The sequence below is a fragment of the Pinus tabuliformis genome, chromosome 9 (assembly GCF_031772625.1).
Source record: "Pinus tabuliformis cultivar Carrire ecotype Pingquan chromosome 9, CPIR1, whole genome shotgun sequence".
Lineage (NCBI taxonomy): Eukaryota > Viridiplantae > Streptophyta > Pinopsida > Pinales > Pinaceae > Pinus > Pinus tabuliformis.
This window is the reverse complement of record NC_142307.1, coordinates 134,908,900-135,053,078: the sequence shown is the minus strand read 5'-3', so window position 1 is coordinate 135,053,078 and position 144,179 is coordinate 134,908,900. Positions and strand designations below refer to the sequence as shown.

The 144,179-nt window shown below is 38.4% G+C and overlaps 1 protein-coding gene across 2 annotated transcripts; it reads left to right on the top strand.

Moving 5' to 3' along the window:
• The first annotated feature begins 59,425 nt into the window (after positions 1–59,425).
• Positions 59,426–118,759, top strand: LOC149147465 (CASP-like protein 5B1). 2 transcript variants are annotated; one of them, XM_089438869.1, is made up of 4 exons: positions 59,426–59,664; positions 59,759–61,046; positions 117,836–117,968; positions 118,101–118,759. In XM_089438869.1, exons 2-4 carry the CDS (start codon positions 60,916–60,918, stop codon positions 118,290–118,292), a joined length of 456 nt encoding a protein of 151 aa, XP_089294995.1. In that variant the 5' UTR covers positions 59,426–59,664; positions 59,759–60,915; the 3' UTR covers positions 118,293–118,759. The 2 variants fall into 2 exon arrangements, with proteins under 2 accessions (XP_089294995.1, XP_089294994.1); XM_089438868.1 differs by having other exon boundaries at positions 59,426–61,046.
• The last annotated feature ends 25,420 nt before the right edge of the window (positions 118,760–144,179 follow it).

Below are 144,179 nucleotides of genomic sequence, written 5' to 3'. Positions count from 1 at the left end.
GTGTGGGTTCTTACTTGTAATTATTTTGTTTCTGTCCCAACTTTTGGAGTTAATTGTTCGAATTTTACCTCACCATTCCACCCGCGAGGTGCGACAATCGTTGGCTTCTAAATTATGGGTGTTGTGCTGTGAGATTCGAGAATATGGTTTTCAGTGGGGCTTTCTATGGTCTGGAGAGCCACACTTTGGGTGATAGTGTCAAGGTAGCACCAGACGGGTGGTGGCTAAGCTAAAAGCTAGTGTTTGTGCATTGGGAGTCTGTGGGGGTTGGGACTGTTGACTTTCTTACTGTGGGTCGTAGTTGTGGGACTTGCTGTAGAGGATCTTGCGCTAGTGTCACAGCAAGGTCATTTTATCAGTGACATGTTGCACCTGTGGAAATGCTCAGGCGACAGTGTCGGGCCAGGAGAAGGTTGGGGCCACGCAACCAACCGACGAGACGTGGAGGACAGGGAGGAGTAGCGGATGATGATGGGGGTGCGGGGGAAGAGTTTGAGGAGGAGTTGGCTCAGGACCAAGTCCCTTCTCCCGCCCTTGTAGACTAGCCTCCATACCTGGAGTCTCTAGACTTCCAGATGAGGGATATCATGCCAATGCTAGAGGACATGAGGCGTCAGTGGCATGATGACCGTAACAAAGTCATCGCTTTCATGAATGATCTGCAACAAAACTAGTCGGACATCCTCGACCGCTTGGCATCCATAAGAAGGAGTCAAAGACACACTAATGACTACCTAGATCAGGTGGAGGGGTGTCTCACTCACATGGAATTTCATGTTCATGGGGATCCTCACCCCCTGGATGCACCAGGTGCAGGTCATGCACCAGATCTTCCTCATGTTCTTTGATGTATGCTGGTTGCCTTATTATCCTCTCTACGTTTTGGGTCTTATGGTCCTTTTGCTTTTAGCTACTATGTAAAGCTTGGCAATTTATCCCTAGTTTTTGCATTGCTCTCCTGGCCAACGAATCAGATCAAAGTGAGATCGAGAGAGTGACGACGTTCATGTTCATCCATTGTAAAATTTTAACAAATTGTAGAAATTTTTTTATCGACAAAAATGAAAAAATCTCTTCTAAACTTTAATTAAAATTATCATCTATTAATTAAACTACATTTTTTAATAATACAATTTTTATTATTTTTAATTCATATTAAATTGTTATATCTTTGTCGTAACATGTTGTAACTTGAATGGGCATAAAGTCGAATTATATATAAACACTAAATAATCCAAAAATTCTCTCAAAAGTGCTCTCATAGTTTTCTATAAAGTTTTATCAATTTTTATAATATAAATAATATTTGTAATACAATTGATTCAATTTTATCTTTATTTTCTCTCCTATTCCATCATTCCAAAACAAACTATAAATTCACATGGACTCCACTCTCAACATTATTGTCTGCATGCATTGCTCTTTTATTTATTTTTTTATAGGGATTGTTGTCATCTTCGTGTGGCTTTTTAGAATCATGAAGAAGAGAGCGTATTTTAGGTAGCGTACTATCATTTCGGTGTGGCATGTGAGAACCTCAACAAACAAACCAAACCAAGAGCCTTAATTTATATGTTAGCTAATAGCAAATATATATTTTTTAAAACAAATTATTATTATTATTAAAGATCTTTACTATAGTTTGGAGCGGTGAAATTGTAATTTCTATTTACGTTGAGTAATCAAGTTTTTCAAAAAAAAAAATATTTAATTTGGTTGAAATTTTAATAAAAATAAAACTAGCGCAATTATATTAATCAAATAGTTGAGAAATGTGGCTGGGTATATATTTATTTTGAATATAAATAATGTAGAAATGTGGCTTGGTATATAGTATTTTGAATATAAATAATTTAGAAACTTTTTGTGTATCTTATTTTTGAATGTAAATAATGTAGCTTTTATATGTTGTGGGTGTTGTTTACTGAGGTAGAGGAATTGTTTGGACGGTGAAAAGTGATCGGAATTTAGGCAAAAAAAATTTGAAGAAATCTTGCAGTAGCAGTATTCGAATCATGTTTATTTATAGTGGAAATGGACTCAACACCATCAAAAATCTCGAGGCACCAAAATTTTAAAGTTTGACAGCTATAACCTGGATTTACAAAAATCCCTGCCAAATTTTATCAAATTTTTGCCAAAATTTCTATGATTTTCAAGGGAAAAAAGCAGTTTGGTTAGACTACGGCTATGTTGTGAGTGAAATTGTTAATTTTCTCATCTTTTAAAATTCAACCATAAAATATATAAATAATAATAATAATAATAATAATTAATTAATTAAAATTAAAATTAAAAAATAATAATTATTAAGTACATTCTCACCGTTCAATTTTAAAAACTAATATTTATTTATCAGTTTATCGTAAATATCTCCACTCTTTCCAAAAATACCCACATTGGAAAACCACACAAGAAGAAGAAGAAAGAAATTGTTTTAATGTCCATGATGCTAAAGATAGCCTATGGGATAGATTGATTCTTCATATGCTTGATGTATTCGGCCCTTTTTCTGTGAAGCTTCACAATAAATGCTCTCATCTTCTCGACAAACCCCTGACTAAATAGATTATCCCAAGAGCTAGCTGCAGCATATCTGCATAACTTTCCCTATTGTCTTTGAAGACCTCACATTCTAAAATGAAACACTTTTCCTGTTTCCACTTTTCTAGAAGAACAAAAAATTCATACTCTTTCCTCTCACACTTCTTTTGGCCTTTTTCAGCGCCCTGTTTCACAACAAAGTTGATGAGAATTAGTCCCTAATTGAACAATAAGAATTTTGTCTCTCCAAGAGATATTGACCTCTATGTATGCTTTTGGTTGATGACTATGAGTGGGATTAAACACTTCAATATAGTACTTTTTCTTTCTCCCTAGCTTCTTATCCCAAGTATGCTTGTGGAACTTATCTATAATAAAAGATTTTATCTCTGTGATATTTATGGGATACGTGTTCAAGCAAATACCCCATTTACTAAACCATTTGTTATTTTGCTGCATCCAAGTTTTTTTTTTTCTTGCACAATCTGTCATTAAACACAACCTTATGCCATCTACGCTCTTCCATTTGCTCAATTTTTTTTAAATACCTTATGACTCGCACCATAGCAATTGCTTCAATAGGAGTAGCCCCTATTTCACTTAATAAGATAGCATAAGGAACTGCGCTTTTAATCTTGAATTTGTTTGTAATCAAACACTTCTAAATTTTCTCAATTTGTCTCCAGTGCATGTCAGATGTACTGCTAGCCCATAGTTCACAACCATAGAGAATCACTAAAAGCCCAAAAACAATTTGAGTGGTTTTCCAGTCCCATAACTCTACCTCTCTACACCTATTTTGAAAAGCATAAAATGCTTTCCAACCCCCCAAAGTTCTTTTTCTTTCTACAACCATCCCAACTTAGATTTTTGTTGAAGTTAATTCTGAGTTATTTGTAATCTGAAACTTCTTCCACAATGTTGCCTTCAAAGTAGAACTTATGTTGATTATGTTTTCTTTTTTTAGAGAAAACCACTACTTTCGTTTTGCTGATATTGACTTGCGGCCCCACACTTCTACAAAAATTCTCAAGGGATAGTAAGGGTTCTTGCAAACCAAGAGTCGATTTAGCAATCAGAATAAGGTCATATGCATACAAAAGAAGGCTTATAACAAACTTGTCCAAATAGATACCATCACTCCCTTGCGAATTTAACCACTCCTCAAGCTTGTCGATATATAAACCAAAAAGGGTAGGAGATAGTGGGCAACCTTGCTTGACCTCGATATCGCTTCTAAAAATTTATAAAATGCCTGCTGAAGTTCTAATTTTGACTTTCACTTCTTCATACAGCCTATGCACCACTGCTCTCAAATGTTTAGGAACCTCAAGTTCCTCTATTCTGTGCCAAAGCTTATCCATAGGAACCACATCAAGCGCTTTTTCTGAAATCAACAAAGCAACAAAAGACTTCTTCCTTTTCCTCCCAAACTTTTTCAATGATGTGCCTTAAAGTTATGCAATGATCAATTGTGGAATATTTAGGTCTAAGACCTGCTTGCCCTTTAGCATGCTTATCTTTTTCTTCTTCCCACTTTCTAATTTTATTTTCTAGCATGCTTCCAAATAGCTTTTCAAACAAAGGGTTTATCATGATGATCCTATAATTGGATGGATTATTGACGTCACCTCTCTTGAAAATAGGTATTTCCAGACTAGTTGTCAAATCTGTGGGGAGCCCCTGTTGTATGATGTTGTTGAAAATTTTGGAATGTGAGGGGAAAGGATCCTTGAGCCCCACTTTAGATATTCTGCTTAGAGTTCAGCTAAGTCTTTTGCTTTTCCAACACCCAACTTCTTGATACCCATCTCTACCTCTTGCACCATTAAGAGTTCAGTATCAATGTTGACCAAGGGGGGAGGGTCAACCTTGGGATCCTACGCATAGAGTTGTCTTGCATAGTCAGACCATTTATAAGTTGTAATACTATTTCTAGTTTGTATCTTTCTCAGTTGGAGCTGCCTCCAAAATATTTTGGGATTATTTTTCCCAAGGAAGATTAGTTTTTCCCTCCTTGAAACCATGAAATCATCCTTTTTCTTGCTTAATAACTACTTGTAAAATTTGAGCTTTATGTTATCCTTGTTTGACTCTTTCCACGTTCTCCCTGCCTTTTTGCATTCCTCGTAAAACCAAGCATTAACGTGAAAGCAATTTGTTTCAGACTTCTTAATTTTTTCACTTTTGCACTTTGCAAGTGCACATTGAATTAAATGTGTTAATTCATGACTATGAAGGTCGTGAATTGTGATTTTCTCTTTCTCGAAGAGCCTCTCTAGCGTCATTTTGAAGGTATTACAATTTGTTAGAGTCAAAAGAATTCTTCCTCGTGGGAGATTTTGTTAGACATGCTGAATTTTTTACTCTAATTGTTTCTTTCCAGTCCAAGAGAAACTTAAATAAATTGGCTTATGATCTGATTTTAAGTCCCACAGCTGATCTCCAATAAAAAATTCCTCCATTTTCTCACACAAACCATGCGAGCAAATTACATAATCTACTACACTTGCTCCATTGTAAGTATTGCAAGTGAAATTACCGGACTTTTCACATCTAGTCAAGACATTACAAATGACTATATCAAAGGCCCCACATAGAGTAAGGAATTTTTCACCAAAGAGATTGCAGCCCTTGTCCTCTGAAATTCTTTCCCACTGATGATACTCTCTTTTGTAAGCCAAATAGGGTCACAATCTTCTTTACAACAAAGAATTCTAGCTTGCTCACTTGCAGTCCTAGCATTGAAATCACCTACTATAAGAAATTCACCTAGCTGAGAATATGTTGCAATATCCTCTTTTAAGGCTAAAAATGGATCTTTGTGTTCAAGCCCTCTACCTTTGTAGATTTTTGAAACTTGGGGCGCAAAATTACATGCTTCAATTCTGATGTGGTTTCCATTTTCTGATATTTTAAACCAAATGAATTTCTTATTTGAGTCTTCTTTTTCTAACTAAATGAGACAACCTTCTTTCTCCCTCACTAAAACCATGATACCCTCGTGCCCTTTGTCATTCCCTGTTGCCTTGTTCCACACTTCAATCTTCCAGTATCCTTCAAATAGAGGTGTCTTGCACCCTTCATGCTCATGTGTTTCTATGAGGAAAATTATGTCTCTCTCTTCCGCAATAGGCCCTAAACCAGGTCCTTGTCTCCATGGGTAACCTCTGTAGTTCCAACAAACTAATCTTAAGGAAACCTGGGTATGACTTGATTGCTATTTATTTTGACATGCAAGACTCACATTTGAGTCTTTGTCCCTGCTTTCCCATACTAACCTTGCTTCCTGATTTCCTATTGAAGAGTTTGTTGCCTCTTCTTTATTACCATCTTGTTGCTCTATTTTGGAAGGAGGTCCAAATCGCACTATCACAACTTTGCCTTTATAAATCCATGTTATCTTGCCTTCATCTCTTGCTGCCCTAACCTTTAACATTTCCTCCCTCCTTTCCTCGTGTTGTCTTACAGTTAAATCTTCTTCTAAGAAAAAGCGAGAACCCCTCAAGAGATGCTTCTTGCTTAGAATGTTATATTTATCACACAAGATAGGAATGATGACTTTTATGGGCCTAGCTCTCTCACCGTTAAACTTACCCACCCTCCATGTTTGGCATATTTTTCCTTGTCATAGCAACTTGTCTTTCAAGAAGTCTCTTGCAAGGTCAAGAGTACATTCATTTTTCCCATGGTCTTTCACCCCTTTAATAGTTATGTTTGCAGCTCTATTTTGTCTTTCCTCGCCTTCTCTATCTTTCATGTTGTCAACCTGAATGTTTGTTTCTCCTTCCTTATTAGCAAAATTGCTAATAACTTGAGCCCAAGTTTTGGAAAATTTGGTGGAATCTCCTTTCCTTTCTTCTTGCTTTCTCTTCATGGTTGTCTATTTAGGCAATCATTTTCCCTTTATCCTGAGATGATTTCACATTCACCACCTTTGTACTTTCCACTACATATTTATTTATGTTTTTCACATCCGTCTTCATGTGTTTCCATTATATCTTCCCTATCATGAGAGCTTCCTGTAGCAATGCCACTTATTCTTTCAAAACTTTATTTCTTTCTGCTAAAGCCTTGTTCTTAGTTGTTATTATATTAATTTTATGATCTCTTTCCTACTCTTTAGCTTCTAAAACCTCCAACCTTTTTTTTGCATTTAACAATTCTTTCACATAAAGATCAAATGACCAAGTGAGAGGTGTGGATGTGGGGCTATATAAGGTAGAATCATCAATGACTCTTTCTCTGAACTTCTTGTTGCCACATGCTTGTAGAGGGGACTTGTTTGAGTGCTTATGATGTTCACCCCCGAAATGGAAGAAAATATATATATAGAAAACGAATGAAATATTTTATATTATTAAAAACAAATAAAATATGTTATATTATTAAAAAACCAATTTTAAATTTGCAGAAGTCTCCACCTACTTTTATGTCGCATATTGCATGGCATTGGAGCAAGACTTCAACCATAATTTTGAAAATTTTAAATCTTAGCTCCGTAGTTAGCGGGCTCCATGTGTTCATCGTATGTGACCAAACAAAATGTCGTTTTTTCCTTGACGACCAGATATATTGGTTACAATGGAGGTTGTGTGTTGCCTTTATATTATCTTCTTTGTCATTGATTCTCTTAACCACTTTCAAACTACTTATCATCTCCTCATTTATTAACAGCTCATCTCAAGAGAAAATTTCAATGAGGTTTCAAATTTGTTTTTAACATCACTACACAATACCTCCACCATATTCAATATCAAAAACATTCGTTAGGGAACAACCATTCACTAATTTTATTTTGACATGGTCATAACATTAGGGATAGGTTATGTTAAAACAGCTAGCAACGTCAGGGATTTTGAAAGTTGGTTGGATGTTTTAGTAGGATTAGAGAAAGATGGTATCGATTCCTTTCTTCTTCTTTGTGTCATAGAGATTGTTCTTTGGTTGCAGTACAACTTGAATGGGCCTAATGGTTAAGAGCATGTGTTTCCTTCTAGGATGTCACACGTTCAAAACCAGAGGGGGGCAGAGTATGTATGCCATCGTAGACTTAGCAGTCAAATCTCTGCTTAGAGGTGGGTCCCTTCTCCCACAAATAGGGGGGTCTCATACACAAATTTGGTGTCTGGCTTGGCCATGACCTTGAAATTGGATAATAATAATAATAATTTCATATTTGATTGCTACTTTTTTGAACCAAAGATCGTGATGGTGCTGAAAAATTCTAACAATATATATTGAGCCCCTAGTGTCATTTGTGACTTTTTAACTTTCCACCATGAGAAAACTTTCTTATGAGAATGAACTTTGTCAAGTAAAAAGGAAATGAAAAAATTATTAATTTCTAGGGGTTAGCTCCCCATTGATGCACCCAAGTGTTGTCCCATGAGATACTGAACCACAACTTTCCTAAGTGGGCATTGACAAGCACTTTGGGGATCTACAAAAATCGAAATGGCACTGATTATCTAGTCATACCATTTGGTGAATGCAACATCATTAGATTCAATAATTTGGATGTCCTTTAAGCTCCTCCAAGGCTCATGCTAGAATGTCATGGTGCTTTTGCTCAGTGTTGCACAAATCATGAATTTGCAGTGGCATCATTTTCCACATGGAAAAGGATAGAATAAAGTATCCAATTATTAATTAAGAGCTTATGGCACGAGAATCTTCATATGCATGCAACAACTCATTCATGAATAGCTTGCATTGATTCAATGTTGCCCTAAATGCAAAATTCTGCTACTAAGATGGCATCTGAGGTGCATCCTCCCTTGCCATACTTGCACACATTCTTACAAGTAAACAATTAGTAGGAAAACACACTTGTTCACTGTTCATTTGATTAATAATTGCTCCTTGACTCCCTCAATGCATCCCACTCCACTAATACAAACTAGGTTCAATATGATTTTTCTATGATTACGGAAGATTTTCTTGAGGCCTTTGTTGCTTTCAAATGATGTTAAGTTCAATCTTCACTTGGTTAATCAATGTTTAATTTCTTTTGTGTGGCATGTGATTGATTGATATTTAAACTAATTAATTATCGTGTTAGTTATGAATTTTCTTAGTGATAAAAGAGAAAAAAAAAAAAATCTCTTAAGGTTTCTTGTACTACTAATCCAATGATCCCTACATTGCACTTATAATTATTTTGGCTAACACCAACTAATAATACAACTGTTTGTTAGAGAGTATAAGCAAGCCTTGCATAATTCATTCATTATCGTCCTACTCATTGCAATTTCATAGCACATTCTAAATTTCTTACCTTGGCTTATTTTTATCACAAACTTATTATGGTTTTATTATTCCATTACTTATCCTTTGCATTAGTTCATAAAGTGTAATAACCACTTTGTCTAGATTATTGAGCACAAACAAGAATTTTCTACACTCCATAAATAATAATTTGTTTTCTACAAGATTTTTTGCACTACCATGTTTGCATTAGCCTTTTGAGATATAAATATATGCATCCCACTATACCTTGAGAGTTGTCCTCAACAAAAATGGTCATCTCACTGCATATCATTTAGAGACCTTTTCCAAGGCCAAGCCTAATCACTCTACTTATGATAAAGAATCACGTGCTTGTGCCCAATCAATTAAGTGTTCATGTTGTTATCTTTTGAGAAAAGCAACAAATGTGCACACTAGTCTTTTACCATTGTACTTCACTCATAGAAAAACATTAAAAAACACCACAATTTGAATGGGCATCTTATTTAAAGTAGTTCCATCTAGTCATCAAGTACAAAAAAGTGATTATAATAAAATTGTAGATTTTTTTATTTGTCCTCTTACTCCTACTCTCTCTATAGTTCATTAAACATTTTAATGCATTTGTTGTTTGACAAGTACTCCTTCCTATTATAATGAAACAAACATGTGCTTACCTAGGATATGAGTATTACAATGAAGAGTATCTAACTGACAACATTCAATGAAAAATATTTTGACCAAAATGCCATGAGTAGGGGAATCTATTCCATCAAAGTCACCTAGGACTTCCACTAGTTCCTAACTGCTCGAAGTAGTTTGTTTTCATGAGCACAATGAGACATGAGGGGGTGAAACACGTCTCTAGGGATTTATCACTATCCCCACTTAACCATTGAACTAATACCCCATTGACACATTTTAGGAGTTTCATTTGCAAGACTTGGCAATCTTTGTGTACCTCAAGAAGGACTACAAGAGTCCCTTTTGAAGGAGGTGCATTCTGCTTATATAGTGGACACTTTGGCAAGCATAAGACTATTCATCATGTGTAATTATTATTTTATTCACCTCATATGCAAATAAATGTTCTTATCATTTTATGAGGCATTGTACATTTGGGTGTAGGTCTAAATATTTTGATAGAAAGTTAGCTCTCTCCTACCCCTTTCCTACTCCATCACATCCTTAGTTTGTGGATTTCCTATGAATAGTAGACAAAATTCATTGCATGCACCAATAACCCATATGCTAGTCACTTAGCCCAACTCTTCTTTAATCATGTTTCATGACACTTCGACCTTCCTACCAATATTGTCTTAGATTGAAAGCCACACTTTATTGCATAATTTTATAGGTCCATATGAAAATGGTTAGGCACTTAGTTACTTTTCCACAACATTTCATCCACAATCTAATGGTTAAAGTAAAGTGGGTAATTGTGTGCTTATCAATTCCCCTAGGATCTTCAATCAATCTTCTCCTTCAAGGTGGAATTCAATTCCAAGACACATAGAACATGGTTGCAATATAATTTCCCATTTTGCCACCTTTGATCCTCCCATTGAAGTTTATCTTGGCTTTCAAAATTTGGTCCATTGTGAGATGCTAATATCTTTTCCTTGCTTGCTATTACACATGATTAAAAAACAAAATAATGCCCATGTTTTCATTGAGCATTTGCAAGCTCTTCAATCTAAAGTTGTTAAAAAGTTTAAGAAGTCTTTATGGAAGGAAACACATTTGATGGATCAATGGAGGATACCTCTTACTTTTCAATCAGGTTACAAAGCTTGACTATATTTAGTCAAGCATAGGTTTAAGATGCACCATAAAGTCAAACCACTTAAATATGGGCCATGGAAAATCATTCAACTATTTTCTGAGAATGTTGTTTGACTTAAAATTGTAGCTCAATTAGGTGTTCACGATGTGGAAAATGACAACTTAATTTAGAATTATTTGGATACCATTTTGGAGATAGAGGTTTCAATCATCCATATAGAGGATATTGTTCCAAAAATTTTGCAACTATAGACATATTTTACATCTTAGGGGAGTTCGTAACCAGTTGGGATTTCTTGGGCAAGGTTCGAGTTCAAATCTAGAAGGTTGCCACTATAAACCTTATTCTAGTGCTAACAACTTGTAAGCCAATGCCTAGAAAGAGACTTATAATTGAGCAAGGATTGATATATTTTGGAGACATACTCGTGGGTTGAGGTGGGGTGGAGAGGTTCCCACTCTTATGAAATTTCTACCCTTCTGTCCTTGTCATAATAAGCCATGTCTCATCGAGGATTTTAACCTAAATAGAGAGACTTTGAAACTTACCTCCATACCACTTAAGTTATTACCCCTCGACAATTTTTGCTACTAGGTGAGACCAACATGGTTTTTGACACATAGACACACACTTTTAAACAAGGATTTATCACATATTATCTTGTTCCAAAAAGGCCCAATTGCGTCACTTGGATAAGTGGATATCCCATCATCAAATGCGACAAAATTACCCCAAAACTTAGGTTACTTTGGTGGACAATGTTTTTTAGGGTGGGAAAGAATGACAAAGACAAAGATCTTCAAAAATATTATGATTCACACTACATCCTTATGATTGCATATTTGTGTCAATTATAGAGTCAATGATTATTATTTTTCAATTTTAGCTGAGAAGAATGACACTTATTAACTCAATTCCCATTACTACTTGAGAATGATGACACTTCTATTTAGGAAAAATATAAAAAAATGTAGTTGTCATTATGCCTAATCATGTAGTTTGATTATCCTTGGGATCTTTGAAACATTCACAATTGTATCAATGATTGTATTACAAATACATGTTTATCCATTAATAGAGTCAACTTTAGTTCCCAAATATTGTGTCTCATCTACTTGATCTTCCACATGTAAAAATCCCACATCACATCATGTAAAAGAGAAAATTTTCTTCCCATAACATCAACATAAAATGAACAAGGTTGACTTTGCAGTTACGTAATCCCATTGGTTAATCTAGCTGAGCTCTCCCATTAGCTTGAGGATACAATTCCAAACTCTTTTGATACCCTAGAAATAAATGATATATTTTCAAGTGGGACACATTCTACTATATTGAGCTCATGGAATGCACAACTTTTCAATAAAATGATTGATCAATGTTTTGATAGTGTTGCTCAGGTTTTCTTGCATTTATAAAGCCATGAATATACATTTGATTTACTTGGGTTTTGTTTAATAGGCTTCTCACACGAGTTCCAAAGAAGTGGTGTTGATCAAGCACATCTATTGGCATGCCCATTTGGGCTTAGCCCTTGAGAATCCATAGCCACCTCCTCCCCATGGCACAATTGAGCTTTGTGGTTTGTTTTTCCACTACCTTTTTCTGCCTCGTTGTTGAAACTTAGATGCTATCAGGTAACAACTATGTTCTAATCAAAAAGTGTGCATTGAACCTCAACATTTTTGGTAAAGGGTAACAATTGGGGAAATTTTAGGAGTTATATTTCACCCATGGGCTAATTTTCCACTTTTTTTCCAAAAAAACACTGCCCAATTTCCATTATTTTCTAAAATGATTTGCCTAAATTTTATAAGATAAAAGTATTTTACTTTAAAAGTTACCAAAATTTTCTAAAACTATACAAATTCCATGAAATATAAATATTTTTAGAAAATATCACCAAATATTTTATGGTTTGAATTTTAAAGATTACTAGTAACAACCACATTAAAGTAAAAGTGGTTCATATACATTGATTTATGCCATTTTACACCCTTTAAAAACTAATGGTGTTAATCGGTGTATATCAACCGCTTGTGATGATGTTGTTCTGGAACAACTCATTTCTTTATTATACATGTTTAATATAAATTTAATATATCACTTAAATTCAATCATGTATCTTATTACTTATTTTAATTATTAAAATATTTTAAAAATACATTGTATAATTAGTTTTTATTTTGAAGTTTTTAGTGGGAATCGGGAAAAAGTTTTGCATAAAATTTCCATGTTTGTTTTTTAAAATAAGTTTTTGACTTAAAATAAAAACAAAAAACACCAGAATGTAAAGAATTCACTTCCAACAAATCCCTATCAAATACAAAATCACGTTCCAACCAATATTTGTTTCAATGACTGCAACTTTTCAACTCGAGGATTATAAATTGTAACAAAATCATGATGTATTTTATTTTGGACCTTTGTTTATATGAAACAGGTTTCGTAATCTAATCCATGGGGATTTCACAGCCTTGGGGTCTTGTGTTAATTCTTCTTCTTAGGGTGTTCAGATCCGAATTTTTGTTTGAAATATTGACTTGTACCTGTTTAAACATACCCTTCATGAAATGATTCTCACATTTGAATTCATCGTCGTTATGCTGAAGATTCAAGAGCACAAAAGAAGTATGACTAAGTTCATTAAAAGCAGAGCATAATCATCTTACGAAAGCTCATCTTACGAAATCTCTACCTATCTGTAATATATGCTTTGTCAGCTCAACATAATCTTTTGCTTCAAAGACAAGAGGTTAGTAACAATTGTTTACAGAAACATGCATTTGAAACAATTGCTACCATTAAATGAAAATGAACCTAAAATAAATAAAAATAAAATTAATTAACATAATTTAATGTAAGGTGTTGAAGATTTTTCAAGAAATGCAATTGACTGGTGTAGTGTCGGATGCAAAAACTTTTGCTAGTGTTCTTTAGCATGTTCTAAAATGGAAGCTTTGGAAGATGACATGGAGATACACATAAAATTAATTACTAGTGGATTTCATCCTAATAACATGGTGAGGAATGCACTGATAGACATGTATGCAAAATGTGGGGGCTTAGAGAAAGCATATGCAATTTTTAAGAAAATGCATCATCAAGATACAGTTTCATGGAATGTGATGATTTTTGCATATGTTCAAAATGGCCTCACTGATAAGGCCCTACAATTCTTCAAAGAAATGCCTCAGAAAAATGTGGTTTCATGGAATACATTAATTTCCGGACTTTGACAGGATGGCCAAGGTGAGGAAGCTTTGAAACTTCTTCAACATATGTTATTTGCAGGTGTGAAACTAGATTCAAAATGCTTCATCGGTATTCTACCATTGTGTTATGATTCGATAACTTTAGAGCAAGGTATGGAGATCCTACAAAAATAATTACAAGTGGATTTTAGCCTAATGTCTTTGTGACAACAATTGTTCTAGATATGTATGCACAAGGTGGGAGCATATAGAAAATGCCAGAATTATTTCAGAGAATGCAACAACGACACCTGGTCTCATGGAATGCATTGATTACATGATATGCAAAGAATGGGCTTGTTGATAAAGCCCTTAGAACTTGAGCAATGAAAAATTGTGCCATGGAATGCAATGGTTGCAAGGCTTGCATAGAATGGGCATGAGGCCAAGCCCTGAACCTTTTTCAACAAATGCAATTGGAAGGTGTGAGGCCAAACTCAACAACATTTACAATTGTTCTCCCAGCATGTGCCAACATGGAAACTTTGGAACAGGGTATGGAGATCCATGAAAATATAATTAGAAGCAGATTTGGATCTGACAATGTGATGATAAATTCCCTCATAGACATGCATGCAAAATGTGGAAGCATATAGAAGGAACCTGAACTATTTGAGATGATGCATCACCCAGGCATAGTCTCATGGAACACAATGATAGGAGGATATGTTATGCATGTTTGTAGCAAGGAAGCCCTCAAACTCTTTGAACAAATGAAACACTTTGGCATGATCCCGGACCATGTAACCTTAGTAACTACCACACCACCAATTGAATTTCTCTTTTTTGTTTGTTTTTCCTATGGTTAGGACTTCTTTTTTATTTTTAGACTCTGAATTAAGATGGAACGTGGACCAATGTTGGAGTCTAGGACACCCAAAATGAGATTGGATGTGTATTTAATATTTCTCTAAAAAATAGGTTACGTTGAATGGAACAAAGCTATCACATTTTAGTGCATGTTCTATTGTATAATCATAATGCCATGAACACCTCTGGAGATGAATAGGTACTTCTTCCTTTATGAAGGTTGCAACATCATATGGACGGCTTAGAGGTCCTAGAGAGGACATTTCCACCATAGCAAATGTACATATTGTTCCATATTTTTTCTTGGCCTTGTTGACAATATTGAAAATAGGTGACAAAGGCTTGATCACATGTTGTCACATAAAATCACAACACTAGATCTATAGTGGAAAAACTCTCATGAAGTGTAGGAAATGTTCTTCTTCAAAATATTGTTTCATATTTGTTTGTCACATGGTGTATTACAATGGGGGTATTAGACTCATTCATATAGTGATTATCTCTACTATAACTGCTATGTTAAATATATATCTAACGTCCTCCCTTAATATTGACTTGAAAATACAAATAAATAAGGTTGGCATAATGGATATTTGATTAAGATTTAGGGTTTTCTCCAAAACATCCACTGCATACAGTTTGAAAGAAAAATGGTTCATGCCATGCATATTTTACTCAAAATTATGGCTTTCGTGAAAGAGAAATTTGATGTGTAAAATGAAACCAAAACTTCTATATCTTTTTGAAAATAGATTAGCAAAATTTACAATGTTTGGTTTGTTGGAGGAACAATTGTTGTAGGTTTATCTCACTTTACCTTCTGGTGATTGTTTCAAGGAGGTTCATCAACAAAGGTTGTATATTGTGTTCTAGCCTTGAAATTATACTATGATTGGCAACACACTAGAGGACATGGCCTTGTGTGATCCAGGTCCAAGTGTGACAAAGGACCCTTCCAAGACCTTTTACTCTCATGATGTGTTAAATTGCATTTTTAAAAGAACATAAATGAATACATCTGCATGCTATAAAAACTGGAAACATGGCAATCATTAGCACATGAAAACATAAGACGTTGATAACGGAGTTCGTCCAGGAGGGACTACGTCTCTGGGCCCCAGTGTCAAGATGGTGTAGGCCATTGCATTAAGTGTTGTCAATAGTGATGATGTACATAAGAGATGATGTCGCGATCACACTAGGAAAACACCCTCACATAGGAGTGGCTCTAAGAGATGTTCCACTACAAGAACTCTTAGACAAAAGACTCCTATCAGTATGACACAAAAACTCATGCACGATGAGCATCCCGCCAACATGGTATAAAAGGGATCTTAAAACAAACATGCATGGTGACACATGAGTATCCCATCAACATAAAACAAAGGGATTTCAAAACACAACATGATGTGTCATGACAACAAGTACATCACATAGGCGATTCCACGTCACATCAAGCAGGAATCATGAAAACATGTAAGAAACAAAATCCTGCATCAACATCAATCAAGGATCTGTGCAGCATAATGCATAAAGAAGAAGCACATGAACACATCATATACCTCACAACCAGGGGCCATCTGAAGAAGCGGATGTCAAACTACTGAAGTTGTTCGGACCATCGATCTCATGGCATCGATCGCATGAAAATGACTGTTCGCACATGAGTGTGGACATCTGCACTTAGAAAAGTGGTCAGAAAATGAAATGAGAGAATGACAAATCTAAATGCACCATTAGATTTGTGGCATTGAGTAGTGCAAAATCGACTGTCCAATATCTGAATTTTGAGAAGTTGAGAATCTGGGGCTCAAGGAATCTTTTAGATTCCCCCGGGATTCCTCAAAGATTCTGCTCCATGGGTGGACTGGAAATCTGCAACTCATATGGCGAATTTGATCTAGCCATTTCGATCCCTACGGAAAACCATGAAAAACAAGTATAAACTTGACTATATACCGACATGGAGAAAAATTACCTCCTCAGGAAAATTTCAAGGCTCATGGTTCTGCTCCCTATTTTTGCAGCGATCATGGTTCCACCTTCATCCTGAAAATGAATAAAAATGCAGAACTCTGATGGAGACACGGACAACGCCATTGCGTTCATGGTGACGAGAGGTGTTGAATCCATATAAAATTTGTCAAATTCCGACAAAGTGAAAATTTAGCCCTCCTGCAAAATTCATGGTTCCACCTGCATTAAAAAATAATTAAAAATTAAATACCTCGAAATGCGTGCCCACTCTTGGTTCCTCCATCTGCCTAGGCACATTAATGAAATGATGAGTTAATATAAATTTTCGAGTGGATTTTTCAACAACGACTGTTTGGTGTAATGGCAAGATTAGAAATTCGTTGAGGAGGGGTCGGGGGATCAAATCTTGCCCCTCTCGACTTAACCCATGCAATATTTTTTTGTTAAATTTGGGGTGGCGGGTCCGTTGTTTCGGGTGGCCCGCCCCCATTTCTATCGTTTGTTGCCTTTATCGTTGTGAGGTGGTCCATACGCATGGAGTTGCGTGGTTTGAGGTTGGTTGTACTATTAATGGGGTCGTCGGGTGGGCCAGCCCACGTGGCCGGGCGAGTTCAACTCCCGCCGGCCTCACCATTACATGGTACGTAGGTTGGTTGGGGGTGGTGGGGTTGGTGGCCCCCACCCCCTTATATATATATATATATATATATATATATATAGATATATATATATATTTTGTTTTAAAAACAATAATGCACATTTTTGAAATTCAGATTTTTAGCCGTAGGAGTCAAATTAATGACCCCACAATTTCGCCTGGAATCTGGCCGGAGTTGGCCGGGTTCGGTCCAAATTGTGGCCTCCTTATGTTGCCCAGTCATCAAAAGTCAACCCAACTTTGACTGCTTCTAACTTTCGCATCCGGACTCGAATTGACAAACCATTTGCACCGCCGCGATCAGGAAGACGAGATATACGCTCTGGTATTGGTTTGAGCATAATCCAAACACTTTGATTTTTGAGCTTCCTTGAGTCCTCCTTGTCCTATGTGTGTCTCTGGAGCCACCTAGATCAATCCTCCCCACTGAGGAGCTTTTGGTCCTCCAAAAGCATGAAAAATAATCTGCAACTTCTCTGTACCTAGTCTCCATCACAAGGATCCTGAAAGGTCTCGCTTCCATCTCCTTCAACTTTGTTCTTCGGAGCCTTAAGTGATGAGCCGACACCTGCAACCTTTGCAACCTGTAGTACATTGTTTCACAAATTACATGCTTGACTTTAATGACTAACTAATGACCCAAATGTCCCACACTTGCCATGAACTTATAACACATACTTGGCGGTCAAGTTTACATCAAGATGGACGCAATACCCCAGCTATGACAACAAGGCCAACCTATCATTGTTGCTTCAACAAGTGATGAAAACACATCATCGCTGCAACACATGATTTACAAAGATAAGGCCACACACTATTTTTGCTTTCGACAAGTGATGTAAACACGACATCACTTTCAGAGTTTAAAATTCAAATCAAAATAAGACCAGACATCATTGTTGCTGAACAAGTGATGGAAAACACATCATCATTTTTACATTTTAAAATGCAACAAATGATTTACAAAAGAACAACCATGAAATGACAACATGTGTAGAAACCATTTTTCACTTATCAATGTGAATGGGTCGCCTCCTTGTGGCGCATTCGATTGTTGAACGACTGCTTCACATGGTTCATGCACCGACGCTTTGTCTTTAAGGCGCTGCTCTAGATGGAGCCTCCAACAAGTGGCTCTTTGATGGCCACTTCTATCGCAATGACTGCAGCAGGTTTTCTTCCTCCATATCTGCTTAACCTTTTTCTTTTCATGCTGTTGAGAGGGTCTTTCACGCCTCAGCCTTTTGTATGCTGCCATTCTTTTCCAACACTTAGAAAAGGTATGGTTATGTAATCCACAAAAGGTACATGTTTTTTGATGCCATGTTTTACAATCATCATTATCAACATGATCATAATCGAAATGAACACTTGAAGATCGAAAGTGGTTATACCTTCCCTTGTTGTCTCCAGTGTAAGTATGGCGATGAGAGCTTGCCCCAGCTCTCTCCCTGCAATGGGCACTACCGTGGGATGATGGGGATGTGTTCCCATCATTCTCTTTCCTCGACGATTTCAACGATGTCTTGGACAACTCTGACACCTTCGAGCACTCTCCTTTAGTGTATCTCGAGCTTGTAAATTGATATTTGTGCACAACCTCCAAAGGTTGAGTTATGCCTTGGTTATTAACACCAAGTTCTTCTTTCTCCTCGTGCCTCATCCTTGTAAGGAGCCTCATGTTTGTCCCTGTAATTGGGATCTCCAAATCTCCAATAGAACTCACACTATGTGAAGATGAAACTGAAAGGAAATCAACATATTTTACCTCCTCTTTCGATTTGGAAAGAACTGATGAGGGTTTCTCATCATCCATTGTTGGTGGTTTGCTAACTGTCGTGGTGCATTCCCCAAATTCCTTTCTAACATACCCAAGTCCTCTTCGACACGGTAATTACTCTACTTTGATGGGGTTGACAATGCCTTGGCCATTAATGCCCAAGCCTTTTCCTTCATACCCCATTTTTTTCAATAGTTTGGAGCCAATTCCTATGGTATGATTTTCAAAAACAACAAAATCATCATCAGGAAACATACATGAAGATGGAGAACTTCTTTTTACCTCGCATGGGTCACGCTGCAGCTTTTCCAAGGCCTCGTCCTTTGCTTGCAGTTGTTGTAGCAAACTTTTTTTTTCCTCTTTCTCTTCACCTAGACGCATCTTCAATTCAACGTTTTTTGTTTGAAGATTATGTTTGTTTTGCTTTAGTTCTTCCAGGACCTCTTTCGTGGCTTGCAACTGAAGCTACAATCGTTCCTTTTCCTCCGTCTCCTTCTGCAGAGTTTCATACATGATTTCCACTCTTTTGGAAATATTGAGCATGGTCTCGTACATCGCTTTTCATCCTCTGTCGCTGCACGTTCTATTATTCACGCTGCAATTGACATCAACACAAAGACCGCTCTGATACCACTTGATCCAGGTTCGGGTGTGACGAAGGACCCTTCCAAGACCTTTTACTTTCGTGATGTGTTAAATTGCATTTTTAAAAGAACATAAATGAATACTTGTGCATGTTGTGAAAAAATGGAAACATGGCAATCATCAACACATGAAAACATAAGATGTTGATAACAGAGTTCGTCCAAGAGGGACTACGTCTCCGAGCCCCAGTGTCAAGATGGTGTAGGCCGCTACATTAAGTGTTGTCAATAGTGATGATGTACATAAGAGATGATGTCACGATCATACATGGAAAACGCCCTCACGTAGGAGTGGCTCTAAGAGATGTTCCACTACATGAACTCTTAGACAAAAGACTCCTATCAGTATGACACAAAAACTCATGCACGATGAGCATCCCGCCAACATGGCATAAAAGGGATCTCAAAACAAACATGTGTGGCAACACATGAGTATCCCATCAACATATAACAAAGGGATCTCAAAACACAACATGATGCGTCATGACAACAAGTACATCACATAGGCGATTCCACGTCACATCAAGCAGGAATCATGAAAACATGTAAGAAACAAGATCTTGTATCAACATCAATCAAGTATCTGTGCAGCATAATGCAGAAAGAAGAAGCACATGAACACATCATATACCTCACAACCAGGGGCCATCTGAAGAAGCAGATGTCAAACTGTTGAAGCTGTTCGGACCATCGATCTCACAGCATCGATCGCATGAAAATGACTGCTCGCACATGAATGTGGACATCTACACTGGCACTTAGAAAAGTGGCCGGAAAATGAAATGAGAAAATGACAAATCTGAATGCACCATCAGATTTGTGGCGTCAAGTAGTGCAAAATCGACTGTCCAAAATCTGAATTCTGAGAAGTTGAGAATCCGGGGCTCAAGGAATCTTTTAGATTCCCTCGGGATTCCTCAAAGATTCTACTCCATGGGTGGACTGGAAATCTGCAACTCAAATGGCGAATATCTCGCCATTGCAATCCTTTCGAAAAACCATGAAAAACAAGTATAAACTTGACTATATTCCGACATGGAGAAAAATTACCTCAGGAAAATTTCAAGGCTTATGGTTTTGCTCCTTGTTTTTGCAGCGATCATGGTTCCACCTTCAACCTGAAAATGACCGAAAAATGCAGAACCCTGATGGAGACACGAACAACGCATTGCATTTGTGGTGACGAGAGGTGTTGAATCAATATAAAATTTGTCAAATTTGGACAAAGTGAAAATTCAGCCCTCCTGCAAAATTCATGTTCCACATGCATTAAAAAATAATTAAAAATTAATTGCCTCGAAATGTGTGCCCGCTCCTGGTTCCTCCATCTTCCTAGGCGCACTGATGAAATGACGGGTTAATATAAATTTTCAATCAGACTTATCAACAATGACCATTTGGCGTAATGGCAAGATTGGAAATTCATTGAGGAGGGGTTGGGGGATCAAATCCCGCCCCTCCCGACTTAACCCATGCAATATTTTTTTGTTAACTTTGGGGTGGCGGGTCCACTGTTTCGAGTGGCCCACCCCCATTTCCGTCGTTTTTTGCCTTTATCGCTGCGAGGTGGTCCATATGCATGGAGTTGCATGGTTTGAGGTTGGTTGTACTATTTATGGGGTTTCAGGTGGCCCACCCCATTTCCGTCGTTTGTTGCCTTTATCATTGTGAGGTGGTCCATACGCATGGAGTTGCGTGGTTTGAGGTTGGTTGTGCTATTTATGGGGCCGTCCAGTGGGTCGACCCACATGGCCAGGCGGGTTCAACTCTCACCAGCCTCACCATTACATGGTACGTAGGTTGGTTGGGGGTGATGGGGTTGGTGGCCCCCATCCCTTTTTAATATATATATTTTTTGTTTTAAATACAATAATGCACATTTTTGAAATTCAGATTTTTCGCTGTAGGAGTCAAATTAACGACCCCACAATTTCGCCCGGAATCCGCCGGAGTTGGTCGGAATCCGATGGCTGGGTTTGGTCCAAATTGTGGCCTCCTTAAGCTGCGTAGTCATCAAAAAGTCAACCCAAATTTGACTGCTTCTAACTTTCGCATTCGAACTCGGATTGATGAACCGTTCACACCGCCACGATCAAGAAGACGAGATCTACGCTCTGGTCCTAGTTCGAGCATAATCCAAACACTTTTATTTTTGAGCTTCCTTGAGTCCTCCTTGTCATGTGTGTGTCTCTGGAGCCACGTGGATCATTGTGAAGTATGGAGTTAATGTGAAGTTTCGTGATGGAATAAAGTTTCCTATCAAAGGTTCTGAGAGAGCCTCTAATTCTATCAATAGTTCACCAGTGAAGAACGATCAGGATGAACTCAAAAAAAGTTATGTTCTTGGAAACATTGACATAAGTGCTCTATTACAGTATCGTAATATGAAATTTCATGAGGCTCTCTCAGTGGAGTATACAAATAAAGATTTATCTTTGAAATGCAACAAATCAATAAGTAGGCTATGTTAGTTTTTGATTGTTTTGCTTTTCAACTTTATATTTTCTGCGAGAATGTGAATTTCAAAAGATATTTTATGTTGATGCTCTTATTTCAAATAATAAGTGATGTTTGTAAAAGTATAAAATTAATCATAATGAGAAAATGAACCCTTTTATCGAATTAGCATCCTCCATCACAGGTGTTGAGCAAACTCTCCTTGCAATTCTTTCTGATAAAAAGGTTGAAGAAGTGTTAATGGTAAGCCCTTGATTTCATTCATCATTCTTAATATAAGATACCAACACATGGCATTCACACATGCACAAGGTGGGCATGCAACATGTAGCCCAATGCCTCTTTGAAATGGCAACATGCAAGTTCTAGGATGTGGAAATTTTGGTATTCTTAAGTTGATGATGGAAATCTAACATGTGATGAGCACTTGGATGCTAATATTTATAGGCATAGCAAGAATGCAACAAATAAATTATACCATCTCTGGCACCTTTCTACTCATAGTTGTTACAACCACATTGTTAAGTTTAGCAAGGATTTGCGTTAAAATTTATTTCCTTTTAACCAAGAATTTGGGCCAAAGCTTTTGAAAAAAGGAGCCAGAACAAGCAACCAATGTTTCTTTGCAATATAGAACATGGTATTTTTACCAATTCTCTGGATTCCAACCTAAAACAAAAACAAAAAACAAAAAATATATGATTGTGAAACCAAACTGCAGCTTTTTCCAATTCACCAATCCTATCGGTTGCCTTCAAAATCTCATTTAATTCACATCTGATATTGAATCTCTTATATTTGTAAAAAAAGATCAATTATTAAGATGGATAAAACATAAATTGAACTTGAGAAGTTAGTAGCAATAAAATTTAGGGATTTACTAAGTCGTAGTCAATATGTGCACTTCAAAAAAATGTGAAAGTATGACTACATCAAAATATGTTGACATTCAATTATTACCATTCAAACTCCACCTTCGGTCCCACTCTCCATAATATTATGATTGTAACGACAATTTAGCAAGCCCCAAAGACATGTTAGGTTGCTCATGTTGATTAGATGGTTTTGTTCTACCTGGTTGAATAATTATTTTTGTATACATTGGTCTATTTATTTTACATTGTAAAAGGTTTTAATACTAATGGTAATAAGTAATCCTTTCGTCAAGGTTACATGATTCATTTGTGCATGTTGGAAACAATAGAAGATTCTTATGTGGGTGCAACAACCATCCTAAATATAAGAATTGGGGAATCAATAATGAAGTTTGTTTTGTAAGTTTATATGAACAACCATAAATTTTAAGAATTATCGTAGAGGGTCAGGTTTCTAGATTCTAATGTCATTGAAAATCATAATTTCATATTTCTACACCATACATATAACATGACATATACATATTCCAGATTTGAGGATGCAAACTAATGCATCAATGATCAATATTATACATGTGACATCACATGTATGTCATGGTAAATGAAGAGTACTCATACAATGCATTCATCCGGTACTAACTGAAAATACGAATTGCAACTTTTTGTTTCATAATTTCCATTGTATTTTGTGAGTATGGCCTATATTTTATGACCACTACTAGGACATGGTGACACATCTCATAGGAAGAATGCTTTATACAAATGATGGGATTTGTGACACATCATTCAGTGTGATGCTCTTGTAGACTAAAGCATATATGATTCTAGAACTACAAATATCTTTTGCAAAGCCTAAAGTGCTTTTTGTGGATAGCAAAAAGATGACCATCGAGGTCATCCTCAACTAGACTTCCACTTTATATTTCTACTAGCATGATAGGTGTCCACTTGTTTATATTATGATCATTTGTACTAGAAAAAAGATTTTAAAGTTGTTGATCATGTTGGAGGGCCCCATCTAATAATAGGGGCATCTATATTGCTAGGTGGCATTGGGATATTGAGCTCTTTCGAGATAGTTAAGGCAAGGGTAGAAAAGTGTTTGTCATTATTTGGTGGTGCATGGGGACAACTCTTCTCTTGAGTACATCACTCTTGAAGCTATCTACCAAATTTGTGTTCAGGCCTACTATCTCCTTTGTGTGAAGTAGCAAAAGCAAGTTGAGGAGGACTATGTGTCTTTATGCTCATAGTACAAGGGCCCCACACTAATACTCTAGAATATGATGGAGTGGTTCCATTTGAACTTGAAACATTTGACCTTGCAAAATGATTTGCATGAAAAAACTTGCGATGAGACACCCAAATTAAAATAAAACATCTCCAAAGTGAAACTCAATATTCCAAGGTGCTTGGTTGGTCAAAAAGGCTACTTGCTTTTGCTTTCTAGCAGAAGTAAGTTGAGGAGGACTGTGTCTTTATGCTCATAGTACAAGGGCCCCACACCAATACTCCAGAATATGATGGAGTGGTTCCAATTGAACTTGAACCTTTTGACCTTGGAAAATGATTTGCATGAAAAATCTTGGATGAGACACCCAAATTAAAAATAAAACATCTCCAAAGTGAAACTCAATATTCCAAGGTGCTTGGTTGGTTAAAAAGGCTACTTTCTAGCTGGGAGAGGAAGGAAGATATTGTTGATGCACAGACTTGACTCATGACCAGGTAGGATTTGGTTGCAGGGAAAAACTAGAAAATATATCTATAAGGGGATTCGTTTACCAAAAACAACATGCCCCTTTCACTTCTAGGGATAATTTCTTAGGTACAGGGGGGGGTCCATAATAAGGTACCATGCAAGCCTACAGTGTGATAATTTTTTGGACCTTAGGAGGTGCCTGGATTACAATTATTTCTTCAAAAATAGGATGTGTGCATCTCTGTAAATATAATAGAATCAAAATAAATAAGATCAATTTCTAAGCAACATTTTTCTTTAACATTTCAGTCTGGGGAAGGGGAAAAAAAATTTGGCCTCGTCAACTAAGGCACCGCTCTTATTGCTTCCAACAATACTAATCACATTATCCTCCCCTTCAAATTGTCTAACCAAGTTAATAAGTCATCAATTAAGTCACACGCAACTGGGATACAGGATACATAGGACATGGATATGAGTGTCAATCCTAGGACACTTTAACCCTTGAAATGTGACTTGAAGAACATGTTAGATGTATATGTGTGTGTGTGTGTGTTACAAATAAATAAATATATATATATATATATATATATATATATATATATATATATATATATATAGACATAACGATCCAAAACCTTTAGAGCATCCACAAAATATTGATACAAATAATCACCACATTTTTTTTTTAACAAGGTCAGGTAATTGATATATTACCAAAAAAAGTTGTGGAGCAAGCTCCTATTACATTCCGCTATCCTGAGATAATAGACTAAGCAGTAAGATAGACGTGCATGCCTTTCTCCTGTGCTTGATATCCAAAATTCAGAAGTTTCTTTAGCTATTCTAGAATATTGCCTGACATATTGACCAACTAAGAAATCAAATTTACATAACATGTATTCACTATGATTTATGGTTTATAGACAGAGTACTCCTGGGCTGCTTGATTCATGTTGTTTTTGTTGACCCAGTTCTCCCCTTCACTGCTCATGGTTTTGTTTTTGTAGTATTCCACTACTTCCTCTAGGTGCTTACACTTAGATTTCAGAGTCATTATCTCCTCTTTTTGAACTACCATACTTTGCTTCTGAAAATTGTATTCCATTCTCATTTCACTTCGGAGATCCTTTAAAGACTGTTGCAGCCAATGTATCATGATCTTGTTTCCTTTGCATGATGGGCATGAGTCGTTCCTAGCTGTCTTTTCAATGGGGTTGAGCTCCATTTGATTGCTCCTTCCTCTTACTTTACTAGTCTCACTGATTCTTGTTTTATAGGCAATTACTTCCTTCCTACTGCTAATTGTTGTCCTTTGAGCCTGTGCAGCCCTGCTTTCCTGAGCGATGTCCTAAGTTTCTTGGGTAGCTGAATAAGCAGCGACTTGGGTGACTATGGGCCTGGGTGGGGACCTGCCAATGAGACGGGACTGATAACTGTGAATGTTGATGGATTGAAAGGAGACAGAGGGCTAAAGGCACGCTGTGTGACCACGATGACTACGAGACTGGGAGGGGGTCTGCAAATATGGAGGAGGGGATTCTGGTTTCACTGCAGTGAGGGAGTGTTGGGCGAGATGAGATAAGATAGAATGCGAAGAACTGGAATTCGCAAGGCTCTGACAGCGAATTTCTATGGCAGTGATGAGAAGCAAGGGAGGACTGAAATCGAGCGAACTATCTCTGCGCTCGAAATGAAACTCTCTATTAACACAATTATGCTTATTGGTTGTTAACTTACCTTTGCTCTTATAGCCCAATTGGTCTTCCCAGGAACTGCAATTGGAGGCTGCCACTTGAATGCAATCGTCCTCCCTGGATTTTCTGCCACAATTTTCTCCAGTGTATTGATTTTTTATCTCATGAATCTTGTGAGCAGGGTTGCCTTCTCTAACGTAAGGATACTTGTTGGCATGATTTTTCCACTGACTTCCCATGTTTTTCTGATTTTCGCTTTGGCTATGATTCCTTTGATGTGTTGTTCCTTTCAAATTTTGGTTTTTTTCCTTTATTCCGCCTGCTTTGTCCCCTGATTTTTGTGAGCTTTAGACTTGTCATTTTTATTTGAAAATTAAGGCATAGAGTGATAGTATTCATCTTGATTCTCACGAACTATTCCTTCCTCTTTTTCCACAGCTTGGTTTGCTTGGTGGTCCGCCTGCTGATTATTTATCCTCAATACATGTTTGAAGGTTGCATTGCCAGATCCTGCTAAATTCCTTCTCATTCTTTTGATGATTCTACTCATAAACTCATTGCTTGAGTTCTTGTTTCGAACCGTTGCCTCGATTATGATGGCTGAGTCTCCTAAAATAATAGGATTTTGGATTTCTCTTTTTTTGATCATTCTTGTCCCCATCAGCAAACTATAAGCTTCCGCTTTGTTATTTGACATTTGTCCCAGTCCCCATTCATATGTGACTATTTTTTCCCCTTTGGATCGTGAATTGTTCCACCGGCTCTTGCCTTTCCCAGATTATTTTTTGAGGCTCCATCAAAATGCAAACAATGTATGTTCTGAAGTTTTTTCCAGTTTTCAAGTTCCTCTTCAATGATTCTTAACTTCCAATATTTTTTTGAGTTTTCTTTTCTCTATCCTTTTTGGCCATTGTTGTTTTTATGGCCTTGCTGAGCCAATCCCTTTCTTCTTGTTGGAGAATATTGTAGTCTGTTGATGCAGTTCCTTTTTCATTGAGGATTTCAGAAGTTAGTCCCCAGGTTTTTGAAAATGTTTTCCCAATTCTTAGATTTTGGTCTTTCAAGATGCACTTATTTTGAGTCAGCCAAATTTGCCAACATAGCACTGTCGGGATACATTTCCATATTCTTAGAATTGAGGCTTTCTTCTTTGTTGCATAAGGGTATGCTTTCTCAAGTGTTTTAAAAAATTCCAGCAATGGTTTTTCAAAGTCTATGTTCGTTTCCAATGGATTCATAGGTTTCTCCCAACACTCTCTTGAGAATTTACACTTTTGAAATAAGTGTTTAATGTTTTCTTCTGCCTGTTGACATAAAGGACATCGTGAAGGCCCTTGGAAGCCCCTTTTTTTAGATTTTCACTGGTCTAAATCTTCCCTTTTAAAAGAGTCCATATGAAATTTTTTATCTTTGGCAAACTTTTGGATTTCCAAGCTATTTTCCAGGTGTCCCATTCTTGTTGATCAGTCTAATCTTGAAGGCTTTTATATCCAGATTTGACTGTGTATTGCCCATTGCTTGGGTCCCAAAGATAGGTATCTTCCTCATCATAGTGTGTTGGAGCTGCCCCTTTTAAATGCTATCTTATTTTGTTCCATTGTCCTTCCAGGATTGCTGGCATAGCTGGGATTTTCCACTCCTGCCATTCCTTTTGATTCCACAAAGAGATTGAATGTAGAGTGTTGAAGCCTTTTCCCTTCATCCATTCTTGAATACCTTCAATTTCTGGATAATTCTGTATTTGGTCTTTTCCCATGATTCTATCCTCCCAAATCGATATTGTTTTTCCGTTTCCTGGAATTTTTGAGATGTGGCTGCTCATTAATGGGATTACTTTTTTGACTAGCTTCCATACTTGGGTACTTTGTCTGATTGGGAGGTTTCCATTCAACAATTTCTCCTTGGAACCATCCATGTATTTGTTGATGAGGATTTTTTTCCACCAGCTCTCTTTACCTGTAATGAGTCCACAAACTAGTTTCATTCCTAGAGCTGCATTCATGAGCCCAGGTAATCGAATGGATAGACCTCCTTGCTCATAAGGGAGCACTACTTGTTCCCACCTGACCAGACTAAACTTTTTATTTTCATGCTTCCCACCTTGCCATAGAAAGCTTCTTAAGATTAATTCCATCTGTTTGTGGGCGCTTGTTGGTGCCATGATTATAACATATTGATAGATCGGTAATGCAACAAGGAGAGATTTGATTAATATCACATGTCCAACCATATTTAGCCACATCATTCCTCAATTCTTTATCTTAGTTTGAATTTTTTCAATCTGTTTTGTCCATATTTTTGCCTTCATGCTCTCCTTTGAGATTGGTAATCCAAAGTAGAGGAAGTGGTTCCAGTTTTCTTGTGCTGGGATTTCCATGATTTGGGAAATCCTTTGCATAGTTCTAGGTGGAATATTCCACCCATAGATCCTACATTTTGTGTTATTTAATAGCCCACCGGACACCTATAGAAAATCATCAAGAGTTTTTTTTAATCTTCTCGTTATTATTGTTGATGTACCTCCCATCAACAAGGTATCATTCGCAAACAAGGAATGATTTATGGTTTTTATTCCTTTTGTTATTTTAAGCCCTGTTATAGCTCTTTCTTTTCTCTGAGTTTCGAAAGCTCTGCTTAAGGTTTCTGCCATTATTATGTAGAGAAAAGGGGAGAGAGGGCAACCTTGCTTGAGACCTCTAGTGCTTTGAAAGAAATCATTGGGTCTTCCATTTATGGGGGGAGCTATTCATGGGGTAGAGATACATTCCTATATCACTTTTGTTATTTATTTTGAGAAGCCAAGTTTCTAGAGGACAGCCATTAGATATGGGTGGCTGACTCTATCAAAATAATTTGCCATATCTAATTTGATTATCATGCCTTTTTCTTGCTTTTGAATATCGGAGTGGACAGCTTCCTGAACAATTATGACATTGTCAATAATTTGTTTGTTTGGAACAAACCCTCCTTGGTTTTCTAAAATGATTAGATGCAGTACTTTCTTGATTCTATTTGCCACTATTTTTGTTATTATCTTATAAGAGGAGTTGCAGAGAAAAATAGGCCATAACCTGTTGAAGGTAGTAGGATTTGACTCTTTTGGGACTAGGGCCAGATATGAGGATTTTATGTGGCTTCCCATTTTTTTTAAAACATTCTTCGCCATTCTTATGAAGTCCTTTTTGATTGTATACCAGTGATTTGTGAAGAAAGCTATGGTGAATCCGTCTGGCCCTGGTGCTTTATCCGGGTGCAAGCTCCATATGGCCTCCACTATCTCTTCCTCTGTGAGATCTTTGCACATATCTGCATTTTGTTCTTTTTTTATTTTTCTTTTTGTGTGCTGCAAAATTTCTTCATATTCAGTCGTTTCTTATGTGGCCGAAAGTAGATTTTTGAAGTGCTTGTAAGCTGCTTTTTTTATTTCTTCCACTCCTTTAACTTCTTGATTTTCCACTTGTATTTTTTCTATCTGGTTTCTTGCTCTTATGATTTTCATAGTGTTGTGAAAAAAGGAGGTGTTCTTGTCTCCTGCCTTGGGCCATAGGCTTCTGGATTTCAGTCTGGCCTCTTCTTCTTCTCTCCTATTTTCCCTGTATATTTCCCAAAATATTTCTTTCTCTTTTAAATAATCTTGCTGGCTTTCTTCTTTGCCCTCTTTTTCTGCCTGCATGTTGTCCATTTTTTGTTGTAGCTCTTTTTTTTTTAGTCTTGCCCATTCCTTTAGCTTGGTTCTTACATTTTTTAGTTTTGTCTCCCAAATGTATTGAGGTGAGCCTGATATTCTTGGTTTCCATATTCTTTTAACTAAATCGCTGATTTATGTGTTGCTGTCCCAGGTTGAGCTATATCTAAAAGGGAGAGGGCCTTGGTTTTCCATTTTGCCCAATGTTATTACTACCGATTTATGATCCGATGCAATGGTGTGAATAATTTTTTATTTGATAGAGCTGTATACTATTGCTATACTTTCTTGGATTGGAATTCTATCCAACCTTTCTTTGATATTGCTTTTACCCACTCTCTTATTGTTCCAGGTGTATTTCCCATTATTTGGGGGGATGTCCAAAAGGTTGTGCTGCTCAATTATTTTTTCTAAAGAGTTCCTAGAGGGATCCACTTGCCAGATTTAAATCTCCACCTAAAATCACTTTCCCGGCTTGTGTTTCTTTTAAAACTTCCTTCAATGTGGCCCAACACTATTCTTTATCCTTATAGTGGTTGGGGGCATTTTTATTTATGACCCTGTATCTCTCTTTTGTGTTGGTTTGCCTGAGGTCCGTTATTATCCAATGCTGATCTGTTATTTTTTTTTTAATTAATTCCCATATTCCTTTTTTCCAAATTGTGTAGATACCCCCTGATGCTCATGTTGCCTGGATGGCTCCCCCTTCATAGTTTCTGAACTTTTTTTTAATACTTTCTGTGTCTTGGTTGCTTGCTTTTGTCTCCTGGATCATTAGTATATCTGGGTTTTCATTTGCTAATATATCTCTTGTTGCATTTTCTTTAATAGATGTCCCCATTCCTCTGTAATTCCAGGAGACTATTATCATTATTTACCTGTTGGGTGGTGCATAGTTCCTTTCCCCTTTTTATGGCTTTTCTCAATGTTCCTTATGCTTTTCCCTAGGAAAGTATCCATAGGTTGCTGCATTCCTAGAGCCATATCCATAGGTTGCTGCATTCCTAGAGCCATTTCTTTTGTTGTTGCTTCATCCCTTAGATCTTCATTTGTCTTTATGCCCAATTTTTTTTGGCTTTCTGTGTTTGGGAATGCTTCCTTTGCTTGCTTTCTAGTTAAGATTATGTCAACTGAGGGAGGTGGTGAGAGGTGAGAGTTTGAGACTCTAGGAGAGAGAGGGGATTCGGGTGGGTTGGGAGAGTGAGGGGTTCTAGATCTAGATTTAGGTCCAGGAGATAGGGGGCTGAAGGATCCAATGGATCAAAAGGATTTGCACTGGCGAAGTCTGCTTTTGGCAAGGATGGTAGGGCTTCATTGGATGTTGTGGGCTGAGAGGAAGGCTTGGTTGATTGTTTGTTAACTGTTTTCTTTTGTTTGACCTTTTCCCATTTATTTTCGACATCCTTCGTTTTTTCACGTTTATTTTCTTTTCTTTTTGTGCATCTATTTGCGAAATGACCGTATTCATGACATACCTTGCATTTGAAGGGAATTTGTTCGTAGTCCAGCTATTGAATGTGCGTCCACTGGTCCACTTCGATTTTGATAGCTTCTGAGAGTCCTCTCCCTAGATCCACTTCTACACATATTCGAGCACATGCATGCATGTTTTCCTTCGGCCCACATCTGTCTATGTATTTCCCAACTGTGTTTCTTATGGCTTTAACTGATTCGTCTCCCCAGCAATGGAGAGGAAGATGTGGCTCTCACCCATTTCTAGATCAAAGTCCAGTGTCCATCTGTTTAGATACAGTCCCCTTGTATCCATAAAATACGGCCCATTCCTGAATATCGGATCGCGGTCCTCCTTGGTCTCGAAATGAAAGGTGTAATACCCTCTTCCGTAGAATCTAATTGAAATTTTCTCATTTATTGAAGCCAACCAGTTTCTTTCTACCCATTTTTGGACAGTCTTGGGTGATGACCACAACCCGGTAAACTGCCCTACTAATCCTATTTTTGCTAGGGAGAGTGCTGCTTTTCGAGGGAGAGTAGGAGGGAGTGATATCTCTGGTATTTCTTCCATTTTTTTAACAAACTTTGAGACTGTTGATCGGCTCTTTGCTGGGCCCATTGCAGAAATGAGAGAGGCAAAGGCTTTGGCTGTTACTTCCGATTCTTGCTGGTGATCTAGATGATGGCCTTCATCCTCTAATGGATCCATATTGCTCGAGCCTCAAAAACAGGAGGTCGTTGAGGGCAGCTACAAATTGTTGCATGCTTGCAGCAGAAGATGCTGGCTTACGAACTCTCCTTCTGTGATATGAAGTCTGGCCTTAGCAGCAGGAGGCCGCTGAGGAGCAGCAGGGGCTATGGCTCTGGGTGCTACGACAGTTAGGGCTGTGTGTGGGCATCCTCAACAGCTCTCATCGCAACATATTCTGAAAATAGTATCAACTAATCACCACATTAAACACATAAGAAATTAAAATTTTCATTAAACATGACATAGAGGTTAAAACTTAAAACCATAAATTGCAGTTTTCACATTTAGTTATTTAATGTCATCAAATCAAAATGTATGGAATAAATTCTCCTCATACTATAGATTTCAATGCCAATGGAAAATACAAAATATGGTAGATATAGAACCGTAGACATCAAGAATAAATGATGTTGGAGATGTGAACCATAAGTAAGCATAAGTAGGTAACAAGACTACAGACTCATTATACAGGACATTGGGGATGTTATGAGAAATATTGTCCATAGAAAAAAAATTCCAAAATACGAAACACCACTACTATATTTCCATGGTTAAATTGGATGGATATTTATCTATTTTTCACTTATTTTGTCATTTACTGGGATTTTCAAAATATACAATGTTATTAATGAGAGCTACATAGTAGCTAGTACCTGCCACTTAGCTTAACTATAATTTTATTAAATTAAAAAATAATAAAGATAAATATTTCATCATAAAAATAAAACAACTAATAAAATGTTGTATTTCATCACAAAAAATTAAGAAATATGATTAACTAATATTGTTTACATTAACATATATACACTTTAATATATATGTTTATATATATTTATGTGTTTTATCTTTTAGTAATATATATAATTTATTAAAATATGCTTTCAATATAATAATCAGTTATCTTAAATTGTAAATATGGAGAAAAAACTATAATTTATGAAAATGGAAATAATCAAAATAAAAAAGTTAAATAAGAAGGAAATAATCTAAAAATAAAAAATTGGTAACTAACAAAATGGAAATTACTAAAGATCCCACAATAACACCTCACCCAATCAATTTACAAATAAATAATTTTAAATAATAATAATAAAATAACAAAAATTGAATTCCTTATGTTAAATAATGGAGAACCAACAAAAACAATTAATACCCAAATCAAAACAAAAGTAACTTTTAATTAATTTTTTGAAACATCATATCAATATATTATACATATTTTATATATAACTCATACTGTGTGCACCATAATAGCTAGTGTGTCCTTTAATACTTTGTGAGTTTGTGTAGTGCCTCTACCTTGACATCGTTACCATCATTCCTTGAAATGGTTACCATCATTCTAACGATTTTCCCTCCAAAAATCTACCAAAGGCAATCTAATCATTTAATAGTTTCAAATATTTTATGGTAGACTCTTGATGTGTGGTTGATATGGTGTTAGGTGAAAATTTATTTTCGTATGTTACTACTAAACATATTTGGCATTTTATTTTGGCCATTGTGAATATATCTTGACAGTGCACCAAGAATTAAAATTGTGATATTTTTTTTACATCATCCTTCAATTCTAGTCAACATCCCTAAATCAACCTATTCGTTGTGAAAATTGTAATTTTAAATTTTGAATATATAAATTTATTTAACATGAAAAATTTTTACAACTTTTTTTATTATGTAATTTTAATACTGGAATTGTGAAGATTGTAATTTTAAATTCTGAATATATGCATTTATTTAACATGATTTTTTTTCAACATTTTTTATTATGTAATTTTAATGGTAATTTATAATTTATAATTCTAGTTCCTTGGACTTGTATAAAGGCCATTTATCTGTACTATCTCTAATTCCTTAACACCCCCGATTCCTTTAACACTAGATGAAATTTTTCCATCATTTAAGGTCTCTTGATCACATACAACCTTATATGCATAAAAATGTGCTACTTATATATTTATCTATATATGATTTGCTGTTTTTTACTATACTATTGCCAAAGTATGGACTTCATTTTAAGTATCTAGGGTAGGAAACTTAGTGTAATTTCTTATTTAATAATAAAGTGGTTTTATACATTTGTAAAAAAAAAGAATATGTAGTGAAATTCCTATGAAAGTATCATTAATTTCAAGCCAATAAAAGAATATTATACATCAAATTGATTTACAACTAAGTTGTAATCTTAAAAAAAAAAGTATTATCATATTATATTTTATTTTGTATATTAAATAAATTTCTTATTTTTATTTTGAGTGAATAAAAATGTATTTCTAATTTTTAATCAATAAAAACATCTTTTTGCGCTATTGTTCACAAAAAAATACTATAAATAAAAATATTTATTATACTAACTAAATTTATTTTTCAAAAACAATCATACTCTTAGCTCATAAATTAAAAATATTGTTAAAAACATTATTCTAACAATTATACTATGTATTATTAATTCATACATATAAAAAATAAGAACAAATTTTCAATATAAGGAATCCAAAACTTGTTTGCTTAATTGATGTGCCTTAGTAATGACATATATAAATTTTATGAATTTAGAGTGTTTATTTTCTTTGTTGGTTTGCCCCACGGGGCTTTGAATCTCATTGTTTACATAGCACTTCATAGCAAGATAATCACTAACTGAGCTACCTTAGTGGGCAAAATAAAAATGTATTATTTTTATTAAATAAATGTTTTTAATTTTATATATATATATAACAGAAACGGTTGAATTTATTGAGAAATATGGTTGGGCCTGAGTCAAACAACCTCTATTACAATCATTTGTAAGATTTTTGGCATTTCAAAATCCACATAATCTGGCTTTTTCATTGGAATTTCGCTGTTGCTTTTGATTCTTTTGGGATATCTTGAGAGTTCCTTGCTTTGCGCTTAGAGTCTAAATGCCTGGCTTTTTCTTTCAGCTTTTCTTTGGTGGGATAAGACAACCTGACTTACCCAGAATCGCTTCCAGCAACTCGAAAACTGTAGTCTCTGACATTTCTATTCCTTTCCTTTATCTCGCTAGATGAGAGCTAAATGCTTAAGTGAACGCGTTAGCTATGGTAAGCCGGTTGTGTCGTTCGAATTGTACTGCTGGATCAGCGATGAGTCAGAACCTGCAATGGCTGCGATGATTGACTTTCCAACAACGATGTCTACCTGTGTCAAAGCCATGGATCAGCGTCGGTCTTCTGCAATTTGGATGAATGTTGTGTTCGCCAAGTTTTACACTTTCGTGGAGACATAATTGTTGCGAAGGGAGTGCGAAATAGAAACATTGCCTTAGCTGCCCTGTCCATGCTCAGTTGTCCTTCTCTGTTAAGGAATTGGGTGCCTTTCAGTTTCTTCATCGTTCTTTAACAGAAGACCTTGTGCTAATAGACATCCCTTATTTGCCATAATGTTAGCTTCCTTGTTTAGAGTTCGGAGGATAATGTGCACGAAGTGAAGTTTTGCAGCATCTTTCTTATTCTTTCAAGGGTCCTGTTAAGCGCAGAGCTATTGAGTTGGTCGCCAGTGTTTAGGATTTTAATCAGGATTTCGGAATCACCGAAGACTTGAAGGTTTTCCTCTCTATTCCTCTGAGCAAGCTGACATGCTTTGAATAGTCCGAGAATCTCGACCTGGTTGTTAGTGCTCTATCCTAGGCCCCAACTGAAGCTGTCATTTTTGTGCCCATCTGAGGAGTAGATTGTTCCTCCTGCACCTGATATCCTCGGGTTTCCTTTGGAGGCTCCGTCGAAGAATATCGTGACTTTGCCCTGATTTTTCCACTAGTTTTGAAAGTCTACCTTAGAGATCCGAAGCCGCCACTCTGGATTATGGCAAGGTTGGGATAGGTTCCTTTTGTTGTTGGCCCATCTTAGGGATTCACCTAGGTAGCTGAGCTCTTCGGGGAGTAGAGAATTGTCTGACTTATGAGGTCTATTTTCGTAAGTTTCCAGCAGCAGAGCTTTGGCCTTGGCAGTCACTGTATTGGTGGATTGTAATCCGTTGTTGAATATGGCTTCATTCCTTGCCAAGCAAATTCCCCCGCAGATGAATTTTGGAATTGCATTCTATATTTTATCCCATGTTGATTTGCTCTTCAGAGTGTGAGGATAGAGCTCTTTCCATGTGGCGAAGAGACTAACTACTGAAAGCTGCTCTGAAATTTGGGCGTTGAGCCCCAATATTGCTTGCAACCAGACTTCTTGAGAGAAGGGGTAGTCGATGAATAGGTTTTCAATCGTTTCTTGAGCCTTACAGTAGAGAGGGCATATATGGGGACCAATAATTCCCCGTTTCCCTAAATTATCTCCAGTGTGGACCCTTTTGTGCATGAGAATCCAACAAAAGAAATTGATTTTTGGGAGGCCAAATGGGTCCCAAACATGCTGCCAAAGCTTTGTAGAGTGGATCTGAGGCGGTTGTTCTTGAAGAGCTGCAAAGCCCTATCGTGCTGAGTAAGCTCTGGTCTTCCCCCAACCCCACTTGTCCCTCGAATGGAGATGCACAAGAGCTAGACCAGAGAGCTTAGCTAGAAAGAGATGGAGTTGAGGGAGCATCCAGTCAAGGGGGCGATGGAGAGCCCAATTACTCCAATTCCCACCGGAATCCCAAGTGCATATGTCAGCAAGTTTGTGAATACCTTTTTGGATGAGCCAGTTGCGCAAATCTGCAATTTCTGGTGCAAGATTTAGGGGTTGGAGGCCCATGATCTTATCTTCCCACAATCCAATTCTTTTTCCATTTCCTGGGATTCTGTAGAGATGATCTTTAAAGAATTCCCAACCTTGGCTGCACAGCTTCCACAGCATGGTTCCTTTGTGGGAAGCTCCTTCTTCCATATTCTTTATTGAGAGTCCGTGCAGATATTTTTTAATTAGAACTTGATTTACAAGATGTCTTTGATTTGAGAAGATTTTCTAGAGAATCTTACCTCCCAAAGCCAGATTGGCCATCCTGGGATCTCTTACTTATAGTCCACCTTCAGATATTGGCCTTTTCACTATGTCCCAGCTTACAAGATGAATTTTTTTTGGTTCCCCTTTCCTCCTTTCCATAGGAAATTTTGAATCAGCTTAGCTAGCTGTTCGGTGATCATTTTTGGAGCTAAAAGGAATGAAGCCTGGTAGATAGGAAGGGATGAGAGAACTGACTTAACAAGAGTGAGCTTCCCGGCTGTGGTAAGCCACTGTCCACCCCATGCAGTCATTTTTGCCTTGATTTTGCTGATAATTTCCATCCAATGAGGGGCCTTGCTGGTTCCCAATGTTAAAGGCAGGTCTATATACTTGAATTTGTCCCCAGAGACATAGCCAGTGAAGCCCGGGGCTTGGGAAATCCTAAGAATAGTTTGTTGATCTATCGCCTAGCCATACATTGCACTTTTCCTCTTATTGACCATAGCTCCAGAGACTCTGCAGAAGCTTTGGATTACTCCATTAAAGGCCCTTGCTATTTTAATGGAGGCTCCTCCCATATAGAGTCATCGGCGAACAAAGCATGATTGATTGGGGTTGTTCCGTTTATCACCCTAACGCCTGGAAGTCTCCCATTGAGTTTCTCTGCTAAGAGCTTACAGCTCAAGGAGTCTGCCATCAGAATGTACAGGGAAGGGGATAGAGGGCAGCCTTGCCTAATGCCCCTAGAATCTTTGAAGTATTTTGTCAGCCTGCCATTTACTAGAGGGGCTACCAAGGTTCTCCAATACATGATTTAATCAATTTTATAAATTTAGGACCGAAACCAAATGCAGAAAGAACTTGGAGGAGGAAAGAGTGCCTTACTCAGTCAAAGGAATTCGCCATGTCCAGCTTGATGAGCATACCTTGCTCTTTGTGTTGATGGCTAGGATGGATGATTTCTTGCACTAGTATCATGTTATCCAGGATATGCCTGCCTTTGGAAAACCCTCCGTGGTTGGGCGAGATGAGTTTTTCCAGCAACGGCTTTATTCTATTTGCAAGTAACTTGGTAAGAATTTTTTAGGACGCATTACAGAGCAAGATTGGCCTGAAGTGGTCAAATGCCACTGGGTTCGCTTCTTTCGGGATTAGTGCTAGGAAAGTGGAGTTTGTGCTTCCTCCCACTTTGGATTTCGGAGTAAGCCTTTGATCGTTCTGTACAAATCAACCTTGATGATGTCCCAACAGATTCTATAAAAATGTATGGTGAACCCATCGGGTCCTAGAGCTTTGTCTGGTTCCATATTCCATATGACATTGTTGATTTCGTCTTCAGTGAAGGGCTTCAGGAGTGTTGAGTTATCCTCCTCGTTAACTAGCCTTGGAACGTGCTTGAGGAAGTCTTGAGCTTCCTCGTCATCCTCCGCACCTTCTTCTTTGTACAACTGTTGAAAATGAGAGGTTGCAGCCTCTTTTATCAAAGTTGTGCCTTTGAGAACAGCCCCATCCGACGAGGTGATTTTAGCAATGTGATTTCTAGAAAGACGGGTTCGAATTTGCTTGTGAAAGAAGGCTGAATTTTTGTCTCCAGACACAAGCCAGAGATTGCGTGATTTGAGCCTCAAGGATTCTTCCTCCTCTCTGAATGACCGAAGGGTGCTGATTTGGAGTTCTTGCTCGCTCTGTATTTCTGAGCAGGTTATGTCTTGCAGCTCCAGGCCCATTTGCAGATCCAGCAGCTGCTTTGTGTTCTGTTTTCTATGACTAGTGGGGGAGTCTATGGGCTTTTTTATCCATTGTTTCAAGGCTGATTTGGTGGCCTTTATCTTTTTCTCCCAGACATAGTTGGGCGATCCGATAACATGGATGGACCAGGCCTTCTTGACTGTACCCATAAACCCTTCTCTGTTTGCCCAGAGAGGGTTGAACCAGAAGGGGATTGGCCCCAAATTTTCTTCTTCTTCCAACAGAAGAAGGATGGGTTTATGATTTGAAATCAACTTTGGCAGAATATTTGTGGAAATGATCTTCTTCTCGGAGAGGAAGGTGCTCTGAAGTAGGAATCTGTCCAACCGGGCTGAAATATGCTCCGCCCCAACTCTGTTATTTGTCCATGTGTAAAGCCTTTTTTTGGCTTAAAATCCAGTAAATCCCATTGTTGAATCAGGTCTTCCACTAAGGGAAGGAAGTGGTCCCTGCTACTGGTTCCTCCTCTTTTTTCCTTTGGGTCGAGGATTAGATTGAAGTCTCCCACAAGAATTATATTCTTGAGGGAGTAGGCTTCAAGGAAATCGGTCAGGGTTTGCCAACATTCTTTCTTTTCTGCATAGAGGACAGGTACGTAAAGATTAAAGAGAGCAAAGTTAATCTTACTTGGAAGGTGCCAGAGTTCGGTGTAAATCTAGTGCTACGTCTGAAAGGAGCTCTCAAGTTGAAACTTGTCATCCTCCTAGAGAGTGGCTAGCCCACCACATGTACCTCTAGCGCTTACAACTTTTCCAGCTTTTGTTTTCCATTTTACTTTGCTGAGTTCCAGAAGGGCTTCGCCTTCTATTTTAGTCTCTTGGAGCATGAGGATCTCAAGAAATTCTGATTTCAATAGGTTCTTGATTGCTTCAGCTTTTGAGGGATTCCCCAGTCCTCTGCAATTCCAAGAGACTAATCACATTATTAACTGGCAGAGGGTGGGGCAATACCTCCCTTGGGAGGCCTGGTTCTAGTATTTCTGACAATAGACATCTTAATCAGGGGTTGGTTGCCTTGCATTTTTTATCTCTCTGCCTCTTCTTCTCTGGCCTCTCTGTGAGATTTCCTCCCCACTCTTTTCGAGGGCCTCTCAGTTGTCTCATCTTCCGAGGATCCCGAAATCTCTGGGGTCTTCTTCCTTGTCATATCTGCATAGGTTGGGGAACTAGAGACACCTTTTGGAGTTCCAATTTGGAGAGGGCCTATTTCCTCTTGCCTTTTGTTTTCTTCCATGATGATGGCCTGCTGTTCAACCTCTTTATCTGCTGGATCTTGGAGTTTTTCTGGTGTGCTGAGTATTTCAAAGGGATTTGTGGGTATGTCTGCTCTTGGTGGGTCTGAGCTTCCCTCTGCTTGGGCTTCGGGAGGAGGACCACTCCCCGTGGACAATGCTTTCCCTTTGTTCTTGTTGCTCTGCTTAGTTGTTCCTGGTTTCTGGACCTGAGTCCATTGATCTCCTTTCACATTCTTGACCAAATCCTCTGATTTCTTTTTACAATGCCTGGCAAAGTGCCCATAGCCATGGAAATGTTGGCATTTAAATGGGATTTGCTCATAATCTAACACTTGTATGTGAATCCAATTAGCCACTGTGAGTTTAATATCTTCAGGGAGACCTTCCTCTAGGTCTACTTCTATGCATATTCTCGCACATGAGTACTAGTCCCTCCTTTCGGCTCGATTGATGTTTTTTGCGAAGTTTATTGCCTATGGTTTCTAAGGATTTAGGGTTCCAGCAATGCAGAGGTAAATGGGGCAAGCGCACCTAGACAAGGACAGCCGAGGGCACATCTTGTGTCAGATCGAAGTCTTGAGTCCATTGATTAAGATACATACCGTGAGGCCCCATGAAATACGGGCCGTTTCTGAATATGAGGTTTCTGTCTTCTATCGCTTCAAATACGAATACAAAGAAGCCTTTGCCAACGAAGTGACTTTTGATACCTTCCTTGACCAGAGATCGCCAGTTCCTTTGCACCCAGGCATCTACAGCTTTAGGCGAGGGCCATAGCCTAGTGAACTATCCAATAAGCCCTCTTTCTACTAGGTTCAATGCCACTTTGCATGGTTCTTCAGTCAGCAGAGAAATTGTGGGGATGGAATCCATTCTTTTGACAAACTTCTGCTGGTTTTCGGTTGCTAGCCGTTTATTGCATGCCGCAACCAGATCCCGAAACGCAGCTAGCTCAGGTGGAAGGGGAGGATCCAGTTCGTGGCCCCCTCCTGGGGCCATGGCGCTAGAGTTGCGCGCAGTCTCACGTTGTGGTTGTGGCTCCTCATGCGTGCCTAAAACTCCCGATCGCTCCTACCGACCTCGAATGCACCAGTCTCCCACTGTAGCTATGGTTCCTCGCACGCATGATCTCCTCAGATATGTGTTTTGAAAAGACACTTGTTTTTTTAACTATATTTAAAGTAAGTGATAATATCTACTTTGTAGCTCTTATTCAAGTGTGGGAGTCAAGTCATATCTTTCAAAATTCAATAATTAAACTAAACAACATGAACGTTAGCTATGCAACATTGTTTTGTTAACATTTTAATTTTAGATGTTATTTATTTTCAGCTTAAAAATAATAATAAATGTTATTGGTCAATGAAAAAGTTATATAAAATTTAAATGTAAACAAAAAGTAATTATGAGTTGTATAGTTGATTTCAATCTTCATCACTGATGTCATGATTTATGATTTACAATTTCAGTTTTTTGTTAAAAGTTATTTAATATTTAACGTTATAGAAGTCAATGAAAAGATAAAAAAGATAAGTATTAATATAAATCAATTTATATTGAAAAAATTTCAAATGAATCTTGAAATGTAAGATTTAATAAATATATTAAATTTTGACAAAAAAGATGAAAGAAAAATACATAAATATAATGAGTAGTTTTATCTAAGAATTTATAAGGATTAAAAAATATACATAATAAATAGTTTTATTTTGGAATTCATAAAAATATAAATAAAAGGAAATATTTCGTCTATATTTGAGTATTGTGTTTTAATAAATTCTTATTTTGTTAACATTTTAATATTGGATGTTGTGTTTTAATAAATTTTTATTTGTTAACATTTTAATATTGGATGTTATATAATATATAATGTTAAGTAATTACTCAAATGTTAATAATGATTACATGTTTTTAAAATATTTTTGAATAACAAAATGCTAAGATAATAAGTTCAAGATGGAGTATGTTACTACTTTTTAATGAAGCAGACCTTGCTTTAGTTCTTATTTAAATTTCTATTATTACCATACAACTTTCATGTTACGAGGTTCAACAATGCTTTTCCAACTCTACCATGATCTCAGAGGACAAGATCTAGCATAGTTATTCCTTTTATAGTGAGATAAGAGGGGCATTGAGCACTTAAGAGAATCTAATTTTTAATTGTACAATCATTATAACTAGAGGAACATTCCATTGAAGAACATTAAGAGTACATATTTAAAAGAACCAACTCGAAGGTGGTAAGCTTGAATACATTTCATTAATTGAAGCATGAAAGAAATGCGGATGGTTTTCTTTTTCTAATGACTCGGAAAATAAATTGTTTGGCATTGACGAAAAAGGTGTTGAAATGTTGAGAGATGAATTTTCAAATGGACATGTATTTTATTTTCATGCAAGGCTACCACATGTAGGGTTTTTTACCAAGTGCCAAGAATGTGTGGATACAAAGCAAAAATATATGCACTTGTTCAAATCACGCAACAAAGTTCTTTGGTGATGCTTGCTCTTGCATTAGATCCTTCATCAAAAGAAAAAGTCAAATTTGTTTATCTAGATCTTTCTCCTCCCATGTCATGTACATCATGTGCTAATACATAACAATCAACTAGCATAACTAAATACATGTTGTCACAACACTTCATGGATTCAAAGTATTAAAATAGAAATTTGAGGAATATAAAATTGATAAGATTAGGTTTAGCCAAGTTCATGAATATAAAAGCGAAATTATTTTATTACATTTGCTTCACAAATATGAGAATTGAACCGAGGCACCATTTTGATCATACTTTTGTGAGGATAGTAAACGTAACATAGAAAATTTAATTATTGAATATTTTAACATTTTCGCAAAGAGGAGAGAGTTGTGCTTTCACAAAATTATTTAATAATTTGGTTTTATTTTAAAAATTATTTAATATTTAACGCTATAGAAGTCAATGAAAAGATAAAAAAAGACCAGCATTAATACATATTAATTTACATAGAATTTTTTTCAAATGAATCGTGAAAAGTATGATTTAATAAATATATTAGATTTTGGAAAAAAAGGGAAAGGAAAGTACATAGATATAATAAGTAGTTTTATCTAAGAATTTATAAGGATTAAAAAATAGATATAATAAATAGTTTCATTTTGGAATTCATAAAAATATAAATAAAAATATTTTTTTTCTTTGTAATTGAGTATTGTGTTTTAATAAATTCTTATTTTGTTAATATTTTAATATTAGATATTGTGTTTTAATAAATTTTTATTTTGTTAACATTTTAATATTGGATGCTATTTATAATATATAAGGTTAAGTAATTACTCAAAAGTTAATAATGATTATATGTTTTTAAAATGTTTTTGAATAACAAGATAGTAAGATATTATGTTCTAGATGGATTTTACATTCAAGTGTATGTTATCACTTTTTAATGAAGGAGACCTTGCTTTAGCTCTTATTTAGATTTCTTTTATTACTATACAACTTTCACGTTACGAGGTTTAACAATGCTTTTCCAACTCTACCATGATCTCAAAGGACAAGATCTAGCATAGTTATTCCTTGTATAGTGAGATCTTTTATAATGAGATGAGAGGGGCATTGAGGAGTTGAGAGAATCTAATTTTTAATTGTACAATCATTATAACTAGAACAACATTCAATTAAAGAACATTAAGAGTACCTATTTAAAAGAACCAACTTGAAGGTGGTAAGTTTTAATACATTTCATTAATTGAAGCATGAAACAAACACATATGGTTCTCTTTTTCTAATGACTAGGAAAATAAATTATTTGTCATTGATGAAAAAGGTCTTGAAATGTTGAGAGATGAATTTTCAAATGGACATGTATCTTATTTTCATGCAAGGCTACCACATGTAGGTTTTTTTCCCAAGTGCCGAGAATGTGTGGATACAAAGCAAAAATATATGCACTTGTTTAAATCACACAACAAAGCTCTTTGGTGATGCTTGCTCTTGCATTAGATCCTTCATCAAAAGAAAAAGTCAAATTTGTTTATCTAGATCTTTCTCTTCCTGTGTCATGTACATCATGTGCTAATATCCTTTTATGGCTATAAATACATAACAATCAACTAGCATAACTAAATACATGTTGTCACACCACTTGTTGGATTCAAAGTATTAAAATATAAATTTGAGGAATATAAAAATAATAAGATTAGGTTTAGCTAAGTTCAGAAATATAAAAGCTAAATGATTCTATTACATATAAGAATTGAAAGATAATAAATGTAATATAAAAAATTTAATTATTAAATAATTTACCAATTTAGCAAAAAGATAAGAGTGGCACTTTCATCAATTTTTTATAATTACAATTTTAAAATATATTATATTAAATTATTAATTATAATAATAAAATTTTAAATATTTAATATATATTTTTAAATAAAATCTCAATTTTAATTTAATCAAATATTTATAATTTCAAATATTAATATAATTATAATAATATCATATTTATATATTTTAAACTTTACTTTGACATATATCTTTTTTTTGTAAACTGTGGTGGTACTCCTTTCTATTATCACAAACCAAAATATTACAATGTCATGGTGGCCTCACCCCACCCTTATGGGAAACCAGGTATCTTAGCCACCTTAAGTCTTTCATTGCCAGCCAAAAATAATAAGTCCAGATTCTGTTTGTCCAAGCTAAATAAACTAAACAGTCTTTACCCTTACTCTTACTACTTAAATGCATATGACATGTTTCCCTATTTATAACAGTGAGGATCTTAGATTTAACTACTCTTTGAAAACTCATCAAAAAAATGCATATCTGTTTTCGTGGAGCTCCAGCTGCTGGGTTCTGATCAGCTTCTCTGTTTACTCCTTGGTATCCTTCCTTGATCATCGCCTGAATTTCCTCTATCTTTTTATTTTGCATCTCCAAAGTAATCTGCATTATTCTCAATTCTTTCCTTAAATTTGGACCTCCCTGCGCCAATTCCGCCATTTCTGTTGCTGCTTGTTCCAGAGCTTTTGCCAGCAATCTCGTCATTACCCAATATACATGTATATACTGTTTAAACAGAGACATCCTACCCCTTGTATCGCCCGGGTCCGGAAGAAGGATACTTTGACATATATCTTATAATATCATAAGTTCCAAATTAAATTAAATAATTTTAAAGCATTTACCTATTATATTTCTTAAAATAAAGAAATATATTAATATTTCTTATTTTATAAATTAAAATGGATATAAATATATTTTTATTCTTTATTAAAATAAAAGATAAAATTTATTACTTTAAAATTAATTTAAAAATTATTATTAAATTAAATTAAAATTTAATAAATTATATTATTATTATTAAGTTAAATTAAAATTTAATAAATTATAATATATTTCAAAATTTAAAACTTTACATATTAATTTTTTAATAATATATTAAAAATATCTAAAATATAATATTTAAACAAACAAATACAAAAAATTTATCACAAAAATAAAACAACTAATTAAATATTATATTGTTTATTGCCATCACCAAAAAATAAGAAATATGATTAACTAATACTATTTATATTAAAATACATATATGCCTATTAAATATTATATTGTTTATTGCCATCACCAAAAAATAGGAAATATGATTAACTAATACTGTTTATATTAAAATACATATATGCTTTTTATTTTTCTTAATATATATAATGGTCTATAATTAAATTTATTAAAATATGTTTTTAATATAATAATAAGTCGAATTTAGGCTTCTTATCCATATCAAGTTTATTGAGAAGAGTTTTCAGCGAAAATCACATTATAATTCATTTGTCGACGCGTTTCGAACCAATGAGTGTGGTTCATCGTCAGGAGTCGACAAATGAATTATGATGTTATTTTCGCTAAAAACTCTTCTCAATAATAATAAGTCACTTTAAATTGAAAATATTGTGAAAAAATATATTTCATGAAAAAGAAGAAGAAGAAGAAGAAAAAGAAAAAGAAGTTCAATAAAAATGAAATAAAACTAAAAACAAAAAATTAATAATTAATAGAAATGAATGTTACTAAACAACCTATAAGAAGACCTCAACTAATCACCTTACAAATAAATAAATTTCAATAAAATAAAAAATAATAAAAATTATATGACAAACACAATTTGATATATGAAATATATATGTATGTGATATAAGAAATTGATTTGATATAAGCATTTTCAAATGTGTTTTTAATATAAATATTAGTATTTATTAAATAAGTGATCAAGTTGTATTTATTAAATAATTGATCAAGTTTTTTTTTTTTAGTTAATTTTTTATCGGTTCATTGAATAATTATAAGGTTAGATAGTTTGATTATGTCCTTGTTTTCCACTCAAGAAATTAAATTAGTTTAGTGGTAGTGCATTGAGTTCTTGTTTTTCAAAAAAATTGTTTCAGAAAGATCTTTATTAATGGACCATGTAATGCTACCCACGACCAGTTGGGAGGGACTTCCCTTATCTTCCTTCTATTTCTTCATACCGAGAGGTCTTGCCTCAAATATTTCCTCACATGTCAAATGGAAAAAACAAACAACCCCAAGTTTCCTATACGAGAACGTGGAGAGCAAGGGGGAAACGGCTTAAAGAAATTGCAAAGTTAGAATGTTGATGTAGACTCTCTGGAAGCTATCCTTCGAGTAACTTTGAAATCCAAAGACATACTATCACTAAAAGAATTGATTGTAGTGGATTGCCTTGCAACATAACCTCACGTTGGAGCCAACTCCCACTTTCCTCCTCTACACGATCTAGGGAGCTAAGGTGGTGTGATGGTTGGGTGTAATGAACTTCCATAGTGTCACGTACTTGGAAAACTCCCTATGCAATTAACAAGGGAGGGGTGTGATGGCGATACATATTTCCCAGTCTATAGGCTCATTAATGTGATTGGGCTGTATATGCCCATTGTTAGATTTAAACAAGTACATAATCTAGCGGTGGACATATACAACTCATCTGCATTAATGGGCCTATGGCCTGTGAAATATTGGTCGCTGTGTGTGATGGCACATTCCTTCGTGTCATAACTCAAAGGTACATCTTTCGCATCACTAATCACCATATCCTAGAATATAAAATTCAATAATTAATAAAAAATAATGAAGTATCATAATGTATAATTAAAATTTAACAAATATTTAAAAATTAATAAAAATAATTAAAATAATATAATTGAAAAAAATAAAAATAAAAAAAATTTGAAATTAATATATTTTACAAAATAAAAGTAAAATAATTTTAATATTCTCATTATAATTTTGTAATATATTTAGAAATAAAATATTTAAATTTCAAATAAATGAATGTAATTGACTATTTTGAATGTAAAATAAAATATAATATAATATAATATAATATAATATAATTAAAAATAAATGAATAAATAAATTTATTTTGACTATAAATAAAATAACTAAATTTTCACTTCAATTTTATAATCACTTTATATAAAGATAAAGTAATGGAAAGCAAAAGGAAAAAAATATTTTGTAATATTAAAGAAATATATAATTTGTTATTTTTTAATATGGAATTGAGAGATATTATATAAAAATAATATAATTGATATTACATGATATGTTATTTATTTTATGTTAAGTAAATATGTAATAAAATAAAAATAAAATATATATATATATAATAACAAAAAATATTTTATTAATCATAAATAAAATATTTCAATGTCCATATTAAATAACATAGTTTTATATCAATTTCATACAGAGAAAAATAATGTGTTATACCATGCGTGCAATAGGTATAATAATAAATAAGATAAACAATAATGCATTTAATAATTATATGACAAACACAATTTGATATATGAAATATATATGTATGTGATATAAGAAATTGATTAGATATAAGCATTTTCAAATGTGTTTTTAATATAAATATTATTATTTATTAAATAATTGATAAAGTTTAATTTTTTAAGTTAATTTTTTATTGGTTTATCAAATAATTATAAGGTTAGATAGTTTGAGTATGTCCTTGTTTTCCACTCAAGAAATTAAATTAGTGGTAGTGCATTGAGTTCTTGTTTTTCCAAAAAGTTGTTTCAGAAAGATCTTTATTAATGGACCATGTAATGCTACCCACGACCAGTTGGGAGGCACTTCCCTTATCTTCCTTTTATTTGTTCATACCGAGAAGTCTTGCCTCAAATATTTCCTCATACATGTCAAATGGAAAAAACAAACAACCCCAAGTTTCCTATACGAGAACGTGGAGAGCAAGGGGGAAACGACTTAAAGAAACTGCAAAGTTAGAATGTTGATGTAGACTCTCTGAAAGCAATCCTTCGAGTAACTCTGAAATCCAAAGACATACCATCACTAAAAGAATCGATTGTAGTGGATTGCCTTGCAACATAACCTCACGTAGGAGCCAACTCCCACTTTCCTCCTTTGCACGATCTAGGGAACTAAGATGGTGTGATGGTTGGGTGTAATTAGCATCCTTAGTGTTACGTACTTGGAAAACTCTATATGCAATTCACAAGGGAGGGTGTGATGGCGATACATATTTCCCAGTCTATAGGCTCATTAATGCAATTGGGCTATATATGCTCACTGTTAGATTTAAACAAGTACATAATCTGGCGGTGTACATATACAACCCGACTACATCAATGGGCCTATGGCCTGTGAAATATTGGTTGTCAGGTGTAATGACACATTCCCTCGTGTCATAACTCAAAGGTACATCTATCACATCACTAATCGCCCCATTCAAGCATATAAAGTTCAATAATTAATAAAGTATCATAATGTATAATTAAGATTTATTAAATATTTAAAAATTAATAAAAATAATATAATTGGAAAAAAAATTAAAAAAAAATTAAAAATTAAAAAATTTGAAATAAATATTTTTGACAAAATAAAAGTAAAATAATTTTAAAATTCTCATTATAATTTTTTAATATATTTAGATATAAAATAATTAAATTTCAAATAAATATAATTGATTATTTTTAGGGTTTTTTCCTCTGAATATTGTGGAGGGTTTTGAGTCGAACCCGAAAAGGTGAATAGAGGGTTTTGTCGCTAGTCACCATGGCGGGGCGCGAAGGAGGGGGATCAGCTCCCTCCTACAATCAAGTGGTTGCGGAAAGAAGCAAGGGAGTTGGATCGCATCGCTTCAAGAAACCAACGGAGGTGGTAACAGAGGCTAAGAATACAGAAAAATCAGAAATGACCAGACCTCAAAGACATGAAGAGAATCATGAGGAAGCTAGTAAGGAGAAGAGGACAGAGGTTAGCAGTCCGAAAGTTGCTCCTATGAATACATCAGGGGTTTGTAAACCCAAGTCAACCACTATTCCTCGAGTCGTTTTAAGTGACCCAGCATTGAAGGTACACAAAGACCACATGTCGGAGTATGCTATTATCTGTAAATTTATGGGGATTTGGCCAACGAAGAAGGCTTTGCAAGCATGGATAAGGAACCACTGGAAACCAAAGGGGGAAATTGACCTTCACCTTGGGTCCAAGGGCTTCTCATGGTGGTATTCACAAGATTAGAGGATAAAGACAGAGTGTTCGAGGGAGGACCCTATTTTTACGCTTCTGCAGGCCTTTATATGAGACCATGGGTAATGAACTTTGTCCCTGAACAAGAAACTTTCACCTCAGTGTCGGTATGGATAAGACTTTGTTCCCTTCCTTTAGATTAATGGCTGTCGCAGTCTCTAGAGGCTATTGGCAACAAGCTAGGGCATTTTATCAAGATCTCAGATGCTACTGTAAGAGGCAAATACACTTCCTTCGCCCGGATATGTGTGGAAATGGACTTATCTGGGGCACTTCTGGATGCAATCATTTTAGAAGTGTATGACGAGGAATGGGTGTAGGTGGTGGACTATGAACACGTCCCATTTAGGTGTCGTAAGTGCCATGAGCACAGGCACCTATACAGGGACTGCCCATTGAACAAGCTGGAGAGCAATACAAAAGCCACTACAGGGAAGTATCCTGAAGGTTTTACTAAGGTTGGAGGTAAAGGAAAAGGAGGCAAGCGGTATCAAAAGAAAATTAATGAAGACGGACAACCTAGTCACAATAGTTTCAAGATCTTAGAAGAAGAAGTCGAAAACAACGGGACAAACCAAGAACCAAAGAATATTCCCACTGAGAAGGAAAGTGATACTAATATGGAGGATATACCAGAAAACAACAAACAAAAGGATGATATGCCGAGCATTTTGGAGCTCAGTAGGGACCACAAGATGACCCCAAGTGAGGCTAGAATGAAAGACCATGAACTGCAGGAGATTCTAGAGAGGGAGAATTTAGATCTAGAAAAGTTTCTAGAGCAGGGAATCACCAAAGGGGTAGACTCTCTGCCAAAAGAGGAGTTTGACAGGGTTCAACAACTCTTCCTCTAGAGATCACAAATGAAGTGTTTTGGAGTCAAAAGAAACCAGGATAGCCAGGAGAATATCGGAGTGAAAACAATGGAGGATACACTGATGCATTCTTCCAAGAACCCAGGTAGGAAAAGAGGAAGAAAAACACAGAATGAGTTGCTGACCGAATGTGGGAAACTTATGATTAACTCAAGTAAGCTGAGGGGTCTTACTAGTTACTCCTTTACAAACCTTTCTTAATGAAGCTTACAACCTAGAACACTAGGGGTCTAGGAAGTAAAAGGAAACAAAGAACTCTTAGCAGTAGAATGAAAGTAGAAAAATCAGATATGGTTTTTATTCAGGAAACAAAATGTTCGATGGACAAGATCAGAGAGATACACAACAAATGGTTAATCAGGTATGAGTATCTCGAGGTTAAAGCGGATAACTCGGCGGGTGGGATTCTTACTCTATGGGATCCTAAAAAACTTGGAATCCTGGATGCCGAAGCTTCTAGGAACTATTTATCACTGGTGATTCAACCTTTGGATGATAAGGAGATCTACATGATCACTAATGTCTACGGTCCTCAAAACTAGATGACAAACTTAAGCTTCTCAACTCCCTTGAGAAGATGAGAGAGAGATATCCTTATATGCCCTGGATTCTGGCTGGGGATTTCAATATGATCAGATCTCTTACAGAGAAAAAAGGTGGTACCAGAAAACTAGGCAGAGATTCCATTGCCTTCCAGAACTTCATGAATAACATGGGGCTAGTGGACACCGAAACAGTAAATGGCACTTTTACTTGGAATAATAAGAGGGGAGGGGCTTCTCAAGTCGCCTCTAAACTAGACAGATTCATAATCTCAGAGGACCTCTTTCTCAAAGGCCTTGATATGTCAGCTTCAATCCTTCCCTTCGGAGGCTTGGACCATTGGCTTGTCCAACTTGAAGCTACTTTCATGGTTACACCGAGGAACAAACCTTTTAGGTTTGAAAATGTCTGGCTCTCTCACCCTGACTTCACCAACAATATTGAAAAATGGTGGGCGGAAGATATGCCCATTCAAGGCACTAAAATGTTCATGTCGCAGCAGAGACTTAAAAACATCAAATCTAGGCTTAAATGTTGGAACAAAAAAGAGTTTGGTAATATTTTTAAAGCCAAAAGAGAATTTGAGCAGAAACTCTAGGAGATTAATCAGATCACCATATCAGAAGGTTTTACCGAGGAACAGAAAATTCAAGTTGATTCTTTTCAAAATGAATGGGACAATTGGTGCATGCAAGAGGAGGTTTTCTAGAGACAAAAATTGAGGATGCAGTGGATTAGAGAAGGAGAAAGAAACACAAAGTTTTTTCATAGATCAACCTTGGATCACATATCTCATAACAGAATTTCAAAACTTAAAGAAGCTTACAACCTAGAACACTAGGGGTCTAGGAAGTAAAAGGAAACAAAGAACTCTTAGCAGTAGAATGAAAGTAGAAAAATCAGATATGGTTTTTATTCAGGAAACAAAATGTTCGATGGACAAGATCAGAGAGATACACAACAAATGGTTATTCAAGTATGAGTATCTCGAGGTTAAAGCGGATAACTCGGCGGGTGGGATTCTTACTCTATGGGATCCTAAAAAACTTGGAATCCTAGATGCTGAAGCTTCTAGGAACTATCTATCACTGGTGATTCAACCTTTGGATGATAAGGAGATCTTCATCATCACTAATGTCTACGGTCCTCAAAAACTAGATGAAAAACTTAAGCTTCTCAACTCCCTTGAGAAGATGAGAGAGAGATATCCTTATATGCCCTGGATTCTAGCTGGGGATTTCAATATGATCAGATCTCTTACAGAGAAAAAAGGCGGTACCAGAAAACTAGGCAGAGAATCCATTGCCTTCCACAACTTCATGAATAACATGGGGCTAGTGGACACCGAAACAGTAAATGGCACTTTTACTTGGAATAATAAGAGGGGAGGGACTTCTCAAGTCGCCTCTCAACTAGATAGATTCATAATCTCAGAGGACCTCTTTCTCAAAGGCCTTGATATGTCAGCTTCAATCCTTCCCTTCGGAGGCTTGGACCATTGGCTTGTCCAGCTTGAAGCTACTTTCATGGTTACACCGAGGAACAAACCTTTTAGGTTTGAAAATGTCTGGCTCTCTCACCCTGACTTCACCAACAATATTGAAAAATGGTGGGCGGAAGATATGCCCATTCAAGGCACTAAAATGTTCATGTTGCAGCAGAGACTTAAAAACATCAAATCTAGGCTTAAATATTGGAACAAAAAAGAGTTTGGTAATATTTTTAAAGCCAAAAGAGAATTTGAGCAGAAACTCTAGGAGATTAATCAGATCACCATCTCAGAAGGTTTTACCGAGGAACAAAAAATTCAAGTTGATTCTTTTCAAAATGAATGGGACAATTGGTGCATGCAAGAGGAGCTTTTCTGGAGACAAAAATTGAGGGTGCAGTGGATTAGAGAAGGAGAAAGAAACACAAAGTTTTTTCATAGATCAACCTTGGATCACATATCTCATAACAGAATTTCAAAACTTAAAGATTCTAAAGGGAAAGAGCTCGTCTCTCACAAAGAAATCAAATATGTCCTAGTTCAACACTTCCTTAGCATAGCAGAGGAGTCTCTCGTCGGTAGATCTCGGTTCATTAACAAATTCACCAAGTTCATTCCTAAGCTTGTAACCAGGGAAGACAACCATAATCTTAACAGGCTAGTGTCTAAAGAGGAGGTTAGTGGAGTTATCAATGAGATGCAAAATGGGAAAGCTCCTGGCCCTGATGGCTTCAATATGGACTTCTTTAAAGCGTTCTAGAAAACAGTCAAACAAGATATCCTTGATGTTGTGGAAGACTCTAGAAGATCCAAAACTATTTTGAAGCTCTTAATGCCTCTTTCACAGCTTTGATTTCAAAGTAGGAAAAAGCTATGACACTGAATAGATTCAGACCCATAGCCTTATGTAATGTGGTGTACAAAATTATTTCCAAAGTGATCGCTGACAGACTCAAGCCTCTTCTTCCTGCTCTCGTCTCAGAGGAGCAAACTAGATATGTGGAAGGAAGACAGATTCTTAACAACATCATACAAGCTCATGAGGTGGTACACTCTCTTAAGAGCAATAAGAAAGCTGGTATGATCATGCAGCTTGACCTAGAGAAAGCATATGATAAGGTAAGCTGGTCTTACATCAGGGCAGTGCTAAGAGCTTATGGTTTCGACCACAACTGGATAAGATGGGTCATGGCCCTTGTATCCATGGCTAACTTCTCCATTCTGCTTAACAACTCTCCCTCTAGAACCTTTATGCCTTCTAGGGGTCTCAGACAAGGGGATCCACTTTCCCCCTTCCTATTTGTTATCATGATGGAATGGCTAGGCAGAGCGATCAAAATGGAAAATTATGAAGGAAGAATCCAAGGTCTGCAACTTACTCAGGATGGTGTTGCTTTTACTCATCAACAATTTGTTGATGACACAATGCTGCAGGGCATTCCTATGGTCAAGGAAGCCAGAGCTTTCAAAGAAATCCTGAACGAATTTGCATTGGCCGTTGATACAGAGGTAAGCCTTGACAAATCAAAGGTGTTCTTTTTTAACACAGGCATTGCTATTCAGAGGAACCTCACCAGAATTCTTGGGTTTCAATGGGATCAGTGACCTTCCAAGTACCTTGGAATGCCTCTTACTAACAAACCTCTGAGAAAGGGAGTGTGGGAACCGGTAACTAATAAACGTCAGGACAAAGTCAGGAAATGGACCAGCAGGGCTTTGAATTTGGCAGGGTGTCTTGTGCTAACTAAGGTTGTCCTACAGGCTGTACCCATTTTCATGTTTTCAGCTCTTTCCTGCTCCTAAAGGAGTTATGCAACAAATCAGGAGTATTCAACGAGATTTTCTTTGGGGCAAAGTGGAAGAGAAAATAAGTGGGCTTTGGTAGCTTGGGACAAGCTCTGCAAACCTAAGGCCCATGGTGGTTTGGGGTTTCATGACCCTGAAATCCTCAACAGAGTTTCGGGAGCCAAACTTTGGTGGAGGTGGCTCAAGGAATCAACCACCCCTTGGGCCAAGCTTTGGAAGCAGAAATATGCAAATAATTGGCAGGAGAGGGATCATATCCGAATGTCAAGGCTCATCAAGGGCTCCCACATTTGGAACCTTGCTTGGGAGAATAGAGCCATTGTCCAGAAGCATAGTTTCTGGGAGATCCGAGATGGGAACCTTGCACAGTTTTGGGAGGATAACTGGCAGCAAGAACCAAATTTGTTTAGGGAAGAACTAACCGCTCTAAAAAATGACACTGAAAACAAAGGTTTACTTATGGTAAGTGACTTCTAGGATCAGGTAAGGAACAATCGTAAATGGAGAATGTGGAAGGATCTTGGTTATAGTGAAGGGAATCCTTTGAAGGCCCGGGCGGATTCTCTTGCTCTTGACTTGGAGCAGAGGAAGATTTTGGTGTCATCCTCGTATGACCAACTAATATGGGGTCGAAACACCAAAGGAACCTTCAACCTTAAAGAAGCTAAATGCATGGCCCTAGGTTTAGATTATCCAAACCCTGATCAGGTTTGGAATGACCTTTGGAAAAACTCGCAATGGATGAAAATCGAGTTGTTTATGTGGTTGGTTCACCAAAAGAAAATTCTCACATGGGAGAATCTTCTAAAAAGGGGCTTTGTTGGCCCATCCAAATGCCATCTATGTGGCTTACAGGAGGAGATGATGGAACATTTACTAAACCTCTGCCCCTTCACCTCTACCTTATGGGATTGGGCGACCTCAGTCTTTAGGCAAACTGACAAGGACAGACTCAACATCACCAACTCTTTGAAGAATTGGAGGAAAGGCTTCTCAGGTAATCAAATCATTAATAAGGCCTGGAGTATGGTTCTAGGCTTTATTATCTGGGATGTCTGGAAAGAACGCAATGGCAGGATTTTCAAGAACAAAACAGGCTCGACCTAGAACATCATTGTCCAAATTTTACGATAGCTCAAAGATACAGTAGGATCCCTTATGTGGAAAATTCCTGAGGACCCTCCTTCGCCCCAGGATGCTCGCATACTGCTGCAGTTGGGTCTCCATTCTCTGGTTCCCCAAGGCACTGTCAAGGGTGTGAGCAAAACAACTGCTGGTAAAGATATCTGGCAGCCTCCTCCTCATGGTTTTTGGAAAATCAATATAGACGGGGCCTCTAAGGGCAACCCAGGGATGGATGGATTTGGCGGTGTCATAAGAGATGAGCAGGGGCGCATAAAGGATATCTTTCACAGTCATTTGGGGACTACCACTAATAACATGGCAGAGCTCATGGCCTTAGAGCAGGGCCTGGAAATCCTGATGGAATCAAATTTACACAACGCCATCATTGAAGCTGACTCTGAATTGGTCATTAATGCGGCCAAGAAAATGTGTAATGGAACAACACCTGGAAAAGTGTCGAAACATTGGAGGCTCTCACATGTATTTCAACGTATTCATTCCCACTTGCGAACCCTGAGAATCGTCAGCTTCGTTCATGTGCGAAGAAAAGTCAATATGTTAGCTGATTGTCTGGTGAATGAAGGAGTGCTATGTAAGGAAAGCTATATTCAGTACAACTGGGATTCTATGCCCTCTGGTAAACTGCGTGACGATTGTGAACGACAAGCACCCAAAGACATGGAGTTCTTCTGGACCACGAATAATGAGAAGGAGGAAGACTAGTGGGAGTAGGAGAGAGCGGAAGTCCTTGAGCTTGGTTGAAGTGTCGCAGTAAACCCTAATCGTCGATCCCACGGTCAATGCTTACATCATAGCTAACTACAAGAGTTGAGCATTTGGTAAACAACATGCTAGTTGACGCTCCGCAAGACATAGGATTTGATGGCCTTCATTATCGAAGGGATAGCGGGTTTTAAAATGGTCGGAGATTAAGTCTAAGAGCAGACCCGAAGTTTTATAGACCAAGGTTTATAATTTATATCGGCTTCGTGAAGCGGGTAAGTGTCGCGCAAGTTTCCGATGCGATATCATTGAGGACCGTCGGATCAAATGGGTTTTGATCTTGTTGGGTTGTGTTATATTCTTTCCACGTAGTTAATAGGGGGTTTGAAGGGCACCCGTAACCCCACTTTATGGGGTCTAGGGCAGCGCCCCGGAAAATTTTGGTTTTGGACCATATGTTAGGTTGATTACAAGAATGGCACCCTTTGATTACAAGAACTGCACCCAAGGGTTCTGAAAGATAGTGATTGGATGACAAACAACTTGTAATTATAAATATCTCTCAATCTGATGACGCTCCAGTCGAAATCGTATTGTAATCATATTGTTATGGGGACAAATGTGACCCACCTATGGTTTTGTGCATGATTTTCGCACATGTTTTTTTTGGACGCGATGGTTTTCGGTCCATGGTATTGGACGCGATGGTTTTCGGTCCATGGTATTGGATGCTTCGGCATGTATAAATATGTATTGTAACATTGAAAGGAACATAATGAAAATCAAGCTAGTAGTCCCGGTTTTGGGATCCAGGGAAAAATCTCTGTGCATATGTGTTTTATGGGTTATGCTCTCGCATTGTTTATTTTCTTTGTTTAAGAATTCGTATGCAGGTAATTTCTGTACAGGGTTAAAACCTACAGATCTACGGTGCAGGTTCACCGTGCAACTTTGTTGATCAGAGAGATTATCAACCGTCTGATTGAAGGTAAGATCGACGGTGGAGATTGAGCGATAAGATTTGATGAGAGATCAATAGTTTGAACACTTAGGAATAATGACTAGGGGTCTAATTTTGTTTTTGTGTTTAAGGTTTTGGGTTTTGTTGACCCTGGTGTTTGTTTATCATCAACGGGTCTGTCTTTTGTTGGTCTTTACACTTGTAAAGGCGTGTACCATATGTAATCTTTTTTTTTTTTTTTTTTCTTCGGTTAATTGAAGGCTCCACTCTTACTTGACAAAAAAAAATAATTATTTTAATAGTAAAATAAAAGAAAATAAAATATAACTAAAAATAAATGAATAAAGAAATTTATTTTGACTATAAATAAAATAATTAAATTTCCACTTTAATTTTATAACGACTTTATATAAAGATAAAGTAATTGAAAGCAAAAGGAATTTTTGTTTTTTTTTAATATTAAAGAAATATATAATTTGTTATTTTTTAACATGGAATTGAGAGATACCATATAAAAATAATATAATTGATATTACATGATATGTAATTAATTTAATGTTAAATTGGTATGTAATAAAAAAAATAAAAAAATATAATAATAACAAAAAAATATTTTATTAATCATAAATAAAATATTTCAATGTCCATATTAAATAACATAGTTTTATATCAATTTCATAGAAAAATAAAGTAATTTAAATTAAAAATTTCTTATGTTTTCATTTTTCATTATAAGGGATGTGTATAATTTATTGCATTTTTAATATAAAGTTGATATATAACATTTAATATATACATATATAAATAAAGAGAGAAAAATCTTATTCAGAAATTTATACTTTATTCATTAGTTTACATGTAACATTTTAAATATTAATAACAAATATAGTTAGTATGTATGTATGTATGTATATATATGTATACAAAGATAAAGTGTCTTATGGATGTATGTTTTCTACTTTCAGTGTGTGGAATGTAAATCTTAAATAAAATATTTCAATGTCGATTATATAGATTTGGTTATTAATATTTAAAATGTTATGTCAATTTTTTGTTTTTCAACGAAGTCGGTTATGTTATATTCATTCAAAAAAAGAGGGAGATTAATTCCTTGATACAAAGCTTTTAAGAAAATTAGGAAGGAAGCAGGAGCAAAGTTCCTAGATCTATTGATTCCTGCTTTTACATGTAGGTGAAAAGTTCCTATTTTACCTACTACATTTGGTTTATATGATGTAACATATTGTTGAAGCAACAAAGTACATTTGTTATTCATTGTTACCTAAGAAGAGATTCCAAACAATTGAAGGGAAAACATTTTGATTGTTTGATGGCAGATTCTCACGGGGTCTGAGACAAGGATGGCGCAAGAAGGGACAACAACTCATCTTGACGCCAACCTTGTCTTGCATGATATGAGCCCGCAATACTCCATTATGGCTCAATAATACGCTATTATGAGTCATGATGAGTTGGCGAGTGATTCTCATGGTGTTCCTGTGAGTGGAACGACTTTCAGGATACAATCTTCCACAACTAACTTGAACAAAAAATATGTTGAATTAAGTGCCGACATGCCAATGATTTAATGGCTTGACCAGATGTCTCTCACCCTCCTTCAACTTGATACACTTCCCAACCAATGTCAAGTTTATGCACCCACAATAAAAAAATTTACATAAAAATAATATTAAACATAATCTTAAAAACCTGTAATGTCAACATTCTCCAAACAAATGAAATTTCAACATTCTCCTTTCCTTATAAATAAATAAAATTTTAATGTCCTCGAAACTAAAAAAACCCATTATAAAACCAAATCAAATCTAAGTAAAACATTCTCCAAACAAATGAAATATCGACATTCTCCATAAATATCACCATTCTCCATAATTGAATGAGAGATTTTAATATCCAAGGAGGGTAAAAATAACTAATTATAGGTAAGACCAAATCAAATCTAACTAAAACTAAATCTACCTATTTGTACCACCAAAATAATTTCATTAATGATCATATACTACTGCGTGGATATGATATGTTGAGCTCATACTTTCAATACGGTGACGTGTACCTGTTCAACAACTCTGTAATTATTTTTGGGTTACTTTCCAATTAATTTGCAAAAGAAAGAATAATATTTTGCCGTCGCATGCTCTCGAACAGATTTTTTTTGGGTTAATTTCCAATTAATTTGCAAAAGAAAGAATAATATTTTACCGTCGCATGATTTCGAACAGCAATTTTTGAGGGTTTCGAGGATATTATTTTATCAGCTGTCGGCGATGAACGCGACGTTGTCGATTAGGACTTCAATGGGAAGCCGGCGAATCGGACATCGAACCCTGCTCCGTCATCCGATTTGTTGCGTTTCAAGGATTTCGGTGGACTTTCTTTGGTAAAATTTGAGCCAGAATCTCGTTGTTATTGAGGTCCGCTCTGTGTTTGTTTTTCCAATGATTATCTTAAGTGCATTTTAACATTTGGTTTAGATGCTGGAATGGCCGCCGTCGGAGATATTGGACTTCATTTAAGCCAGAGTTCTGTCTTGATTGGAAAGCATGGGAGTATATTGATGGAGGTTATGTTTGAACCATTCCAAGTTGTTCAGTCTGCCCAGCCTTCTGCAATTTAAAGTATTCTTTCAAACAATTTGGGTGAAAACTGGTACATTTTGTGGAATTTGAGGTGAAAACAGTCCACAGCCTTGCATTTGATGTTAAAGAAGGCTATATCTTCAAATCTCAGTGAAAAATAGGTCGGAGTACCCGGATTTGTTCTATTTAAACTAATTTTTCGAACTATCTAGTTCAAAACTGTTACAGCTTATGAAATTTGAGGGCGAAAGTATTCCACAGCGTTACATTTGATGTTAAAGAAGTCCATATTCTTAACTTCCAGTGGCAAATAGATCAAAGAGTCCGGTTTTGTGCGATTTAAATAATCATTTCCAACAACTTGGGCCAAAACTTTGTACATTTTGTGACATTTATGGTGAAAACAGTGCATAGCGTTCCGCTTGATTTTAAATGAGTCTATATTCCCAAAGTGTCAGTGCAAAGTAGGTCGGAATGGACGATTTATATTTCATCTAGGATTTCTGAAGGAAGCTAGACTCCGAGTGTTGCAGGCCTGTGTGATTGCTTATGTTCAAATTCATTGTCAGGAAAGTAGCAGGATTGGAGTAATTGTAACGGAGAAATGTGATATTGTCAAATGAAGCAGCAAGTTCTATGATACAGGTGCACGGAGAGTTTCGGTGCAGGAGCCCCTCGTTTGACTATGCTATTAGGTTATTTGCAGACTAGCAGCACCGAGAAGCGTTTACAGTCTTAGAAATAAGCCTGTCGTTTTCTCAATGGTTCTTTGGGTTGTTATGAAATGATGTTTGCAATCCAGGGTGTGATTTTCAGGGTATTTCTGAGGTTGTCGAAGTTCTTGTATATTTTTGTGGGGCATTTGTTGCGATGGCCGCAATAAGTCGCTGGAAGCATATATTCTAGAAAATTTTGCACTCAATCACGTTAGCTTCTCCAGATGAATCTTCGTTCTAGATGATATTGGCAGAAGTCTTGCAATAGTGATCTTGATCATCAGGTGTAGTTATAGGAGATTTTTCAATTGTAAAGAAATATTTTTCAGGGTTGCAATGAAGAACCTGCCAGGAATGCCAGGGACAGCTAGCGGTCTCGTGCTTCGTATAGGACAATTTATGTTTGCTGGAGCTTCAATTGCTGTTATGGTGACTGGCGATAAGTTTTCTAATTATACAGCATTCTGGTAAGGCTTCAATCCATTGTTTCAACTTTTATTCCTTGTTTCTTATTTTAACAATATGCTCGTTAGCCTATTTGCAATTGCAGACCTTTTTTCTTCGATAAATAAATTTTATCAATTTTCATCGATATGTAGTATGTACTGTACAATGAACTGGTGTATGTGTCACATCCTCTGCTCTTCATGTGTATGTAAAAGAGAAACATAACATCCATAAAAAACAAGGTCAGTTGCTTTCTTTTGAAAATCAGGTGAATAAGACCACATTTTCATTCTTGAATATTTGTTCCCTTTTGTCACTTAGTGATAAATAAGCAAGAATAGTAATAGCATTAGAAATGGTATCTTTCAGCAGGGGTAGATATGGTTCTTTACAATTTCAGTAAACTTGTGAAGATTTGAAAGGAAACCCAATTCTATATTTTCCTGATTTTTGCCCAGAAATTAGAAAGGGCCAACCCCTGCTAAAAAACCAGTGGATAGATTTTATACAGATAAACATAACACTTGCTAGAAGATATAAGGGTATGCTATCTATGGATCATCTTAGCTTATATGTATCAGTGTAATCAATATAACATTTGATAGAAGCCATATGTATCCCTTTAGCATACAGGGATTGTATAACAATGTTAAGGGGGAACATATACTTTATACCCTGTACAAGGGACCTATCCAGGACATGTACAATGAACGCATGAAGAGGTTCAACTGAAAATATAATGCATATTTGTAGCAAGCAATAGCCAAGCATTTTATATAAATATTCAACATGTATCCTGACATTTGTGTCCATAAATTGTCCACAATACGATACAAATATGAGCATATAACATTTTGTGGCATACAACTTATACAGGTACTCTATCATTAGCCGACAGTGCCTGGTATAGAAACCAATATACATAAGGTGGATGGCTCATGTTTAGAGTTATCCATGATATTGTGCTTATTACAAGTTGATCAAACATATGCTTTTAAGTTTTTCCACCTGAATTGAGGGGATTGCCATGGTTCTTGTTAGCCCTAATCACCTTGTTTGTCAAGGGGAATGCTGGAAGTTGTTTATTGGAGGTCATTGAACTGGCTTTGTTAAAATGAGTTCTTTAACAACGACTAACCTGCCATAAATCCAGAGATGTGATAATTGCATCCTAGTGATTGGATGCGTTCTCAATTGCTGGTGTGTGGACAGCCAAATTCCAAAAGGTTTTCATGATGAAATCACAGTGAGGAACATGCCATTCTGCAACAAGAAATTTATTGGAAGTGCAATTAATATCTTGTGACAGGATAAGTAGTGATGCCCCTTTAAAAGGACGTGTTTTGCTGCCCACCAGGACAAAGTTGTTGTTTTGATCCTTTTTTGTTAGCTGTGAAGATTGAAATGGTTCAGGTTATGGTGTTTGCCTTGATTTTTATTAAATCAGTTCTTCTATATTCAAGTCCCAAGGCAGAATGCACTTTATAATCTTTCTTAAACAAAGGATAAATAGGGGAACAGTCACATGCCATATTTCAATGTGGTGCATGATAAAATTTGTTGCCATAACTGAACCAAAACTCCAGTTAGATGGAAACATAACAATGATCCATGAAAATACACAGGGATTTAGCACAACTGTTCTTAAAGATGAATGCGATACTACATTTACACACTAATTTCTCCTATCAAGCTTATGAGTTATGTGCAATGGAATTTTATGTTTAGAGCACACATACTTGACCTAAGTTGCATTGCAGTTGGATACAACTTGGATCATACAAGGATGCAAGGACCCAGAGTGCTGTCAACATGCACCTCCTTTAGTCAAAACACATAGTAGATTTCATACCTCAATATTCTATCTGAAGATTTCTGCAAGTGTATCACTATTGTACCTGAAGATATCTGCTGATGCAAATGTGCCACTGTGAGATTTGCTGAAGTAGACATGTCTGACTTAATAAAGCCAACTTGTCTACTTTAATTTAAACATGCCTTGAATGACTTCTTAGTAATTATTCTTCAAGCAACCTTACTTTGATTTTGAACTCAATGATGCTCTATCAAGGAAGTTTGAAGCATGTTCCAAATACCTTAAGGAAAAAGAGATTAGGGCAAAATTTATACAAGCTGCCAGCTCAGATTAACTTTAGATTTACTTCTTTATGTTCCTTTGATGATTTGGCCTTAGGAGAAATATTGAATAGAGAAACTAAAATATCCGTTTAGGCGGCTCAGATTAGGGCCTTAAGGTTTACCTCAATCGGCTTAGATCAGGCCTCTGAACTAGGTCAGCAAGGTTTCCTTGATTTCCATGGACTAGCACAAATCACGTTGCTCTAAGATCACAGTAAATAATACCACAATACTTTGCAAAAGTTGTCTTAGAATACTAGAGCTGAAGTCAATAATCAACCATAACATGCCACGAATCTAGATCAAATAAGTCACAGAGAGAGGGTTTCAAATCGGCTTCAGTATATCTCACGTGTATGCCACAGAGAAGGGCCTCAAAAGGCAGAATATATCACAGAGATGTATAGCTGGTTAATGCCTTTGTCACAGTCCATATCATGTCTTAGACCAACTACAAAATGTTACAAATAACCCTTACCTCAGGTGCCGAGTCACCACAATCAAGCTTGGATTAGAAATGTTCATCAACAGAGCCTTAATGATTGAAGAATGCTCCAGATCTGCTAGAAATTAGGCTGAAGATACATGTTGCACAGGGTTGATCAATAGGTCAAACATCAACGTGACAGAAAACTTAGAAAGACCGATTTTTTGTTTTTGTTTCAGGACCTGCAACTCTGTGAAAAGATGCCTCAGAGAGGGCCAAAAACTTGCCAGAAGAGAGGTCGCTCTTGTCCACAGAACTTCTCCTTAAACCCTCAAACAATGCATCAGAATTATCACATACTTGTTGCCAAAGGAGAGGCGAGTAAGCCTCAAAGATCAACGAACCAGTCTCAACAATTGTTGAAGGCGTAACACAACATTTGCCACCTGGATCAGCTTCAAAAAGAAGGCCAAATGGTCACAGTGATGCTCAAAACAACTCAACGAAAACAATAATAAAAAAGACATAAGTATTAAGTGAGAAAACGCTTCAGAAATTCAACCTCCTTAAGATTTGCAAGACTACTCAAAGGCTGTGGACAATCAGATATATTTTGCACAAGTTCAGCATTTGATACTCGCCCTTGTGGAGAGAACGAGTCTCCTTTTATAGTGAGGAGGAGGGGCTCTCATTGAAGCTGACTAATGCAAATGGGAGGGAAAAATTGAAATTTTATTTTTAATTTTTGGAGCCTGTTACCACACAATCTAGCAAGGGTCCTAGGAGGGGTTCCAAAGGGACTACTACTAGACCAAGTGGCAACAATGGGACAAGGACCCACTGTCACCTCAGTCGATGCCCCTTGCTCTTTACGGACTTTCACTGATGGGAGGAGTCTTGGTATAAAGGAAATCACTAGAAGGGATAAGTCAATGATGAGGTACAATGTGATTTCCAAAGCCCATTCAAGGGAGAGGCTCAAATAATAGCTTGCTTGCTTCAAGGGCAAGGTAAAGGGCTCTCCAAGAAAGGCTCAAAGGGAGACCTAGACCTAGGCAATAGAGATATTCTCTTATGAAAGATGTCCTAGACCTAAGACTCTAAAGAACAAGGTGCCTCAAATGGCCTTGTGAGATAAAGAACAATGAAGATATGGGACCACAAAGGAGCCTTGGGAAGATCCAAGCTTGACCTAGGGTTTGAATGATCCTTAAGAGAGTGTCTAGGTTAAGTGAGGATAGGGGAAGGTCACAAGAACAATTAACTTCCATTGAGTTTTTGAGTAGATAGACCTTCAAAATGCCACTAACCAAAGAAGACCTAAACCAAACCAATTTTGGAGCTAAGGCTAGGTGTTTCTTACAAACCAACTGTGGGATAGGCCTCAAATTTGGAGGGCTATTAGAGGACACCTTAGCGCAATTCCCCACCAATTCGCTCTTCCAGAGGATGGCTCTAAAGAAATTCGCTTGACGCCCTAGGTAAGCCATCTAGGGTTAGGGCGGAAAATTTGGGAAGGAGGTAAATGAAAAGTCATTTTAGTGATCACCAAGGATTGAGATCAGTGCCTCGCCGATTGGGATGAATGGAGTCAAGATAAATTTGATTTTGAGATTTTCGCTCTACCAAGGAGTCCTTGTTGCAGCTTCGCTAGCCTAGAGAGGCACTAGTTAGGTCACAAGAGGAATATATACTTCATTTTACACATTTTGATGGAGTTTCAAGGTAAAGGTGCACAAACCAACCCCTAGGAACATTCGTTCTTCTTGTCAAGATGAATAACATATGCAATGAATCAAGATTCCAAGTGTTTCATGAATTGACATAAATTCTTAGGGTACAAGTAAATCATGACATAACATTCCATACATTAGACATGTATCAATAAGAAATTTTGCATGAAAAAGCACGTACATTGACAAAAAGAATATATCCATCCATCACATTTGCAAACATGAAAATCTAAGATAAGATAGCAATAACCCAAACATCAAAATGCATCAAGAATACTCCAATTCGTCCATCAATTGTAGGTTTGAATTCTTTTAAAAAGAAGAAATCCAATGCAAGTGATGATGAGCAATACAATGGGGCTCTCTTTTATTTATATGAGCGTTTGAGGTATTCGAATGGCCTAAATTATCCTAATGATGCCCCTAGAATAAAATAATGTGAAAAATAACACTACTTTGGCGACAAGCCCACCAAATAGCTCCAAAAGATGAATAATAAGCTTCTCAAGAGGGTCGAAATGATAGAACAATAGCTAATAGGGTCGTTGGAAGGCCAAATCAAGTCCCTCATGTGCCATAATGAATAGGAGGGCTCCAATAACAGTGATGAAAGGGGTGGCCCCTTAACCTCCAAGCAAATAACTTGTGGTGGTCCCAAGTAGATGTGGGGGCACGAAGATGGCCTCATGGGTTTCCAATTGAATCAAGCAAGCCTGTGCTCCATCTATAAAGGTTGGAATGATGATACAAGCCCTCCCTTGTCTCCTTAGGTGAGACAAAACCCCATTTGGGCCCTAGATCAACTGCCAAGTGTGTGGTACACGCATGTTGCTTGCTAGGCAATGTGGTCCAAGTGCATCATTATCATCAAATAACTGGGACACGAGCAAGCAATAAGTGGTGCTGAAGGATCCCATGGTGTGGCTATCTGCTCTCTATGGAAGAAAGTGTAACTAGGTTCGGTATTTATAAATGTAATTTTGATCTTTGTCCCTACCAAGAAAAATAAATATTATTTTTGTAAATTAGAACAACGAGTTTCTTGCTCATTCCATAGGTCTAGGAAAATCAAAGAGTCAAAGACATGTGTAAAGAGCTCTTCTTGAGCATATATGTAATGTATATGAGTCTACCTAGTGACTAGATTAGCCCTCCAAGACCAAGCACAATCCTCCAAGACAAGCACAAAGAAGTCTGCCTGCAAAACGATGAAGAGAATAGTTAAAGTCGGCCTCAAAATGAATATTAACATCAAGTCGGCTCACATATGAAGACACATCTTTTCGGTGGACATGTTGGCTCAAATATAGGGGCAAACCACTATATATACCCAGTCAGGGTCTGCGCAAAAAAGAAGAAAAAGGATCTCAGATATCTCTGAAATTGTGGATGAAGTTCAGGGTACAGTATTTCGAATAAGGTACAGGGTTACAGTGTTTCGAATGTTGAAATTTGATGACCAAAAAAAAAGTTTTCAACAATCCCAACCTTGTTTTAATTTCACCTTATCACTCCCATTCAGTTAAATATGCCATTTCCCATAAACATACATTCAACATATAGAATTCTGGAAATGAAATTTTCATATTAAAACACATGGGACTGTGAACACATGCTGAAAATAAATATGGACATAACCAAACCAACAACACACATAAAAATACACAAATTTTTGGTCAACTTAGACCCAGGCAAAACCCCTTCAATATTCTCTAGGGAAAACCTGTTATAGAGCTCTCCAAATTTATTTATCTTTCAGGTTCAGGAAAAATACATTTGCAGACAAAACAAAACAACAAAATACAACTTAACTCTTAAGCCCAAAACTCCTTGAAAATCGTGCCCACTTTGCCTCGATTTCCGTGCCTACTTGAAGATGAAAATATGTATTGTACGAATACCATTGTATGGATTATACTGTACAGACTATACGGATTTTTTTTCAAAAACTTCTCTCGAATGAAGTGTAGCTCACAACATTCAATGTTGTTCGTATTGTACCTTTTGCTGTCTTCTAAACTTTGATTTCCATGTCCAACTTTGCCCAAAAATCACTCTTTCAGCTTGCTGCAACAAATTTCTCCTTCAGAACTTTTCTCCAGTTCTCAGCCTCCTTTCTCCAATCTGCTCATGAAGAATGAATGCGGTCTCTCTTTTCTTTCCCCCCTTTTGTTTACCTAAATGATTTTTGGGCAACCCTAAGATTTAATGGCTCAGATTCATTTAGATCAAAGGATGAGAATAATTGTGCATTTAATTTTCACTTTCTATTTTTTAACTCACCCATTAAATAAAGTACCCACATTGTACTTTGTCTAAAGTCAATTTTCACTTTATAATTTAACATTGACTTTATCACTTATAAAGTCACTTTCACTTTATAAAGTCACACTTAGGAAAATAATTATTTTGGACACTTTTCCCTAGGTAGAGACTAACCCATGGGAAACCACTTGTCCAAGGTACATTAAAAATCAACACTCCCTCTTACCGAGGAAAGTGTTTCTCACCACACCTATTTTGTCCCTGAAATGGACATGCTTGCCTCTTGCCAAGGACTTCGTGAGAGCATCAACCCCTTGCTCATCTGTTGATATATACTCCAACTTCACTACCCCCTTTTGAACATAGTCCTTGATGAAATGATATTTGATGTCAATGTGTTTTGACCTGTCATGAAACACTGGATTCTTCGTGAGTTTAATGCAATATGCAACTCTGATTATCACAGTGAATAATCGTCGGTCTCAACTCCTGATCAAATAGGCCATGCAATAATTTGCGAAGCCAAATGGCCTTACAACTAGCTTGACTAGCAGAGATATACTCAGCCTCAGAAGAGCTCAAAGCCACTGACTTTTGCTTTTGACTGAACCACGACATAATTGTCGAGTCCAATCTGAAGCAGCACCCTAAAGTGCTTTTCCTGTCAGAAGCACAACCTGCCCAATCTGAATCTGTGTAACCTGCCAACCTCACTCCATCTCCCTGCCTATAGTCCAGACCATAATCAATAGTCCCCTGCACGTAGCGAAGAATGTGCTTTGCAACTACCCAGTGCACCTTCCTGGGCTTAACCATGAATTGGCTAAGTGTGTTCACTGCAAAACATATATCTAGCCTAGTGTTGATCAGATACATCAAGCTGCCTATACAATGTGGGATCCATCAAACTAGAATCTGAAGCATGAAGCTTCTTCTAGTTGGTGATCATAGGTGTAGACATGGGTCTATAGTCTGCCATGTGAAATCTGCTCAACACATCCACAGCATACTGCCCCTGCCCCAGAAAGATATGCCCCTCTTCCTACCACACCTCAAGCCCCAAAAAGTAATGCATCAGCCCAATGTCCTTCATCTCGAACTCCATAGCAAGATCCTCCTTGCAACCACTAATCAGTCTCTTTGCCCCAGTAATGAACAAGTCATCAATATACAACACAAGAATGAGCGAATCATCCCCTACAACAATGTAGTATAGGTTTAGATCTGCATCACTCTTCGTGAAACCCATCTGCTGCAAGTATCAATCCTCGAATACTAAGCTGTCGGAGCTTGCTTAAGTCCGTAGAGTGCTCGCTTCAGCCGACATACATGGGTCTCCTACCCAAGTACCTCAAAGCCCTGTGGTTGCTCAGCATACACCTCCTCCTCTATAACTTCGTTCAAAAATGCGGTCTTCACATCCATCTGATGGATCTGCCAACTCATTTCTGCAACAATAGAAATAAGGGACCGGATAGAAGTGTACCGAGCTATGGGAGCGAAGGTCTCATCATAGTCAACTCCCTCTATCTATGAGAACCCTCTAGCCAGAAACCTCGCCTTGAACTTCTCAATGCTGCCATCCACAACATGCTTGACCTTGTAGACCCACCTGGAAGTCACAATTGACTTGCCCTTAGGCCTAGGCACCACTTCCCAGACATTGTTCTTAATGATAGAGGCATACTCCTCCACCATAGCCTCTCTCCATACCTCCTGGCTGGCAACCTCCTCATAACTAGTAGGCTCAGAGTCAACAATGCTGGTAGCCTTGGCTACATAACTACAAACCTGCTCAGGTGGCACACTCTCCCTGTTCACCCTCTTCAGAGGACCAACGGACTCCGCTTCCTTCAAGGTGTCTTGAAGCCACTTGGGCCTCGTCTTCCCTGAAGAAGCTTCCCCATTGGGAACCTCATCCTTTGCCTCCCAGTCTGGTGAACCTGAAGGTCTGCCAATTGACCCTGGTGTGCCTGTACTAGCACCTGTCCTCGAAGAACCTGTACTGGCACCTGTGCCTGTGTCAACTGAAGTGCTGTGTGAACTCTGTACTAGTGGACTCCCTAAAGAAGTGCTCAGTGAACTCACCATTGGTGCCCCAAATGTCACTGACACTTAAGTACCTCCTGTACCAGTCAATCCAAAACCCTGAGGTCCTGCTCCCTATACCTGACCTCCCTGTTAAGGAAAAGTCTGTGACTCTCTCTCATCATACTCCTGTGATCTCCAATAGGCCATCTCCTCCTCGAACTTCACATCCCTCCTAATCACCACTCTCCGTTTATAAGGAATGAAGATCCGATAGGCCTTCGAAGTCTCGCTGTAAGCCATAAATATACCCTTCTCTGCCATGGGTTACAGCATCGTCCTCTGCTCCTTGGGGATATAAGAATATGTGAGACATCCAAAGATACAAAGATGTGCCACATGAGGCTTCTATCCAGTGAAAGCCTCCTCCAGAGTCATATTCCCCAATACTCTGTGAGGACTCCTATTACGAAGATAAACAATAGTATTGCAGGCCTCAGCCCACAAAAACAAAGGCAACCCTTGATCATGAATCATCACTCTAGTAGCCCCAACAATAGCTCTGTTCTTCCTTTCAAATGCCGCATTCTGCTGGGGTTGTAAGGAACTGTGAACTCTCTCCTAATGCCCTCGTGTGCACAGAAGTCAGAAAACCCACCATCAATGTACTCACCACCATTGTCTGACCTCAAGACCTGAATCTTCCTACCTGCCTGCTTTTCCACAAGAGCTTTGAACTCTTTAAAGCGATTGAAGACCTCACCCTTGGTCTTCAGGAAATATATCCAAGTCCTCATAGAGTAGTCATAAATGAATATAACATAATACTCATAACCACCCAAAGACACATGGGACATACGGCCACTAACATCAGTATGAATGAAGTCTAGTATACCTGTAGATCTGTTGTCGCTCGTTGGGAATGGTAACTTGGTATACTTGCCCAAAGCACACCCTCTGCAGACCTCATAATACTCGACACTGAAATCATGAACCCCAGTAGTGATCTCCCTCAGTACTCTCAAAGCTCCATGATGCATATGCGCCATCCTCTAGTGCCATAACTTGCACAAGTCTCTACTGCTGGTGCTAGTAGTGTGAGTGATACCAGATGTGCAACTCACCAATGCTCCTGCTGACTGAAAATTGAACCTATATAGTTTCCCAGAGCAAACTCCAATCACTTTGGCCGAAGTGATGGAAGCTCCCCTGGGATGCATCAATACCTACCCTCCTGAGAAAGTGACGTCAAACCCCTTCTCCTCCATAGTAGACACTAAAATCAAGTTCGTCTTCATCCCCGGAACATACAAAACATCTATGACCTTCAAAGGAGGCAAAGACTCCCTCTCAAAGGTCACAGTCCCCACACCAACAGCTCTCACAGTGCAATCATCTCCTAGTACAATCTCAATATCAAGTGCCCTCTCTGCAAGCTCTGAAAAGAACTCCCGTGCACCTATCATATGGCGGGAAGCCCCGCTGTCTATGTACCACACATTGGAGGATGTACTCCTACTAGATTTAGAAGTAATAAATGCAAAGTCCTGGTCAAACTATGAAGCAAACTGCTCCACCTCTGTTGAAGCTGCAGTACCCTTCTTCCCCTTGTTCTTGCTCTCAGGACACGTAGCAGCATAGCGTCCCATCTTCTGACATGCCCAACATTTGACTTTGGACATAACCGTATCTTTCTTCTTCTTCTCCCCTTTCCCTTAGCCCCATCTAATGAGGACCCTTTCTTGGCCTTCCCTTTGTTCTTCCCCTTGGCTGTCAAGGCTACATCCTCCTCATGTGCTATCTTCACCCCACCATTGCCAGTCTTTTGTATCTCATGCCGCACACAATCATCCTAGAATTTGTCCCAATTGGGAAGATTCTCCCTAGAGGTAACAACATCTCCAAAGACCTCCCAAGACTTAGGAAGTCTCGCTACAACTATCTTGACTAACTCTGTGGGTGAAACTGTCTCACCAATAGCAGTCAAATCATCACGTACCTGTTTGACCCTGCCAAGATAGTGAACTGCACTCTCAGCCTTTGTCATCCTGATGTTCTTCAATTGTTCTTTGAGTACCATCTTCCTGCTCTCATTGGTACTCTGATAGAGAGTGGTTAGAGTTGTCCACATCTGATATGCATATGTGTTTCCTCTCACTTGAGGAACCACATGATCCTTCAGACTGTCCATCAAAATCTTCTTTGCCTTTGCATTATTTTTTGTGAATTTAGCAAGTTCATCTGCAGTAGTAGGAGTTACAGCTACTTGCCGCACAATGTCCCAAACTGCTGCCTCCTCAAACACTGTCTGAATTTTGTCCTTCCAAACGACATAGTTGGATATCCCATCTAGTCTGTCCTCTATCCTTAAGAACATGGCCACGATTGCTGTCCAAAATTTACAAAACCAAGAAAATGGAGAAATGAACTTTCCAGCACACCTTCCGGTGCCAAAACTTCAGTCTGTGTGAAACTTCACCTTGTTGTCCCAAAATATCAATTTTCTATCCAAAAATTCGGTTTGTTGTCCAAACCATTGTTTGCTGCCCCAAACGTCTACTGTTCAAACTGCAATTTTCAACCTGTACCTCTGATACCATGTTGAAATTTGATGACCAAAAAAAAAGTTTCCAACAATCCCAACTCGGTTTTAATTTCACCTTATCACTCTCATTCAGTTAAATGCCCTTTCCCATAAACATACATTCAACATATAGAATTTTGGAAATGAAATTTTCAGATTAAAACACATGGGACTATCAACACATGCTGAAATAAATATGGACATAACCAGACCAGCAACACACATAAAAATACACAAATTTTTGGTCAACTTGGATCCAGGGAAAACCCCTTCAATCTTCTCTGTGGAAAACTTGTTAGAGAGCTTTTCAAATTTATTTATCTTTCAAGTTCAGGAAAAATACATTTGCAGACAAAACAAAACAACAAAATACAACTTATCTCTTCAGCCCGAAACTCCTTAAAAACCGTGCCAACTTTGTCTCGTTTTCCGTGCCCACTTGAAGTTGAAAATATGTACTGTACAGATATGGTTGTACGGACTGTACCATACAGACTATACAGATTTCCATACCGCTATACATATTTTTTTCATTTTTTTCTAAAACTTCTCTCGAACGACGTGCAACTAACATCATTCAATGCTGTTCGTACTATACCTTCTGCTGTCTTCTAAAATTTGATTTCCATGCCTAGCATTGCCCAGAAATCACTCCTTCAACTTGCTGCAACAGATTTCTCCTTCAAAACTTTTCTCCAGCTCTCAGTGTCCTTTCTCCAATCTGCTCATGAAGAATGAATGCAGTCTCTCTTTTCTTTTCCCCCTTTTGTTTCCCTAAATGACTTTTGGACAGCCCTCAGATCTAATGGCTCAGATTCATTTAGATCAAGGGATGAGAATAAATGTGCATATAATTCTCACTTTCTATTTTTTAACTCACCCATTAAATAAAGTACCCACATTGTACTTTATGTCTAAAGTCACTTTTCACTTTATAATTTAACATTTGACTTTATCACTTATAAAGTCACTTTCACTTTATAAAGTCACACTTAGGAAAATAATTATTTTGGACACTTTTCCCTAGGTAGAGACTAATCCATGGGAAACCACTTGTCAAAGGTACATTAAAAATCAACATCGAATAAGTACAAAAGTACAATATTTTGGATGGTTGCAATGAACACAATGTCTTTGCAATTTTGGGTGTAATCATGGTGCAAGAAATTACAGTCATAAGGAATTCGATCAAGCATATCTGTGTCTCAGCCTCCTCATAGTAGTAATGATCACTGTCTCAACATAATTGTGATCCCACAATAAGACACTCTCGGCATACTAGACACAGTCATAATGGCAACCATGGTCTCGGTTATAATCCTAGTGAAGACAAGGTCACGATGCAGATCTCGGTGCATTGATAAAGACATGTTATCAAAGTCATGATGAAGACAAGGTAGAGACCTCGTTGACATAGTGATAACCTCAGTAGAAGTGCAGTTATGATCTCGAGGAAGGCACAACTATGATGAAACAGTCATGATCTCGATGGATCTAAGAGCAGCTCTCATTCATATGGAGATCTCGTGAAGACCTCGGTGAAGGTGTAGCAATGATGTTGCAGCAGTAATGAAGATCTCAGTGGTGCAGTAGTAATGGCCTCAGTGGTGCAGCGATGATGATCTCAACAGTGACAAAGAAGAGGATTGGTGTCTTGGTCTTGGAGTGGCGTAGAAGGTCAAGTGTCATGGTCTTGGTATTCGTCAATTGGAATCTCTATAAGAAGAATTATGTGCGGGTTTTCCTCTCCAAGAGGGAGAGGTTTTGGCCCTGGCAGAATGCCAACATCTTGTGTTCTTGTCTCTTTGTTTTTGGTAGCTATTTGATGAAATAAGAAACACACACTCTAATAATGTCAAAGAGAAGATTGTGCTAATAAGAAAATTAAAAAGGCCTCACAAATACTTTTTTTTTTTGAAATGGTCGGTTGCTATATATTATATTCTGAAAAAAAACAAGGATTTCGAATCCTCTGGTACATAGATTGCGCAGACTGAGAAGGAGCAAGGGGTTTACAAAAAGTGGCTACCCCCTTGGTCCTTAGATTGCTTTTTTTGCTACTATTAAAGACAGCACTAGTATAGATTCTAATAAAGGAGAATAACAAAAAGATACATTTGAAATTCATTCAGTCAATCATGATGTGTTGGATTCCTCCGTTGATTCCTCCGGCTTGTCATCTTTAGCTTCTTGTTTGACGGTGGAGGAGCTGGTGGCAATGGCGTTCTTTTCCATCATGAATTTCAGAATGGAAATTGATTCTTCGGCATGGGCGCAGCGGTTTGTGAGCTGCCTGAATTGCTCTTGGAGGGAGGCAGCCTTATGCATAAAAAGCTGGATTTCTGCTTTATACTTTTCAGTGTTAATGCGGTCCTGATCAAAGAGTCTCCTGCTTTGCTCGTCAAGACGCCTATCGTGCTCTTCTAATCTTGCATCCAATAGACTTTGCTTTTCATCTAACATTGACTGCTGAGTCCTTATTTCTTCTAACTCAGCTTGCAGATCAGCACAGTGAAAACAATCCTCACTGCGCGCCATTGAAGGGAGAATGATGCGGTTGAGGAGGTAGGTGAAAACAGAGGTCAAGTGGGCGGGAGAGTTAAGAGCGTTATTGTAAGCTCTGACTTGATGATAAGTTCTGGAGACGCTGTCGGGAGAAACAGAGTATCCCGCTTTCAGAGCAACAGATACAGATGGGAGATTGGGCGGGGGCTTATTGCACGAACCTGAGGGGAAATGGACCAGAGGTCTGATGGGAGAGAGGCAGATGGGGCAGAAGGGAATATCAGAGGTGAGGGCGGAGAAAAGGAGAGTGGAGGGAGCTGGAGAGAGCTCGCTGTAGAGACGGACGGTGGGAGAGGAATAGAGACAGAGAAAGAATGAGAAGGGAAGAACTGTGAACGCCGGACAGAGACGATGAGAGGTGGGCGCAGAATGAAAAGATGGAGGAGCAGCTAGACGAGACGCCCTGCAGAGACAAACTTGAGCGTTCCTGTAGATCACCGCAACAGTAGTTAGAATGAAACTAGACAGAATAAAGTGAGGCGATACCAGAGGATTGTTCCTTCTGAGACTCTGAGTAAAAACGCCTGCTTCAAACAGATGTTGCTGCACAGTCTCTTGATCGCGATAGGCAACGCTTTGTTTGCTGATGCTCGCATTTATAGATTGGATCAAACAATGGGTAGAATGCCAAACTGGAGTCGGAATCACGGGAATGGTGAGGTTCTGCCCCAAATCTTTCAGACAATCTCCGTTTACTGTATTTTCAAGCCTTGTGCCGGCGCTGAATTGAGTTGTTTTTCCTTGTTGACAGGTGATTACCTCTATCGAGGTTCGGATTTGACTGGTTGTGCATAATACACTTTCTGCAGTTTGTTCTGCGACTGTGGAGACCATGCCCTTCGCACACTTGATGAACAAGCGAAACTGGGCAGTACCAGGATTTTTCTGAGTCATGGCAGGGGTTGAAAAGTTTCTCTATTGTTGTGCCTTAACACACCTTCCTGCTTTCCCACTGCATTATTCGCGCACTTGTCTGCTTTCGTATTTAGCGTGCGAAGAATGTGATAGAATTTGATGTTTTCAAAATGATTGAGGAGGAGTTTGATGCGCTCAATGTGTTGCTGGAGGTTACTGTTGGGAGATCGCTGTTTGTAGTTCATGAGGCGAATAATTATTGTAGAGTCCCCAAAAACTAATGCCTTTCTGATACCCATATTTTTTAATTGTATTAGACCTTGATAAAGGGCTAATGCCTCTGCATTGTTGTTTGTTTTTCTTCCCAAGCTCCATTCATAACTGCAGATTTCATCCCCTGACTCATTTAATATAACTCCTCCCGCTCCTGCTGGTCCTGGGTTGGACTTTGATGCACCATCGAAGTATAGAGTTGGACAGTTACTGCTCTGAATCCACATCTTGTAATCCTGAATTGGGAGTCTGATTTCCCACTCCCTGGTTTGTGCTTGCTGCTGTCTATCAGTTCTCTGAGTATCCTGATGTTGACCTGGTCGGTCTAGTATGTGCCTGATAACTGATCTTTCTTCCACTGAGTAATCTGCTGCTTGGATTTTTCCTTTATACTTTGCTGCTATTGTCTCTTGCGCCAAGGTGTGGGCTTTATTGCATGTCGTTCGAACATTGCTCTCTTTGTTTTGGAAGATCTTTTTGTTTCTTGTGAGCCAAATTTTCCAGAGTAGGTTATGAGGAATGATAGCCCAAATTCTTTTAACAATCTTACTCCTCTTGTCTTTCCATGGGCAGTTCTTTCTCCATTCATGTATTGTCTCTGAAATGTTCTGTTGGGGTTGCCATTTTATATTGCCCAAGTTGGACAAATTGATCCAGCATCTCTTGGCGAAGGGGCAGTCAAGGAACAAATGTTGAATTGTTTCCTCTGCTGAGCAGCAGTTGGGGCATCTTGAGGGACCGTTGATCCCTCTCTTTCTTAAGTTTTCAGATGTGAGGACTTTGCCTTTTAGCAACAGCCAGGTGAAGAATTTGATTTTGGGGATGGCCTCGGATTTCCAGATTATCCTCCATTGGTTCCAAATGGGAATCTGATAAGTGCTATTACAGATATAGTGATAACCAGACTTGATGGTGTAGCTTGAACCCGTGGGATCCCATCGAAATCCGTCTGCTGCTCCTTTTTTTATGGGGGCTCTGTTCTGAAGATTTTTTTGGAGGGCTTTGAGGCTTGCTTCTAGAGCTGATGGAGTGGCTGGAAATTCCCAATTAGTCCAGGCTCCTGTATCTACATCCCATTTCGATATTTGGTCTAGCCTCTGGATGCCTTTACTATTGAGATGGAGTATAAAAGGGATGGCTTCTTCTATTGTATTTAGAGGTTGAAGACCCATTATCTTGTCAGTAGCATAGTTGATGCTGTCCCCTCCTCCAGGGATCTTTGAGGTGTTTTGATTGAGGAAGGGGATTGCTTTCTTGCAGAGATGCCAAATTTTGGTGGAATCTCTGTTGGGAATGTCTATTTCAAGAAGTCTTTGCCTTTTGCCGTTGAGGTATTTGCTTTCTATGACCTGTTTCCACCAGGCTTTTGGCTCATTGATTAACCTCCAGGCCATTTTGATCCCAAATGCCAAATTTAGGATTTTGGGGGCTCTAATTCCCAGACCACCTCTGTCCTGAGATTGGATTACACTTTTCCAACTGACCAAATTAAATCTATTTTTTTCTTTTTTCCCTCCTTGCCATAAGAAATTTCGGAGGGCGATTTCCAGCTTATGATGAAATGTAGCAGGAGCTTGATAAAGAGTAAATCGGTATAGAGGTAAAGAGGATATACCTGATTTGAGTAGAATTATTCTGCCTGCTGGATTGAGCCATTGAGTTCCCCATTGCTGGATCTTCCTCTTGACTTTGTCTATTATTTCATTCCAAGTAGCAGCTTTTAATGGTCCCAGGGTGACCGGCATCCCAAGGTAGGTGAAGTGGTCCCAGTTTGCTTTGTAGGCAACTCCAAAGATGTTGGCGATGCTGTGAGCAGTTTGGTTGGAAATATTCCAGCCATAGATGCAACTTTTTTGAAAGTTGACCTCTCCCCCTGAGTACTCCATAAATTGATCGAGGAGAATCTTGAAGCGCCTTGCAATGGTAGTGGATGCTCCTCCAATTAGCAGAGTGTCATCAACAAATTGGGAGTGGTTGATGTTCTTGACTCCGTTCCCGAATTTGATGCCGGAGATGAGGCCAACTCTTCTGTTGTGATCTAGAGCACTGCTAAAGGATTCAGCCATAAGAATAAAGAGATAAGGGGAGAGAGGGCAGCCTTGCCTTAACCCTCGGGAGGATTGGAAAGCATCACAAGGGCGCCCATTAATCAGAGGCGAAATCCAAGGGCCTGAAATGCAAGCGGCAATGGTACTAATAAAGGCAGAATTGAATCCCATTTTCCTCAAGACAGCGAACAGGAAGGAGTGTCTTACCCGGTCAAATGCATTGGCTAAGTCGAGCTTGAGGACAAAACCTTTCTCTTGCCTAGAAGTGCTGGAATGAATGGCTTCTTGGACCAAGGTAATTGTGTCATGAATTTGCCTATTAGATATGAAGCCCCCTTGATTTTCAGAGATAAGGGATGGAAGAAGGGGTTGGAGTCTAGAAGCTATGATTTTCGTGAAAATCTTATAAGAGGAGTTACACAATGAAATTGGTCGAAACCTGGAGAAGGAAGTGGGACGATTTTCCTTGGGAATGAGGGCGAGGAAGGTTGAATTTGTGAAACCCCCCATTTTCCCTTTTCTTTGAATTCCCCTCAACATCTTTGCAAGGTCTTTTCTTATCAGATGCCAATGATCCCTGTAAAAATTGATTGGGAAACCATCTGGGCCTGGAGACTTGTCCGGTTGCAGGGTCCAGATAGCTTTTCTGATTTCCTCCTCCGTTATTTCTCGGTTTAGACTGTCATTCGCCTCTTGAGAAATGCCTTTCGGAAGATGCTGTAACAGCGCAGCATAGTCGGTTTCTTCTTGATTTTCCGTGAGGAGGCTTTTGTAGTGAAGGGAGGCAGCTCTTTTGATGGATTCTTGGTCGTTATGTTGGCTGCCTTGACTGTCCGTAATAGCATTTACATTGTTTCTTACCTTTCTGACTGTGGCTTGCTTGTGGAAGTAAGCCGTGTTTTTGTCTCCTTCTTTCAGCCATAGTTGTCTTGATTTAATTCTCCACTTGATTTCTTCCGCTCTCTTGATGTGCATTAGCTGCCCTTGTGTTTCCCATTCCTTGCTTTTTAGCTGGTGGGTGAACCCTTGATCTTCAATTTGTTTTTGGATTTCCTCCAAGTCCTGCTGTATTTTTTTTTTAATCTTTTCTGGCTCTTGATAGCTGACTTTTGCCCAGTTTTTGAGGGCTTTTCTTGTGCTTCTGATTTTTGTTTCCCATATATGGCTAGGAGAGCCTTCTGCATGATGTTTCCAGGTTGCTTCTATGATAGCTTCAGCCTCAGCATTGTCTCGCCACAGAGGATTATACCTGAACGGGATTGGTCCCAGCTGAGAATGGGAGTCCAACGTTAAGAGGATGGGGAAGTGGTCTGAAGCCGTAGCACTGAGAATTTTTGTGTGACCAGCAGCAAAGGAGGAAAGGAGGGAGACATTAACCAGAATTCTATCCAATCGTTCCATGATATTGCCTGGTCCCAACCTTCTATTATTCCAGGTGTATTTTCGATTTTTTGGAATAATATCCATCAATTCATGTTCGGACATTATCCCTTCCATCTGACTTCTGAAGGGGTCGAAGGTGAAATTGCCCCCTCTTTTCTCATTCGCGTGGAGGACTAAGTTGAAGTCTCCAGCTAGTATGACATTTGGGTTCTGCTCGTTATCTATATCTTCTTTCAGATCCTTCCAACACTGTTCCTTTTCTCGATAATGATTGGGGATGTAGACATTGTAAATGATGAGGTCACAGCTCTCTTCTTTGTTACTTAGATTGGTCCTTAACCAGTTTTGATTGAGGAAGGATGACTTGCAATCCCAGTGTTGATTATTCCACATGGTTGTGATTCCTCCAGATGCTCCTCTGGAGTTGCTACTGGCCCCTGAGAAGTTTTTTTGGGCATCTACAATTTTCTGCATTTCGCTTTGACTTTGTTTGGTTTCTTGTATCAGAATAATTTCAGGTCTTTCTATTTGTAGAAGATCTCGTAAGGCAGCTGATTTGGAGGGGTGCCCCATGCCCCTACTGTTCCAAGATAAGAGCTTCATCATGGGGCATTCGAGCGAGGAGGTGCTCGCCTCTCATGGTCTTTTCCTGCTGTTTCTTTTTCTTGGGATCCTGTCATGAAGGAGTCCATAGGGGTTTGGATCCCAAGGGCAATATCCTTTTGCGTGCTTTCTTCCCGATGCTGTTTGGCTGACTTTCTTCCTGGTCCAAGCTTCTTGTGGAGGTCACTTGAAGCGCCCATATCTTTTGAAGAACTTCTAGTGGTTCTGGGAGGGGGAGGGTCAGAGGAAGGCTGAGAGAGAATCGAGGTAATCAAGGGTGGATCAGACAATTCAAAGGAGGGCTGGTCAGATTGAGGATCATCAGAAGATAAAATAAGGAAAGGGTTGGAGGATGAGGGGAAGGAGGGTTCTTGGGAAGGGCCCGAGGGTTTGGGAGGGGGAGAATTGGGGCGGAGGGAGGAAGAGCCCGGATGTTCAGAGGATGGTTCTGATTTGGACGGAGGTGCTGCTTTCTTTTTTTTCACAGTTTCCCATTGTCCTCCTTGGTCTTCAGTTTCCAAATTGGTTACTTTAGTGCATCTATTAGCAAAATGACCGTATTCATGACATACCTTGCATTTAAAGGGTATTTGCTCGTAGTCTAACTGCTGTATGTGGCTCCATTCATCCACCTTCAGCTTGATGGCTTCCGGCAGTCCTTTTCCGAGGTCCACTTCTACACAGATCCTTGCACAGGCTTGCATGTTGTCTTTGGGTTCGCTTCTGTCAATGTATTTGCCTACTGCGTTCCCGATTGCTTTGACCGATTCATCTCCCCAACAATGCAAGGGTAGATGGGGAAGACGGACCCATACCGGAACCGCATTAGGGATGTCTAGCTCAGGATCGAAATCAGGGGTCCACTTGTTTAGATATAGCCCTCGAGAGTCCATAAAATAGGGCCCATTCCTGAATATCAGGTCCTTATCTGCCTTGGTTTCAAAATGAAAGGTATAGTAACCTTTGCCACAGAAGCGAATTGAAATCTTTCCTTGTATTTTATCGGACCAGTTCCTTTCCACCCATCGTTGGACTGTTCTTGGTGAAGGCCATAAGCCTGTAAACTGTCCTATGAGACCTTTTTCTGCTAGTGATAGAGCTGCCATTCGAGGAAGAGATGGAGGCAGCTGAACTTCTTGGAGAATATCCAACTTCTTAACAAATTTTGAAGTTGTTGGTTTCGGTCGAGCAGGGGGCAGAGACTTTACCAGATCAGAAAAAGCTTTCTCCGCATCCCCAAGGGAAGGATCTGTTTGGGCCATGGCTGAAGCCAGGGCCCGGATAGCAGGCCTCGCGGCCCAGGCCGAGGCGGCGGCGCTGTAGCTGCACGCAGTAGTCCTAGGTCTTCACGCTCCGGCTCCGCTCCATTCCAACTCTGAGAGATTGTTAGTAACTTGATTGATGAAAAATGATGAAATAAAATTTTTGAGTGCAAAGTGACAATGTTACCAAGGCCTCACAAATACTTATCAGAAGGAAGAATCTCATTAACCACATGTGCCCTAGATTCTTCAACACTCTCTGCTACAGTGGAGGCTATGGCTCTCAACGCTTACCCTACAAGTGCCATCATGACCCTTTGGAGGGATTGGATCCCGTATAGGGAGACTAAACCCCAAGATGAAGACCCATTTGCAATCCTGTATAAGATTCAATGCGTCTCCTCACCTTCCATTACAACAATTCATTTGGGTAGTTGAGCAAATGAGCTTACAAATCATGGAATCAAATGGGTACTTCATAGTGGCATGGCCTTCCATAATGGGCTTTAGAATGTACAAGTGTCTCCAGGCTCAAGAAAGAGGTTAATCAAGGACTCTATTAGGTGGTTTCAACCTGTAAGGGAGTGATAGGTCCATGGTAAATCCGTCAAATGGGAGGTGTCATATGAAAGAATGATGGAATGGAGTGGGGCAAGGGGGAAGGCTCCAAGTCACATGCCATGGTACAAGAGTAGCTATAACGAGGGAAGCCCACATTTGGGTGGATGGGTGTAGGAGGGAGCAATCGTGGTACATGAGTTACCCTGACCTTTGTTTTTCCACCCTTCTTCATATGCCTTTTGCATTTTATTGATTTTTCTTTCATTTAATTGTTCGGGGCTCTAGGGAATGAGAGCATGATGTGAATGATATAACAGTGGATGCCCCCTTAAGGTTGGGTAGTTCATCGCCCACCAGGGGTTGGGACAATCATGGGTTCCTTAATGATGCAGGGGGCTCACATAAGGGGCCCTAGGAACCAGGGTGATGGCCATAATGATAGGTGTAGAGCTCATGTTTGACTTTTTGTTCACGTGCTAAATTTTTATGTCCTGACCATCTTTTGCATTTTATGGTACTTTTTTTGTTGTAAGTGGCCAAATTATGCTTTTAACTTTTCTTGTAGGTGCCTCAACCTCCGGGGCATTGTTCTAGGCTCGACCCAAAGTGTGGGCAAGGGGAGGGGGAGGCTAACTCCTTGTGGACCCAATGGACAATTGTGGATCTAGACAAGAAATATGTGGAAAGGGGATATAATGAGCGGAAGGGAGTGATATATGTGGTGTCGGGAAGCAGGAACATGCAACCAAAATCGTTGTTTCCCATCTAGCGCCACTCCTAAAGCTAGCAACCAATAGAGGAGATCCCATGGGACTAGGATATAAGACTAACCACGAAGTTGGATGAGGAGACAAGAGTATAGATCAAGCCCATTCTTTCTGCCAAATCCCCCACTAATCCCTGCCCAGATGTGCCCATGATAAGTAAGCAAAGATACCCAATTACATAATGGAAAGCCATACCTTCGGGGTTGGACGGCCCACCTTCAAACATATGATCATAGCAGATGGGCGAGGGCACATAATGGCTGGCTTTGGTGGCGAAGATGGTGGCACATCAAACTATTTGGTGGCTACAAGGGGTTGTCGGTTGAAGACAAATCTAGGAGAAAAGTTTCTCCCATGGGTGTCACCCACTGGTACTGGGTAACAAAGATTAAAATCTCACAATTATTTAGGCTGACTTTAATTTAATTTTGATTACTTTTTCCCTTTAATAAAATCTTCTTTTGATTAAGCCCATTTTATTTTTAGTTTTATTGAATAAAAACAAATTGCTTGTAGCATTTCCTTTGGGGCTTCTTGACCAAAAATGGGGCTCCAATCGTTAAAAAGGCGTAACTTATCAACCGTGAGGAATTAGAGGACGTACTGCCTACAATTGGAATTAACACGGCGAGGGTAATCAAATGACGATGGTATTGACCCCGAAGACCTTGATCTTCTTTTCATTTTTTTCATTGAAAGCAAAGCTTTTTTTGGCTATTGCTTGGGTTGACATCAATAACAACCATGGTTCAACAATGTATGAGTACTGCATGCAATATTTGTCTGATAGCAATTCAATTAATCTTCAACAATTTAAGGCACAATTTGGCATAACCTAGAATCAATTATTCCATACATTAGGCATAGAGAATAAAATGTCAACAACTAGGTGCAGTTACAAAATAACAAGCAAGATTTCCATCCATTTGACCAAAGAATAGCTCCAAATAGAAGCAAAATCAGCTCCAAATATCCAAAATGCATCCCAAAACATCCAAATCATCCACAAGAAAACAAGTCCAGATTTCTCTAATGAGGCCGGAAATCCCAAGAAGTGTGATGATGAGAAACAAATGAAGACTTCCTCTATTTATATGAGGAGGCCAAGTTCTATTTTAGCCTACAAGTCCTCTAAAGCATAAAATAATGTGCAAGAACCACCCTAGGTCACAAGCCGACCTAGTAGCCTTTGACAAAAATATTAATTCACCATATGTGTAGGTTTAAATGCTGACGTCATGCTAGCAGATGCCCTTTAAGGGCTGACGTTGAGGGCAATGGGTGCCATAATGAGTGTAAAACAGTGTGAAACACGCATGTAAAAGAATATTGAATGAATTAATTAACCTGGAGCAAACAGCTCAATGATAATACAAAGATATTTACAATAATAGAAACATCAGGTTTCTATGTAGAATATAGAACAAACAGTTTCATCTAAGAAACTGCTAAAAGAATAAAAATAGAAACAGCTAAAAGACTGAGCATTACTAAATAGAGATATATTCTAATACCCTCCCTTAATGCTCAATCTATTTACAACACCAATAGACCCGCGAAATTTTACAAATTTATCAGGACCAAGAGGCTTGGTGAAAATATCGGCGGGCTGCTCTGTTGTGGGAACATAGTGCAACTGAACTGAGCCGTCTTCAACCAGCTGTCGAATGTAGTGGCAGTGAGTTTCCACATGCTTTGTTCGTTCATGAAAGACTGGATTCTTGGCAAGTTTGAGCACTCCTTGATTATCACAAAACAAAGAAGTAGGCCCTGTCTGAAAAACATGCATATCTGCAAGCATACGACGAAGCCAAACTGCCTCACAGGCTGCCTTAACTGCTCCCCGATACTCTGCTTCTGTTGAGGAGAGAGCCACTGCCTGTTGCTTCTTACTAGTCCAAGTAACAGCACCAGATCCTAGACTAAACACATACCCAGCTGTAGATTTACGGTCATCAACCGAACCGGCCCAGTCAGAGTCAGTGTAGCCACTGAGAATAGGATTGGAGCTGCGAGTATATAAGAGGCCATAATCAGAAGTACCACGCACATATCGTAGCACCCGCTTTGCTGCTATCCAATGATCAGCTTTAGGAGCTGACATAAAGCGAGAAATGTAGCTTACTGCAAAACTGATGTCAGGTCTGGTAGCAGTAAGATAGATGAGACTGCCCACTAATTGCCTGAATAAAGTTTCATCCACAAGAGGAGAGGATGACTGTGCTGAAAGTTTGAGCCCTGGTTCCATAGGAGTCGTGGCCGGTTTGCAATCCTGCATTCTGAACCTTTCCACAAGATTTTTGGCATACTTGGACTGAGAAAGAAAGATTTGATTTTCAGTCTGCCACACTTCAACCCCCAGACAATAATGAAGAAGTCCCAAGTCTGTCATCTCAAAAGTTCTGCATAGATCTTGTTTGATCTCATGGATCAAATGTGCAGAGCTGCCAGTAATGATAAGATCATCCACATAGACAACTACAAACAAGATATCATCACCAGTATGCTTGATATACAGGTTTGCATCAGATGGACTCCGCTGAAAACCCTGATCTGTCAGGTACTGATCAATTTTCATGTACCAAGCCCGAGGAGCTTGTTTCAATCCATAGATTGCTTTAACTAACCGACACACTTTCTGTTCTTGACCAGCAACCTTGAATCCTGGAGGCTGCGTCATGTAGACTTCTTCTTGGAGATCACCATTTAGGAAAGCACTCTTTACATCCATCTGATGAACTTTCCAATTGAACTGAGCTGCTAGGGCAAGCACAAGCCTTATGGTACTCATCTTGGCTGTAGGAGCAAAAGTCTCCTCATAGTCAATGCCTTCCTTCTGTGAGAACCCTCGAGCCACAAGACGAGCTTTATACTTATCTATGGTTCCATCAGCTTTGTATTTCACTTTATACACCCATTTGCAGCCTATGGGTTTTTTCTCTGCAGGAAGATCAGAAAGTGTCCATCTATGATTCTTCTGAAGACTTTGGAATTCGGCTTCCATAGCCTGTTCCCACTCAGATGTACCCTTAGCCTCTGAATAGGTTTGAGGCTCAAAAATACTGTGTATGTTAGCCATAAGAGCAAAATTGACTGTAGACTGTTGTCTGTTCTTATGTCTAGAAGTTCTACCTTCAAGGAGCTCATCATCCCGGAGATCACCTATGGTTTTAGCCCACCATTTAGGCCGAAGAGAAGAAGAACCAATATCAGGAGCAGAGGAACCAATATCAGAAGGAGGTGGAGAAGGCTCAAGAGCAATAGGGACAGCAAGAGGAGGGTTGGCTTCTGGAGGAAGCTCAGATAGAGTATTATCAAATACTGATGCTACATCATCCCTCCCATCAGGTGGACCGACTGGAAGAAGAACACTGTGAGGCTGATCCTCAGAACATTGCTGAAAGAATCCTCTGTCCTCATCAAAGACTACATCCCGACTGAAGCTAAGACAACCAGTGGCTATATCTATCAGCCTATAGGCTTTGTGATGATCACTGTACCCTGTCATCATGAGTTTCTGGCTTTTGGAATCCAATTTAGAGCGCTTAGCAGCTGGAATCCAAACATATGCAACTGAGCCAAATACTTTGAGATGACTGATCTTAGGCTTACGGCCAGACCAAACCTCTTCAGGAGTCTTCCCTGTAACAGCCTGAGTGGGTGATCTGTTAAGAAGGTAAACAGCAGTAAATACTGCTTCAGCCCAGAATCTGTTTGGAACACTCTTGTGTTGTAACATGGAACGAGCCATTTCAACAACCGTGCGGTTGCGGCGCTCGACAACACTGTTCTGCTGAGGAGTGTAGGGTGCGGTTAACTGATGTTTGATGCCATGAATATCACAGAAATTGGCAAAAGCTGAAGAACAAAATTCCCCCCCATTGTCGGTCCTAAGAGTCATGATGTTACAGCCAGACTCTTTTTCAACTAAAGTTTTAAACTTCTGAAAGGTACTAAGTGCATCAGATTTATTTTTTAGAAAATACATCCACATCTTTCTACTGAAATCATCGACAATAAGTAAAAAATATTTGCAAGCAGTGATAGAAGCTGTATTCATAGGACCACAAATATCAGCGTGAAGTAACTGGAGTACCTTAGATGCACGCCAAGATTCTCCATTCTTGAATGAAGACCGATGTTGCTTTCCCTCTTGACAGGCGCCGCATACCCCCAACTGCTGAGTCTGAATATCAGGTAATCCTGACACAAGTCCCTCCCGGGAGAGCTGAGAGAGATACTGCATATTTAGATGCCCATATCGCTGATGCCAAAGAGTACTGATGGGAGAGACACGTGCTGCTAGAGCCACTTCTGGAGAGTCACCGGTGTCAAGTAGCCTATATAGACCATGGTCCTCTAGGCCAACAACAACTGTTATACTAGTCTCCCTGTCAATAATAGAGCACTTGTGTGCACTGAACACAACATCAAGCTGAGGAGAATTCCTCATAATCTGGCTGACAGACAGCAGATTAATTTCCATACCAGGAACATAGTATACATTCAGAAATATGAGTGTGCGCCCACCAGACTGAATTTGAACTGTACCTCTGCCAGCTACTGTGTACTTTTCACCTCCGCCAAATACCACGGAATCACTGAAAGGTGAGAAGTCAATAAACCAGTCACGCCTGTGAGAGAAATGGCGTGATGCACCAGAGTCAATATACCAAGCAGAAGACGGTACATGATCTGACGACCTTTTAGCCATAAAGGCATAAAAAACAGATTCTGTCTGCTCGGAATATTCCTGACTGCCTTCCAACATGAGATTGGTTAGCGAAGCCATCTGCACGTTTCCCAAGATATGGAAAAATACAAAAAATCCTGCACGGATTTCAAACGAGGATGCAGGCTGATCCAGACAGAAATTGACAGATGCTGATATAAGTATGAAAAGATTCCCAAAGAAGACTGATTTACTGTAAGAAACACAAACAAACACTAGATAGGAAGAATCAATAAATTGTGGAGATCTCACAAGACAGAGAAGGGTTCATTTCTGTATCGAGATAGACGACTGTAAGCTTTTATCACAGTGAGCAAAGCCGGGGCTAAGACTCAGTGAAGGCTACCTGGCTTACAGAGGGCTCGACCTTAGAAAGGAATGAAAGAACTCAAGAGATTAGGATGCAAAGAAGCTAGCTGATCAAGAACACTCCCTGAGCGCAGTTTCGAAATGAACTACTGAATACAATGCTGCCTGCTTAAAAATCTTCTTTCAAGATGACTGTAGCAAATCTTAACAAATTCTGTTTTGAAAAACAATAGACTTGCATACAAAAAAAATTTCTCAGATCTGTATCAGTGCACCAGATAAAAAAAAACTAGACCAAAGGATAACTGTGATGCTGGTTTGATCACTTGTACTGATGATAAACTGCGATGCTGTTCTGATCCCACTTCAAAAAAATAACTGTGATGCTATTTCTGGTCCCACCGTTTCAAATATAATCACAATATTTTTTAATCCAAATTCTAATCAAACCCGTCACTATAAACTGGAAAATACGTGGATCTGAAAATACCTTTATGTGTTTGCCGTCACTGTAGCCGTGAATCTGGAAGACCCGTGAACCACAAATACAGCAAATACAAATATTGAAAAATGGACCCACATGTGCTGTCTCAGCTAGCTACAGGTCACGTCTCAGCTACAGGTGTATATGCTTGAAATATACAGGTGTATACAGGTGTATACGCTTGAAATTGGACCACGTGAGCTATCAAAGCTTCACGTCACTTCTCAGCTACGTTTATATGTGTATATAAATAAAAGCCACAGGTGAATACGCTTTGATAACACGCGAATGACTGAGATATATCGGCGTTTGCAATATACACGGGTTTGAAAAATATCAGAAGTATAACGCGTGAAATAATGAACCACGGATTTCAGATATAGATCCACGGGTTTGACATATATATCCACGGGTTTTATACCATAAAATCTGGAGGATCTCTGCAGTATATCGATTTGTTGAAATCGTGAGCAAATATACGCGAGAGAAAAAATTTTAACTGTATCAATGTTCTTCAACAGGATTCTGTCGTTCTTCAATGTATCACCGTCACATAAAAAAACCTTCACTAGAATCTGAACTTAAAAAAATGCCGTTGCGTGGTTCTGTAGAATACGAGAGCGAGAATACTCAAACAAATGTTGACGCGGATACCCAAAGCCGCTGGAAAGTGCCGTGGTTCTGTCGAACACGTGAGCGAAAATATTCAAACAAAAACCGTATTAACTTTGATTTCTGCTACCGCTTCCAGCTTTATGCACCAGATATCGTGACAGAAGAAGACTGCTGCCCCCGGATTCACAATAGCTTTCAGATCTAAGACCATGAACAAGCGTTCTTTGTAAATGGAGACGCTAACCCTTGGAGAGAAAAAAAATTTCGAATGTGGCCACGATAACAAAAAAAATCCAGATCCCTAAAGAGCAATTTCGAAATGAAACAAAATTTTTCAAACAGTGAAAAATTATTTCGAAAGACACCTGTGCTCTGATACCATAAAACAGTGCGAAACACGCATGTAAAAGAATATTGAATGAATTAATTAACCTGGAGCAAACAGCTCAATGATAATACAAAGATATTTACAATAATAGAAACATCAGGTTTCTATGTAGAATATAGAACAAACAGTTTCATCTAAGAAACTGCTAAAAGAATAAAAATAGAAACAGCTAAAAGACTGAGCATTACTAAATAGAGATATATTCTAATAGAGTGTAGAAGCCCTCTAAAATCACTATCTAGGGGATGGTCCCTAGATCTTTGACGATATCTCTTTGTAGGCCCCATTTCTGGCTTTGGGGCACAAAGGTGGTCTTCATGGGTCTCTTGATGATCAAAATTCATAACCCTGATCCAATGTTGAGGGCTCTTAGGATGGTGCCAACCCTCCCATGTCTCACGATATGAGACCATCCTCATTTGGGCCTTGGATCAACTGTCTGCCTCTGTGATCATTGCTAAGCTAGTTAAGGGCATGCTGGTCTAGGTGCATCATCCCATAAAAGTAAATGATATAGGACAAAGTGTAGGAACGTTGTGGGTGCTGAAAGTGCCCACGGATACAAGTGGTGCTCTACAATTGCTTAGAGGCCCATGGTTTTCAATGCCTCACTTGTGGGTGTCAATATGTCCCTCTAGAGGATCTGGACCCTAGTTAAGCTACCCAGACTTACAGATGGAATTACCTGTCAATTACACAATATCCAGTGTGGAACTTTCACCATTTGGTTCATATAATCATTATTGCATCTAAGTGAACCAAGCTTGAAAGGAATGGGAAAATCAACACTTCATACAAGGCTTCTCTTCCAAAATTGTGGCCTTAGTCAAGTAATGTTGTTACCTCCCTAGGCAGGGGTGGTTAATAGACGATCCTATTAGGTGTTCTCAACCCCCAAGTGGAAGTGACATGTCCTTAGTCTGCCTTTCAATCAATAGGGGCAATGTGAATAAGATGAAACAAAAGGGGAAGTACTTCATTGCCAAGTGCCATGGTGTTAATTTAAGATAACAATGGTATGTTATTATGCTTAAGAGCAATTTACTTCAATTTTTCTTATTAGCCCAATATCAATCTCCAGATTAGCAATCACATTAACATGACAGTAAATGCAGATGGAACATAAATAAAAAGCAGAAGACAAGCCAAGGCAAGAGGATGCAATATTTGGCGGATGCCAGGGAAAAACCCCAATGTGGGGAAACCCTTTGATCAAGTCTTCTTATTATTCTTTAAAAGTTCAGTAGAGAGAGAGAGTACAATATACAAAGTTCACTTGCCCAAACACAGTCAAATCTGTCCAGTCAAACTGCAGTCAACAAGATGCCTTAACCAGAAAGTCAACGTTGGTCAACTTAGCATAAATCTTCCTCCAAATCAGCGTAGTCAAACCCAGTCAAATTGGCCTCCAAGGACAGTCCGAATCAGCCCAAAATAGTCCTGAAAATATTAGTCAAACTTGGTCAACGTAGAGTCAAACTTGCGGTCAACGCTGGTCAAACAACTTAGAATGCCTCGATTTTTGTGCCCAAAAATGCGGCCTGCCCAAATAGAATTTCTCCAAGAAAAACCACAATCAAACAAGGTCAATTGCTGCCCGGTAAACGTTGGTCAACCCTTTTGCAATTTAGTCAATGCATAAAACAGAAAATCACAGACTTGTCCTTTGAAGTTTGCACGTGTGGAGGAGAGAGGCTGCCCATAAATCCATACACCCAATCAGATGAGGAGAGAGATAGATGTGTGAGTGATGATTAAGTGTCCAAATGAGGTATATGCTTCTTCTATTTATATGCAACGTTGAGGATGAAAAGACATGACTTTTGGGCTTCTGAGCCTACATTAGTTTGCTGGCCGACCTTGACAATTTTTCCATAAAAAAAATAAATTCATAATTCCATCTGTACATGTCAGAATGAGATGATCTTTAGATCAATCCTGCACTTCTCAGAAAGAGGAATCCAATAAAAATATCAGCTTCATCATATGAGCTGTCCAAGGTGGAGTTTGGCCCTAGTTGCCAAATTTAACACTCCCTCTCAACTAGGAAGAACTCCACTTGTCAAATCATCTGACAATCTGTACCATCCCTGTCATCCCTGCTCTGCTGAACTGTGAAGAAATAATGAAGAAGAAATGATCGAGTGTGTCATACTACTCTCCATTGACTCGAAGTCAGTCTCCAATGATCGAGAGTGTATCATACCACTCTCCACTGACCCGAAGTCAGTATCCATTGATCTGAGATCAATATCTAACATCCTAGCATAGGGAGTACAATAGTACACGATGCGTCTATCTATAGTAGTATGGTCCCTATCCTCGTTTCCCTACTCATTGGCCAGATGAGAGGTACTTTCCATGAGTCTCGGACTACATGGGTGGGATGTATCGCCATGAGAAGGTGAACCACTCATCTTGCTCATATGCCATAGGAGAAGGTGAACCACTCATCCTATGCATATATCACCCATCATGGGATATTACAAGGGAAGGTGAACCACTCACCCTGTACACAACGCATAACTAGGGGAAGGTGAACCACTCACTTTGTAACGACCAAAAGTCGTATACGCAACGAAAATATTAAAATACTTTGTAGACAAAGACATCCATCATAGGATGGTAATTGTAAATTGTATATTGTATAAAAGAATTGATGTAGGATGATTACAAATGAGAATGAGGGTCCTGTATATATAGCCAGGTAAGTACCCTTTCACGAATAGGCATGTCTCTAAGACATGACTTTTCATTATTAACTAACTAACCATTAGTTAATTTACTTATCATTTATCATTATATTTATATTATTATGATTATTATTTATTGTCTATTTTTATTTATTTTTACATAATTTATGTTCATAATAATGACAATGTAAGCTCCTCTAGAACAAACCCTCCTAAGCTAATGTCACATGAAAAGACCCTCCTGATCATGCCAAATGGACACTGATCCCCAAAGTGTTCAGAATGGCATGAAATCTGAAACTGGCAATTCACACCATCCTATCAATGAAACTACTCTTATAAATTGCTAAAACTAACATCGACTAAAGATAGAAATTTCTCAAATTTGCTTGAAATTCAAACTCCATGCACATATTCCCAGAGGTTATTCGAATCTATGATCAAATCTGAAAAAATACAGTATGCAAAATCCAACCTAATCATACCCTTTGGAGTCTTTGACCTCCCATACATGCTCTAAATACCACACTGACCCCACAAGAAGGGGGCACCTACTGCCACTAAATCACTTGCCCACCTGTATTGATGAATGCACCTATATGAGTAACCTATTCAAGAACCTGTTCAACCATCTATCCCTTAACAAAAGCATGCAACCATGTACAAACTTAGGCACTCAACAAACCATTTGATATTGTATTGATGAATTGACCAACTAGTCCATCTTGTAATATATCTGCGAACAAATGAAGATAGGTACTGTGATTGGATTTTGAAGAAATCTAATTTGGGTGCTAACAAATTCTTAAACCCGTTTCATTAACTTCAATTTTAACATGAAAAGTTAAAGTGGGGCCCCCTATTTAAGGACATTCGGTGATAGAATCTAAGCCCTTGCACCTTGTTATCGCTCAAACTAGTAGGGGGCCTAAAGGGACTCCTAAAGGGACCACTGCTAGATTAAGGGAAATGATGGAGACTTAGTCCACTGTCACCCCAGCTAAGACTGCCTACTCTTTATGGACTTTCACCGATGGGAGGAGATCTGATATATATAAAGTCACTTGTGAAGGATGAATCAACAAATAAATGTGAAGTGACCTTAATGATCCTTACCCTAGAAGGAGATTAAGAGTTTAGCTTGCTTGCTTTTTAAGTAAGGTACAAATCTTTTTAGGAGGAGGTGAGGATTTAAGGGCGAGGTTAAGGGAATATGACTTGTAAAGGAGTTTCCCAATCCCTAAAATCCTTGCAAAACTTGGATCCTCGAGTTGTCTTGGAAGAATGGTCTTTGATGAGAAATGGGACCACACGGGGCCAAGTGGAACCAGCCTAGGTTAAGGGGAGGGAGTTCAACAACCAATGATGATCTTAACCTAAACAAAAAAGGAGAAAGGATCAAAACAAGAGTTTCCACTTAAAGGTGCCAAATTGATCCTATGAGGTACTAGCCTAAGGAACACTAGGGCAAAGTTTGGTCTCAGAGCTAGGGCTTGGGATATCTCACAATCCCACCGTCAGAATTTCTTCAAATTTGGAGGAGACCTTGAGGACACACCAACGCCATAGAGGCCAGGAGATCAAACTTTTTCTATTGCTACTTTCTTGGGAAAATGATGCCCTAGGTGACCCAATGTGGCTAGACTTAGAAAGGAGGAAAAGATGCAAAAGATATGCTTTAAGGTGATAACCTAAGGAGGACCAATGCCTAATACTTTGGGGAGATGGAGTCATGAAAGATTAAGAGTTAAGATCTTTTTCCACTTGTCAAGGAGGCCTAAAAAGCAAATTCGTTGGGCATTAGGGCTTAATGGAAGAAGCTTCAAGGTATTTATACTTCGTTCAACAATATTTGGTGACTTATCAAGGCAAAATGGCTCTAGGAACATTCATTCATTCCAACATGGCCCATACGTGATATATCACTATTTAGAGATTCAATTTCCACAATTTCGTTCCCAGAAAAGTAACAAATTAACCCTAGAATAACAAAAATCCCAATATCATGAATGCAACAACATAAAGAATCATAATAACATCAACATAGTACTTACATGTAAGAAGAATATATCCAATCACCAAGATATGCCAATCATAGAAGCTCTAAGACAAAGAAGAATAACTAAACATCAAAATGCATTCATTCATCCAAAAAGTCCCATCCTCAAAAGATAGCGAAAATCTTACAAGAAGATATGATCCAATATAAGTGATGATACAAAATGAATTCATGTCTCTCCTATTTATACATTCATTAGGAGTTTGAATTAACTGATTTGAGCCTACATTAGCCCATCAACTAAAACAATGTGCAAATAACTATCTTTTGGTGACAAGCCCACCAAACTAGCTCATAAACAAAATAATAAGCCTCCCAAGAGGTCAATTAATAAATAATGCATGTCGTTGGGCTCTCTAGGAGGCTTGGTGAAGTCCATAAGTGCCAAAATGATGAATTGGACTTCCAAAAGTAATGGACAAGGGGTTGGCCCCTTGTTCTCCATATAATAAACCTGTGGTGCTCCCAATGGCTGTGGGGGCACGCGAGTGACCTCGTGGGTCTGCGAGTCGAAGATTCCCTATAGAATCTGTAAGGGCTCAGATGATGGTGTAAGTGATGCCACATCAACATACAAGTCTTGGGACATTTGCTAAGTGCATGGTACAATTGTAGGGATGGTTGGGCAAAGGTGAACCAGGTGCATCTTCCTCATCCAATAGGTGAATCTTGAGCAAACTCTGAACATCTTTATGGATCCATGGAGTGCTGTCTACTGCTGTGGAGCCCCATGGTACTCAACACACACCCTACATGTGCCTATGTAGTTCTCTGGAGGGTTAAGACTCGCATAGGAAGAGAAAACCCGGGATGGAGACCACTTGCAATCTTGCATAATATCCAATGCGTTCCCTAGTCTTCTAGTACAGCAAGTCATCAAGGAAATCAGGTAAAAGATCTTACAAACCATGGACAACAGGTGGAGACTTCATAATGGCATGCCTTTCTATAATGGGCTTTGGCATGTGCTAATGACTCCAAGTTCCAAATGGGGTTAACCAAGTATCCCATTAGGTGGTTTCTACTTCTAAAGGGGATAATATGTCCAAGGTACAACCTTTAAAAGGTGGTTGCATTTGATAAAGAGATGAATGGAGTAAGGAATGAAAAGGAGTAGCCCTAGGCCACATGCTGGGGTACAAGGGTAGCTAGTAAAAGGGAAGCCCACAATTGGGTATATAATGTATAGGAGGGAGCAATCGTGGTACATGAGGCGCCGTGACAGTGATTTTTCCACCCTTCTTTATATGCCTTTTTGCCTTTTATGATTTTTCTTTAATTAACTGCTCGAAGCTCAAGGGGTAAGAGAATGATGTGTGAGATGTAGCGGTGGAAACCCCATTTAAGGTAGGGCGATTATTGCCCACCAGGGGTTGGGACAATCATGGGTTCTTAAATGATAAAGGAGGCTCATATAGGGCCTTGATCCGGATTTAAAAAGGAACGCAACAAATTATAGGTATAACCATAAACACAGAGATGCAGCAGAAATAATACTTCATTTCATTAATGTAAAACACTGAAATATGCTTACAAACAGAAATGAAAATAAACTAGCTAGGGCGATGGTAGCTTATCTCTGAGAAAAGATGTGGCGGCTACATGCCTCTGATATCTTGCAATGAGGCTCGAAGGCCTATTTATTGTTGAGAAACAATTGAAAACCCTAAACATCCAAAAACCTAACCCTAGGAGATAAAACGCCAAACTGTGGGCCCCGTTTTGGGTAAATTGGTACATCAAATTCCTGGGGTCGTAACTTTGGCATACGATCTCCGTTTGATGCGCACAATACCTCATTAGAAAGATCTATCTGAGGACTACAACTTTGGGAAGAGAAACATGGGTCATAGTTTTCCCAAAAAACGTCGTTTAGGGCCTCAAAACGGCTCTAGAAGTTCAGGACCCGAAAAACTGTGAAAAATAGTAAATTGTGCTACAATTAAGGAAACTAAAAAACTGAAAGAGACAGTTGTGGGGGTCCAAGTGGCATAGGTGGATGGCCACCAACATCCACCTGGACCAGGCCTGTAGGAAACTGTGGTGATGGCCATGATGATGGGGTAGAGCTTATGTCTAGGCTTTTGCCCACATGCTAAAAATGTTTGTCCCGACCATTTTTTGCATTTTGTGGTACATCTTCTTGCTTAATGTGGCCAATTATGCATTTACTTTTCTTTTCAGCTGCATCAACCTCTAGGGCATCATTCCAAGCCTGACCCAAGGTGTGGGCAAGGGGAAGGGAAAGTTGACCCTATGTGGACTTAGTGGAGGAATGTGGACCCAGGTGGGAGAAATGATGAATGGGGCTATAATGAGTGGAAAGGGGGCAATATATGTGGATGAGGGAGTGGGACCAAACAACCAAAATCATGATTTCCCATGAAATACTATCCTTAAAGCCAAAGGGTCAGTAAAAGAGATCCCACAGGACTAGAATTCAAGGTTAACATTCAAAAGGGGTCTAGGGGACAAGAGCATAGACCTAGCCCATTCTTTGTGCCGAATCCCCCCATTAATCCGTTCTTAGAAGTGTCCATGATAAGCAAACTATAATACTCAATTACCAAATGACAAGGCATACCTTTAGGTTTGGAAGGCCCACCTTTAAACATATGATCATGGCAGATGGGCGAGGGACCACATGGATGGCTCAGGTGGCAGAGAAGTGGCACAACGAGCTAGTTGTTGGTTGCAAGGGGCTGTTGGCTGCCGATTGAGGACCATCTTGGAGAAATTTTTTCCCCTAGGGATATCACCCACAAAATGGTGGGTAACATTTGGCTCCAACTAAATGTGATTTCTCGAAGAAGTGGACAAAGCTACTTGGACAGGAGGTCACGAGAACTCTAACAATCTCTTGGTTATCGTAGACCTGTAACCTACACATATCAAAGACTAAACACACGGGGCAACATGTTTCTATGGTGTCTTATGATCACCCATGCTTAATGTTAGGCCATAAAATCAACAAGAAAGTAAATATATTGCAAATTTAATCTAAATGCATCTAATCTACCATCAGAAATATCATATGATGTTAGTTCTAATGAGAAAATAAGCATGCAATGCATCCTATCCTAACATACATATTGTAAGGATAATACTAAGTGTAATCATAAAGCCAGTGCAACCAACATATCATCACATCAATGTACATATGCCTGTCAGTTTGATTACTCATGTAGTAACTCCCAAATTAAATGTGAACATAGTCACATGGCGGATGAAACGGGTGGGAGGCGGGAAAACATGATCTCCATTCGAGGTAAAGAGAAGTCCTAGGAGAAAGAAAATAGGTCGATCTAGAAGTCTTGGGCTTTCCTTTTAAGTACACAATGGTGGAATGAATGATCACTCTCAAGAACTCCTTGTCACAATCATTGTTTATAATATTACTCTTTGTAGATGCCACAAGGTTGTGATGAGAGGGGAACAAAGGGTGAGGGAAAGAAAGAGTGCAACAAATAGGTTTCTCAAGGTGATGGTCACATTGGAGAGGTGTTAATTTTAGGTATGTTCTATGCTTAGAGTAATTTATTTCAATTTTCACAGTTAGCTCAATATGTCTTCCAGATTAGCAATCACATCGGCATTCAAGTAAAATGCAGATAGAACATAAAGATATATCGCAAAAGACAAGCCAAGACAAGAGGACACAAGATGTTGCGCTAGCTAGGGACAAACTCCAATGTGGGGAACCCTTGATCAATTCTTCTTATATGTTCTTCAATAGTTCAACAGAGAGAGAGAGAGAGAGAGAGAGAGAGAGATAGTACATTTACAACTGAAGTCAACACTTAGACTTTCTAGATAAGAGAATAGATCATCTCTACATGAGATCAGTTGAAGACATGCTGCTTCAACTGATTCTCCAAGGTGACTCCTTCACCTATCATTGTGCTGCATCTCGTCATCACGCTGCACCTCACCGTGCTGCACCATGCTGCACCCATCATCACATTGCCGGACCTCATGACCATGTTGTACACATTATCACATTGCGAGACCTCATGACCATGCTGTACACATCATACTACTGCACTTTACGCTGCCACTGGTGCCCCATGTACCATACTGCTGTCCCATTTGCTTGCTCCATCAAGCTTCATTGTTGTTCCAAGTACCAATGCTGCACTTTGCTGCACCATGTACTAGCTGTCCCATTTAGACATGTTGTACCTTGCTGCTCCATGTACCTCGCTGCTCCATGTACTAGCTGTCCCATCTAGACATGCTGTACCTTGCTGCTCCATGCACTAGCTGTCCCATCTGGACGTGCTGTACCTTGCTGCTCCATGCACTCGCTGTCCCATCTAGAAATGCTACACCTCACTGCTCCATGTACTGTTTCATGTACTTGCTGTCCATGTATTGCATCTCTCCCACTGTAACACCTACAATACACATAGATTTCCATGCTGTCACCTACAACACACATAGGGTCCTTCTTACGTGGCTAGGTCTTTTTTTTTCTAGTTGCGTATAGGTCTCCTCAATTGCTATGAATCTGGCCTCTCTTTACTATGATTTAGGCCTCCTTTAACTGCGGATTTAGGCCTCCTTTAACTGTGGATTTAGGCCTTCTTTAACTGCGACCAAACCTCTACCTTAATTGTTGCTAGAGCTCTCCTCCATTTGCGAATGAGTCTCCTTTCCACCTGCAACTAGGGCTAGTTTGTGGCTCCATTTAGCTCTGTCGCTAGGGCTAGGTCTCTTCTTTAGGACAACAACTTAGGTCTCTTCTAGACCAGCGTTGAGGGGAGTTTAGAACTTCTCCTTGTTGTGCTATAGTAGTCTCCTCCATGACTGCGTTAAGGCTGATTAGGGCTTCTTCATTTGGGCAGTGTAGACCTAGGGCACTCCCTCTAGATAGCGTAGAACCTTTCTCCATTAGGGCAACGTTATCCCTTAGGATCTCTCCTCCTACTAAAACCCAAAGACAAGTAGAGAGGAAGAGATCCCAAGTGAGTGTGTCCAAATGACTTTCAAGGAACCTCTATTTATACTAAAACGTTGAGCACATGCGGGGTTTATTTGGTTGCTGGCCGACCTTGACGAATTGTCCTATAACACAAATAAATTCATATATCCATGAATACTTATCGGAATCGGACGATCTTTAGATCAATCCTACACCTCTCGATGAGAGGGATCTAAGAAAAATATCAGCTGCCATTAATAAGATGACCGACATGGAGTTTGGCTCTAGTTGCCAATTTTAACACTCCCTCTCAACTAGGGAGAACTCCATCCGTTGATCCATATGTCCGATTGTACTATCTTTGCCATCAGTGCCCTGCGCTGCTTTGCTGAGCTCTGCTCTGTTGAGCTTTGCTTTGCTCTGCTTTGTTGAGCTTTGCTCTGCTGAACCATGAAGAAGAAGAATTGATCGAGAATGTCTCATACCATTCTCTACTGACCTGAAGTCAGTTTTATTGATCCCAGATCAATATCACAAGAGAGTGCCTCAAACCACTCATGCTGATCCCAGATTAGTTTCATTGATCCCAGATCAATGGAGGTCATCCTAGCATAGGGAGTACAGTAGATACAACGATGTGTCCATTGATAGTACTACTATGGTCCCTAACCCCATTTCCCTACTCATTGATCAGATTAGAGGTACTTCCCATGAGTCCCAGACTGCATGGGTAAGATGATTCAACATGAGAACTAATCATCCTGTCCCTAAGTCGCCTCGGGGTATCACAGGGGAAGGCTGCTGTACACAGCACGCCATTAGGGGAGGGTGAGTCGCCTTATGGTCGTGTGTTGCTCTAGTAAGTACCCCAAGCCCCCTCCAGAGCTCCCAGAGCTCATTGCATGTAACCTATGTCACAGGGTTCGGCGAACCTGAAGGTTCAGGTTCGAAATTCGGCGAACCTGAAAAAAAAATTTGAAATTCGTTCAGGTTCGCCGAACCTGAAATTCGAACCTCAAGTCGAACCTGAACGAACTCGAACCTAAACGAACCTGAACGAACCTGAACGAACCTAAAGGCGAATTTTAAAGAATTTTTTAAGGTTCGATTTTTTTTAATGATGCACTGAGAACTTCATTATGACAGCGATGATAGCTGTTTTATCCTACCTTCATCATTGTACTCTAGACCATCATGTTGGCTGTGATCATGCGAGAGTGTATTCCATGACTGCAGGATCGTTGTGATCTTTCTTACACCGAGATAGTGAGATCATGTAAAGATAGTGAGGGATCCGAAGATCTTTCCATTACATATATATATACATTGACTGTTAAGAAATAGATCCACCGAGATGAGATACTATTCCTCACTACACTGAGGTCCTTACTGTCTCATTTATTCCGAGACTGTAATGGTTACTGTGGCTCTTTGTTATGCAGGGATTGTACCGTGTGTCCTCAGTGGCTAATACACTAATGATTATTCTACTATGGAAGACATTTCTAACTTAATAATACTTTCTAAATTCCTTTGAGGAAAATTCCTCCATTCAGTGAATACTCTAAGCTCCTCTAACGATGGAACATTATTGTCGATGTACATTAACATTTTGTTCAGTGCAGATAAATAGGAAAATACATCTCTAGCTAACCCACGCAATATTCCGGTTGCAACATTGTTTAGCATTTATGGAGGATAGCAAGATCAAAGCATTTTCTTCACGAGTCTTTCTATGTTTATAGTGGACAAAAGGGAGTCACAGGCAACATAAATTTGTATCCTCCGAGAATGATCATTTCTGCGGCTTTGTTATTGTGCCACAATTGTAGTATATATATATATGTGTGTGTGTGTGTGTGTGTGTGTGAGTGAGATTGAGACAACGTCTAACATCAATCTTATTAGGCCGAGAGAGGTTCTATCACTGCTGTTCTTTGTCTAGAGTCTAGACTTCTACAGGAGTATCACCGAGGCCTTGATGCCAAGACTGCTATGCGAGATCCATTGACACTGTGCCTTTGTCCTAGATCTTTGCTACTCCAATCAGCTGAGATCCTCACAGGTATGTCGAGATCACTCGCTGTGCAATTGTGATATGTCTAGGTAGATTTGTATGCTAAAACAGATATGCCGAGAATGTCTAATCCTTCAATCTTTGCAACGTCCATTATACAAGGCTATTCTTGCTCCATTAGACTGAGGTCATATATATATATATATTGAAAAATATGTATAGTCGAACCTAATGTCGAACCTCATTCGAACCTGATCGGAAAATTCGAATTCGAATCGAACTTAATCGTTGTCGAACTCGAATTCGAACTCGAACCATGTGACATAGCATGTAACATGCAGGACCCTTATAAGAGGGTCTCTCGACGACTCCAAGTTGTTCGGGAAAGTCACAAATTTGACCTTTCCCGGGGCTTAGACAGAATGTCTGCGACCTGTGCATTAGTCTCAATGCGATGGAGCCTCCTCGCTCATCGACTTACCATATCCCTGATAAGGTAGTATCTGATGTCTATTTGTTGGAGCAATCATAGAATACGAGATTCCTCAACAATCGAATCCCTCCCTGGTTGACACAGAGGATCATGGTGGTATACATCATGTGTACAAACAACTCACTCGAGAGCTTCCACAACCAGGCAGCTTCACACGAGATCATACTTGTAGCTATGCATTCGGTCTTAGCGGTGCTTATAGGAACCGACTTCTGCTTCCTGCACATCCTGGATATTGAAACAGAACCCAAAGAGAACCAGCACTCAGAAGTGCTCTTGCGATCCTCCACACTACTTGCCAAGTCAACATTCGAATAATCATGCAGCTTCACATTTCCGGCAGTGTATCTCAATCCATGAGAGATTGTGCCCTGAAGATTTCTCAGAAGATCCTTGGCACCAATCTAGTGAGACTCAACCATATATGAGCTCATCATGCTAACTGCAAAACATATGTTCGGACGGAAGTTCACCAAGAACATCAACGTGAATGAGTTAATGAAACTCAGAGGCATTTCCCAAATCAGGTCTGGCATCACTACCATATAACTTCTGAAAGTTAAGATCCTTGAGGTAGTCACGGGCTTGCAGTTTATCATTCCACATCTGGAATCCAACTCCCTCTTACTTCTGAGAGGGTCTGCACCTGTCAGAAATAGGTCGTCCTTAGAAGGTGCCGATATGAGAGGTCTATCATCCACAACCTTCAAGCAATGGTTTGAATCGGTTTCACTCCGAGTGAATCTCAACTTTATCAGACAATTATCAAACCTCTCATACTGCGCCCGAGGTGTTTTGCTTCAAGCCATAGAGGGCTTTCTTCCACCTACATACATGAGATTCCCGATGAATCTCAAACCCCTTGGGTTGTTCCAAGTCTGTGGACTTGCTACATGAGGGGAATGGTCCCCTTGTAATATTTTCCTTCAGTACATCTCAGAAATGTACCTTCATGCTCCTTTTGAATTCAGGCATCCCAGTCACCATCTGATTCACATCGGTTAGGGCCCCATAATAGACCTCTGATGCTATAGATGAGATGTGTCAATTGACATGGTCCCCAATGGACCATCTTGCAACTTGATACAAATTGCCAACTCTGAACCCATGAGTAAAAGCATCTTTGAAAATTCTATTTTCAAATACGTACCTTTTCATCGATGAATGCCACCTGAAACCTTTGACTTCCATTGCCGAAATGGACACCAAGTTCTTCTTGCGATCAGGTACATAAAAGAGATTCTGTAAATGAATCGAGTTATGCTCATTCAAGTGAGGGGTAACATTTCCTACACCCTTTCCGGGATAGGTGGCATCGGCTCCAAGCATAATCCCACGATTGTTTCCATCTCTTACCAAATTCGAGAGAGCACCCTTCTATCCGATGAAGTGCCTTGAAGCACTATAATCAATAAGCCAGATTCCCACAGAATCTGAAGGAGAGGGCCAATACAAGATAACGCTTCTTTATCTTATCAGAAACAACATTTGATTCTTCATACCTGGGGTTCCTTGCTTTCCTTGAAGAGTCGGCCGTTTCCTTGATGACCTGCATTATTTGTCATTCCTCTGATCATTGAAGATGTCCCTAGAATGATTTTTATCTTCATCAAGAGATGTGTCCCTGCCATTTGGACACTCCTTCGCATAATGGCTGAACTTATTGTAAGCAAGGCATCTGCCTTTCCTTTCACCCTGAGATCCGGACTTCCCATTGAAGTGATCTGTAGGTAGGCCATCAGAAGCTTCCGCTGCACCATTCTGATAATATACTCTGCTTTGACTTCACCCTTGGTGAATTTGAAGAGGGATGAGGAATCCATTGATCTTGTTGTCCTTTCCCAACCGTCTTCAGTGATTTCTCTTTCACTCTTGCTTGGGCTTTGTCTTCACCTCACCTCTGGTACCATGTTAATTTTAGGTATGTTCTATGCTTAGAGCAATTTATTTCAATTTTCACAGTTAGCTCAATATCTTTTCCAAATTAGCAATCACATCAACATTAAAGTAAACCGCAGATAGAACATAAACATAAATCGTAGAAGACAAGAGGACACAAGATGTGGTGCTAGCCAGGGACAAACCCCAATGTGGGGAACCCTTGATCAATTCTTCTTGTATGTTCTTCAATAGTTCAACAGAGAGAGAGAGAGAGAGAGAGAGAGAGAGAGAGAGAGAGATAGTACATTTACAATTGAAGTCAACACTTAGACTTTCTAGATAAGAGAATAGATCATCTCTACATGAGATCAGTTGAAGACATGTTGCTTCAACTGATTCTCAAAGGTGACTCCTTCACCTATCATTGTGTGGCATCTTGTCATCACGCTGCACCATGCTGCACCTATCATCACATTGCTGGACCTCATGACCATGCTGTACACATCATCACATTGCTGGACCTCATGACCATGCTGTACACATCATACTACTACACTTTATGCTGCCATTGCTGTGCCATGTACCATACTGCTATCCCACTGTTAGTGACATTGCCATTCCATGTTTGCCACACTGCTATCCCATTTGCTTGCTCCATCAAGCTTCATTGTTGTCCCAAGTACCATTGCTGCACTTTGCTGCACCATGTACTAGTTGTCCCATTTAGACATGCTGTACCTTGCTGCTCCATGTACTAGCTGTCTCATCTAGACATGCTGTACCTTGCTGCTCCATGCACTAGCTATCCCATCTAGACATGCTGTACCTTGCTGCTCCATGTATTGTTTCATGTACTTGTTGTCCATGTATTGCATCATGTACAACTATACTGCTGTCCCACTGTAGCACCTACAACACACATAGATTTCCATGCTGTCACCTACAACACACATAGATTTCCATGTTGTCACCTACAACACACATAGGGTACTTACGTGGCTAGGTCTCCTGTTTTAGCTGCGTATAGGTCTCCTTAATGGCTATGAATCTGGCCTCTCTTTACTGCAGACTTAGGCCTCCTCTAACTGCGGATTTAGACCTCCTTTATAGGCCTATTTAGGCCTTCTTTAACTGTGGCCAGACCTCTACCTTAACTGCTTCTAGAGCTCTCCTCCATCTGCGGCTGAGTCTCCTTTCCACCTGCAGCTAGGGCCTTTATCATGACTGCGGCTAGGGCTAGTTTGTGGCTCCATTTAGATCTGCGGCTAGGGCTAGGTCTCTTCTTTGGGACATCAACTTAGGTCTCTTCTAGACCAACGTTGAGGGCAATTTAGAACTTTTCCTTGCTGCGCTATAGTAGTCTCCTCCATGATTGCGTTAACGCTAATTAGGGCTTCTTCATTAGGGCAACGTAGAGCCTAGGGCACTTCCTCTAGATAGCGTAGAACCTTTCTCCATTAGGGTAGCGTTATCCCTTAGGATCTCTCCTCCTACTAAAACCCAAAGACAAGTAGAGAGGAAGAGATCCCAAGTGAGTGTGTCCAAATGATTTTCAAGGCACCTATGTTTATACTAAAACGTTGAGCACATGTGGGGTTTATTTGGTTGCTCACCGACCTTGATGAATTGTCCCATAACACAAATAAATTAATATCTCCATGAATACTTATCGGAATCGGATGATCTTTAAATCAGTCCTACACCTCTCGATGAGAGGGATCCAAGAAAAATATCAGCTGCCATTAATAAGATGACCCACATGGAGTTTGGCTTTAGTTGCCAATTTTAATGAGAGGGGAGGTCATGGAGTGATCAAAACACTGAGGGTGTGACCAAAGAGGTAAAGTATAATCAATGAGGGGAACTCCTTTGACACTATACTTGGAATGAGGAAAGGGATCATGGCCACTTGAGATCATATGACAAGGGGTGAGGGAATCACTTGATGAAGACTCAATATGATGAACAATAAAAAGGGGAAAAGGGGAGGGTGAAGTTTCAATGGGATCCTTTTCCTAAAAATCCAACTCTAGAGGCTCGAGTGATTTGAATATACCCCCTGAATCATAAGGAGGGTAGTTGTTAGCAAGGGTCTTATAGATCCTATCATTGTTGGTATAAAAAATAGGGTCTTCCCAAAAAAGAGAATCAATCATCTTCAATTGCTCCTTTTCATGCAAGGGAAAATGATAATTCTCCTTCCCAAGGGTATCAAATGATATGTCATCATAAACAATGCCCGGGAGAAGGGGAGGACCACTCTCAACCTCATCCTCCTTGTTTGTATCATAAATGAGAGCACAATCAAATTGTGGACCTACGATTTCCGACTTCTCCTTTTCAATGTGGAAGTAATCTTCAATGTCATCTTCCAAGGGGCTAATGGGATCACCTTCCTAAAGGTTTTCAAAAGAAGAGTCATTGAGAGTAATATCCTTGAGGAAGGCAAGGTTGGTGTCAATTTCACTTTCCATAAACTCATCCTCCCCAAAACGTGTTTTCATAGTCACCTTGTTCATCTTGTGGACCTAATGAGGACTCGTCTTCCTGCTCATCACTAAGATCCTCAAAGTTATCTTCAATTTCTTCATCTTGTCTAATGAGACCTTCCCTTCGGAGGGCTTCATCTAGGCTTTCACAAGCAACTTCATTAGATTGAAATTTGGGTCCCTTATACTCTATGAATTTGTTGAGCAACTTGATAAATGATGAAATGCTTTCAGGGTTACACGAGTCGAGCCAACCTCAGTGCTTGTATTCGATAGAGGCAATAAATAACTCCATGAGGCTGTTTAAATGAACCATATTAACTTCGGAAGCATGCTTCATAAGTTTTGCTATGTGGTCCATTACTGTGGATGGATCACCCTTGAATTGTGGCATAATTTTTGCATAAAATTCCACTCCAGGCCGTTTGGGTATCCTGGAACCCATGTGATATCCAAAGTAGGAAACCACTCATGAAACGTTTTAGAAGCCATTGATCTTTATATATTGATGTCATGGGAGTCGCCAGGGTGAACTAAAATTGCCTTAACAAATGCTCGCTTCACCCTACAAGCATTGAGTTTGAAGTTCAATGAAGAACGAGGGCTTTGTTCTTCCAATGGAGTTGCCAATAATGATATTGTCAATATGTAGTATGGGAACTAGACACACGTCTCATGTCCCCGACAACGACTCCAAAATGTTACTGCTCAAATTAGCAGGGGGCCTAAAAGGGACAACTGCTAGCTCAAGGGAAACGGTGGAGACTTAGCCCATTGTAACCCCAGCTAGGACTCCCTACTCTTTACAGACTTTCACTGACGGGAGGAGACCCGATATATATAAATTCACTTGTGAAGGATGAATCAACAAATAGATGTGAAGTGACCTTAATGATCCTTTCCCTAGAAGGAGATTAAGAGTAGACCTTGCTTGCTTTTTAAGCAAGGTGCAAAGCTTTCTAGGAGGAGGAGGTGAGGATTTAAGGGCGAGGTTCAGGGAATATGACTTGTAAAGGAGTTTCCCAATCCCTAAAATCCCTGCAAAACTTGGATCCCCGAGTTGCCTTGGAAGAATTGTCTTTGATGAGAAATGGAACCACACGGGACCAAGTGGACCCAACCTAGGTTAAGGGGAGGGAGTTCAGCAACCAATGACGATCTTAACATAAACAAGGAAGGGGAAAAGATAAAAACAAGAGTTTCCACTTAAAGGTACTAAATTTATCGTATTACGAATTTATCCTATGAGGTAATAGCCTAGGGAACACCAGGGCAAAGTTCGGTCTCAGGGCTACTGCTTGGGATATCTCACAATCCCCCCGTCAGAATTTCTTCAAATTTGGAGGAGACCTTGAGAATACACCAACACAGTAAAGGCCATGAGATCGAGCTTTTTCTATGGCTACTTTCTCATGAAAATGATGCCCTAGGTGAATGAGCGTGGCTAGACCTAGAAAGAGAGAGGAAAAGGTGCAAAAGATATGCTTTAAGCTGATCACTTATGAAGGACTAGAGCCTAATCCTTTGGGAGAAATGGAGTCATGGAAGATTAAGAGTTCAAATCTATTTCCACTTGTCAAGGAGGCCTAAAAAGCAACTTCGTTGGGCATTAGGGCTTAATGGAAGAAGCTTCAAGGTATTTATACTTCGTTCAACAATATTTAGTGACTTATCAAGACAAAATGGCTCTAGGAACATTCATTCATTCCAACATGGCCCATACATGATATATCACTATTTAGAGATTCAATTTCCACAATTTCGTTCGACGAAAAGCAACAAATTAACCCTAGAATAGAGAAAATCCCAATATCATGAATGCATCGACATAAAGAATCATAATAGCATCAACATAGTACTTACATGTAAGAAGAATATATCCAATCACCAAGATATGCCAATCATAGAAACTCCAAGACAAAGAAGAATAGCCAAACATCGAAATTCATTCATTCATCCAAAAAGTCTCATCCTCAAAAGATAGCGAAAATCTTACAAGCAGATATGATCCAATCCAAGTGATGATACAAAATGAAATCATGTCTCTCCTATTTATACACTAATTAGGAGTTCGAATTAACTAATTTGAGCCTACATTAGCCCATCAACTAAAATAATGTGCAAATAACTATCTTTTGGTGAGAAGCCCACTAAACTAGCGCATAAACAAAATAATAAGCCTCCCAAGGGGTCGAATAATCAACAATGCATGTTCTTGGGCTCTTTAAGGGGCATAATGAAGTCCATAAGTGCCAAAATGATGAATTGGACTTCCAAAAGTAATGGACAAGGGGTTGGTCCTTTGTTATCCACATAATAAACCTGTGGTGTTCTCAATGGCTGTGAGGGCACACAAGTGAGTCAAAGATGCTTGTAGACCATCTTTAAGGGCTCAAATGATGGTGTAAGTGATGCCACATCAACATACAAGTCCTGGGACATCTGCCAAGTGCATGGTACAATTGGGGGGCTGGTTGGGCATAGGTGAACCTGGTACATCTTCCATGTCCAATAGGTGAATCTCAAGCAAACACTGAACATATTTGGGGATCCATGGAGTGCTGTCGACTGATGTGGAGGCCCATGGCTCTCAACACACACCCTACATGTCCCTATGTAGCCCTCTGGAGGGTTAGGACCCCGTATAGGTAGACCAAACCTAGGATGGAGACCACCGGCAATCCTGCATAAGATCTAATGCATCCCTTTGCCTTCTAGTACAACAAGTCAACAAAGAAATCGAGTAAAAGAGCTTACAAACCATGGACAACAAGTGGGGACTTCATAATGGCATGCCCTTCCATAATGGGCTTTGGCATGTGCTAATATCTCCAAGTTTCAAATGGGGTTAACAAAGTAGTATCCCATTAAGTGGTTTCTACTTCTAAAGGGGATAATATGTCCAAGGTACATCTTTTAAAAGGTGGCGGCATGTAATAAAGAGATGAATGGAGTAGGGAATGAAAAGGGGCAACCTTAGGCCACACGCTGGGGTACAAGGGTAGCTAGTAAAAGGGAAGCCCACACTTGGGTATATAATGTATAGGAGGGAGCAATCATGGGACATGAGGTACCTCGTCTTTGATTTTTCCACCCTTCTTTATATGCCTTTTTTCCTTTTATGATTTTTCTTTAATTAACTGCTCGGTGCTCAATGGGTAAGAGTATGATGGGTGAGATGTAGCAGTGGACACCCTGTTTAAGGTAGGGCAGTTCATTGCCCACCAGGGGTTGGGACAATCATGGGTTCTTAAATGATAAAGGAGGCTCATCTAAGGCTTGTAGGAACCAGGGTGATGGCCATGATGATGGTGTAGAACTCATGTATTGGCTTTTGCCCATGTGCTAAATTTGTTTGTCTCGACCATCTTTTGCATTTTGTGGTATATCTTCTTTTTAGCTGCATTAACCTTCAGGGCATCATTCCAGGCCTGATCCAAACTGTGGGCAAGGGGAAGGAGAACGCTGACCCTATGTGGACCTAGTGGAGGAATGTGGACCCAGGTGGGAGAAATGATGAATGGGGTTATAATGAATGGAAAGGGGGCAATATATGTGGATGAGGGAGTGGGAACACACAATGAAAATCATAATTTCCCATGAAATACTATCCCTAAAGCCAAAGGGTTAGTAAAAGAGATCCCACGGACTAGAATCCAAGGTTAACATCCAAAAGGGGTCTAGGGGACAAGAGCACAAACCTAACAATTCTTTCCACCGAATCCCCCCATTAATTTGGCCTAGAATTGTCCATGATAAACAAACTATAATGCTTAATTACCAAATGACAAGGCCTACCTTTGGGTTCAGGAGGCCCACCTTCAAACATACGATCATCGTAGATGGGTTAGGGGCCACATGGCTGGCTCAGGTGGCGGAGAAGTAACACAACGAGCTAATTGGTCACTGCAAGGGGCTGTCGGCTGAGGACCGTCTTGAAGAAATTTTTTCTCCTAGGGATATCACCCACAAAATGGTGGGTAACACACCTCACACGGAGATGATAGAAACTAGGGTTTTTTAAAGTTGCCAATGTACTTGAACAACTTTTCAACATTTCAACATTTGTAAAATATAGGACCTTGTACTCTTTCCCTTACATCCCTTGAGTTGGGAAATTCATTAATAGAAATATTAGTAAGTCTTCTTCCATTCCACTGTCTAGTTTTGAACATGAGTCTTTTAGCGTGTATATTTTCACAGTGATTAATATAATGATGAGAGCTTTTGGACACCTCACTAATCTTACATAGTGTTCCAAAAGCTCTCATCTAACATGAGTCCTGTTCAACCGTTCTTGGAGTAGGTGAAGAGTCCAATGAATTTGAGAGCCAAGTATAGCTCATATCATATTTTTGCATAATAGTTTTATTTATAGCAATGTTGCACGACTCGTACTCGTATAAGACTCGTCACGGCATTGACTCGTATAAGACTAGGGAACAACCCTTATAAGACTCGTCAAAATACAAAAAAAACTTAAATTATGGTAAATTTTAAGCACAAAAAAGAAACTAATGACAATTCCAATCTTTATAAGCTATAAAAAACACAATATATGCGATAATTCATAACATCATCTCATATCTATAAAAGTACAACATAACATATTCGATTTTTGTAAGCAAAACATTTAGATACTGAATAAAAAAAGGACTCATGCTTCCATAATTAAAATAAAAAATGTCAGCGAGTTCAAAATTCAAATACATATGTCATGAATGATAAATGATTGTCTTATAACAATCTTGAGTCTCATCACTCGTGGACGACCATGCCTAAAATTAGCCCTAGTGGAGCTAGTGGTAACATCGGAAGGTTGAAGCAATTGTGAGGCAGGTGTATTTGGAGTCTCCATTTGAGTTGGCAAATTAGAGAGATCCTCAGTCTCTTCATCAAGCCAAATCAAATCAGGGGCCTCCTCCTCCACAACCCAATCAAACTCTAAATCAATAGTATGCAATAAAATTGGATCTGTATCCTTTGGTTGCACTTGTTTTGTGAGCATTCGAAGGTTGTAGTAGATGAAAACCAACTTCTCCAACCTCTCATGCTCCAACTCGTTTCTCTTTTTGTTGTGGATGTGCTCAGACATTGATCAATTGCACTCACAAGAAGCACTGTAGTGTTGACTCAAAACTCTGTTGGCTAAATCTTGTAATTGTGGTGCGTCAGTGGCACAATCTATCCACCATGCCTCAGTGCCACAAATAATTTGTTATAAATATTTAAACACCATGTATTTTTCCATATTGTAATGATATGTTCTTTTAATCAAAATGCTTTATTTAATATTAAATAATTATTTCCTCTTATTAAATAATCTTATTTTCTTTCTTACTATTTTCTTCCCTTTCAATATTTTTTTCCTAATAAATTTATTTCCATACCATTCTCTATAAACATAATTCGACACGATGAAATCACACTATAGTTTCTATATACCAAATTTAAAATTAATTATAATTCGCTGATGGGCGTATATATTCTCACTCAGGTTAGATGTGATTGAGCAAAATTTATTTATTTATTTATTTTTTTAAATGAAGCGAGAGGATTTCATCACAGGGAATATTCTTTGTCTTAGAAAGCATTCAATGGCTGTGATTTCTTTGGTTGGGCATTACATTCTATCGACTTGAAACGTGGCCGGATTTGAAAATTTGCCAAGTGTTACGTGTTGAGGTGAATCAGTTCACCATCGTTGAGGCGAATTGGTTCATGATCTCTGTTTAGAAGGGATGAAGCGTGTACAATTTCCGCCGGAGCATCTATTCACTGACGATGTGGACGAGAAGGGTTATTACAACCCGATCATCGACATATGGTCTCTTGGCTGCAGTTTCACAGAGCTTCTGGGTTAGAGTAATGGTGACGACCCTCACTTAAACAACATGCGCGATGATATGGACATCATAGCATGCAATCACGAGTTGCTGCAAATCACGTTATCAAAATCACGAAAATATAGTTTGTGCCTTTTCATGCCCGACGGGTCCCATACGGGTCCGATAAGGGTCTAATAGGCTACCCGTGGGTTTGATACGGGTAGTTGGGTCTTATGGAAAATCCGTCGGGACCGCGAGTTCTATGCAGATGACCCGGCCCAGCCTTAGACCCATCCTTACCCGTGGGTTTAATGCGGGTGGTGCTTCATTGATTTATAGCACTGGTTTGGGATTTTGCATGATGTCATCGCTAATTATATGTTAAGGTCCTATAATTTTATAGGATTGTTTCGTTGATGATTATTATATCTCAGAGGTTGTAAATAATATTCCATGTTGTAAATTATTTCCAAAAAAGGTCAAAACCTTGGGAAAAAAAATATGCTTGCAAGTCGAAATGCAGCATTAGAGAATGATTAAGTGTGTTTAGATTAAATTAATCACATCATTTAAATGTGATTAAATAAATTGTAATAGGGCCTTGGTACCATAGCTTTGATTTTATTGTAAAATTAATCATGACAAAAGGAGATTTGTCGCCTATGGTTAAAAGAGCGGCAGTTATCTGCCGAGGGATTCTCCTACCTTTCAGATTGATGATGCACATTTGTTTTTGCCCCCCCCCCCCCGCCCCCTCCATCCTAGCTTTACCGCCGATGGGGGGGGGGGGTCCGAAAAGGCGGTATTCCCCATCAGGTCCCACGACCAAGCCTAAACCACTAACCGCTCCCTACCCCCTCCGAAACTGCTTACCCCTTACTTCTTTACTGCTGTCCCTACCTAATCACATTCTCGCCAACCATGTACCTCCATATTATCCCTCACCTCCATGTCACCTCTCGCCTCCACATCATACGTCTGTTTCATGGCCAAGTAAAACTATGTTTTTCCCTATACAACACAGTAATTTCAAACATGGTTTACAAACAACTGAGAATGAATTTTCAAAATCGGAAAGAGATTTTTGTTGTTAACATCCTTATGCACAAAAACCTCTCTCAGTTTTGTACAAATGTTATGGTTTGGGAGATTCGGATGAATTTTTGCAGGTATATTTTCTCAAATTTTCATGTTTTCAGTCAGTATTTTCAATGCGGTTTCCGAGCATGTGGAAATGAATTTTCAAAAATTGAAAGAGGTTTTTGTTGCCAACATTATCATTTACAAAAACCTCTCTCAATTTTCTAACAACTATTATGGTTTGGGATATACAAAGGTATTACAGGACCCTATTTTTCAGAATTTCAGGAGGAAAAAGCTCAAAGACAGTTAGTGACTTGGATGCCACCTCATCAAATAAGAGTTGCTATCAAATTTGAATTGCTCTTCTTTGTCACCAAAAATCCACAAAGATAGTGGCAAGTAGATTCATTAGTTTTGAATGTCCTATATTTCAGTTTTATTTGTGTAATACAGTTTGAGATAGTTGTAACAAATCTTGATATTTTTTCAAGCTATTTTAGTTTAGAATTTGTATAAATACTTCCTCATTTGAAGTAAGAGATGTTGATTGTTGAATATAATTTCCTCTGCGAATTGTAATTTTCCAGTTGATGGGAGTATCAATAATACAAGGACATTTTTACAGGATTCATGTGGTGTACGAATTGGTGATGTTTTTCTTCTGTTCATGTGTTTAATCATTGTCTCCTTTCTCTGTCATTTCTGAAAAGCTTAATTACGTAACAGACACTGTGTTGAATAGGATATGCTATTTAGAATACCCTAATCTGGCTGTTAGTAATTTATATGTTTTCTGCTGAAGTCAAATTAAGGAATCTTTCATTGCTCAATTTCTATTGAATCTTATATTTCTTCTGTTTCATAATTCATCTAAAATTCTGAAAGATCCAACTAGTGCAACCTAGCTTGCCCTGTGAAACTCCTTCAAAGTTTGATGCGGATCCAGTTAATCTTTAGACTCCATAGTCCAATGGAATTATGACAATTTAATCAACCAAGCAATCCAATAAAAAACAATCAGTACAGTGATAACTAGCCTAAAATTCACATCAAACATAGCTAAATTTTATAGAGAGATCCCTCTCTAATGCTGGCAGGGCTAGATCCTAGCTTCCAAAGTGGTTTTGATGCTGTCCTTTGTGTTTACTCCTTCAACCTCAAAAATACAGAATGACAACATCATGTATGGGAGCTAATATAAGATCCATCTTAACTCCAGGTCTATAGAACACTGAGAGTGATCAAATCTCTTTTCACTCTAAAAGAGGTTTGCATCTCAAGAGAGTTGATCCCTCTCGGCGCTTGGTAGATCTAGAGTTGGTTGGTTTTCTTATTAATTGTAAATTTATAATTATAAATATATTATAAAATTTTATGTTTTTTATTTTATTTTATTTTTAGTTTTTATGTAATTTGATCCAGTCAAAATGGTTTATTGATATTTATAATTATTAATCATATTTTTTTAGATTAATTTAATTTTAATTTTAATTTTAATTTTATTTTGATAAAGTCAAAATGCTTACGAAACATTACAACATCTTTCCCATATCTGTTTACCTTTAGATTTAATTTTAAAAATGTTATTAAATAAAATTAAAATAAAATATTTTTATTTTGAAATGAGTTATGGTTTTTGGGTATGTGGTATTGATAAGCCTTGGTATTGGCCTATGGTATTATAACAAAGCTTGTTTAGTATTTTACAACTTTATAATATCCATGGTAAAATGGGGGAGAATATACATGGTTAAGAATCTTGTTATATTATAAGTTTATTGTAAGTATTAAGTGCTTATTCATTAAATTTAAATATGGTTATGCAATCATTATTTTACACCACTACATTTTCCCCATACTTGTACTTTTTTGCTTTTAGATTTAATTTAAAAAAATGTTATAAAAAGTAAAATATTTTAAAAATATTTTTAAAATGATTACATACAATCTTTCTTACATTATGCCCAACCCCTATACATCTTCCCCATACTGCGCTGTTTCCTAAACCATGGGACCCTATTTCAAAAGGCCGTTCTCTTTCTTACATTATGCCCAACCCCTATACATCTTCCCCATACTGCGCTGTTTCCTAAACCATGGGACCCTATTTCAAAAAGCCGTTCTTGTTTTGAAGTTGTGTAACTTAAGTTGACATCAATGAAAATGGTGCTTAATTGTCAGTTAAGTATGGGGATATGACCCCCTGGGTGGAGGATGCTTGGTGTTGGATAAATAATTTTCACTTAGAATTTTACGTAGTTACTGGAAGCACCCTTGGAGAAGTGGGAGCAAGATCATATTGGGTTTGATGTGGTATTTTGATTTTTCAAAATCTACGCACACAGTCATATAGCAAAATTTAATAATTTTTTGAAATACACAACTTGAATTTAGACCATTATTGAGTTTGTTATATGATTATTGATCTTTTCTTGGAGGGTGAGCTTTATTTGTGAAGAGGAGGCTGGTAGGCATTCGTAGTTAAAGTTGACAGGAAAAAGGGAGTAAAACATGTGCGACATAGAACATGTATCCTTTTGTTTATGTTTGCTTGCTGCAGGTCTTAAATTTGTTATCTTCATTTTGGTCATGCGGACCATGGATACTGCCGACGGACTCTTTAGGTTGTGTGTGCCATGGATATCGTCGGGGAACTCTTTTTGGCAAATAAGGCCTTTATTATTCTAGGAATTCCAAAGGTTGACCCTCCCCCCTTGGTCAACATTGATATTGAACTCTTCATAGTGCAAGAGGTAGAGATGGGTATCAAGAAGTTGGATGTTGGAAAAGCAAAAGACTTAGCTGAACTCCAAGCAGAGTATCTAAAGTGGGCCTTAAAGATTCTTGTACCTCGCATTATAAAAATTTTCAACAACATCATACAACAGGGGTTCCCCATAGATTGGACAACTAGTCTGGCAATACCTCTTTTCAAGAGTGGTGACGTCAATAATCCCTCCAATTATAGGACCATAATGATAAACCCCTTGTTTGCTAGAAAATAAAATCAGCAAGTGGGCAGAAGAAAGAGATAAGCATGCTAAAGGGCAAGCAGGTTTTAGACCTAAACATTCCACAGTTGATCATTGTATAACTTTAAGGCACATCATTGAAAAAGTTTGGGAGAAAAAGGAAGAAGCCTTTTGTTGCTTTGTTGATTTCAGAAAAGCGTTTGACACAGTTCATAGGGATAAGATGTGGCATGGAATGGAGGAACTTAGGGTTCCTAAACATTTGAAAGAAGCTGTGAATAGGCTGCTTGAAGAGGTGAAAGTCAAAATTAGAACTTCAACAAGTATTTCTAAAAGTTTTAGAAGCGATATCAGGGTCAAGCAAGGTTTCCCATTGTCTCCTACCTTTTTTGTTTATATATCGACAAGCTTGAGGAGTGGTTAATTCGCAAGGGGGTGATGCAAATGACCTTATTCTAATTGCTAAATATGCTCTTGGTTTGCAAGAGCACTTACTATCCCTTGAGCATTTTTGTAGAAGGGTGGGGATGCAAGTCAATATTAGCAAAACGAAAGTAGTGGTTTTCTCTAAAAAAAGAAAACATAACCAAAATAAGTTCTACTTTGAAGACAACATTCTAGAAGAAGTTGCGGATTAGAAATACCTCGGAATTAACTTTAACAAAAATTTAAGTTGGGATGGTTGTAGAAAGAAAAGAATTTTGGGGGGTTGGAAGGCATTTTATGCTTTTCAAAATAGGTGTAGAGAGGCAGAGTTATGGCACTGAAAAAGCACTCAAACTCTTTTTGGGCTTCTAGTGATTCCGGTGATTCTCTATGGTTGTGAACTGTGGGCCAGTGGTACATCTGACATCCAGTTGAAACAAATTGAGAAAATTCAGAAGCGTTCGATTACAAAAAAATTCAAAATTAAAAGTGCAGTTCCTTATGCTATCTTGTTAAGGGAAACAGAGCCTGCTCTTATTGAAGCAATTGCTATGGTGCGAGTCATAAGGTATTTAAAAAAAATTGAGCAAATGGCCTAAGGTTGTCTTTAATGACATATTGTGCACACGAAATAAGACTTAGATGCAACAAAATAACAAATGGTTTAGTAAATGGGGTATTTGCTTGAACAGGTGTGCCATAAACAATAAAGAGATAAAAACTTTTGTTATGGATAAGTTCCACAAGCATATTTGGGATAAGGAGCTAGGGAAAAAGAAAAAGTACTATATTGAAGTGTTTAATCCCACTCATAATCATCAACAAAAAGTGTACGTAGAGGCCAATATTTCTTGTAGAGGCAAAATTTTTATTGCTCAGTTGAGGATTAATTCTCATCAACTCCGTTTTGAAACAGGGTGTTGGAAAAAACCAAAAGAAGTGTGGGAGGAAAGAGCATGTATTTTTTGTTCTTCCGGAAAAGTGGAAACAGAAAAGCATTTCATTTTAGAATGTCAGACCTTCAAAGACAAAGGGGAAAGTTATGCAGATATTCTGGGCGCTATCTCTTGGGATAATCTATTTAGCGAGGGGTTTGTCGAGAAGTTGAGAGTGTTTATTGTGAGGCTTCACAGGAAAATGGCTGAATACATCAACCAGATGAAGAAGCAATCTGTCCCATAGACTATCTTTAGCCTTGTGGACGTTAAAATAATTTTCTTTCTTTCTATCCACGAATAACTAAATATGCCCAAAATATTGAGTGGCACCAATGTGATAGTTTTTGAGAATTGAAGTATGGTTTCTGGTAGAATATAATTTTTGGACGCATTGATGATCGGAGCAGTCACAAATAAAAGAATACACAAATAATCAACATTGTATCACTAGGTGCTCAAAATGAAACATTTCCTTGATGGATGCTTCTAGAAGTTTGAAATAATTTTGAGATTGTCTGATCCACCTCAAAATGAAACATTTCCTTGATGGATGCTTCTAGAAGTTTGAAATAATTTTGAGATTGTCTGATCCACCTTCCTTTTTGTGGTCTTGGTAACAATCAGAAAAGGTTAAATTGTACCTGTTTAATTTTCTGGATCTTATGATTTTCAATTTTTTCCAATTTCCATCGTCGTAATTTCTCCTCAGTGTAATCTTCTATGTTGTTGCAACAAACACTTTCAGGAAAGGTTAGCATTGAGGAATTTCTTGACCAAACTTTATGAGTCGGTTGCATGTTTCTTCATTTCTTCTAATTGCCATTGTTGTAGTTTGACCTTCTAGTATTTTCCTTTTTTGTAAGGTTTACTTTCATGATGGATGGATTACGTGACATTCTTATACCAGACCTGATAGTTTGGTATATTCTCTAGTCATGGAGCATTTAAAATGTATACATCTCAATATTGTGTCTTGTCTATACAGTTATTTGGTCGCAGCAATGGGTTTACAATTTTTATGGAGTTTTGGATTAGCAGCTCTTGATGCGTATGCATTGTTAATAAAGAGAGGCTTACGTAATCCTGTTTTAGTGAGCTTGTTTGTGGTGGGAGACTGGGTAAGAAAAGCACCCTTGCGTTCACTTTAGATTTCTTCCATTCTTAATCATTATATTCGTATTGATAACATAGGTACTATCTTGATGTATTTCATTAAGAAGTTGACATTTATAAATTTTGCTGAAACACAGGTTACAGCTACACTCTCTCTTGCAGCAGCCTGCTCTACAGCAGGAGTAACTGTTCTATTTGATAATGATTTGTCATTTTGTGCTCAAACACATTGCCACAGATATCAAATTTCAGCTGCAATGGCTTTTATGAGTTGGGTGTTGATTGGGCTGTCATCCCTTGTAACATTTTGGTTACTTGCTAACGGGTGACTTGAGCTTTGTTAAATTGTTTTCAATCATATTTGTGGAATTTGTTTGGGTAATGTGCAGTTGCATTACCTTCTTCTCTTGTATAAATGTTGAAATCCCACATCCAGTTATTTGTAATTGCATTACATTCTTGCATTGTATAAGGTTTGAAATTTTACTGTGGATCGAGATTCATTAGGTTTCAAGGTGTTATGATCATTCTTTTAGTGGTAGATTAGTGAGTCATCTCGTGCCATGGTCTATGTCAGCTAAAGGCATATAATGAGATATTGCTGAGCATAAATTTGGATTTTTCAAGCTAGGAACTGCCAAACTGGCAATTTTGTGAACTTGAACTTGAATTTGGAAGGGAAGTGTGTATCAATGTTTGTAATGATTTGCAGAGCTCCCTTGGTCACTTTGGGAAAGGTACCATCTTATTAACATATATGAGAGTGAAAAATGCTGCTACTGATATTTTTAAACTATACCTTTCCGATGATATCATTTTTTTTTTTTGAGAAATGTATCTAATTTGCTTTTTTATTTTGGTTTTAAACTGTTAACTCGGTGCATGTATTACCTGCATGCTTAATCGATGCATGCATGTGTGTTTACAAAGAGAAGACCATGGCCACAAATGTACGAGTTGATAAAACGAGACGGCTCTGCGGTTCTGACTATTGGTTTATTGTTGACTAAAAGGAAGTTATGATTATGTAAGAAATTAAATCTGGGCATAGAAAGTATATTTATACATGAGAGATTGTCGACAGAGATTTTACTGATAAGCGATTGTTGACACAGATTTAATTGTAAGTTGTGTAAATAGATCTTGCATGATTGCAGGGTGGTATATGGATAAGTGACGAAGTTGCTCAACCTTGGGACATTCATTTCCTTCATCTACACAAGGAACTGTAACACTCTGCAATTTAATGACTGTATTTTGAACTTTACTATCAGTCACAGGGCGTGTCAAGTCCTGTTGAGTTTCAGTGAATCACCTGGGTTTGCGCCCTTCCCATCTTACTGGGCCAAACTTGCCAATGAAAGTTGAGAGTTGTCTAGTATCGAAGACTCAGTGAATTTGCTGAGCACTCAGTAAGTTTTCTAAACCTGGCAAGCATTTAAGGGGGACTCTTTTTAATTAAAAGGAGAAAATAAATAAATAAACTTTTCACTCCAATCTATTTTTCCCACTAGTTTCTGTTGTATCAGAGGATTTGCAGCATAGTTGAAAAACTTGTCAAGTTGTTCAAATACTCCCACTAGACTCATCTTTGTCACCAAGCTAAGTTGTTCCTGAGTCCGACTTTCTACGGTAATTCAAATTTATGAGCAGCGAGTCAGAACTCTCAAGTACTCCTGTGTCAGATCCCCACCCACAAGTAATTCACCGGTTATTCACTACTCGACAAGTCCAACTTACCAACAGATGGGAAACTTGCTGCCCTCAAATATTAATGCCAAGAAGTAAAGCAAAATACTCGTTTTAAACGATTATGTTGCATGTTTTTACTGCACTTTTGTTGAGTAGTCAAACTTACACTCCAGCCCTTTCCAGTTTGCTAAGATAAGCTTTTCAATACCAGTTTGCAGCTGCAAAAGTCCAGACGTTTCGCAACATTCCAGTTTCCATGTATTCAACCATTTGCGAATATTTGAATAGGGGGAAAATGTTAGGAAGTCTACAATTCTGGCATGTATGGACTTGCATTTTGATTTGGCCGTCTCTCTTTGCAAATGAGGGCATTTTGGATAATCTATTGAATATCAAATGAGCTATTTAAATGGCACAAAATATTAGAATTATTTTGAAACATCTGTAACTTTTTCAGATTTTTTTCTCACAATGTCAAAACAAACCCTCTTTTTTCATATATTATATTCCCATAAAATTATAAAGCCCCAGTTTACACCCTGTTGTAGTTTCTATAGCTTGAGGATAAAATGAGAACCGAGACAAGGCAAGGTGGTCCGCCTATTATTATTTCATCAAAATCAAAGTACTAGATGTTATCCATCATATTTAACCCAGTTTACACTGTATTGTAGTTTCTAAAGCTCGAGGACACATTGAGAGCTGAGATAAGGCAAGGTGATCCTTCTGTTATTAAAATACTTACTATTATGGTTATTGTCATTACTTCGTCTTCCTCCAATCACATTCACTTTCCATTTGCTCTCTAGTTATATTATTGGACTTTTTGGACTTTTTTCACAGGCAAGATGATCCTTCTCTTATTAAAATATTTGCTATTTATTGTTATTGTCATTCAACGTGTCTTCCTCACATTCACATTCACATTCCATTTGCTCTCCTACTTAAATTATTGGATTTTTTTTCACTCTTTATATCTATAGTGCTTGGCCTACCTTGGATAGAAGATAATGAATATAAAAAAGTCCATGAGCACATAGAGCAACCCATAGATAACCGGACTTGGTTTTTAGTTTTGCCGGAACCCCATATCGGTAGGTGATTATTGTGTGTGACCTTGGTTCTAAAGATAAGGCTCTTATGGATAATGACATTATCCAGGATATGGATAAAGTATTGTGCTTCCTAGGCAAAGCCAAGTTGAACTATTGTATTTGATGGCTGGATTTGTGGGAAGCTTATTTGAATTTTCTTATTTCATGTCTTGGGGACTTTTAGATGCATTCAATCCATTAAGAATGAATACTAACTGTGTGAGTTGCATGATTTGATTATGTTGAAGGTGGAGATATATTGAAATGATCAATAATACTATTTATAATTAGGCTTGTTGCATTTTTCTATTTAACTAGGCTTGTTGCATTTTTCTATTTTTTGACCATTTGTACAAACATTTATATGAAGTTTTAAACTACATCTACATTTTTTTAAGGGAAATGGTGAGAAGTTCCAGATCAAATTAACTTGTAAACACTAAAGAAGATGATATTTAGGAAGTGTTGTAAGCTAATAAATCTTATCTTCATATATGTATTGCAATATCTTATACAAGGAATGATGTCATGCATAAATACACATTGAAGGGATTATGGATAAGCATAACAAATCATAAGTTGATTACTTAAAAAAGATGATATTTAGGAAGTGTTGTAAGCTAATAAATCTTATCTTCATATATGTATTGCAATATCTTATACAAGGAACGATGTCATGCATAAATACACATTCAAGGGATTATGGATAAGCATAACAAATCATAAGTTGATTACTTAAAAAAGTGTAGAAAAGTGCATGCCATTCTTAAATTAATAAAATAACTAAAGGGTAATAAGTTTATGCTATATATATCAACATTCCCTTTAAGATCATTACATGGTCTTTAAAAGAGAAAATCATTCATCTGGTTGTGGTGGTACCTTTCAAAGTCCATTCAATTATAAATTATTTATATCTTGTTTTTTTGCAATTTTCTTCCAGATCTTGGACCCTAAAGTAACAACCGATCACTACTATATATGGTGTATAAATTTGACCGATAGTTTCGTTATGCATAAAACCAATTGTATCGCCGAAAATTACTAAATAATTATCAAATTTTTGTTATTATTTATCCTTGGTGTCTCAATGTTTGTTGGAGTTTCGAAACCACCTGATCGTCATTAGAAGTCTAACTCTAACTCAATGAAGTGCTAGAGACACGTGGCACCACATTGTGACCCACCAATGCATGGCGACCTACCACTATGGTCCAACATGTGGCACCCACGTGGCATTGCCGTGTTGGCAAAATCTTTATCTCATGGGTGGGTTGGCGCCTTGTGGCTTAATTATGCTTGCTAAAGTGTAACAAATAGCACATTTTATGCTAATGATTGGTTTATTTCCTTTTAATCTTGTTTGTTGAATATCACAATAAACTCATCCACTAGACAAGTTACTAATGAGTAGTTTTGATGATACAAATAAACTCAACCATATCATTGGAAATTACTAAAACTATCTATTGTGCAGAAAGACTAAAAATTGCCTTGTAAAACTAAAGGACATGCCGGGCTACACTAAAATGCATTCACAAGTCTCAAAACTCATTCTATTTGAATGTTTCAAATTGTAAATGATTTGTTATGTTGTCACCTTTTGCAAAATGTGTTTTCAACTACCCAAAGTGCAAAAGAGCATAGAAATTTGCAACCATCTCCCAAGCCACTGAAAGCCCAAATTAGACCCCCCACAAATGAAAGTGCTATGAACAAGCTTTCTAGCGATATGTAGGAGTCGAAAAATGGACTCCTGGATCAAAAGTTATGGTCTTGTAAAGTCAAAGGATTAAAGCCTGAAGGAAAGAAGGAATATTTGAGGTTGCATATCGCAGATCGCAAATCAGAGGTTCATGCATGTCGCAGATCGACGATTGCGCATCAGAGCAACATCGCATATCGGTGATTGCACATCAGGAAGCATAGGATATCAACGACTGCAACTTCGCACACATCAAAATAACGGCGATCACACTAATCAGAGGTGCAATATATCAACAGTGGCAGCCATTGGAGGTTTGGATAACAAAGGTTAAGCGGATCTGTGAGGTCTGATATCGGCGACTGCAATGGGCGGGCAGTGTTGAGAAATGACAAGAAGAAATTCCAGTTTAATTTGTCTTTGAATTAAACCGAGAATTAAAATCGAATTCTATTCTCATAGCAACTTGTAAATAGTTAATTAAGTAATTAACTTAATTAGCTTAGGAATTTTGACTTGGAAGTTTTTCTGAAGTCATGTATATGTTCTCCCTATATTTTAAAGGTCTAGTATGAGTTTAATTGTGAGTTGTAATTAGATAACTCAATTTATTAAGTTCAGTTAAATTAGCTCCAAATTGTTTGTGGAATTAATAGAGAATTAATAGTCAGTTGGTGCATTAATACATCCACCAGTGATACTCCAGTGAACTAAAGATTCCCTCATCAGAAACTCATGCATGTCGATTTTGAGAAAGACCTAGTTGAGACTAGAGTGCATGGACAATATACTATCAGTTGTATGATTTACTGAGTTGTGTATATCATGCATGCAATTAGGAACTGAACCTAGAAGGGATTGTGCAATTTTGGATGCACTGGATTCCCATTAATATGGGCTATTCAGCGATAGGAATTGCGCAAGGAAATAGGGGCTTGGAGAGTTGGAGAATTGGCTAAGTTTTGGCCAAGAGCTTGCTTGTGAGTTGAGGATTCATTACATTGAGTGTTGCGATTGTTCTTGTGAGAACAAGCATTGTATTATCATCTTGGATTTATGATATATGCAATACAGATAGTGGGGTTTTGAGTTGTGGCTTTCCCCGGATATTTATTGTGTTATGTGTTATTGATTATCTTTCTCTTGCCGATTATTGTTTTCATTGATTTATTGGCTTCTGTTGGTTGAAAGTAAAAGTATATTCTTGTCTTTTGCTTTAGTACATTGCATGAGCTTGTGAATCTACAGGAAATTCTACATGGTATCAGAGCTGAGAACAATATACTAGAGGAGATTTGGAAGTTTTGAGTTCTGGGTTACAGGTGAAATTCAAATTTGTAATACATACTTTAGGATTGACAAATGACGTTCTATGGTTTGTGGCTTGAGTATGTCTTGGAAGGCAACTCGAATTTTATAGCCCGGAGGAAGAGAATGGACGCTGTGCTAGAGGATAATGGCTTGAAGGAATTCGTTGATCAAGAAATTCCTAAGCCAACAACATCGAATGCACAAAATTTGGTCGAATGGAAGAAGTGTGTGGCGAAGGCAAGGTAGATAATCCTTGAGGGAGTTCGAGACCACATTGTCTCGAGTCTCTATGGCAAGGAAACTCCGTATGCTATGTGGAAAACATTGACAGACTTGTATCAGAACAACAATGACCAAAGGAAATTGGCACTGAAGGAAAAAATTTGAATAATCAAAATGGAGAAAGACGAAATTATTTCAAAATACTTGACCAAGTTCACTCAATGTTGTGATGAACTTGGAAGTGTCGGAATCATGGTTGTTGAAGAAGATATGGTGAGTCTTGCTCTTCTAGGACTCCCAAAGAGTTGGCATAGCTATCAGGATTGTTAATGGTCGGTAGAAGCTTCCAAATTGGGAACCACTGTGGTTAGATTTGATGCAGGAGGAGATTAGGAAGAACACCAGGGATGGATCTTCATCAAAGAATGATGATGAAGAGAACTGTGCCTTAGCGATTAAGGCGAAGAAGGGGAAAGGGAAAACTTCCCATTCCAAATCAAATTCTCATCATGGAGGTAAGAAGAAAGACACGACGATGCTTTCATTGTCATGAGCTGAGCCATTTTGCTACAAATTGTCCACTCAAGAAGTCCAAGAAGAAGTCCTCAAGAGGAGCGGTGGGTGAGGCTTTGGCCTCTCAATTCGAATTGTACTTTTCCCTTATTGCATGCATGGTGTCATCAATGATGGGAAGTGTATGGTACTTAGACAATGGAGCTTCATTCCACATGACTGACGACAAAGAGTTATTCAGTGATCTGGAGGAGAAAGATCTTCAGATGCATATCGAGATGGGTGATGATGGGAAGTATAGTGTTATTGGATGGGTACAATTATTTTTCAGAGGGAGCATGAGGCTCCACTCACCTTGAAGAATGTTATGTATGTGTCCGAGCTGAAGAAGAACTTGGTATCTGTTGCCATGCTTGAGGATAGAGGCTATGATGTGATCTTCTTGAAAGTAAAGGCATTCCTTCAACATATAGCCATAGGTCAGGTAAAGAAGATAGGGATTCAAGTGAAGAATCTCTATAAGTTGGAGGTAGAGGAGTGTGCTGCTTTGAGCACAAAAGCAGAAAGGGTGCAGAGCTGAGACGTTGGCGAGTTGTGGCACAGGCGATTGGGCCACTTGCATCATGGGGCTTTGAAGATATTGCAGCAGATTTCTACTGGTCTTCCCAAAGGTACGTTTGAGCAAGTTGATACATGCAAGGGGTGTACTTTGGGAAAATACACTAAGTCTTCCTTTCACGACAGAGACAGTCAAGCAGAGGTTTTTCTAGAGAGAGTCCATTCAGATGTGAGTAGACCATTCTCGACAACATCCACAACCAAACACAGGTATTATGTTATATTTGTTGATGACTATTCTCGTAAATGCTTGATATTTTTCATGCAGAAAAATGATTAAACTTTCACAAAGTTTTGTGAGTTTAAAGCATTGGTGGAGAAAGAGTCGGGCAAAAAGGTTAAAGCTCTACGAAGTGATAACAATGGTGAGTATGTATCGAACGAGTTTAAGAACTTTTGTGCAGTGGAAGAGATTAAACGGGAGTTGACGACACCCCATAACCCTCAGCAGAATGGGGTGGCCGAGGGGAAGAATAGAAGCATGGTAGGGGCAGCAAGGGTAATGTTGCATGATCAAGGCCTACCACTACACTTGTGGGCTGAGGCATGCAACACCACTGTTTATGTTCAGAACCACAGCCCACATTGGATAATTGAGATGAAGACACCAGAGGAGGCTTATTTCGGTAAGAGGCTAGATGTTGGTCACTTCAAGATTTTTGGGTCATCGGCATATTGCCATGTGACCAAAGATGCACGGAAGAAGTTGAGCCGACATCATAGTTGGGGATATCTGTGGGGTACTCTGATAGACCTCACAACTATCAAGTGTACTTACCGACTAGTAGGATGAAAATGGTTTGCAGGGATGTCAGATTCGATGAAGAGAAGGCCATGTGAGTTTCCCTTGAGAGGGAGATTGAGCTACTTGTGGATGAGGAGCTTTTAGCTCCTAAGATTGAGGAGCCTCAGATTGATATGGAGCAGCCACATGCAGAGGATCCCTGAGTGGAGACATCCACTGAGGCAGAGTCTTCCAAAGAGGGAAGAAAGCACACCAAAGAGGCAGACAGATTGTTGGATGATGCACGGGAGAGTGTGGGAGCACCCACTTCTCAGCGCAGGCAGAGGAGGTCACTTGAGAGGTACACTGAACACATGGCTCTTATGGGCGAATGTGTTGTGATAGAGCCATCTTCCTTTAAGGAAGCAGTGCAACAACCGGTTTGGGTTGATGCCATGGTGGAGGAGTATGACTCCATAGTTCGTAACAATGTTTGGGATGTGGTCCTGAGATTGGAGGACAAGTCAGTGGTGAGCTCCCATTGGCTTTACAAGGTAAAACAAGCTGCAGATGGTAGTGTGGAAAAGCATAAGGCTAAATTAGTGGCTCGTGGCTTTTCGCAGGTAGAGAGGATTGACTACGATGAGACCTTTACTCCTGTTGCAAGCTACTCGTTAATCAGATCTATATTGACACTATCAACACAGATGGATTGGAAGATACATCAGATGGATGTGAAGACAACTTTCCTTAATGACATGATTGAGGAAGAGGTGTACATAGAGTAGCCTGAAGGTTTTGAAACCTTTGATCGTGAGTCGCATGTGTGCCTGCTCAAGAGAGGCTCGTTGTATTGGTTGAAGCAAGCATCCCGTGCTTGGTACACCAGGATAGATAGCTACTTCATCGGGTTGGGCTTCACGAAGAGTGAAGTAGAGGCGAACCTGTACCACATAGTGGTGGAAGGTAAGTTGTCGATCATTGTATTTTATGTTGATGATATCATACTGACAGGTGATGATCAGCCCATCAAATCTCACAAGGAGGACCTTGTAAGAGAGTTTGAGAAGAAGGACATGGGGCTCATGCATTACTTTCTTGGCATGGAGGTATGACAGGGAGATGGGGAGTTGTTTGTGTCTCAGGGCAAGTATGCCAATGAGATACTCAAGAGATTCCACATGGAGAGCAGCAAACCCATGGAGACTCCTTTAGCAGGTAACTGGAGGAAGGAGGATGCTACTTCAGGGGAAGTAATGGAAGCTATTGTTTACAAGTAGCTTGTGGGTTCACTCATGTACTTGGTGAACACACTACCAGATATGTGCTATGTAGTTGACCAGCTTAGTCAAGCAATGGTTAGGGCTACCAAGTTGTATTGGAAGGCGACAAAGCATGTGTTGAGATGCCTCAGGGGCACTTCTCAGTATGGATTATGGTACAAACGAACAGAGGGAGTGAAGCTTCAAGGCTTCGCTGATGCAGATTGGGTAGGGAGTCCATCTGATAGGAAGAGTACATCAGGAAGGATCTTCAGTATTGGGTCAACAACAATTTTTTGGTATAGCAGGAAACATAGATCAATTGCACTCAGTTCGGCAGAGGCAGAGTACATGGTTGCGAGTCAGGAAACATGTGAGGCCATCTGGATGAGGAAGATCCTGGTTGGTTTGTTTGGTCAGCGGATGGATCCAACTGTGATTTACTGTGATAATAAGAGTTGTATCAAACTCTCTGAAAATCTAGTTTTTCATGATCGGTCTAAGCATATTGATACTCGATATCATCATCTTAGAGATTGTGTATTGAGGTGGATTATGTTGTTAGAGTACATTCCCATGGAGGAGCAAGATGATGACATTTTGACAAAGGCATTTTCAAGATGTAAATTCAAGTTTCACAGAAACAGGTTCGGGGTAACTGATATCCCTTTCTTGTTGAGAGGGAGTGTTGAGAAATAGCAACAAGAAATTCTATTTTAATTTGTCCTTGAATTAAACTGAGAATTAAAATCGAATTTTATTCTCATAGCAACTTGTAAATAGTTAATTAAGTTTAATTAACTTAATTAGTTTTGGAATTTCGAGTTGGAAGTCTTTATGAAGTCATGTATACGTTCTCCCTATACTTTAGGGGTCCAATATGAGTTTAATTGTGAGTTGTAATTAGATAATTCAGTTTACTGAGTTAAGTTAAGTTAAATTAGTTCCAAATTGTTTGTGGAACTAATAGAGAGTTAATAGTCAGTTGGTGCACTAATGCATCCACTAGTGCTCCAGTTAACTGAAGATTCCCTCATCAAAAACTCATGCATGTCGATTTTGAGAAAGACCCAGTTGAGACTAGAGTTTAGGGACAATGTACTATCAATTGTATGATTTACTGAGTTGTGTAGATCATGCATGCAATCAGGAACCGAACCTAGAAGGGATTGTGTATTTTTTGATGCGATGGATTCCCATTAATATGGGCTATTAAACCATAGGAATTGTGCAAGGAAATAGGGGCTTGGAGAGCTAGAGAATTGGCTAAGTGTTGGCCAAGATCTTGCTTATGAGCTAATGATTGGTTATACTGAGTGCTGGGATTGTTCTTGTGAGAACAAGCATTGTATTATCATCTTGAATTTCTAATATATGCAATACATAGAGTGGGGTTTTAATATGTGGCTTTCCCCGGATATTTATTGTGTTATGTGGTCTTGATTATCTTCCTCTTGTCAATTATTGTTTTCATCGATCTATTGGCTTCCACTGGTTGAAAGTAGAAGTAGATTCTTGTCTTTGCTTTAGTACATTGCATTAACTTGTGAATCTACAAGAAATTCTACAGGCAGTGTTGGAGATAGCCGGTTGACACATCGCAAATTTGGATCGCGCGAACCTTTAAAATGCACCGATAGTGTAAATTGCCAGGAAAGGGCCGAAAGCATTTTACAAAGGATTTCAGCGGAAAACCCAGGGCAAACGAGCTCTATTCTCTCTCCTCCAACAGGCCACGTGGTGGCATGGGATTAGCTCCAAAAAGGACATGTGGTAGTATGTTATGGCGTTTTGAGGGGGAATATCTGGGTGACACGTGTCACCACTCAGGGAGTGCCACGTGGCCAGGATGACGTCAAATCGCATATCGGAGGTGGATGGATGTCGACACTTTACAACAGAGGACACTTTAAAAAATTCCAATAAGGGGGGCTCCAATATAAGGACAGGCACTACGGTCACGAGGACTTGAGGAACCAAAGGCAGGGCTAGAGGCCGAGCACCAAGGGGCTATAGGAGATCGGCATTGGCAGCATGTTGCGCCCCCAAGTGAAATCCTCGATTGAGATCCACCGATAGAGGAGCTCCAATATAGGGTGCACGGTCATGAAGACTTAAGGAAACCAAGGAATCCAAGCATTTTGACAAAGGCAGGATAGCTCCTGGGTAGGCCCAAAAGGCCCTAGCGCCTTAAGGCTCCGCACCAGGTCATACGATGAGAAATGTTGAAAGGGGCTAAAAGAAAGGAGCTTATCCAATCGGAGATCGATAAACGATGGATTTAAATACCGCACCACTACAAAGTTGCAATATGGTACTTCTCTGATATTACACTATGGCGACATTACAAGGCATATCAGGCTCTGATAGTGTAATACAGGGAAGTCTAAAGTGATGGATGAGTCGGCAACTGTGCTCAGAACAGGTTAAGGCCATCATGGGTGATTGCTCTTGGCTCTTGAAAATGAATAATTCAAGCTGTTAAGACAGAAAGCGACAGGGAACTGGTCGAGAGATGGAAGAGGCATAAAGTGGCAGAGACGTGGTTGGACCAGAGGCCATCAAAGGAAGTGGCGTGGAGATATTTTTATATGATCATCATTTTAGTTTGCACATGTTAATTTTGTTTTGTTAATCCGTTCTTCTGGTTATTCTATTTTAAACAAAAACATCTTTCTGCGATAATTATTTGGGGCGACAAAGCCTTGCACGCCGAAACAACTAGTTAAGCGGACAGTTGGAGCTCAAGTTAAGATATTTTGTATTGTTTTCAAGCGCTCCCTCTCCTTATAAAAGGAGGGAAGAAACACTTAAGAAGGGTTCACAATTTTTGGAAAGAAACTCTGTATTATTTTGGCAAAGGCTCTGGTTCTTTGATATGTATGACTACTCAGAATATTAATGCAAAATCAATGGTGATTCCTGTGTTTTTGGATTCCAGTATGTTTCCTCTCTTTGTAATTTCATAAATGTTCATGTTCTTCTCAAGACTTCATGCTAGGTAGCTGCTAGATATGTTTCTTTTCTAATACAGATTCGCTTAAATCAAAATGTTGATGGAAAATGCTTGTATGAATTCCTGGAAATATAATATTTAAACGCGCTCTGTGAATGCAAAATCAATGGTGATTCCCGCGTTTTGGGATTCCAATATTTCTCCTCTCTTTATAATTTCATAGATGTTCATGTTCTTCTCAAGACTTCATGTCAAGTAGCTATTAGATATGTTTCCTTTCTAATACAGATTCACTTAAATCAAAATGTTGATGGAAAATTCCTGTACGAATTCTTGGAAATATTATCTTTAAACGCGCTTTGTGAGTATTCACATTCACCATTTTTCTAGACTGTTATTTCATCCTGAATCCAGATAAGTGTAGAATTCTTGATAGTACATGCTCTGCATGATGGGTTTCTTCTCTTATTCCTTTTGATGTCGCACCTCTTTTAATTCAAATGAGCTGGAAGTCCTTGAATGATATCGACCCCTATTGATTGAAACCTTATATCATTGTGTATATCTTATGTATCATGAACTAATGAACTTTCCCTTTCCGGAGTTGTTTGAACCAACTGAATTCAAATGGTAAGTGACATTATTTGAGGTGATCTAAAATATCCATTGAACAATCATAGATGCACCCAATTCAGATGTCTCAAGCACTAGTCTCTTTGCGATAGAGGCTGTCCTTGAGAACTACAACATCTTTTGGCGCCGTTGCTGGGGAACGTATTAGAGGAATTTTCCCTTGGGATATGAAATTCAAGCATTCTTTGTTAATGTGAGGAAAGAAGTCTGGGTTTCAGGTTCATCACCTTGGTGACTCCTCTATTCAATTCTTAAGGTATCGTCCTGGATTATAGAAGACCTCACACCCGCTTTTATACATCTCAATAAAAGACACCATTTGTGTTTGTTCCAGAGAGATTAATCTCCAGGAGAATTTGGAAGGAAAATACTCCCACCACTGATACCACTGTGTCTTCTCATCCTGAAGCCTCTTCATCCAGTTCTCAGCACGCTGTTATTCATTGCTCAGACTTCACTCGAAGAACTCTCATATGCCCTGACGAAAGTAGCTCGCTCCCTAATATTTTCTCCTTAGAGGTTAAAGAAGAGGAAATATCGGTTAACACCCCTTCTTTCTCATTTCCCCCTCCTCCTGATACTGAAAAGGGAAAGAACTTTCACACTTACAACCTTGCTCATGATTTGAATACTTCCACTGGTCTCAGCTTCACTATCTTTCCACTTGTTATCCAAATACATAGACCTTTGATAAATCAAGCCCCACCTCTATTAGTACCGATGGCTATCCCGAGCTTTTTATTGAACAAATATGCTCCATTAAATTTGCCCCAGCTACTAAATGCAATGCCCTAGGATTACCTTAAGCTCTTATTTAGGTTCAATGGAGAAGATGAGATCTCAGCGCAATGACATATATAAGTCTTTTGTGTGTTTATAGAGAATCTAAATGTTGAACATCTTGATGTGGTTCTAAGGCTCTTCGTTCAATATCTTGATGGGGAAGCTCAGAAGTGGTTTAAATTACTACTAGATGCCACTATAGCTACTTGGGAAGAGCTAGAAAATTCATTTATGCAGAAGTGGGGAGAAAAAAGAGACCATGGATATATCCTCACAGAATTCAATGCTATAGAGAAAAATCCAGATGAGGATATCTCAGAATTTATAAAGAGATTTAATAAACAATATAACAACTTGCCAGCTGAAATCAACCCTCCTCAAGCAGCAGCTTGGGTAGTTTTTACTGGATATTTTGAATCTGAATTTGGTTTCACACTAAGAGACAAGAAATCTCCCACGTTGGGCCAGATCCAGGTCGATGCCCTTGAGGTAGAGGAACATTTTCCATCTATAGGAAAGTCGAGAGGCAAGGCTGATCAAGGGGAGAAGAAGAATGGAAAAGAGGAAGCATCCTCCTCCAACCAGGTAAAGGAGACCCAAGAGCAAAAGTTGGAAGAAATGTATAAGTTGATCAAAAGTTTGTCAAGCAAATTGGTTAAGCTCAAACTGGAGAATATAAGCCTCCCAAGATAGAGTGCACAAGCTCCTAATCGAGGTTTCAACCTCCAGTATCAAAGGCATCCCTTGCAGATACTGCAGAGAGAAAGGAAGGAAAAATTGGATCATATTTTCCCTCCATTATACATAGAAGATGACCTAGATGAGTAGCCAAAATAATAATAAAATTAAGGGGAATTTGTACTCTTCTTTCTCGTCGGAGGAGCAAGAAATTAGAACTTACCAAGAAGAGGAGAACAATATAGATGCAACATTGAATGATGGTTAGATAGGTGACTATTGTAAATAGTTTGCAGACTTCATGCAGGCCCAACTGCATAGGAAATATGATCTTAGGTCCTCTAGGAAGAGATCTAGAGATCAAGACCAAAATGAAGGTGCTCATCTCCTAGAGATCCCTAAATCATCCAACAAGGAAAAGGGGCCTCTAGACCCAAATATGCTAAAAAGGACCCCTTAAATCAGGACCGTTGTAAGCCTGAAGTCCCTAAATAAGAGAAGCCTCCTCTTATCTCCAAGCAGGCAGTTGAAAAAGAAAAAGAATCAGTGGAATTTGGTAATGCAAAAAGGGTCTGAATGTCTTCAATCTGCAAAAGGAACTTGAAAAAGTTAAGATCCCAGTTCCTCTGACTAAATTCCTAAAGCAACCTAATTACAAATTTTAGATCTCCCAGTTTATGCTCCCATCCACTCCAGGCCCTTCACATGATTGCTTGAATCTCCAGGAAGAAAGACCAATGGTAGTTTTCGGCCTCTATGTTGAAGAACATGACCCCTCAGTGGCGCATGTCTATGTTACTTTGGTAATACATGACCCCTTGCTTTACAATTGCATGCTAGATTCAGGTGCCTCTCACAACCTTATGCCCTTAACAATTATGGAGCAACTTGTTCTGCAGATAACTAGGCCTTACAAAGATATTTACTCTTTTGATTCAAAGAGGGTAAAATTTTTGGGGATGATAAAGGACCTGGGGGTGAACTTAGCTCAGATCCTGGTTAACAGAGTGGTAATGGACATTATGGTAGCTGATATCCCTGCCAGATTTGGCATGCTTCTGTCCAGGTCCTGGGGTTCTAAAATCGGGGGTTCTATTAAATTAGATTTTTCATACACCACCATCCCTACTTTTGGAGGGGAGGAGAGAAGGTTGTACATGGAGTCCAGGTTCATAAAAACAGTTACTAAAGCTGAAGGCTCAAATAATGCCCCTGTGAATGAGAGAGAGAGAGACCTATCCTGACTACTATTAGAAGAAGATGACTACATCCTAGAGGAAACTCAGGTACACTAAAAAAATTAGCTAATGGAACAAGTAAGAGACAGGGATAAAGTATGGAAATTAGACTTTTATGGGGCAAACTCTAAAGAAGGAAACGAAGCAGGTGTATTATTGGTATCGCCAGAAGGTAGTGTAATTCCTCTCTCATTTAAATTGGAATTTGAGGCAACGAATAACATTGTAGAATATGAGGCTTTATTGCTTGGCTTACAAACAACAAGGAATATGAATATAACATGTTTGTCAATATATGGGGATTTTGGGCTAGTAGTGAAGCAAATAAGAAATCAGTGTCAGACTAAGCACCCCAAACTAAGGACATACATAAATGAAGTATGGGACTTAATTGAAAATTTATTCTTGGCATTTAATGTTCAATTCTTGCCTAGGGAAGGGAATATAATGGTGGATTCACTAGCTATAACTACTAGCAATTTCAAGCCTCCTCAAAACCCACTCCTTAGATATGTAGTGGAAGTCAAATACCGACCTTCTATACCTGATAACATAAAGCACTGGCAGGTGTTCGAAGATGACGAGCAAATTAAATACTTCATTGAGATCGTTGGAGAATTTTCCAATTCTGTTATTGATCAAGGAGAGGAAATGGGGATTGAGGATAAGGCTGCTTGGGAGGAGACCATAGTAGGACACAAAATATGGAAACTGAATGGCAACACTATCCCAGGGGTTTAGTTCCTCTGGAAAGTTTATTCAACACAAACGATGTAGCTTCAAAGTCGACATAACAAGTAACTGATGAACATGTAGAAGATTGCAACATTGGGACACAACAGGAACCTCAACTAATCAAACTGTCGAAAGCGATCCCTCCACTATACAAACAAAGGTATTTAAAAATTTTCAAATCTTAAAAAGATGTTTTGCTTGGTCATATGATGATTTGAAAATCTTTGATACTAACATTATTCAACACAAGATTCCCCTCAAAAGTGGAATAAAGCCATGTACGCAAAAGCCGAGGCAAGTTAACCCTCTCTTACTTCCATCTATTGAAAGAGAAATCAAGAAACTTCTTCAATCCAAAATCATAGTACCACTGAGATATTCAGAATGGGTGGAAAACTTGGTCTCGGTCAAAAAGAAGAATGGAGAAATAAGGCTGTGTGTGGACTTTCGCAATCTGAACAGAGCCACATTAAAGGACAACTACCCACTGCCCAAGATGCATTACATATTGCAAAAAGTTGTTGGTTCAGCTAGGATGTCCATGATGGATGTTTTTTCAGGATATAACCAAGTGGCAGTACACCCAAATGACCAAAAGAAAATGACATTCACCACCCCTTGGGGAACTTTCATGTATGCTTGTATTCCATTCGGACTCGTAAACACTGGAGCGACATTTCAAAAAGCTATGGACATAGGATTTGTGGGGGAGAAATACAGATTTGTAGTGTTTTACTTGGATGATTTCATAGTATTCTAAAAAAAATATGAAGAGCACCTCTCACACTTACAACTTACCTTCAAGAAATGCCGAAGATATGGATTTTCCTTGAATCCTAAGAAGTCTCAGTTTGCCTTAAGTGAAGGAAAATTGTTGGGACATATAGTTTCACAAGGAGTTAAAATCAATCCCAAGTGGGTAGAGGCAATCAGTCACATCCCCTTACCAAGGAATAAGAAAGAGATCTAGGTGTTTTTGGGAAGAATCAACTTTTTGAGGAGATTCATACCCAATTATGTTGAAATAGTAAAAGGAATCACTGACATGCTGAAAAAGGAAAATGAGGTAAAATGGAGCCCAACTTCTTAGGAATCCTTTGCTAGAATCAAAGCAGCCTTTGCAGAAGCACTTGTTCTAGTCTGTCTTGACTATGCCGCACCTTTATATATATTTTCCTTTGCTTCCCCTCATACTATTGATGTTGTTCTGTTACAAAGGAACAAGGAAGCGTATGAACATCCAATACCCTTTTTTAGTCAAGTGTTGAGAGACACTGAGCTGAAATACAACATCTTGGAGAAATATGCATATGCCTTGGTTAAGGCATTGAAGGCTTTCAAAGTTTATGTCCTGCAGTCCATTATTATAGCCTATGTTCCTATAGCAATAGTCAAGGACATCCTCGTACAAGGAGAAAATGAGGGAAAAAAGGGAAGGTGGATCGCTAAAATTCAGGAATATGACTTGGACATAAAGCCTACTAAGCTCATAAAGGGCCAGGGATTAGCCAATATCCTATCAAAATCCAACTACCAAGAATTGGGGATCAATTTGCTAGCCAGAAGTGATGAAGCAGGAGTACAATAGAAAGACATCAAGACCTCACAACAACATATTTATATCAAATACAAAACATAGGCTTGGTATAAGAATATTGTTCATTATCTTTTGTTTCTAAGGTTCCCACTGGGAACGAATAAGTCCAAATATCGAACGTTGAGATTGAAAGCTCAAAAGTTCATCATATCAAATGGTCAGCTCTATTGGAAAGATCCTATTGGGATCCTATTGTTATGCTTAGTGGAAGGAGAAACTCACAAAGTAATTGAAGAGTTCCATGGAGGTGTTTGTGGAGGTCACTACAACTAGAAGACAACTGCTCACAAGATCCTGAAAGTCGAATTCTATTGGTCCACACTCTTTGGAGAGGTCCACTCTTAGGTCCGGGCATGTCATGAGTGCCAAGTCTTCGATGAAAAGCAAAAACTAGGTCCTCTCCCTTTGATCCCCGTGAGTGTGGAAGAGCCTTTTAGACAATGGGGGTTGGTTTTCATAGGAGAGATACACCCTCCCTCCGGTGGCCAACATAAATGGATATTAATTACCACTGGTTATTTCACGAAGTAGGTGGAGGCCATCCCAACTTGAAATGATACTAATTATGTGGTGATTAAGTTTATGGATGAAAACATTTTGTCACGATGTGGTTGCCCTATGAAGATCATAACAGATAACACTCAAGCCTTTATGTCCACCAAGTTTATCAATTTATGTCAGAAGTTTAATATCATAATAGGGCATTCCACTACCTACTACACTAATAGAAAAATGCGTGTTGAATCCTCCAATAAGACAATGGTAAGGTTTTTGAAGAAAAAAATCACAGAAAATAAAAGAAATTGGGACTCAGCTAAAATTCGCTCTCTAGGCTAATAGAGTGACTCCTAAATGGTCCACTGGAAAGTCACCTTTCGAGTTAGTATATGGCAGAGAGACAATATTCCCAATACAGTTGGCAATGCCAGTCACTAAGTTATTTTAGGAGGTAGAAGAGGAAACCAATTCTTTAACTCAAGAAATAAATCAGTTGGTTGAATTAAATGAAAATAGGGAACAACTTGGTGTAAAATTGGCCAGTTATCAGTTGAAGATGAAGTCTCTATTTGACAAAAGGGCTAAAGATAGACTGCTACAACTAGGGGATTTAGTCCTAAGGTGGGACGTTCGAAGGGAATATAAGGGCAAGCATGGGACATTTGACCTGTTATGGTTCGGTCCCTTCAAAATATATGAAGAAAAATGTAATAATACTTTCCTATTGGAAAATTTGGAAGGGGAATCACTGAAAATGCCAGTGAATGGTTAGTTCCTCAAACTCTACTTCCATCATTGAAGGTAATCCTCCCTCATGCATTTAAATACTGTCATGCATATGTAAATACTCTATGTTTAAGTTTTATATGTTTTTCTTTTATAAGGATTTTGTAAGAAAATGACTCCATGCCCAATGGATAAGGCTACTAGTCTGAATGTCCTCAACACCTTGCTAGCAAGGAAATGTCCCCAATTGGAGTCCATGTTGTCACCTTTTGCAAAATGTGTTTTTAGCTGCCCAGAGTGAAAAAGAGCATATAAGTTTGCAACCATCTTCCAAGCCACTAAAAGACCCAAAGCCCAAATTGGACCCTCTACAAAGGAAAGTGATCTGAACAAGCTTTCCAGAGATATGTAGAAGTCCAAAAATAGACTCCTAGATCAGAAGTTATGGTCTTCTAAGGTTAAAGGATTAAAGCCTCAAGGAAAGAATGAATATCTGAGATTCGATATCGTAGATCGCAAATCAGAGGTTCAGGCATGTCGCAGATCCACGATCACGCATCAGTGCAACATCGCATATCAGTGATCACACATCATGAAGCATAGGATATCGTCGAGTGCAACTTCACGCACATCAGAATATCGATGATCACATAATCAAAGGTGTGATATATCGACAATTGCAACCATCAAAGGTTTGGATAACAGATGTTAAGCAGATCAACGAGGTCTGATATTGGCGATCACAAATGGAGTGGGAAATATTGGAGATCGACGGTCGACACATCACAAATTTGGGTCACGTGAACCTTTAAAATGCATCAATAGTGTAAATCGCCAAGAAAGGGCCAAAATCATTTTACAAAGGATTTCAGCAGAAAACCCACAGAAGACGGGCTATGTTCTCTCTCCTCCAGTAGGACACATGGCAGCATGGGATTAGCTCCCAAAAGGACACGTGGTAGTCTGTTCTGGCGTTTTGAGGGGGCATATCCGGGTGACATGTGTCACCACTCAAGAAGTGCCATGTGGCCAGGATGACATCGCATATCGCATATCGGAGGTGGATGGATGTCGACACTTTACAACAGAGGACACTTTAAAAAATTTCCAATAAGGGTGGCTCTAATATAAGGACAATCACTACATTCCCAACGACTTGAAGAACGAAAGGCGGGGCTGGAGGTCGAGCACCAAGGGGTTATCGGAGATCGGCATTGGCAGCATGTTGCGCCTCCAAGTGAAATCCCCGATTGAGATCCACCGATAGAGGAGCTCTAATATAGGGTGCACGGTTGTGAAGACTTAAGGAAACTAAGGGCTCCAAACTTTTTGACAAAGGAAGGATAGCCCCCGCACAGGCCCAAAAGGCCCTAGCGCCTTAAGGCTCCACACCAGGTCATAGCCCCTGGTCATATGATGAGAAATTTTGAAAGGGGATAAAACAAAGGAGATCGTCCAATCAGAGATAGAAAATCGACAGATTTAAATACCGCAACACTATGAAGTTTTGATATGGTACTTCTCTGATATTACACTGTGGCGACATTAAAGGGCATATCGGGCTTCGATAGTGTAATACATGGAAGTCTAAAGTGATGGATGAGTCGGTAGATGTGCTCAGAACAAGTTAAGGCCATCATGGGTGATCGCTCTCGGCTCCTGAAAATGAATAATTCAAGATGTTGAGACAAAAAGTGATAGGGAACCGACTGAGAGATGGAAGAGGCATAAAGTGGTAGAGATGTGGCTGGACAAGAGGCCATCAAAGGAAGTGGCGTGGAAATATTTTTATATGATCATCATTTTAGTTTGCACATGTTAATTCTATTTTGTTAATCCCGTTCTTCTATTTTAAACAAAATCATCTTTTTGTTATAATGATTTGGGGCGATAGAGCCTTGCACGCCGAGACATCTAGTCCAAAAGATAGCTGGAGCTCAGGTTAAGATATTTTGTAACTGTTTCAAGCTCTTCCTCTCCTTATAAAATAAGGGAAGAAACACTTTAGAAGGGTTCACAATTTTTGGAAAGAAACTCTGAATTATTTTGGCAAAGGCTCTGGTCCTTTGATATGTATGACTACTTAGAATATTAATGCAAAATCAATGGAGATTCCAGTGTGTCTCCTCTCTTTGTAATTTCATAAATGTTCATGTTCTTCCCAAGACTTCATATCAAGTAGTTGCTAGATATGTTTCCTTTCTAATGTAGATTTGTTTAAATCAAAATGTTGATGGAAAATTCCTGTATGAATTCTTTGAAATATAATCTTTAAACATGCTCTGCGAGTCTTCACATTCACCATTTTTCTAGACTGTCATTTCATCCTAAATCCAGATAAGTGTAGAATTCTTGATAGCACAAGCTCTGCATGATGGGTTTCTTCCCTTATTCCTTCTGCTGTTGCACCTCTTTTAATTTAAACGAGTTGGAAGTCCTTGAATGATATCGACCTTCGTTGATTGACACCTTATATCACTGTGTATATCTTATGTATGATGAACTCATGAACTTTCCCTTTCCGAATTCGTTTGAACCAACTGAATTCAAATTTAAGTGACATTATTTGAGGTGATCTAAAATCTCCATTGAACAATCATAGATGCACCCAATTCAGATGTCTCAAGCACTAGTCTCTTTGCGATTCGGAAGTTGTCCCTAAGAACTACAACATGTTAAATCATTTGACATAATTTAATATACTTACTTTTCCATTGTGAGCGATAAAACACCATGTTGTGTAAAAATAGGTAAGAGATGCCTAGTAAATCTTAAAAATACAAGCACGCTTGTAAATAGTAAACCGAGGTTGTATTATACCTTAGATTTGAGTTGTGAAAGTTTTTGGGGATTTGGTTTATCATATTATACCTATTCATGTTGTTAATTTTACAATTGCAATTTTAAGAAGGGTTATTGTGCAAAAGAGGCAAAGTTTGTCTTGTAATTTGGAAGGTCAAAACTGCACTAAATAACTAAATTAAAATGCATGCCCCAACTTCCTTGTGTTGGAAAATCGGAAAGGCAGAAAGATTTTCTTATGTTGATAATTAATTGTGAAATATTAGTGTTCTTATTAACTTCTTTATGTTTTTCCTTTATCTTTGTTTCATCAATCAATTACCAAAATCAAAACACAAAGATCAATGGACACTATATGTAGGCACTAAGCCAGGGCTAAAACCCCTTTATAGGGGAAAACCCAATCAAAACTCTTCCTTTAGTAGATTCAAATTGAGATAGACCAAAACCATAGACCAAAAGACCTTCCTCCTCCACCAATTCAACTCTCCCTTCTGATATATGATCTCTTCCATAGTTACCAAGTGCTAGCTTCTCAAATTCAGCATCAACCCAAAATTTCGACCCCCAACTTCAGAACTTCAGCCCATCTTTAGGATTGCAGTTTCGATCTTAGAAACTTTAGTATCTTCAGCCTAGCAACTTCACAACTTCAACCTTGATGCAGCTTCACAACTTCGATGTAGCTTCATAATTTTGACCTTGATGCAGCTTCACAACTTCGATGTAGTTACCTAGCTTCGATGCAACTTCAAAATTTCGTTGCTCATGAGAGAGAGAGAGACCCGAAAACTTTGATTCCAAATTCCTTATTGAACTTCACACTTTTTCTGCTTCCAGCTACTGCAATTCGAACTTGTGTGTGATGTGTTTCCAAATGAGTCGAGTTTCTCCAATATATAGTGAGTTTGTGAGGTCGAATTCCCTTGTTGAGGCCGACTTGGTGGTGGAGGCCTAGAAGACCTATTTTACAATAAAATAAATTTCCTTCTTAACAAATAAATCCCAAGAAGGTTTTTTTACATTATGACATGGACAATGACACTTGACATAAACCGTAGAAGCCTGCAATGGAGGCTTTGACTTATAAACAATTGACCCAAGCATGAAACCCATGCTTTAATAAGTCAATTTATTTAATAATAAAATTTATTTTTCTTTCTTTTGATAAATATATTACATCATGACACAAATACAATTATGAAGACTAACACTAGTTACGTTCTTCAACACCTTGTAGCTCCAAAAATTGTGTTATAAGTTGTAAAATGAACTTGCCTATATGGTAAATTTACCTATGCCGTTTAAAGTGAAATTGAAGAATGGAAAAGGTGGTTTTCAAGCACCTAGATTTGAGATTTCATACAAATTTAAAGGCAAAATTGTCTTTATATGCCCTAGTCCAAATTTTGACCCAATGAGTGGTTTAGCTTTCAAAAGGTGTAATTTGTGATTTTATGCCTATATATAACCTTATATTGACATTTTCAAACAAAAGCCCTCTTGTTGTGCATCAAAGCTAACGTCAAGGATTGTAATTTGAATTTGAAAATTGGTGTCAATAGCGATTGCATGTATGTGCCAATTGGGTGTAGCTTGAGTGGTTGGAAGGAATGTTGTTCTTCTCCCAACCCATGTTCATTTCTTGCAAGGATATGTTTGAGCTCATAATGTGTATATTATTGTAATGGATTCAAGCCTTCTTGTTGACTTCCCCAAAGGTAATTTTGAAAGAAAAATAACAAAAGTTGTCAATTGTAATACAAACACACACACCTAACAAATTACATGGCTAAGCAAGATATCTTTCATGCATATGAATCATTGATAGGTGTGGGAGACTTACAAGTACTTTTAGTTTCTAAGATTCCGAGATTTGGGTATGGTTACTTTGCCCTATGCCTTATTTTTTAAGGCTTTTGACATGTTTGCATTTCACCATCAAACTTTCAGTTTTGTAAGACTTAGGCTCTCTTTTGATTTTAATCCCTATAATGAGGTAGCTATAGAATCCACCATTGGAGCATACTTGTAAGCAAATGAATTAAAACTATTAAAGGAATACAATATACCTTTATATTCATCATTAAAGAAGATTGTAAAGTAGTCTTCAATAATTTTCATTAAGGTTTAACAATATTAAATCAAGTATAGCCATATAACCTTAAATTCTGGTTTCAAGTATTATCATTCCCAAAAGTTGTAACAACTCAGTATACAAGATTAACTACCTAAGTATGTTTCCAAACAACTTGTCAAACATTGGTATGAAGTTGTTATACGATATTCCATACTAGCATCAATCATATAGAATGGATCAATATACATTTTCACTCATCTTCCTATGAAAACCATTCATATGGGCTAAGGACGAACCATTTAGGGTCTAGGCCATCATTGGGTTGGAAAGCATGTCAAAGGCATGCATTGTTATTCTTTACTGTGTGAAACATGCAATTCCATGCACTTAACCTGTATTTTCAACTTGAGGCACACATTTTTGTCAATACCTTGTTTTCATACAATTTCACTAGGTCAATGTCCAATTACCAACACAAGGGATGCAACTATCTTCATAGGGTGTGCATTTTTCATCATGCATTTCCCCCCTTTAGAGTGTGTATTTTTCACCATGGGGTGTGCATAATTTATCTCAAGGAATGGATGTTTCATAAGCCTATATATTCCTAATACCATCATACCAATTTCACCATTGGACATGAATTTCCCTCAAGCTGGTGTGCATCTTAACACGACCAGTTTTAACACTTTGATCTCGTTGTTTTACAAGGTAGGTTTTAACCTTTATATATAGAGCGATTTAGCCTATATTTATAACGCCTCATGTTCTTTCAAGCCAATGCAAGTAAGTATTTTAGTTAGAGGTTCTAGGTAAAGTGGGTTGGTCATACCTTGTTACATGACCTAAGTGGAATGTTTGGAAAGTATAATGTAGCCTAAGAAGATGATGCATAGTATGTAGGTGTGTTGGATGAAGAAGTTGACGTAGATTTAGATGACAATGTTTTTGATGATGATATTGGCAATGAAATTATTCAAAATGGCACCAATGGTGATGTTGTTATGGCCAATTCATTCAACATTGATTATGAACCAGATGATATAGTCGTGGAGTTGGATGAAGAAAAAAATTGATGATATTGAATTATTGAAATATAAGAGCTATGTGATTATTTATTTTCTATGATTTATTCTCTTTAAAGTAGCTTTTTGTATGGGCTAATTATGTGTGGTTAGTTTTAAGCCATTTTGTATGTATGATTGGTTGGTGTTGGAGGAGTTAGTCAGTTTGACTGACTAGTCGCATGGAAAAAGCGCTGTTCGGCCCTATCGACTAGCCCCAGTCAAGTCGACACTGTAATGTGATGAAAGGATTAACTAAATTTATTTTATGCGGCATAATCAATCAGAAAGTTAGAATTGCATAACTATCTTGTTAGTATATATATATTTGTCTGTATAGCAATGTAATATGCCGCTTCGATACATAATAAAGAACGTATCTTTGCGCGTCTTAGCTATCTCTCCATTACTGTATTTATCGTATCTTTATATGCTTACTATGTAATTTCTCGATGTTTGTCTACTGGTAAAAATGTATGTTTTTCACTAGATTACAACATTGGTTCCGTTGTCGATAATAAGAACTCGAGTCATATATTATGCAAGTATAAATGTTAACGTTAGACGAGATACAATTATGGTGGGAAGCAAAGATTAATAATTATTTGAAGAAACATGCACGAAGGAATCAATTGTCACTCGCGGAAGCTAGAGATAATGTTTTCACAGAAGCACATGAATGCTTTATAGAAGGTGCCCTAACAGATATTAAAAAGTTCCTCAACGATGTTGCCCATAAAAAAACAAAAATGAAACTGGCGCTCGAATGTTACTAAAATTTTCGAACAGTGGTTGAACGAACTTACATGAGTGGCTCAAGTCGATTTTGGAAGATTACTACGAAGAACAAGCCCTAGAAGACTGAACTTTTGTTGAACATATAAAAACTAGATTTTATGACGACTTACACGATGATTTCTTCTGCACAATTCCAACCTTACTACACAAATTTCTTCTTGACAAAGGTGCAAGCCACATTATCAAATACTGACCACCGTTAGGGTCACCAGCCAACACCGAGTGGAGAAAGGAACACAAAAATTGGTGTAAGTTACTCGATGCTCACCATAAATATACAAAAGAAACATATGATTATTTTGTAAGTAAATAATTATGGCTGACAGATACTCCCTTGCGAATTGACTCTAGTTGGGTCGACATGGTGGGGGGGGGTAACAGATCATGAGAAGTAAAGAAGGGAAATGAAAAAAAAAAGAGATAAATTTGGAGAAGTTCTTATAACTGACAAAGATTGAAGGAAGGAAGTCATTTGTCAGGAAACAAC

What these genes read in the sequence shown, in the direction of transcription:
- LOC149147465 (XM_089438869.1), top strand. Translation starts at nt 60,916, where the DNA reads ATGAAGAACCTGCCAGGAATGCCAGGGACAGCTAGCGGTCTCGTGCTT. An exon ending in TCTAATTATACAGCATTCTG is followed by an intron (nt 61,047 to 117,835) that starts GTAAGGCTTCAA and finishes TTGTCTATACAG; the next exon opens with TTATTTGGTCGCAGCAATGG. An exon ending in TGTTTGTGGTGGGAGACTGG is followed by an intron (nt 117,969 to 118,100) that starts GTAAGAAAAGCA and finishes GCTGAAACACAG; the next exon opens with GTTACAGCTACACTCTCTCT.